This window comes from Pinus tabuliformis, chromosome 7, assembly GCF_031772625.1.
Source record: "Pinus tabuliformis cultivar Carrire ecotype Pingquan chromosome 7, CPIR1, whole genome shotgun sequence".
Lineage (NCBI taxonomy): Eukaryota > Viridiplantae > Streptophyta > Pinopsida > Pinales > Pinaceae > Pinus > Pinus tabuliformis.
Genome location: NC_142293.1, coordinates 1,159,556,940 through 1,159,701,118, shown reverse-complemented (window position 1 = coordinate 1,159,701,118; position 144,179 = coordinate 1,159,556,940). Strand labels below are relative to the sequence as shown.

Here is a 144,179-nt window from a genome sequence, read left to right as displayed (position 1 = left end):
CTCATGCTTGTTTTGACACTTTATAGATGAGTTATTGTAATGTCAATGCTAAATTAGTTAAGCATCTAAAGGATTAAGTTGTCACATTGAAAATCCAGCATGGATGTTCCAAAGCTGAATTCTTCCATGAGTTCTAAAATTTTACGCCTCCTCTTAAAAGTAGGAAGCATGATGTTGTCGAACCCTTGAAGGTTTTCTACAATTAGCCACAATATTTCCCTCATTATATCATTATTGTAAGGTGCTAGTGGCAATGTTAAAGCTATGATCTCACTCAAACCAAAAGTGACTGTGAGTATGACCTCTTCACAAGGATGCTCCCAGAATTTGGGTTGTATGAAGGCAAGCATGCACAGCTTGAGAGCCCAATTGAGTTTCTTCCATTATAATTGCCCCACTATTGATATAAATGTTCCTAATTCCTCCAACTTATAAAATAATATTAATGACTTTGTTCATTGCAAATTAGATCCAAGTGCGAAGAGATTAGTCCCTCTTAATTGTCCTTCCTTCATCTCCCATTGGTGCTTCTGTTGTAGAAAAACATGGACATTTTTTGAGAAGGGTTTGTTATTCTAAATTTTTCATTAGTTTGAAGAGGTATTTCTACCTAAAGGTCCCCATATTTTCTCTAGCTCATCAAAAAGGTTTTTGACATTTTATATGGACTCTTCAAGGCCCATCTTCCCACATACAGGATATTGTAAGATACCAAAGCAGGAAAATATGCAAGAATACACTAATTCTTCATAGGGAGATTACATCAAGCCTTTTCCATTCAAACATTCTGCCAAATAATTACCATGCAATCTGAAATAAATCAAACAACACGAGACATGAACATAATTGTATCAATTATTTGAGTTTCAATCACTTGTCAAATTTAACATACCTCTAATATTTTAATATTGAGATTGTTCTCCTTCAAATTTGACTATTGCGGGTTCACTCCCAGAACATAGTGGGGTAATTCTCTCCAACACCAGATCTTGGTCTCCCTTTCGAATATAATCTCACCCATTAAACACCTAAACATTTCAATTTGTTCCTCCAATTTTGGACTCCATCTCGTTGAGTTTTGTTCTAATTAGATCCTCAGAAGGTATTTGAATACAATCCAAAGACCCTCCACCGAATAGGGATGAGTTGGCCCATAAATGATGACAATAACCTCAACCCTCTAGAACAATGCTGCTTTAGAATATACAACTTAGCCACCAATTAGGAACTCAACCTCCTTAAAGTCTGATGAGGAGATTTTGTTATCTGAGTATAATAAATCAATCCTCCAATTAATCATGAATTTGACCCAATATTCTCGCAACAAACTATAGTTATTCATCCTAATACATTCCACTGGAAATGCACACGTCCTCCCCAAAGTTTGAAGCAACTCATTCTCACACAGTGAGGTAATTTCCAACTTCCTCTACCTCCAAGACTCATACACTTGACTGCTTGACCAAGAAATTGACAAATGCATCCTTCAGTAAATGTTACAACCTCCAATGATTTATTTTGGCCTCCCCTTATTATAAACAATTCAATCCCCCATTCGGTACTATTTTAGTCTCCAAGAATATTGAAATAACAAGCAATATTGCCTTACCCTAGTCTGGTAATTTTGGCATCCAATCTTGGTGACTCATCCCCTCAGGAATATACCACTCATTGCACTGAGAGGCACATTCTACAACCCTGTATGAGTTTGATGTGTAAGTATGTCTTTGCTCAAAGTTAAATATTAGCTAATGTCGGCCAACATAAAAATAAAAAATTATAAATCTAAATAATATTTATGTTTGTCTCTCCAATAAATAATAATAACGAAAATATAAAAAACTAATGTTGGCCCCAAAAAAATGAAAATAACCATATAGATAAAATACCAACAATACAATTATCTCATGTGTTTAAATAAAAAAAATTACAATACAATTGTCTCATGCAATTAATATTTTTTATCATATATGTTGAATTTGAATGGATCATAAATTTACCTTCAACAATATTTTTACCACATTAAAATTCCAAATTAGGTAAATTTTAAACATCTTTACTCTGTACTAAAGCCACTACCATTTCTTAAATCAAAGCAAAAATTTTAATTCAACACAAAGAATCCAAAATCTTGCTATAAAATCTTTTAATAAGTCACTACCATTTCTTAAATCAAAGCAAAAAAATTAATTCAACACAAAGAATCCAAACTCTTGCTATAAAATCTTTTAATATTTCTTTTAATTAATTATTTGTAAAATGAATATTCAAAAGGAAAATCATCCTATCGATATATTAAAATCTCTATACTCATGAATATTTCCATGTCAAAGATGTATTATTCGAAAATATTCATTTGATGTAGTTTTATTATAAATTTTGTTTGTTATCATATCATATAAAAAACATCATTAAATCAAATATTAATATTGAAAGATTAATATTAATATTAATATGTTATAATACTAATATTATTCAACTTAATAACTTTTAATTAATACAATATTAAATTTTATATATTATAATGATATATATTAACTCTAGATATATATGGGAGGGATGAACAAAGAAATAAATTTGTAGAGGTGGAGAGATAGAGGGAGTGAGAGAAAAGAGAAGAGAGGGAGTGATAGAGAGATAGAGTTGGAAGAAGAGAAAGGGAGGGAAGAAGAAAGACATAAAGAAAGAAAATTGGAGAAAGAGAGAGAGATTGACAAGGAAGAGATGGAGAGAGAATGTTTATGCTTGGGGGTGAGATAAAGAGAAGGCGAGAAGAGAAGGAGAGAGTGAGGGAGATAGTGATAGAGTTGAAGGGAAAATAGAGAGAGAGAGAGAGAGAGAGAGAGAGAGAGAGAGAGAGAGAGCTGAGGGGAAGAGATAGAGGGATGTGCAAGAAAGAGGAAGCAAGATGACGAGGATGTGAGAGAGGAAGGGGGAGAGAGAGGAAGGTAAGAAGGAAGACACATAGAGATAACGGTGGAGGGAGTGAAAGGGAGTGATAATGAAGATGGAGAGAGAGGGAGAAAGGAGAGCAAGATGGAAGATAGATAGAAGCGGAGGAGAGGGAGAGAAGGAGAAGAGTAAGGGAGAGCAAGAGGGAGAGAGAGTAAGGGAGAGAAAGGGGGAGAGAGAGAGAGGTAGATATGGAGAAAGAGTGTGTATGTTTTGGGGGTGATATAGAAATACAAGATAGATAGAGGGAGATAGAGATATAGATGGAAGGTGAGAGAGAGAGAGAGAGAGAGAGAGAGAGAGAGAGAGAGAGAGGGAGCATGTATGTTTTGAGAGGTGAGATAGAGATACAAAGAAGGAGAGATGCAGGGAGATATAAACACAGATGGAGGGGGAAGAGAGGGAAGAAGATTCCTTGCACTAGACACATTTATTTTAGTGTAGATGGTGATTTCTAATCATATTTGATTTCTTACACTAAAGGAGATAAACTAAATTATAGGGTGGACTAGGAAAGAAGAGACGCAGAAGGAGAGGAGTGAGAGAGAAAGGGAAGGCTAAGAGAGAGAGAAGGAGACACAAAGTTGGAGGGGGAGAGAGGAGGAGAGAGAGAAGGGGAGAGGGAGGAAAAAAGTGATAGGGTGAGAAAGAGAGAGAGAGAGAGATGGGGGGAGAAAGGGATAGAGAGGAGGGGAAAAAGAGAGGAGGAGTGAGGGAGTAGGATAGAGGAGGAGAGAGGGAGGCACAAAGAGAAGGAGTTGGAAGGGGAGAGAGGGAGGGAATATGAAATACATAGAGATAGAGAAGTGGAAAGAGAAATGTGGAGAGAGAGAGAGGGAGGGAAAGGGAGAGATGTAGAGAGAGTGTGTATGTTTGGGGGTGGGTTAGAGAGACAATGAAGGAGAGATACATGGAGATATACATATCTATGGACTGGGAGAGAGGGAATAATATTTCTTACACTAGATGCATTTATTTTAACATACATGGTGATTTCTAATATTATTTGACTGCATGTTCTAGCTGCATTGATTTCAGTGTAGATGTGGATTTATGATTGACATAAGTGGATGTATGATTATACATTAATATTAAAGTGATTGGATGAATAGCGTGCAATGATTTCAGTGTAAGCACACACAAATTATTGACAATGTGCATTGATTTTTGGGTTATAGTAATTCAACCTATTAATATTGGAGAGAAAGAGAGACAAGGTATGATGCTTACTACAATGTTAAATATTTGAATAGTTTATGATTTCAACTATTATTTTCATATAATCAATATGAAAAGATGGCAAAACTAATAGTTCCACTACTCATATGTCGAAAGTTCCGATACAATGGATTTAGAGGGACACCATTAAGAATTAATTAGCTGTCAATGGTTGTGATACCTAAAATTTTCAAGAGTAATATTTTATTAAAACTATTTTTCAAGAAATATTTAGTAATACTTAGAGGAACACTATTATGAATTAATTAGTTTTCAAAAGTTGTGACACCTAAAATTAAATGAAATAGATGTGTAGTATCAATCCTCTACAAACTATTGACAAGATTGTCTCCCTTCCTCATCACCAACTAATTACTAACAAAAAATTACATATACATATAGAAATATAAAAAAACAAATATAGCATTCATAGATAGTACCATGAAATCCAAACACATGAAGACACAACGACTCAAAGCATCCAAACATAGATGTGCAAACCACTCATGACAAGCAACATACACTAAATTAAATAAAAGAATAATGTGGTCATGTCAAGCAAAGAAAACATAATTTAAGTTTCAAAGTATGAAGTTTATCTCATTCATATACATAATAATGATAATCTAAAAATGTGACATTGTTTCCCTCAACTGGAACCAATCCATCTAACTCCGGATCTATCATAGGCCGATAGGGATCAAATCATCCCTTCAGTTGCACACTTTTCTGAAATTCTACACTCCAAAAAGAAACCTTGCACCTCAAAAGATTTGATCCCTCTCAGCACATGATAGATCTGGAGTTAGATGAATCTAGACTTGTTTTACCCAAAACTGATAAAAAACACTGTTACAAAATAATCACGGGACTCTTACTGCTTGGTTTTCTCAAACACTTTGTTCGATGCATGAAGAGACCCTTCAACTTCTTTTTTCTTTTCCACGATACCCAAAGTGGTGCCTTAAGACCCTGATCTTCTCAGCAGTGATATGTCTGGCTTCACGGCCTTCCAAAATCTGCATACTAAGCGTATGACCTTTCGGTTTGAACTCCACTTCAGCATCCTCACCTGTGATGAATTTATGGCCCACAACCTTGGAATTCCAACACGAATGTCCCTCCAACATCTTTGCATTGACTCTATGGCAAGCACCTGCGATTGGCCCCTCAACCTGCATAATATATCTATTGCCTAATGGCCTGGAATCCTCTGTACGATTAGTGATGTACATATGGCCTCGCAGCCTTGAATCCTCTGTTTTATTGGTGACAGCTACCGGTGCAGTTTTCATATGGCCTCTCGGCTTTAGAACTCGATGTTATGTATGTATGGCGCTTCGGCCTTGTGCTTTCGCGTGATGGACGAAAGAACTTCGGCCTTCAAACCCCTATGCAATATATATAATGACCTATATTCTTAATATAAGTGCCGCCACATTTACCATCAAAATTATAAACAATTTGTAAACATGCAAATAGAATAGGAGAACTCTGCAATTTTATTTAAATAAAAGACTGATTACAATTTTATTCTTCCCTAAGTTCAGAGATGAAGTCTCGTAAAGACGCCTCCAGGAATGATCTCGACCCTCTAGCGGCCTGGCTCCCTCAAGCACCCTACTCGATGCTTGAGGAGTCTCTTCGGCTTTGTTTCTCCTCCTCAATACCGAGTCTGTTGCCTTAGTACCCGAATCTGTTGCGGTGATATATATATATATATATAGTTTCAAACTCCGAACAATAAGAGTATGGCCTTTCGGTCTTTGGAATCCTACGTCGCGTATCTATGGATGTTGACCCTCGTGCTTCAACTGCGATAGTATTACGGCCTCCTGGCCTGCGACTCCTGCACTGTGGATATATGGCCCACTCGACTTGTATTCTTCATGGCTTTGTAAACTTGAGTGGCCCACTATAAATATATAATAATGGATCGACTTTGTATCACTCACGTCCTTCGAACCCATGTGTAACTCCCGTGTGGTCGTGACTGTCACCTGCATGATATGTGGTTATGGCTTCACGACCTTAAACCATAGTTACCAAATTCGAATTCGAATATGGATTCGAATTCGATTCGAAAAAAATTTGGCAATGTAAAATTCAATATGAGAAAAATTCGACAATATACATCTTATAAAGACTAATAATTTTTTATTTAAAAAAAAATAAAAAATGAAATGAATCTTTTCCCACTTGATAAGTTGAATAATGTGATACTTATTTCCAATATTAATCTTTTATGAATATTTAAAATTACCCAATAATGAAAGAAAAAATGCATCAAACAAAATTTATTAGTATTGCAAATTTGGAAAACGTATAAGTCAAATATAATAATATAAGTAACAAAAATTCAAACCTGATATTTAATATAAAAAATTAGATATTGAATATTAAAATTAAGTTTCAAGTTATCAACACAGATCCAGAAACTTATATCTCAATCTCTTTCTTCTTCAAATCCAAATTTATTCAATAATAAATGTGTATAAATTAATCTTTATAGTAATCACAAAAAATGAACCCTTTAAATTGAATTTGAATTCCATACCAATAATTGCAATGAACCACTATTATCCAATTTACTAATAACTATCATCTAAATAAGAATGAGAAAAACCATTTTAAAATTTTTTAAATATATAACTTACCCTTCTCTTTTAACTTTTTAATACTAAAAATTTCTATCACATTATTTAAAAATTTTATTTTTCAACCTAGAAAGGGTCGTGCCGTCTTCTCAGCGTCTTTGCTAATAACCACAACCACAACCGGTTGGAAAATAATAAGAACCTGCAAACTTTGACCATTGTTAACATAAATTTAATCCATAAACAAAAAACTCTGTACCGTATTAAATTTACCATATTAAAACGCGAACCGAATCGTACTGACGAATTTGCAAATTTTTTGGGCCGATACGGCCGAACTTGGTAACTATGCCTTAAACAATGATGCAACAGTGAATGACACCCAAATCTGGCGAGCAACCTCATGATATGTTGAGGTGCACGACGACAAGGATTTAAGCTGGGGCACACTAACAATATATAATAAAAATGGATCAGCCCTCCAGATCTGATAACTGTTCAATATTGGCTGGGATTCTCAGATCTCAACTTCCTAATGATCAGATTTGGTAAAAGAAAAAAAAAAAACTAGATCCAATGTTGGTCCTCCAGGAATCAAATAATGAAATAATAAAAAAACGGTGATATCTCATTAAACTTGGGAAAATGCAGGCTATAGTGAAAATAATTTTGAGTGAAGTTACCACAAAAAAAAATTAATCTTGCAAATAAAAATCTGATCTTCTAACAAGAATCCCCAGGTTGATAGGATGCACAACTCGCATAGCACTATAAATTATGTTGCAGGATTTTACTAAAAAATTCACAATAATTTCCATGTTAAAATTAAGGAAGACAATTTATAATCTATAATTTAGCAACTCTCAGGTGGAGACTTCACAAACTGGAGAATGCTCTACAAATTCATTATTGAAATCAAAATATATAAGTTTGCATCATAATAGGGAGAATTAGAACTAACACCTAGAAAATAGGAACTAATCTTAATCTAGGACACAAACAGAACTGTGAAACAATCTCTCTCTAATAATACATATTCTCCATTAATTTCAACACTCCCCCTCAATGGAGAAAGGGTCCACGTGTACTCCTAAGATCTCCCTAAACACTTCAAGTTTAATTCTCCCAAGGGGCTTGGTAAAAACTGAGTATCAATATTTTTGTGTTTTTGTGAAGCACAGGATTGTTCACCAACTTGATTGAGCTTTGGTTGTCACATCTAATTATTATTGCATCTTTTTGTTCCTCTCCAACTTCATGGAGAAGTCTCCTCAATCCAATAGCCTCACACGTGGTTGTGCACATTGCCTGATACTCCACTTCTGCAGAAGATAATGAAACAATACTTTACTTCTTGTTGCTCCAAGAAATTACCCCCTACTGAATGTTGAAATCATAACCTATTATGGATCTTCTGTCATCCAAGTTTCCTTACCAGTCTGAATCTGAAAAACCTATCAAATTAACATTAAAATAATTAGAGTACCTAATATCAAAATCCATGGTTCTTTGAAGGTATCTCAAGACACCTTTTTTTGCTACCTAGTGGTTCTCAAGAGGTTTTGACATGAATTGACTTAACATACTGACTAAAAATGCTATGTCGGATCTAGTTGTAGTCAAATAAATCAGACTCCAAACTAGTTGTCTATACGTGTGGCATCCACCTCTTTGGAATCATCCTCCATCCGAAGTTTAAGATTTTGTTGTAAAGGCACTAAGGCCACTTTGCACTGCTCCATTATGAGCTTTTTCAATAACCCTCTAACATACTTCCCTTGAGCGGGAAAAGTCTTCCCAAAGTCCCTCAAAACTTCGAGACCGAAACAATTGTGTAATTCTTTGAGGTATTTCATTTCAAAAACTTGTGACATCTGCACCTTATTTCTTTAATCAATTTATCAGCATTTCCAGTGATAGTTAAATCATCTACATATAGATAAATAAATAAAAATTGCCCATTTTCATCAAACAAAGTGTATACATTTGTGTCTGTTTTTCTCCTCTTATAACTATGGTGTAAGAAAAACGAATCAATTTTTTCATACCATGACCCGGGTGCCTATTTTAATCCATTTAATGCATTCTTTAATTTGCAGAATAAATGCTCCTACCCCTGTTTGATAAACCCTTTAGGTTGTTTTAAATAAACCCCTTCACTCAATTCTCCATTTAAAATGTAGATTTCACATCTAGTTAGTGTCGACTCGAATGATGCTTTGTAGCTAAAGCTATCAACATTTTAATAGTGTTCAACTTAGCTACCGGAGCAAGGGTCTCCTCATAATCAATTCCTTCTTTCTGTGAGTAACTTTTAGCTACCAACCTAGCTTTTATTTTTCTACACTACCATCTACTTTAAATTTAGGTTCATATAGCCATTCACAACCTATAGGTTCCTTCCCTTCTCCCACTTCAACTAAATCCTAGGTTTTGTTTTTAACAATTGACTCATATTCTTCTTTCATGGCTGCCCTCCATTCATCATACTGACTTGCTTCATTATAATTTGAGGGCTCAAAAACATTAACAAACTAGTTATAAGAGAATGATCCCTATATCTTTCTAGTAATTGAGTTTACCTATCTGATCTACTTAGTGGCACGCTTGCCTCAAATCTGTCTTGCTCACACCTTACTGGACTTGGCTTGCTGACTGTACCTGCATCACTTGATTCTTCTTTTCTCTATTGTTGTTCTTACACATGTTTGTCTTTAATTTCCTCATTGTTTTCCTCCATCAGCAAAGGAATGCGCCACTCGTCATAGCCTTACCTCTATTTGCTTCATCAACCTGCTCATGAAATATAACATCTGTACTCGTAGACAACTTGTGAGTAGACAGATTAAACAATTTGTATGCTTTAAACTCATAACAATACCCTACAAATATGAATTTGATGGCCTTAGCATCCAATTTCTTCTTATCATCCTTAGGAATATGAGAAAAAGCTTTCGAACCAAATACTATTAAATAACTAATTGCAGGCTTAAAACCATATAAATCCTCAAATGGTGTCTTAAGATCAAAGCACTTTATTGGACTCCGATTATTTGAATAGATTGCAATATTAATAACTTCTTCCCAAAATTCGTTACCTTTCAACATGTTGCTTTCACACTCCACCACATTTATGCTCTTCCTCTCTACAACCCTATTCTATTGTGGAGTGTGAGTTATTGTAAACTGCTGAATTATTCCATGGTTCCTGCAATATTTGATGAAGTTTCCAAGCTTGTATTCTCCTCCTTGATATGAGTCGAGAATTTTGATGACCTTCTTTGTCTATTTTTCAATCATATTTCTAAACTCTTTAAAATATTCAAATGTATGATTTTCTTTCTTAGAAAATATACCCAGGTATATCTTGTGCAATCATAAACAAATAATAAAAGTTAATATGATCCTAATAATGATCTTGTCTACATTGGTGCACATATGTCGGTGTGCAGAAGTTCGAGGATATCTCTCTTTTTTATATTTAAACTTGAGGGAAATTCATCCATGTGCATCTTCCGAAGTGCACATCCTTCACATTCCACATGTGTATTTTTTAAAAAAGTGACTCCATTGACCATACATCATTTTTGTAGTAGCAATAAGTCAGGAAGATTGACAAGTCTAAATATTTGATGCCACATATTCAGTGTTGTCATAGATGTTGAAGTTAATGCTTGATGTGGCGTGATTGTAACATTCAACTTGTACAAGTCTCCAACTCGTATTCTTGTTGCAATTGGCTTCAAATGATCCAACAGATCCTTAATAACACAATAAGATTTAAAAACCTCTACCTTTAGATTCTGGTTGTTAATCATAGAGACAAAGATCATATTATTTTTAATCCCTGGTACGTACATCACATTCTGAATACGCCTGATATTACCATCAGGGAATATCACAGGAATATTTCCATGCCCTTTAATATGGTATCCTTTGTCATCACCAAGGTAGCTATTAGCACCATTGTTGGTCTCTTTAAAATTTTCAAACCAATGTTTATTACCTGTCATGTGAGTGGAAGCTTCAGAATCCACAAACCAAGTTTCTGCTTCATCATTCTTAGTAAAAAAATGTAGAATCAAACACAAATAGTGTGAGGTCCTAATTCCGATCTTCATCAGCAAAGTGCCCTGCATGCTTGTTATGTTTATGTCAAGATTCATCAATATTTTTCTTAAAACAATTTCGAGCAATGTGACTAGATTTACCATGGTAAAAACACTTGGTTCCTAAGCCATTTCTGGTTGAAGACATACCTTGAGGTGGCTTTCTCTCGAGTGTACCACCGCCTTTCTGTCATGTGCCTTGTTTCCTTCTAAAAGGTTTTTTCGTCGCCATCAATACGAGATCTAAATTGTTGGGTCTCAGAGTCATCTACCTCTCTTCCTCTTGCATCAAGGTTGTTTTTAATTCTTCGAAATCGGGGGCTTTCTCCCTTGCGTTCAAGCTTGTAATAAACATCTAATAATCATGAGTCATATCATTCATGGTAATCATGACAAGATCACTGTTGGCCACTTTCTCCCCTATATCACCCAACTTGTCTCTAGGCTCTTTTATCTAGCACATGATAATAACGACTGAATCATTCTCCTCCATTTTAATGGAGAGAATCTTTCTCTTCAGGAACAATAAGTGAATTTTATTCTTTATCTCATACAAATCCTTGAGAGTTACCCAAATACCATTTGCTGATTTACACTCTCTTATGTGAAGGATAATGCGGTATTTCACTCATAATTTCAACAACACTTTCAATTTTTTCTCCCTCTTTTCCCAATTGTGAATTGTTGCAATTGTTCCTCCTCCAGCTATAGTTGGTTTCAATTCATCTCCATTTACAATCACCCACACACTTTACCCCTCAAGTAATGTCTTCAATTTGAATTTCCAGTTTGAATAATTTGACATGTCAAGGTTATTGCTCTCATTCAGGTACACCTCTCCCATAAACAATGTAAACTTTGAAACGGGAACTATAAACTCAAAATAGGAACTCTGGCCAAAAAATGCCAAAAAAACATAAAAAACAGTGCTAGAAACAAAAAGTGTGTATACTGGAATGATGGTATTTTTTTTAGTGACAATTTTGAACATGTTTTATAAATCAAAGTGAAAACAAAATTTTCGTGCAAAATACAACTTGAAAACAAAAAAGTAATTATACTGGAACAATGACTTTTTTAGGGTCAATCTTCAAAATTTAAAAAAAAATGCCAGTAAAATGATCCAAAAACATAAAAATGAATCATAACTTCTCATTTAACACCATATGGAAATCAAAAATTGTATTTCAAGATATGATGCATGCATCAGTTAGTTAAATTGTCTTAAACAATTATTCAAAATCACTCATATTTTCTTGCACACCATCAGAATTCACATCTTCAGATGAGTGACTAGATTCTGACGAAGATGTTCCATATTCTTCTCTTTCATCAACTAGTGCCCCATCTGAGTCCACATGCATGCCCATCATTTCAGGTTTCAAATTCTTCTTGATCTACCACTGGTTTCAGCAGACTCCCATCTCAACATTGTTCCTTCTGGTAACAACCTTTTCAAAATATCTATCGTCTTGAAGCAAAGAGTTCCTCTCTTTGTTAAATTGAAGTCATAAATAAGTATGTCAATATCCTCCAATTTCAATATGTTTGTGTGGCGACAATTTATATTCGTGCCCTTTCATTTTCTCTTTCTGCCATTTTTTTTGTCAGCTACCATCTCTGGCTTATACACACCATTGAATGGGTGTGTATTTGTGGCATACCAATGTACTTCAACACTTGTAACATCCTCATTTTCTGTAAAGACCTTTATATCTTTAGCAACCAAGAATGGATAGCCATTGGGATCTCCATCTGCTAGCACTGCGATCATGCAACCCTCCTTAATATCCTGTACTAAACCCCTGTAAAGGTCTTCCATGGCTTCACATTGTGCTTGAGATCTTCTGGAACCAATATACATCTCTCTTTCCTCTACCCATGAAGAATTAATAATACCTTGAGATTGTTGATATTCAACAATGTTTATTTCCTCATGTGCATTCGACAAATTTTGTTGCCAAATAAATGGATTATTCTAAGGTATATCTTCACCTGTTGTTTTTGAAATGATATCAATTTGATTATTGAAAAATGACTCCCACCAAACTGAATCAGCAATGTCAAAGTACTCATACGTATATCTAATACATTTTTTTATTTATTCTAGGCAATCAGAATAATTTATATCTCTATTTTGTTTGTGTGCATTATAAACTTCACCAACTGATTGTAATAACAATATTTTTGATGGAAATATTGGATGATCTGGAATAAACTTCAAAAATTGCAAACCTCATGACGGTGCCCCATGTTAGTGTTTTCCCATCAATTTTTTTGATACAAAATTGATGAATACTTCAATTTTGAATACTTCTTGCCCCATATTAGTGTTTTCCCATCAATTTTTTTGATACAAAATTGATGTTGGAAGCTAATGTTATTAAGTTGTTCAATGCATTTCCCCTCACCATATGATCCCATAAAAAACCTTCGCATGTCAACAATTTATTCCAACACATCAAAAGTAGGCTCTCGCATGTATGATTTCTTAATACATTCAATTAATGATGGCAAGCTCCCAACTTCCTTCCTCTGAGTGTGCCCAACAAGAAGGAAACCAACCTTTACCTTCTGAAAAATTCTCAATTCAACAAGCATGTTTAGATATCCAAAAACAACCTGATTTTTGTTTTCATGGCAAGTGTTGTCCAATTGTAGATACAAAACATCAGGAAGATTACCAGACCAGTGAGAAAGCACATCATGAATTATGGTTATGGTCAGATTTGCATCATTATGAATTTTTCATGCTGTGAAGTACACCTTTGGCACCATTTTCGCATTGAAGAACACACAACTGACCAAGTGATACTGAATAAAATTTTCCTCCTGTAAATCTTTGGGTGTGCGAACAAAATGTGGTAAAAGTGTTTTCCTCTGGTCCATACCATCAATTATCAAACCCAAATATTTATTCGGATTGTCATAACACTTCTTTCGATGCTTGTACAACTTTTTCCTTTCATTTGTTTGTTGTTCACGGTGCTCCTGAAGTTCTTTGACAATTGAATCTACACAACATAAAAGAAAGCCATTAAGAAATATGTTTTCATACTTGATGAATATACAATTTTAAAAGTTAAAGTTATGAATGCCTACCTCTTTCTGACCCTTCACATTTTTCCCCTTTTTATTTAAGAGAAGCACATGTACTGCAAATCCCCATCCTTGTCTTCTTAGGAATAAGGACATTGTTGAATTCTTTCTTCAATACCTTCACAAAATATTGATATGTAATAAATTGGTCATGTCCCTCGGCACCTTCTGCATATTCTTTGTATAAGTTGTAGATTTCTCGTCTTGAAAAATTATCTGGAATATGTCTTGTCTCTCTATTTGGCATACACTCTCTGTGCCTTGAGAAGAAATCTTTCATCCATGACATTGCAATATTTGATAATGGCCCAAACTGTCTTTTATGACGTACTTCAGAATAAAATGTGGGATCCTTTTCCAAATTTACTTGAATTCTCGAGAGATGAAAATTTCCAATCGAATGAAACATTTTGAAACCTTTTCTATAGATAAATAAAGTCCTAATATGATAATCATAACCTGCCAATGTAGATTGCATGCACCCAACTAAATATGAATTTTGCGTGCTTTTAATCATTGACAAATATCTCTTCCTGCTCTCTAATGCAAATTTGAAATCCATATGTTTCAAGCAATCTTTTTGGCAACATTCACTTGAAATGAGTGCATTGATAGAACTTCTTCTCATCAGATATTCTACTCTACCCCTTGTATAACTAGAACATCTTGCATTGATACGAAAAGGTCTGCTCCTACTCCTCGATACAATATTTCTTGGCAACATCTCCTTTATTGGATCATCATTTGTATAAGGATTTTGATCATCATTAAGAGGAATGTTATCCACACTATGATCAACTGTGCTTTCCAAATACTAACTTGGAGGATTTTCTACATCTTCCCCTTCTTCAGTGCTACTGTCATAGTCCTTAGAATTCGGACTCAATGGAAAATTTGACTCGATGTTTATTGGATATTCTTCCTCATGTGAATTTTCAGTGCTTCTCTCACAGTCCATAGAATTAGGACTAGGTGCATCATCCTGTCCTTCACAACTGCTACCTTTATACTGATTAGAATTAGGAATAAGTGTATCATCCTATCCTTCATCACTGCTGCTCTCATATTCCTTAGAATTAGGACTACGAGGACATTGTGACACTCCATTCTTTTGAAATTCATTATCACGCTCTTCATCACTGTTGCTCTCATAGTCCTTTGAATTAGGACTAAGTGGACACTATGACACTCCATTCTTTTGAAATTCATCATCCCGCTCTTCATCGCTGCTACTATCATAGTCCTTAGAATTAGGACTAACTAGACACTGTGGCACTCCATACTTTTGAAATTCATCATCCTACTCTTCATCAAAGCTGCTCTCATAGTACTTAAAATTAGGACTAACTGGATACCATGGTACTCCATACTTTTGAAATTCATCATCCCGCTCTTCATCAAAGCTACTCTCATAGTCCTTAGAATTAGGACTAACTGCAGACCGTGACACTCCATACTTTTGAAATTCATCATCATGCACTTCATTACTACTGCTCTCATAGTCCTTAGAATTAGGATTATGTGGAAACTTTGACACTCCATTCTTTTCAAATTCATTATCACGCTCTTCATCACTACTGCTCTCACAGTCCTTAGAATTAGGACTAAGTGGACACTGTGACAATCCATTCTTTTGAAATTCGTCATCATGATCTTCAACATTGTTGCTCTCATAGTCCTTAGAATTAGGACTACGTGGACACTGTGACACTCAATTCTTTTGAACTTCACCATCATGCTCTTCATCACTACTGCTTCCATAGTCCTTAGAATTAAGACTAAGTGGACACTGTGAGACTCCATTCTTTTGAAATTTGTCATCAAGCTCATCATCACTACTGCTTTCATAGTCCTTCGAATTCGGACTAAGTGGAATTTGTGACTCTTAATTTATTTGAAGTTCTCCATCGACTCTTTCATCAATGCTTCTCTCATAGTTCTTAGGATCAGGACTAAGTGGATGAATTGACTTTCTATTCATAGTGGAAGAATTCTTGCTATATTCATCCATATGAATAGAGTTTTTACGTGATGAAGATGTTGATGTTGTATAAATCGAAACTTCACTATCAGGACAATCAATCCCTTTCAAATAAAAGATGTCGAATGCTACAAATGGAAAGTCTCCTAAAGATATTATATAGCTTAGAGAATGAAATTTTCCCTCAAAAAATCCCCCCCCCCCCCCACAAAAATTTCGCGAAAATATTTCCCTCCAAAAATTTTGCGAAAATATTTCCCTCCAAAAATTTTGCGAAAATATTTCCCTCGTAAAAGTTTGTGAGATTTATTTATCTTCATTATTTTATTCTACAATTTAATGAAAAATGTAAACTAAATTTTTTTATGAAATAAATCATTAAAGTTAAAATTGTAAACTACAACTTCTACCTAAATATTTTGATAGTCAAAGTATATAATATTTACTAAACAATTGAATATTTTTTTTAATTTTTATAATACATTGTGAAACAAATTAATCTCACATGCACTCCACTGTAAAACAATTTCATAATATTTGATTTATCATATTTTCCTTCATCGCCATAAAAAATTAACATGTTCAAAATTATTAAAACTGATTAATCCCACATTCACCGTACGGTAAAACATCTCTGTAATTTCACCTATATACTCCATTATCACTATTACTCACATTACATGAAGGTTTTCCGAGGTTCGTTGAAAGACTTGGAGTGAATTTGTGGAGCAGCTACATTGGTATCAACAACATATTCAATGAAGAATTCTTGCAATTGAAAGGTCAGTTAAATATTTTTCCTTGATAATTCTCATATTAAATTAGTTTAACGAAGTAGATTTTTTTTTTTAAACTTAAAATTTTTTGTCAACCAAATTAACCAATATTTCCACCATGAGCATGGTGGGCCCGGGTCACCCCCATCCTGCAATCGGCTAGCCACCCACTCCCTCTGCACACCCTACCAGCCCCCTACCCAAACTCACCCACCCTGTCCCCTCGACCACCCCACCCTCACCTTGCCGCCCCAGCCCCATCCCACTCCACCCACCTAACCCCCGACCCCCTCACCTCCCACCGCTCAACCCCTATCCTAGCCCACCTCCCTTCCCCCTGCCACCCCATCTCCCTACCTTGCTACCCAGCACCCCTTACCCCCTACCCGTCCCCTTACCCCCTTCCCCACACGACCCCCCTTATCACCCCCCTTCCCCACCTCCGTACTCGCTTACCCACCTGACCGCCATACCCCCCCTACCCCCTTACCCACCCGACCCCCATACCCCCTCCACCCCTATCCCTTACCCCTACCTGCCCCTCGACCCGACCCTTATACCCCCCCCCCCTTCCCCCTTCCCCACCCGACTGCCATACCAACCTCTCCCCCCCACCACCCCCCTCACCCCACCCCCTCACCCATCGACCCTCCTACCCCCAACCCCACCCGAACCCGCGTACCCGCCCCCCTCCCTCCTCCTACCCCCCCCTTCTCCATTCCCCACCTTTCCCCATCTGCCCCCCTACCTGCCACCTACCCAACCCCCTCCCCCCCGGCCCTTGCCCACCTCCCTTCCCCCTCCCTCCTCCACTCTCCCCCACTCGCCCTCCCCCCTTGCCGCTCCCCCACCCTCCCTTGCCGCTCTCCTCTCCCTCCTCCCCTACTCGCCCTACGCCCCTCGCCTCCCACCCTCCACCCTATCGGACGAGCACCCCGGGTAGGTTGGCACGAGGTGTGGTGTTGCCGCTCACCCTGAGCCACCCTGGCGACCCGCCAGCCCGCCTGAGGTGGTAGTCTGATTCTCGGAATCGACTGCCACCTGGGGGGTCAGTGGGCGTCACCCACCCCGCGCCACTCTAGCGGCCCCCCGGGCGGGTCGTTCGGCTGCCGGGGTAGCGCGAGGTGTGGCGTCTTCGCCCAGCCCGAGCCACCCCGAGCGGGCCAACGGGCCACCAGGTTGGAATCGGACTACCACCGCGGGCAGGCTGGCAGGCCACTCGGGTGGCGCGGGGTGTGGCATCACCGCTTAGCCCGAGCCACCCCGGGCGGGCCAGCGGGCCGCCAGAGTGGCGCGGGGTGTGGTGTCGTGCGCCGCCCATCCCGTGCCACCCTGGCGGCCCGCTGGCCCGCCTTGGGTGGCAGTCTGCCACCGGGGTGGCACGGGGTGGGGCGACGCCACCCCGATGGCAGTATGATTCCCCGAATCAGACTGCCACCCCGAGCGAGCCAGTGGGAATCAGACTGCCACCGTGGACGAGCTGCTGGGGTGGTGTGCGGTGGTGTGTCACCGCCCACCCCATGCCACCCCGACGACCCACCAGCCCCCCCATTACCACCCTGGTGGCCCACCAGCCTCCGCATTACCACCCCGGCGGCCTGCTCAAGGTGGCCGTCTGATGGGGCAGAGGGCGGGTGGGGGAGGGGGTATGGGTCGGGGCGAGGGAGAATGGGTGGGTAAGGGTCGGGTGGAGAACGGGGCAAGGGAGGGGAGAGCAAAGTGGGTAGCGGCTGGGTCGGGGAAGGGGAAGGGAGGGGGGCGGGTAAGGGGAAGGGAGGGTAGTGCGTAGGGGCCGGGTAGGCAGGCCGGTAAGGGCTGGTTATCGGGGGAGGGGAAGGGAGGGGGAGCGAGTAGGCGTCAGGTGGGTGGGACTGAGGGGGGAGGGGGAAGGGTAGGGGGGGCAAGGGGGGAGGGGGAGTAGAGGCCAGGTAGGGGGTAGGGCGGGGGAAGCGAGGGGGTTGGGTGAGGGCCGAGTGGGGAGGGGGAAGGGTGCGAGAGGGGGAAGGGAGGGGGGTCGGGTAGGTGGTTGGGAGAAGGGGGGTGTGTGTGGGCCGGGTAGGGGGGTAGGCGTAGGGAGAAGGGGGAGGGTTGGTGCGGGTTGGGTAGGGGGTAGGGGGATAGGGTGAGGGTGAGGGTGGAGGGTGGAGGTGGGGGTGCGGTGGGGGGCCGGGTAGGCAGTAGGGAGGGTGCCCGGGTAGGGAGAGGGGGTAATGTGGTGGGGACAGCAGATTGGGTAGGGCAGGTGGAGTGGTAGGGGGGTGGAGTGGTGGGGGCCTGGTAGTGGGGTAGACGGGGGTGCCGAGGGGTAGGGTTTGGGGGGAAAGGGAAGGGTGAGGTGGGGGGTAGGGAAGGGAGGTAGGAGGGAGGGCCGAGGGAGAGGGGGAGAGGGGGGTAAGGAGGGGGAGGGGCTGGGGGGGAGGGTGGGGAGAGAGGGGGGAGGGTTAGGGGGGTAGGAGGGAGGGCCGAGGGAGGGGGTAAGGGTAGGGGAAGGGGATATGAAGTAGGGTCATGGAAGGGGGGTAGGGGGATGGGGGAGGGGGTGTAGGGGGAAGGGGGGGTAAGGGTGGCATGGGGTGGCCTTCCAAGTGCAAGGAGGGGTGGCTCGGTTGTGGGGGTGAGGGGGAGCGAGGAGCTTAGGGGGAATGGGTGGAAGGGGGTTAAGGGTGAAATGGGGTGGCCGTTCGATTGTGGGGTGGGGTGGCTCGGTTGGGGGGATGTGAGGGTAGGTTATAGGGGGTTGGGGGGTGAAGGGGAAGGGGTTGGAGTGGCGTGGGGGTTGGGGGGTGGTGGGTAGCAGGGAAGGGGGGTGGGGGGGCCATGGGGGGTAGGATGTAGGGGGATGGTACATGAGGGGGAAGTTGTTGGGAGGTGGGGTGGAGTGGGGGTAGGGAGGAGGGGTGAAAGGGGGAGTAAGGGTGCGGTTGGGTGGCCGTACGATTGCGGGGTGGGGTGGCGTGGCGTGGTGTGGGTTGGTTGGGGGGGAAGAGGGGTAAGCGGGGGCGTGGGGGGTAGGGGTTGGGGAAATCGCTCGCCACTCCGCAGATGGACAGGGTGGTGGCGGTGGGCTTCTGTCATTTATTAGTGTTAATATTTTTTAATTCAATTATCTGATTATACAAATTAAAATTTATGATATATTTTCGTTGTGGATTTAAGTTAATATGTTTTTGTTATTTAATGATTTATGTGTTTCTATTTTTAAGGAAAATGGCATCAAAAAAGATTTCTATGAATATGTCTGGACCAAAGACTCTGAAAGGTGCATCTTTAAAAAACATTGGTGAACAAACTCCACCTGAGCTCATGGCTACAAATCCTTCAAGTGCCTCAAATGATAAGCAGACGATTTCAGACTGGAAGAATTCAAAAGAGTTGAAATTCCCATCAAGAATCTGGTATGTGAAAGAAAGAGAAAGCCAAAATGTGAACATATATCTATATATTGATATACCAAATGAAAATGGAATTTTTGTGCTGATGGGAAGAGTCATAGATATGTGTTCGCTACCGGCCACTGAAGTTGTTTACATACCTACAAAAGCACCCAAGTCACATGAAAGGATTAAAAATCAACTAACATATTCATTGTATGACACGAGAGAGGTATCTACAAGGTTGTGTAAACAAATTGTAAATGAGATTAAACAAAACATTGTAAATATTGCTATTTATATTTGTATTTTTCTTTCTTGAAAGTGTCTCGCTATATTTTTTAATTTTGTTTTTATTGACATATGATATTTTGTTTGGAAGAATTTTGTTGAAAGTTGTTCAATTAAGTTGAGAGGCATTCATTTCATAGAGTATGATATCATGAAAGTTGTCAACAGTTTTTACTCAGTGTTGGAAGAAGATATGGAAAACAAGCAAAATGTAGTAGTTGATGATGCTACAAAACTACATCCAAAGTATCAGAAAAAAAGGCCTCTAGTGCATAAATCTAGTAAGGGTAGACAAGTTACTTTTGAGAGTGATGAAGTTGAAACTGACAGTGAAGCATATGTTGTCGTGACTGAAGATGACATTGGAACTGAGAAGAGTCGTAAAGACCAAAAGTAACAAATCCCAAGAATAAATCTATTGAGAATGTTATCAAAAAGAAAAGTAAAGTTGAAGATTTTGAAGTAGTCATTACCAGATGTCAATAACCTAGTGAAACTTCAAAAGAAAGCAGAGAAATCGTTACACCAGGAGCTGATTTAGAGAATGAAATTATCAAAACAAAACAAAATGCCATTCGGAAAAATTTGACAAAGAAAAACTTAATTGATGGTGGTCGTACATTTTAGCTTAATGTCAGATAAACCTATAAGGCAAGTGAAGGACAATGTCAATATCAAGTCAGAAAGCCACACCATCTGCATGTTCACAACTTGAAGACATTGATGAGGTACAATCCATATGCTCATGTGGTTAATTATGTGCTTCTTGTTGATCTAGTTCAAGTTCCCAACAAAGAAGCATTTGATAAGTCAAAATTCTTTGAATACAATTATTATGTGCTTGGGGGGAGCCATTCTGTAGAAGATCAAAGACAATTGATGGAAGAATATCCCAACAACCCATGTTTTGAAACAATGAAATGTATCGTTTATGCTGGTTTATTGGATACAGAAGCAAAGTTAGTGGCATGGGATCATAATTCAAATAACGAATATAGGATGTCTATGACTTTTATCCAAAGGGTTAGATTTATTCATAGTGAATTTCAAGAAAAATGTGGTAGGGATAGAATAAATGTTACTATAGATTTCTGAAGGGAATGTTGTATTGAAATAGGCTATCAAATTGAAGATAAACCCAATTCAAAAGGTGCAAAACTTATCCTTCCTAGTGATATATTCAGAGGTGCTCATAACATTTTCCAATTGGCATTTAGAACTGGAGATGTTTGGAAGTTGATTGATGAGATTTTTAGCATGTGGGAAAACATTGTCATTAAAAACCGGAAGGTCAAAAAGTCTAAGCCATTGATATATGGTGGCAATAAATTAGGGCCTGAATTGAAGCAGCTTCCAGAAGATATGACTATCACACCTTGGAGAGCAATGCAAGGAGTGATAGATGAAAAACTTGTCAAAATAATATTATCTCATGTGAAGTCAGGGGAATTATCATTGGAGGAAATGTCTGAGGAATTTCAAAAGTAAGTTTGTTGAATTATTTTTATTTATTTCTAGATTATAATTTTATTTTAAATAAAACATGTTGTTCTTGGTAGTATTTGTTATACATATCATTATATTGACTTTTTGTTACTTTATCTATGCAGTCACAAAGTTTACATGAAAATTCAAGAACAAATGGTTAGATTGTTGAATGAAGATAGTTGGGATGATGTTGTACGCAACTATCTAGATTCAAGTTCTACATCAACATTAAAAGCTTTTTATCTTACATTTAGAAAGGTATCTTGATTTACACATTCATTTTTATTCATTTGTGTACTATTTTTAATTTATAACTTACACATATATTTGTTTATTTTATAAAAGATGAAGAAGGATGATAATGGAGCGCCAACTAGCTTCAGAACCTTTATTGAAAAAATAAAGATCGAAAGACTGAGGAAGCAATGTGCTAAGAATGTTGAACTTGATCCAACTCTTACTCATTTTATTTACAATGGGCTAGACACTGTTCAATATCAAGTAATACAAGGAGACTGTGAAGACATTGCTAAACGCATACCTAAAAGGGAGTATGCCCTAGTTATTGCAGATATTCCCCATGGTTTCAATATTCCAAACATTGACTATGATAGTGACCCTTATACTTATCAAGCTCTTAGTAAAGTGGTTGTGGGATTTGTAGAAGTCACGTCATCACCATTATGGATATTTGTGACATTTCATTCAGACACACAATTGGCAATGATTGTCAAGCTTCAAAGGGAAAACAAATTCAAGGATGTAGCTTACATGGTAAGACGTTTAAAATGTATATTTGATTAATGTTGAGAAATTCATTTATGTACAAGTTTATTGAACTTTTACTATTTCATGTTACAGGCAAAAGTAAAATCTTCTTAACCGTGACGATCAAATATTTATAAATGATTGTGAGTTCATTCATATTGATAGTTGGGCAAAAGATGATAGCTATATGTCTATGATTTTTAATCGGGTGGATGGAACGAGTCATAGCCAAACACTAACTTATGATGTTGTTGTGAGAAAAATAACATATGAAGACAAAGAAGCAAATGGAGAGATAGTTAACATTTATCAAAAACCACAATTATTGATTAACTATCTTATATACATATGTTCAAATGAAGGAGATTGGGTCCTGGATTTATTTTCTGGCTCAGGTAAGTTTTATTATATAGAATTGAATTTCAATGTGTTATTTTTTTAATCAATATGTCATTGTACTAATTTAATTCATTATTTCTTTTGTGTTTGATAATTAGGTACAACACTAGCATGCTGCCTTCAAAAAGGAAGAAATTGCATTGCAATTGAAAAAGATCTATTACAGTGCAATTTCATTCAGCAATGAATTAATGCTCTTCAATTTCTTCCAAATGCAATGCAAGAAATTGGGTTGAAGAAAGGGGACTTTAGTGAATCACATGTGGCAAAAAAGGCGAAGGAACCTCAACCACCATTACATTGGATGTTTGGAAAGACACACATTGGGAGATTCGCAGACATCAAAGATCCATTAGAAGACGAAAATGAGCAAAAGGAAGCAGAAAATATTGTGGAAGAAGACAATGATGAAACTCTAGAGGATGAAGAGTTTGGATTATGTGACATTGTTGATTAAACTTAAGTTATGCTTGGAAACCAAGCTCATTTTTTTGTAACTATTAAGTAGTTATACTTGCAATGTTTTGACTTTGACATTTTATGAGAAGAATATACACTCAATTATGGTTGTTATGCGTTCAATATTTGTAATATGCGATTTTCGCATTAATTTTTAAGTTAATCAATATTTTTTGAAAAAAATGATTACTATTATTTTTTTGACATGAAATTCATAAAAAAAACTATTATTTAACTATTTTTAGTTAAAATTTTCGTATAAAAATTGTGATTTTCGCATGTCAATTGTAGCAAAAAATTATCAAAACGTGTAAGTTTTTAACTATATTTATGTTAAAAATGGCTATTTTTATGTCATTTTTTTAAAAATATTGTTTATTAGAAACAATTATTTCATGTGGATTGAAAAATTAATTAACGATGCATAAATATGTAGAATATCGAAAATTCCAAATATCATCCTTCTTTAAATATGTGAAACAATAAAAACCTCACTACAAAAAAATTAAAATTAAAATAAAAACAAGAAAATATGAAGAAAAAGACCATTTCAAAAATTATTAAATTTACAACATAATTATTTACATTTCATATAGTAGAAAATTAAAACAATAAAAAAACTTTTAAAAAAAGGGCCTGGTGTAGAATTACCACGTTTTTAAATCAGCATAAAAAAACACTACCATTATAAAATGCAATGTACATAAAAAAATTTATAGTGCCAAAAACTAAGCTCTAAAAACCACGTGTGTTCTGCATCACCCCTTTTCAAAATCGGGTCACTTTTTTTCTATCTCCGAAAAACGGATAACAATATGGGTTCGCATTTCAAAGCTTACATTGTTCATATGATTATTCACACCTCTCCCATATGATTATTTATCATGATAATATTTATCTATAGATCCACCACAGAATCCACAATCTCCAACAATGGATGGTTTCAATGATAAAAAAAAAGAACGCACAAGAGCAATCTACAACAATCTCTGTCACCCAAACTACACTAGGGATCTTGATCTGAAAAAAATCATAAGAGGTGCAATCTACATTGGCAATTTCCAACAATCTTGATTTAATGAACATCGGCCTCCGCACAATTGGAGCGATCTTAGAACACGACCACACCGATGATTTCGAAAAGCCACCAAAATTTCAGCCATGATACCTCCTTCGATCTGGAAAAAAAAAAATTTGAACACGGATGCCTCACACAGTCACACAAACTAACTCAAGGCTTCATGCAACTTGGCCAGGAAAAGCTACAAAAACTTGCCATGATACATGGGAATCACACCCGATTCCACAAGATTCACTTTATATTTCTTCTAGGCTGTGATTTTGTGGTCGAAACAGATCAAAATGCACATGATTTATAAGGTTCGTTGTCCAAGGATCCTCGAAGTTATGAATTTGCACTGAAATCTAGTATCCACGACCATCCAATTCTGAACCTCCACGTTCATTCAAAACGAGAATCTACAGTCAATCCATGAACTTCTACTTCATCCACAATGCCCACGCTGAATCTGTAGTCAACTATGAACGATCCATGCTGCCACTTCAATGCTCAGACCCTGTTGTTAACATGACTTCGAATCCACACCATTGCTCGCATTGGATCCACGATATCTGCAATAATCGATTGACCATGATCCAATGACTGAATCATTCTCCTCCATTTTAAACGGGAGAATCTTTCTCTTCAGGAACAATAAGTGAATTTATTCTTGATCTCATACAAATCCTTGAGAGTTGACCAAATATCATTTGCTGATTTACACTCTCTTATGTGAGGGATAATGCAGTATTTCACTCATAATTTCAACAAAACTTTTTCTTTTTTTCTATCTCTTTTCCCAATCGTGAATTGTTGTAGTTATTCCTCCTCCAGCAATTGTTGGCTTCAATTCATCTCCATTTACAATCGCCCACACACTTTACCCCTCAAGCAATGTCTTCAATTTGAATTTCCAGTCTGAATAATTCGACACATCGAGGTTATTGTTCTCATTCAGGTACACCTCTCCCATATGATTCTTCACACCTCTCCCAAATGATTATTCATCATGATAATATTTATCTATAGATCCACCACTGAATCCACAATCTCCAACAATGGATGGTTTCAATGATAATAAAAAAGAACACATAAGAGCGATCTGCAACAATCTCTGTCACCCAAACTACATTGGGGATCTTGATCTGAAAAAAATCACCAGAGGTGCAATCTACATTGGAAATTTCCAGCAATCTTGATTTAACAAACATTAGCCTCTGCACAATTGGAGCGATCTTAGAACACGACCACATCGATGATTTCAAAAAGCCACCAAAATTTCGGCCATGATACCTCCTTTGATCTAGAAAAAAATAGATTGAATATGGATGCCTCACACAGTCACACAAACTAACTCAAGGCTTCATGCAACTTGGCCAGGAAAAGCTACAGCAACTTGCCATGATATATGGGAATCACACCTGATTCCACAAGATTCACTTTATATTTCTTCGAGGCCATGATTTTGTGGTCGAAACAAATCAAAATGCACATGATTTATAAGGTTCGGTGTCCAAGGCTCCTCGAAGTTGTGAATTTGCACTGATATCTAGTATCCACGGCCATCCAATTCTGAACCTCCACATTCATTCAAAACGAGAATCTACAGTCAATCCATGAACTTCTACTTCGGCCATGATGCCCATGCTGAATCCGAAGTCAACTATGAACGATAAACGCTACCACTTCGATGCTCAGACCCTGCTGTTAACACAACTTCGAATCCACACCATTGCTCATGCTGGATCCACGATCTCTACAACAATCAATCGACCATGATTCAACAATGCTCACACACCAGCAATCCGCCACACTTCCGCACACAATGATCACCAACAGGTCGATCTGTGGATCTTGGCCTTATTTCAAACGATCTTGGCCTTCAAAGGAGCTCAATCTAACTCCAGTCGAGTTCATGTATCGATTTCAACCAACACTTGAGCTGTGTGAATCAACAAATCCAAGTCAACCTTGAATCCGGACCAATACCATTCCTGGTGTGCCACCGGATGCCAACCTACAGTCAACAAGCATCTCCACAGCTCGCATGTTATCCAACCTATAGTCAACGCACAAGAACCTCCACAACTTGGGTGTTAACCAACATGCAAGAAATGAGCGAGAACCACCATTCAACCAAAAGATCTGGACCTAGAAGAAATGATTTATGCAGCGACATGACTGTCATATATCAGGTCAGCACTTCCTGGGCACGCTGCTGGTAATTCGTATAAGGAAACGGTCATCAGCGTGTGAACACGCGTCAGACCTGCTCTGACCCCTAACCAAATCTTAGTTGACCAATGCATAAACTAGACCAAAATTTTGCGCTACCTGCTTCAAACTGAGAGTTTTTTTTTGCCTTTCTCCAACCCCCACAACTCAATGCTTCAGCTTCTCCCCAGACACTCTCTACCACCAAGGGTTCTTAGTTCAACAAATAAGGCTCACTCCCTCTAATATCAGGTTAAAATTAAGGAAGACAGCCTATAATCTGAAATTTAGCAACTCTGACGTGGGCAAGTTGCCTGGAGACTACAAATTCATTATTGAAGTCATAATATATCAATTTACATAATAATAGAGAGAATTGTAATTGGCACCTAGAAAATAGGAACTAATCTTAATTTAGGACACACAACTGTGAAACAAACTCTCTCCAATAATACATATTCTCCACTAATTTTAACATTCCAAACTCTCGTTATGAAACCATAAAACTAGAGAAAGCATACATTAAAGGTCAAAACATTTAAATAAATTTTTTATAAGTTACTGGAATTAAGACAAAGTGCATGCAACAAAAAACATTAAACATAAAATAATATTAACAATGCAACTACTTTATTTTATTAATAGTTGTAAAAACAAACATTACATGCCAATACAATTAACAATGAAGCCTTTCACAATGGCATGCACTAATACTCATCAAATTGATAAACTAAAACACTAAAGGATACTTGTAAACCCTAGATAGATCTACCAAAGGACATATCACTGTGAGGGTTTCATGCAGGGATCGAGATGGAACCGGCCATGCCAAGTTCTCCACAAAATATAGAACATGATAAACACGTTTATGGATACCCCAAATGTCTGGCTCTCTTTCCTTTTTAAAGAGATAACAAATCTTATAGAATCTTTCTTTGCCTTCACGAATACCATGTTGGCACCAATATCATGGAAAATACCATGACCAATTACTACGACAAATAACACCGCTAAATACCATGGCAAATACCAAAATTCAATACTAGGTGACCAATTACTACGACAAATAACACCACTAAATACAATGGCAAATACCACAATTTAATACCAGGATTTTAATTCCTTTACACCAGTAAGGGTTATTTAGCTCATGTGGTCTGGTTTCCACCAATGCCCCAAGTCCATCCTATTCACACCATCAGGGAAATCAAAAAAAGGAACATGGCATGTATGTTAGCCATCATTGTCTCGAGAAGCATTTTGGCTTTGTGTATGTTGCCAAAGTTGTTTGTTTTCCATTCCCTAACTTTTTTCTTGAGGAATTTGAGTGGTTGTTGAAAGTGAAACATTGTTGTTCCTATAAATATGTTCAAATCCCTCCACCACGTTCCCATTTTAGAGAAGAATTCCTGGTGCGAGCTAGAAGGATTGAAACTTGAATGGCTTTTTCCTTAGGCTATCCATCCAACTCATTCATAACATGCCAATGCCACAAATCATGGGTGGGTAAGACGATGGTCTCAAAGTTGGTGTTTGAGATCAAAAAAGACTCTACCATTAGGAATCTATTTAACTTAGAAGTTATTTCAACATTACCTCCTCTTATGTTGTTCTATGCATGAGTCTCAACTTGAGTGATACAATAAATGAGAATTGCTTATGAAATTATTGAAGAGTTTAGTTTCTTCATCTAGGAGTTCAATTCCACCAATTTTTTTTCATTGAGATTTTTTATTATGTTGAATTCACCTCATAGAATTCAAAGTTGGTCTCTGATAATTTGGTGAGCCTTTCGCAGATTTTGGAGAAAGACTTTTTCATTCAAAGGTGGGTTTGGGTAGAGAGAATTCTAGTGATGGAGAACAAATTTTCTTGGGTGACAATGGACGGGTACCAATTGATAGTGAGTCCTCTTGAGGTGCTTATGGCATCATGGGCTATATGATTATTGCTTTTCCAAATTGTCTTGAGATAGGTTTGGAGTTGAAATTGAGCATTTTAGTTCTTTAATCATGAGGATGTTAGGTTTTTCAAGATTAATTTATGTTTCAGGAGTTTGTGCTTTGAGTTACTGTTTAGAACCCTAATATTCCATGTAATGACTTTCATGGAGAAACATTGGAGGGGGTTGGAAGATGGAATCAATGGTTGTGACTTACCCTAAATTAACTAGGAAATCACTTAAGGCTTGCAAAAATTGACTATCTCTATTCTTTCCTTTTTCTTTGGTTTTGTTGAAATGTGTCCTTGTTCTTTTGGAGCATTTCATTTTGTGCCATGAGATGCAAAAGAGAAAGAGTGGAGAGAAAATAACCTATTTTATGGGCTTAGTGAAGAAGGGATTCTTGCTTCCTGATGTAAGTTCGGGCTATAAGTTGAACAAACGGTCGTCAAGGGTGGTTGTTGGATCTTTGTTGTGCTATTACTCTGCTAATATATGTTGTCAATGTCCTGCAGTTCCATAGCATTAATCTCTTCAGGATCTCCCCCTCAACCAATAATGGGAGATTAGACTATGGAAGATAATCATAAAACATATTGGGTTGAATGTTTCTCGGGGTCCTCCTTGTCACTGCAGTGGGCCTGGGTGGTTTAAGTTCTGCTTCGCGAATATGACCGTTGAGATTGTGGAAGAGTCGTTGAATTGGATTCAGCTCTTTATGCAGAGAAAGAGATCAAATCAATGATATGACCACATAGGGCCATATTAGAAAATGTCACTACATGCGGATGGTTTTAAAGAAAATTTCCATTGTAATGGAAAAATGTCGCTCATCACGGATGATGGTTCGTTGAGGTCTATTAACGTCAACACAAGTGGATATTTGCATCCCGATGAAGCAACCAGATCAAATGTCCCATTCGAAGACGTGAATCATGAGGCTTATTAATTCATGCAACTAAAGTGCAGGACATGAGACCCTATTTGGTGCCTGTGAATATAGGATTCTATCCAGTTTTGAAATTCAATTTATTTGTTTAATCAAGCTGGTGGGCGATTACGTTAGGATGAGGAGTATAATTACAATCAATCTGACTGACTAATCCCAAATCCCAGAGGTGTGAAATTCTCCTCATTTAAAACAAGTGTAGAAGACATGCCAACCATTTTATTCATGTAATCTGGACATCCACATAGAAATGTATTCCAATTCACAATACATTTGGTGTTTGACGTGATTTGTGTCACGTGAACTGTTTCTGAGGTCCCAGCTCACCAAGTTGTAGATAAAAATCAGATTTGAATTAAACAGAAGGAGTTACAGCTCACAGGTGAGTAATGCACCTAGAGACTGCACTCATACAAAGAGAACTCTCTCCGCACACTCTACTATTCATGAATGAAAGATTACATCATTAAGTACATCACTGGAAATCAGGTAGTTGCAAACAAACTCCTAAACTCTAGGAACAAATCCTACACTAAGGAGATAGGTTACAAATGATGTAACCATTTCTCCATTAATACAAAATAATATTAATTATTTTCAACTCCCCCCTTAATGGAGAAAGGATTATCCTGAACTCCTAGCATCCCTCTAAACAATTCAAACTTTACATGCCCAAGAGGCTTAGTAAAAATATCAGCCATGTTATCACAAGTTTTACAATATGCAACACATATCTCTTTTGACTGTTTCTTCTCTCGAACAAAATGAACTTGAGTATCAATATGCTTGGTATTTTTATGAAAGACTGGATTGTTTGCAAGCTTGATGGTACTCTGGTTGTCAGTTTTGATGATTGTTGATTCCTTTTGCTCTTCTCCTGCATCATTGAGAAGTCTTCTCAACCAGATAGCTTCACATGTGGCTGCACACAATGCTTGGTACTCAGCTTCACATGAAGATAGAGCTACAGTGTGCTGCTTTTTACTGCTCCATGCTATGAACCCAGATCCAATGTTGAATGCGTAACCTGTGATAGATCTTCGATTATCCAAGTTACCTGCCCAATCAGAATCTAAAAAACCTGCTAGAATAACATCAGAAGTGTCAGTGTACAAAATGCCATAATTACTAGTACCACTAAGATACCTCAACACATTTTTTGCTGCGACCCAGTGACTTTCGAGTGGTTTTGACATGAACTGGCTCAACACACTAACATAATATGCCAAATCTAGTCTATTTGTAGTCGGATATATCAAACTGCCAACTAGCTGTCTGTACATGGTAGCATCCACCTGTTTATTACCGTCGTCACTGCTCAACTTTAAGTTATGTTGTAATGTTGCTGTTGATCTGCACTGCTCCATTCTGAACCTTTCCAACAAGCTTCTGGCATACTTTCCTTGAGTGAGAAAATTTTGTCCAGAGTCTCTCCATACCTCCAATCCCAAACAATAATGAAGGTTTCCGAGATCTTTCATATCAAACACTTGTGTTTGCTATTTGATTTCTTTGATCAGATTGTTAGCATTCCCTGTTATGATAATATCATCTACATATAAAGAAATCAAAATAATTTTCCTTTGTTTATTAAACTTAGTATATAGATTTGGATCGTTCAAGATTCTATGAAAGCCATGCTGAACAAAAAATGAGTCAATTTTCTCATACCACAACCTGGGTGCCTGATTTAAACCATAAAGTTCCTTTTTCAATTTACATACAAGATGTTCCTGTCTCTTTTTCACAAAACCTTCAGGCTGTACTAAATAAATTTCTTCCTTTCAGTCACCATTCAGAAATGCAAACTTAACATCTAGCTGGTGTAGCTGCCATTTATGTTTTCTTGCTAAGGAAATTAGCGTTCTAATGGTGTTTAATTTGGCTACAGGAGAAAAGGTTTCATCGAAATCTATTCCCTCTTGCTGTGAGTAACCCTTTGCTACCAGTCTAGCTTTAAGTTTCTCTATACTCCCATCTGCATTTAATTTTGGTTTATACAACCATTTACATCCTATGGGGGTTTTACCTTCAGGAAATTCAACTAAATCCTAAGTATGGTTTCTGTTTATTGAATCTATTTCTTCATACATTGTAGCCCTCCATGCATCAGATTTACTTTCTTCCTCATAATTTGCAGGTTCTACAATGTTTAAAATCTTTGACATTAATGCATAGCCTTTCAATTTAGAAGATAATCGAGTCTTCCTACCCAATCTCCTTGGTAGGGGACTTACCTCAATTTCAACCTTTTCCGATCTTGCATCTTCATTGATTATATCATCTGTTACTTCTTCTTCTTGTTTCTCCTCCTGCTCTTCATCTTCCTCAGTGTTTTCTTCCAATAGAAATGGAATCTGCCATTCACTGTTAGAGTCATTCTTTCCTTCTTCAACCTGTTCATGAAATATGACATCTCTACTTGCAAAAACCTTGTGAGTCACAGGATTAAATAACTTATATGCCTTGAACTCAGTGCCATATCCAGCAAATATACATTTCAGGTCTTGAGGATCTAACTTCTTCCTATCTGCCTTAGGTATATGAGCATAAGATTTTGACCCAAATATTCTTAAATGACTAACTGCTGGTTTGAATCCAAACAATGCTTCAAAAGAGGTTTTGAAGCCTAAACATCTAGTAGGACTCCTATTCTTTAAATATACAGTAGTGTTAATAGCTTCTGCCCAAAGACCATTTGATAGACCCTTACCTTGAAGCATGCTCCTTGCGCACTCCACAAGAGTTTTTTTCTTTCATTCTGCCACTCCATTCTATTGTGGAGAGTGGGGAACTGTAAACTGTTTCACAATCCCATGATGCTTGCAGAAATCCATGAACTCTCCAAAGCTGTATTCTCCCCCTTGATCTGAGCGGAGAATTTTTATCCTTTTTCCTGTTTGGTTTTCTACCATGGATTTAAACTCTTTAAAATACTGAAAAGATTGACTCTTTTTACTTAGAAAGTATACCCATGAGAATCTAGTGTGATCATCTGTAAATAAGAGAAAGTAGTATGCTCCTCCTAATGACCTGGTTTGCATGGGTCCACAGATGTCTGTATGCACCAGTTCTAAAATGTCTCTTTCCTTTCTATTAACATGCAAAGGAAACTCTTCTCTATGCATTTTCCCTAATGCACATCCATCACAATCCAGCTTAACATTAGGGAAAACAGGGAGTCCATCAACCATACCTTTTCTTTGAAGTAGAATGAGGTCTTACAGATTAAGATGGCCGAATCTCTGATGCCAGAGATTTTTGGTTGTCGATCCAGCTGCAACCATTGCCTGTTATGGCATACTCTTCACATCTAGTCTGTACAGGTTCCCCACGCGCACTCCTATTGCAATTGTTTCCATCTGGCTATCCTTAATGACACAGTTAGTCTTAAAGAATTGAACTTGCATGTCCTGATTAGTAATCATTGAGACAGACCAGATTTTTCTTAAGTCCTGGAAAATACAATACATTTTTAAGGTGTCTAATGTCTCCGCTAGGTAATTTTATAGGAATGTCACCATATCCTTTGATCTCATGTCCACTATCATCTCTTAAATAGATTTTCGACCCACATGAAGTTTTTTCAAGAAATTCAAACCAGTCCTTCTTACCAGTCATATTTGAGGATGCGCCAGAGTCGACATACCATATGTCGTCCTCATCTTCCTTTGAAGCTGAAAGAGCACAATCGACTATAAATAGTCGAAGTTCGTGGCTATGATCCTCCTCTTCCTTAATGAAGTAACCCTTACGTTTTCTCTGTTTGTTTCTTCCTTTTTCTACCCACCTCTTATAACAATCTCTAATCTCATGTCCAGGTTTTCCATAGTAAAAACATTTCTTGATGGGAAAATTATTAACAAACATACCGTTAAACGGTCTCTTCTGAAATGTGTTGGCTCCTCTCTGCTGTTGTTGCTGCGGTTGCTGATGCTGCTTCCCTTTAAACTGTCTCCTTTTTTCCATCAGAGCAAGGTCATTGCTCTGAGATTTCAAATTTGTCGTCGCTCTTCTTCTTGTATCAGAATCCCTGTCAGCTCTTCAAATGAAGCGGCTTTCTCCCTTGCTTACAGCCCTGTGATAAATGTCTGGTAATCATCAATCATTCCATTCAATGTGATCATAACCAAATCTGAATCGGAAACTTTCTCTCCGATATCTCCCAATCTGTCCTTAATGTCTTTGATTCTCGCAATGAATCCAACAACGGATTCAAACTCCTCCATCTTCAATGCAAACAGCTTGCTGTTGAGTGACAAGACACGGTTTGAATTCTGCATCTGGTATAGGTTTTTAATGGTCGTCCAAATCTCAGCGGCCGATTTATAGTCTCTAATATGTGGGATAACATTGTCCTTGATGGAAATCTTCAATAAGACCTTTGATTTTGTCTCCCTTTTATCCCAATCTTGTTCTTGTGTGGCTGATCCCGATCTCAACTCATTTCTTGTCATGATCGACCACGCATTTTCACTTTCAAGTAAAGTCTGCATCTTGAATTTCCAGTTGTTGAAATTTGATCCACCGAGTTTTCCAGACTCGTGGAGATACAATTCTAAACTGTTATTCATATTGACTTATACCAGATCCGAACCTCTGTTTTGCTGAAAAAAAAAATTGTACCTTCAATGCGCCACCACTGCGCAAGTCCGATCTGTCGCCACCGAACAGATCCGGAACTCCAATGCGCCACCACCAGGCAAGTCTGATCTGCTGCCACCGAGTAGATCAGGAACTTCAATGCGCCACCACTGGGTAAGTCCGATCTGCTACCACCGATTAGATCAGGAAATCGAATACGCCACCACCGGGCTACTCCGCTCTGCTGCCACCGAACAGAGCCGGAAATTCAAAGTGCCACCACCGAGCAACTTCGATCTACAAAAATCACAGATTTTTCAAAGAGAAAGAGGTTGGCACTCCTTCAACAGTGAAATTCCTGCGCCAGAAACAAAATCGATGTGAGTCACGAAATTGGCGCGATTAATCTTTGATTTTCCGTGCCAATTGTACTTTCTGGCACGCTGGCGCGCTTATCACCCTTAATCTTTGATTTTCCATGCCAATTTTACTTTCTGGCGCGCTGACGCGCTTATCACCCTCAAAACTGCACCAAGTGGCACGACTGTTCCTTAAAAACCCGCGCCAGATCTTCTTTCCACTCAAAAATGGCGCGACTGTTCGCGTCAAAACCACGCCAACACTTTCTTGTGCTCATAGATGATCAGTCATCTGAGACCTATGCTCCAGGTGTTACTGTAGTCCACCAGATTCTACAAATGCGCCACTACAGTTCTGTAATCAATGATGCATCCTAAAAAAAATTAAGGCTATCCCTACTCTGAGCTCTGATACCAAGATAAAAATCAGATTTGTATTAAAAAGGAGTTACAGTAGACATGTGAGTATTGCACCTGGAGACTGCACTCATACAAAGAGAACCCTCTCCGCACACTCTACTATTCATGAATTAAAGATTACATCATTAAGTACATCACTAGAAATCAGGTAGTTGCAAACAAACTCCTAAACTCTAGGAACAAATCCTAAACTAAGGAGATACGTTACAACTTATGTAACCATTTCTCCATTAATACAAAATAATATTAATTATTTTCAACTGCTGTGAAATTCTTCTCATTAAAAAAATCAAGTCTGCAAGACAAGACAACCATTTTTTCATTTGATCACGACACCCACATAGAAATGTATTCAAATTTCACAATACCATTTGTGTGTGATGTGAACCGCCGTAGGGATATGATAATGTCATCACTTCTACACTTAAAACTGATTGAAACTTTGTAAGATATAAAATTCAATCACAATCATTTAAATATCTGATCAAGAATTTTGCACCTTAATCATTGAATTTTGATTCATGTCAAAAATGGTAAAACATGGTTTTAAAGATTACAGACAGGTGAAATTGGTGTCGATCATAATGGTAAGTAATGTTTTTATCTTATATCTTATACATTGTTAGTTATTTCATCTATAAATTCGGGACCTTTTAAACGGACCGACATATGATTCAAAGCCCATGGGCCTTTGAAGTGGATCCCAATGTGCCAAGCCCCATGCACCAGAGAGAGTCGCCCTCAAGAGCCATGCCAATTACCACTGTCAGCCCCACGTGTATTGCGTTTTAGGGCAAACATTTTTTCGCAAATCGGACTATGATGGTATGAGCATTTTGACATCACTTTCTGTTGTCAACTCCTTAGTGCATAAGCGTACTGGGGACCTTTCAGAGGGATTGACATAGGATACCTGATCTGCCTTTGAAGTGGATGGGATGGGACCAGCCTTGTGCACCAAACGGACTCACCCTAAAAACCCATACCAACTTCCACCGTGAGCCTCATGTGTATAGCGTTTTTGGCAAACATTTATCGTCGGCTAAATTGTAGTTAGTACGAGCTCTATGAAACCACTGTAAACCTCGTGTGTTTATAAGCATTTTAAGCATACGATCGAGAGAGATTTCTATATTTTATTATTGTGCAGTGACCACGGGTTGTTATAGTACTTCTCTCACAAGCCATTAAAACATGACAACAAAACTATTCATAATTAAAACATAAATAGATAATATTAAGTTATATAAGTTATTCAAATATGTCCAAAAAGGCCCATATATTGGTTGGGCTTACGACTATCCAATACTAGTTTTTACTATGACATTTTGACAAGACACACTGTCTCAAGTACCTCCAGATTTGTTTTAGAAAACAAGACAAAATTAACAAGAAACTACTCGCCTCCAATACTATCCAACATGATACATATCACATCAAACCAACCCCACATCTATAAACTCGAGCAGCTATGCCCAAAGTTCATTGCTACATTCACAAGAGTAGAGAATGTATGTGTGAGCCATCAATGCAACCTGCTCAATGCAATAAATGACACCAACACACAGGATTAGGAATTAAACAGAAGATTCAATAATTAAACACAAGAGAATAGAAAGGAAAGCACTAGGATCAACCATAAGAGTTTATCATCTATTTGAATAAATCCAAATCAATCCACAACACACATTTGAATTTCTAAAAAATCAATCCATGTCAATCCTCCCTTCCAATCAAATTCAACAACAAAAATCTATAAAACCACCTCATAATTGCTTCATAAACTTTCATTCTACTCATTTGCAGTTGGATTCACTCAATGAGATACTTTGCAAATTGTAATGACGTTGGAATAATTCAAGTATTTTTTTTTTTAAATCTTCCACTAATTAAAAATATAAACTTCATTTTTTTCCCTTCATGCCTTTCTTTTATTTTTAATCTTCCAAATCTTCAATTAATTTATCATATGAAAAACCGTGTGCAATTTTTCTTTTGTGTGTGAAATTGCATACAAAAAACCATAGCATCTAAGTCAACACACAATAAATTAATCATGCCCAACATATAATTTAGCTTTTGTGTGTGAAATTCGGCTTCCGTGTCATTCAAATGTTATACAAAAAATAATCCATCACGTTCCGTCTTTGCTTACCTAAGAGAATAATGAGGCTCTATGAAGAGATATATCTATCAAAGAAGTGGAAGAGCTAGTAAGATCTATGCTTCGGAACAAGGCTCCTAGACTTTCCAGTAATCTAATACTTATTTGGTATTGAATCCACAGAGAGCAACATAGGATGAAGCTCTGTTATTCTCCATTAGATATGTGCATCGATCATAAGGTAATCCCACTTGATCTTTGAGAGAACGACCTTGTCATTCAACACAACTCAATAAGTAGTTGATAATATGTTGAAGTTAACAATTCGGTCAGCCTTTTCATTAGTATAGAATTTATGCTCCCGACGAACCTACATAACCTCCATCTTTCACTCATGTATACAATATAACTAGACATTGATGAATTTTAAAAAAAGAATGAATGTAGCCTTAGGAGACCATTTTATTTCATAACTGTCATCTAGGCATGGATTTAGCATTAGGTCTAGGCAATAGAAGAGATTTGAATCCTTAAAGATTATCATAGTCTGCATAATGAATATACTTTTGTCATAGCCTTGCAGGCCTACTATTCAACAATCGAATATGATATCTATCAAGGAATGTATGAATTAAGGAGATTGAAAACCATCATGAAAGCTCTTGATGTTACCTTCTGCATTTTAGTTCCCAAAAAGCACAAATTCAAGGACCTCACAACTTTTTCTCATTTCTCCATGAAATTTAATCTGCAAAGTAATTCTCGACAAAGTCTTGTTGGTTGTGTGGGAAATTAGGCCACCTAAGAAATAGATGTCGACAAGGAGAAGCCTCCAACAGAGTTAAAGGAAAAACATCACAAGAAGGACATGAAATGAGCAATGAAAAGGTGGAAAGTTCACAACAACTCTTATTTGCTCACTGCAGTAGGTGTGGCTTAAAAAAACACAATTCAAACCAATGTCTGCATCATCCTTTTCATATTAAAACATAAGAAGTCCATGTTCTAGATGAAGGATGTTGTTCTTCAAGTACAAAAAATTCAAACTTTGAAATAGATTCTGAAGATATATCTAAATGACTAAACAAGATGCCATGTTGATTACTAATCATTGTTCTTGTAAATATCTTGATGTCTGTAACTGCAATATTGAAAGCATTAATTGTAGAAGTGAAGAAGAAAGCTCAGAAAGGTGTGTATGGCTCAAGGAAGAGGAGATGGATATGCAGAAATGATGTCTCAAATAAAACCTTTGCTTGAAGGAGATATAAAGACAACTCTTTTGTATTCCTTGCTTAAAACAGACGAATCTTGTAAGTTCTCAAAAATTCTTGGCTGTATAGGTAGAAAGCCTAATTTTGTTGATACAAGCTTTGAAAAAAATACCAAACCATTCATAAGACATAACAAAAATGAGAGAACACAACCCCTTATAGTGAATGATTTAGGCAAAGAAATAAATATTCTAAAGAAAGAAGTTGTGGTCGTGAGTGTGAAAATCGATAGGATAGAACAAAAGAATCAAGCAGATCTCTGGGCTAGACAAGAGAAAAATGAATTAAAAGAACAAATCAGGCAACTTAGACAAATGCAACCTCCATTGGAAGATTTTGATGAAAAGGGAAATCCAAACATTAATATATTAGATACTCAACATATGTAAGGACTTAATGTAATGAACACACTTGCCATACAACATCAAAAGTATCACATCGTCATAGAAAATAAAGATTAAGGGCCAAAGTTTTAAATTGAAAGATTTGATGGATTTAGGCTCTAACTTGAACATTGTAAACAAAGAGATCATCTCCAATATTTACTAGGTTCATGCAAATCATTTTTCTATTGGGATAGGGGATAAGTTAATGTAGATGAATTATGAGGTACCTAAAGCAACTCTATGCTTTGATCACTACTGTCTAGATATGAAATTTCTACTTGCAGATATCCCAGTGGGCTGCATTTAGGAATGCCATTCCTTGTAGTAGTAGAACCTCATGGATCTATGAGAATACAAGATGGGAAAGTAGGGTATTTTATCATAATCCCATCCATCCCTAAAATATGAAAGACCAAAACCAAATGAGGATCATCCTTCCATTTTTATCCATTCCAAATAGTCTAAGTAGCAAAAAATATAAAAAGAAGAAGCAAAATTCCAGGAGCTCAAGCATATCAAGGCTAATTTGAAGATTGAAGAGCAGTTGTAGAGAAAAGAAATCAAGGAAAATGTAGAAGAACTGCAGAAATAATTTGAAGATTAGGTTTCTTCTTAAAACCCAACAACATTTGGGAAGAGAAAAATATATTTTTTCGTAATTCTCATACAAGTTCTCCTATGAAGGAAGGCCTTGTAGAAGTAGGGCTATTTTGATCATGAAAAATCCTTAAAGGGCCTATAGGAGCTAAGTCTATAATCTTGTGCATGTTAGCATAATGAAACGATGTTAACAAAGGGGAACAAGAGATTTCATTACAAAGCTAGCTCATCCAAGTGATAGTTTAAGAAATGATTTGAGTAGGATGATGAGATCATGTGCCATTATGGGATCCAAGGTTCATTTTCTTTAAAACCTACACCATCACTAAAGATATATGTCCATTCTCTTTATGAAACAAATGTGTGCTCAACATAGGCACTTCATCCTCTATCAAATTATACCATTCCCTACAACGGTCACAACACATCACTAGAAAAATTCCATGGAATGTTTGTCAACTTCCACTATAGATTACGTATGTAAATAAAATACGAGGTGGCTAGCATTGAGTAGGTTGTCAAATGAAAAAAATAGTAACTCTCCAATGAATATCTAAAGGTAAAGTTTAATGAATGGGCGTTGGAGATTAGTTATTTAAGAACCAAAGAAACCAATATTTCAAGATTAATGAGTTATATTGGTTGAACAAGACCTTTATGTTCAAGTGGTGGAGGAAAAAGGTAGTCAACATCATTCCATAATGTAAAAGCAGAATGGGATGGACTAGAAATTTGATGTGTTATGAAAAGAAGTTTTTAATATCTATATCACAATCAATAGCTATTCAAAACATAAAATAACACAATGGAAGAAATATATAATGATACTTAAATTGAAAAACATTATTGGCAGACACCATGGAAATCACCAAGTTAAATCTCCATGTTAACTTTTAAGAAACGAAATAACAACCTCCTCACACATGTTATCTATTCCCCTTTTTCTTATGAATATGATGATGAAGTATAATATAGTCCTATAGATACTTAAAAAAACCTACCAAGATTATTGTGAAGCACAAATTTAAACAAATTTTGATCTCCAATTTTGACAAACATTAGCCTTATGTGTGTGAAATTCGGCTTCTGTTTGAAATTGCAGAGAAAAAACCATAGCATCTGACTCAATAGAGACAAAAAATTAATCATGCCAAACAAAGACAACAAAGACAAAAATAACAGAGCATCTGAATCAAAACACATAGGCCTGATCATTCCTCAATCACAACAATTTGGTAGCTTGTATGCAGTAATTGTCATGCCTCTAAGAATGGGAGAGTTGGAAGTAGTTGTAGCTGAGAGTGTAGGCAACTGAGGTGTTTTACGATACGATAACACAATACAACCTATGTATGTATATTGAAGTCGATGCAAACACATAAATTTCTTATTCAAATATATGCAGGTTGCATGTATTGGTTAACCCATTCATATTTAAATTTCAGGAAATACATAAGACTGGATTTCTATTATGCAAGTTTCAATTATTGATTACCATTTCCATATTTAAATTTCTTAATTAAATAAGACTGAGTTTATATTGCTAAAAAACTTCCACTAATAGAAATAAATTTTAACAATATACATGCTGTTGCATCCATGCCACGAGTTTCAATTGTCGATCACTTAAGGAACATGAGGAGGTGAGGGAAGAAGGGCGCACAATTGTGATGCACTTAATCATAAGAGGAAATGGTTTATGATGCCATTGCTGTCAATGCTCCATGCAATGATGTTGAGAATGCCCATGTGGTGGCAAACTCTACTATCCGGCCATCTACCACAGAGCCACCCTCAACCATAATACGAGGTGCAAGCTCAACTAAGAAGATCAATGCCATAAGAGGGTGGACAAATGAAGACATTATAGGTGAAATTGATGACATAGAGTTCAGGGGATATTTAGTATGTGCATTAGAAAAAACATGGAATTACATCCTCAAGCATATATTATTTGATTAACGGGCTAGCTAATATAAACTGTAAAGTGCCTGTCACTGTTATGATTGAAGAGAAGGAGGTCGAGGTTGTTGTGTGGTGTAAGGAGATGGCCCAAATGGGACATGGGTTAGAGTTGATACAACTCAAATGCACAGTAGCTCAAATATGTTAGGGGAGACCAAACTGCTTCAAAGATGGGTTTCCTGGCAAATCGAGGTGGAGTGGGTTTAAAAAAAAAGGATCGAGACCTTGCCTTATGAGCAACGGAGGGTCTCGACAAAGACAGGGCTTTAAATTTACACCCTGCAATTGTGTCTAAGTTCTATGACACCATCTCCCGTGCATATGAGAAACACTCTTATGCCCCAAACCATATCAGGAACTATGAAGAAATAGGGTTACGTGCTGGAAGGAATTGTGGCATGTGGGCAATTGCTAGGAGAGGGACTATAAATGTGACAATTTTTTTTCCTAAGAGTAGGGAGTGGATCACTATACTTTGTTGTGTCAATGCAACTAGTTTTTCAATCCCAAGTTTTTATTTATTCAAAGGAAAAACACAAATTAAAAGCTATATACATAATTGTGAACCAGGTTCATGCATGGTTGCACATCCCCATACATGGATGACAAATGAACTCTTACTGAATTGGATTTCTCACTTCACTGCATCTGTGCCAGGTGGTGTCTCACCTGAAAATAAACACCTACTAATCTTAGATGGTCATGGAAGCCACATGGCTCTGAAGACAATCGAGGAGGTCAACTATTTGGGTATTGACCTATTAACACTACGAGCTCATACCATTGACAGATTGCAACCCCTTGATGTCATATTGTTTGGGCCCTTCAAGAACTATTTTAGGGCAGAGCGAGCTTCATGGATGGCAAAGAATCCAAGAGTGGAGGTAAAAAGATTTGAGCTAGCTGGGCTTGCAAGTAAAGAATTTAAAAGGGCTCTAACGCCTTCAAATATGAAGGTTGGATTTAGGAGGACTGGAATTTCTCCACTAAATGTTGATGCTCTTAATAATGATACTAGTTGCAGTGAGGCAATTGATGTGGAAGGTCAAGAAGTAGAGGACTTACATGACCAGGTTGATGCCGAACAAGATGTGGGTTGGTAGGAAGATGTTATTGCTATTGAAGGTATGATATACCTTTCTCAAGGGAGCCTCTATGATGATGAACATGTATGTGAGACACAATTCAATAATGAACCAATTGCCAATAACATGGACGCTGCCACATCCACTGAATCACCTACTAATTTTGCGGGTTATATTCCAAATGATGCAGTTGATCATGAAAATGACAATGCAAATGTTCTTTCAAATGAGAAAGTAACAAGAATAAACAACCAATTGAGAATGCCAACCTAGGTAATCCCACCGCCATGGTTGGAAGAGGCCATAATGAATAATAAAAAACATAATGTGTCATCCACCATTGATGAAAGCATGTCAATGCCTTCTTGAGTGGAATAGTTGAGTACTAAACATGTTCATTATTTTGTGGATGATAGATCACTGGAATAAGAGTCTATTCAGAATGAAGTACCAAAGGAGGACAGAGGAGGAAAACAATGAGGTTCAATTAGGTTCCCCAGAGGTTGAAAGGAAAGTGTCAAGCCATAAGGAGCATGTGATAATGAACCAAGCAATACTTGGTAGGTTCCTAAAGGTAACAATAGAGAGAGTGAAGGCCACATTAACGCATTCAACAACAAATTATCATCAATTAGAGTGGAGTTCACAGTTACGCACCTTTGAAGAATATATGAACCTAATGTTCAAGTTTGAGCATAGAAAAATTGAAATTCAGGAATCTAAACAGAGAAAGAAGGAATTTGCCAAGGAAAAGAGAGATTCAAGGATTGTTGCAGCAAGGACTCGAGCAAAGTAAAGGCTTGAAAGAAAAAAAATGGAAGATAAGGAACATCAAAAAGATTTTGCAAGGAAAGAGACGGAGGCAACTGATGAACACCAGTATTGCTTCAAGAATGTTGCAACTCCTGGGGCTACCAACTTTACTTTATCAACCCGGGGTTCGTACAAACTTAGAGGTGACAGTGTTGTATACACAAGTAAATGTGATGGGTCTTCTCTTTATCACTGCTAAGTTGGTGATAGACCACTAAGTGTTTTCAAACCAAAATTCTATTGATTTAGAAGAATCTTGATTACCAATGAGGAAAAAGGGAAATCTACACTAAAAGAAATCTTGTCTACTGTAGTAATGAAAAATATTGAAATCAAATGATTAAACACAACATTCATCTAATCTAACTTCTAAGATGATTTTCTTCAAGGGAATGTTAAATTTTCATATGTGCAATCCTACTATCCTAGGAATGCAATTTGAAACATCAAAGATTCTACTGCTGTGCATGAAAATTAACAAAATAGCTCTTTTTTCTTTTTGTCATTTTGATGTCAAAGTGTGAAAGCTACCTTCTTTTGGTGATGCAACAGGTGGATTAGGGATGATGGTTGATGATTAGATGGCTTGGGAGGTAAGTAGGGGTCCTTTTCTAGCTTCCTAGGGGATTTCTCCACAATTTAGCCTCAAAATAGGCCACTACAGGTCAACCTACAGGATGTCCTAATGCTCTTACAAGATCCCCTGTATTCCTACAGGATACAGCCAAGAGTAAGAGGAGGGATCTGGAAGGTGATGTATGGGTTATGGGAGGTGAATAGTGGGTGAAATGAAGCAAGGGGGTGCCTAGGACTCCTTAAGAACTCAAAAACATAGTTGTGAGATGGTTGGATTTTCTCAACAAGCTTGCAGAAGTATTTTTGTGGAATGATGAATTTAGTGAGGGAGATAGTGAAGGAAAGTGATAACCATGGATGGATGAGGTTAGGATGGGGTTGCTGATCATGAAATCTCTCTATACTATTGAAACTCCTACATTGCATCAATCATTGACATTTATCCATAAATAATGTAAACAAGAAGGATTTCAATTAACTAAGGAGAATAGAATTTCATGAGCTAGCTACCTATTTCATGCATGGGAAAACTTGCAAGGTAATATGAAACCTTGATGAAATCTAATGTAGAACTGAAGATAGCAGAAATGATAACTAAATCATATTCTTCAAAACTAGTAAAATGCTGACCTATGTGACAGGAAACCCTAAATCCCATGAGAAATCAGAATTCTATCTTTTTGGGGTTGCATAGGAGTTCTTTCCTCAAACCATGGTCCCTGAAGGGAGGAGTGAGGCCAAATCCACCTACCAACCTCTTTTTTATATTCCTTTCTATTCTTAATCTAATGCTGAAGAAATGCACAAATGAAAGCAAACCAAACAAATCCACAACTACTTGTAATGAAATAATGCTCAACACAATTCAACCATTAATCTATGAAATCAACTGAACATACAAATACAAGAACAGGAGCCTTTGTTGCTAGGGTTGGGCCCTAACTCAAGAGCTTCATCCCTCTAAGTCAACTTAGTTCTAGATCAAGGAAATGTTCATTCTCATTATCAAAACAGAAAATTACATAACAATGTCTTCTACAAGTCTTGAACTCGAAAATGACTAGTGTTTTTACAACAAAAATTCAAATACTAATGAGGCTATAGGCCTCATTATTTATACAAGTGATGTTTTCAAGGACTTCCTTAAATCTAGTGAGGCTCATCTACCAAACTAGGGATGAACTGGCTCCTTAACTGTCACTAGCTTGGTTGCCTTTTGATCTTCATGACTTGGCCAACTTGCAACTCTGAGCTAGTGTGATTTGATGGAGGAATATTCGAATGAGTGAGGAGTAAATGAGGAGGATATATCCCCCACAATCTATCCTCCTTGTCTCATTCGAGTTTCAGCCCTTAATTAGCCAAAATTTCCATGAATTTCTCTCAAAAACCTACAACTAATGCACATTAGTCCACTAGGCATAATATCTCACTTTGACTCATCTCATTAAGAAAAATATAATCAAAACATGTAAGAAATTATGAGAAGAGTTGATTTGATTAAGCTAGGAGGTGTATTAAGGTCCATATAGTTACCAATTGATGAGGCTCATCATTACCCCCCTACTGAAAGTGTTGCTCATCCTCTGAGCAGCTCAATCTATATCCATGTCCTTCATTGCTCTAGTGGCCTCCCTGACATCCCATCCTTCTGCTGTAGTTTCATCTTCTTGTGCATAGAATCATGTCTTCCTCTGTATCTCCTCCCACTGCCTTCTTTCTTCCTCTTCCTTCCTTCCTTCCAACATTCCTAAGAGCAGTGATGGACTAAGTCTCAAGCCAATCTAATGAACTTTGAGTCTTTGGAGAGCTTGCTTGTACATGGGTGTTACGTTCAATGCCTCTCTCATTCTATGAGGAGAATGGTACTATCTGATTTTCAAGGTGTAGGGCAAAGTGTTCCATCTCCTTTGGCAAGCTTGCATGCTATCATCCCTTAACAGCTTGAACATGTCCTCAAATTGTGTGATTGCTTTCTCTTGGGTGGAAAAGTACCTAGGTGCAAGTTGAGGGTCATTTTCAATCAAGTTATGGGTTTTCATGACAACCATTGGATTTGATTGCTCAAATATTATCATGAGGGGTTATGTTTCTTCTCTTTCCATTACTTTCTTCATTTCTGCAGCCCTTGCTTCCTCATGATTCATCCATGATGGTAAAGCCATCAACTATAAGTCCCCTAGTTTTGAATTTGGATCCCACGTGTTCAAATCAGTCAAGGCCAAGTGCTGGAGGTAAAACTCAGAAATTTTAGCTCTATCCTCCAATCTTGTTTGATCACAGAGATCAATGAATTGTCTATAGTCTTGGAAGGGCACATTTCCTCTCTATGCTAAAGTTTTATTTGGAACTGTAGCCATTGTTCCTTAAGATACAATGCATAGGAATTTGCTGGCATTTGGCACTGGATTTCCTCTAAGGATAAACTGGCCATGGATGCCAATTAACTCTCTTTTTCTTGTAGCTATCCCCTTAACCATGCATTCTCTACCTCCAATTGAGGTTTTTTCATTCCCTATCTGTCCCTTAGGCTGCTTAGTTCTCTTCCCATCTCCTTTACTTTCTCCTCCATGTGACCTATGTCCTCCACTCCTTTAGATTTGACAATTTTCATCCACCTATGTGTTCTTACCCTTTCTTTCTGAAGCTCAAAAAATAAGGGGATGGAAAATTTATGTGGAATGACCCTACCCCCTTCAATGAAACTATAGTAAGAGTCAGTGTTGGGTTGAGGACTAGGTTCCCTCAATCCTGAATCCTCCTTTGTTTATTGCTGCATGATCCATTCTTTGTCCAATTTATGAGTTTCTTGTAGGTTTAGCAGAGTTTCTTGTAGGATGGACTCTGCTTCCTATAGGTCCTTATGTGTCTCTTGTAGGAGACCTTTTCCTTTGGATGAGGCAGATCTGGTGACATGCCTCCTAACATAAGTGATAGGAGACTTGGGAGAGGCTTGTCCTGATGATCCTTCTCCTTGATTTTTCACAAGAGGAGCTATCTTCTCCATCTATTTCGGTGAGTCTTCATTGACAATAGGAACATTGGTGGGTGTTTGAGGTTTTCCTTGCCTGATCCTTGTAAGTTTTCTTGTCCTAAAGTACAATGGAGTTTACTTTGTATCTTCCCTTTTTTCTTGATAGGGGTACTTAGGGAAGTGAGCGCAACTACTGCCTCTTTCTCAGTGGGTTCTGCAGATACCCTTGGTGATTCCTCTAGTTATTTTCCTTTCATTGTAGACCTATGTTCTTATTTGTCTTTTGTCTCCTCTTTTCCATAATTCGCCTTCTCATTCTTGTCTTTCTTCTCTTCTTCTCTCGCTAGTTACTCAATCTGTTCATCAATTTCCTCCTTTGCATCTTCTTCTGTCTCTTCACCACTTTCCTTCTCCTTTTCTTCCTCTTCTTCCTCCTCTGTTTCCTCTTCATCCTTATCTGTTTCTCCTTCATCCCTTTCACTGGCACTAGGGCTTTTGTCATATTCAAGGGATTTTATTTCTTCCTTTGTCTACATGTCTCTGAAAGTTGCCCATGTGATGGGGAGTCTTAGGTTTTGGAGGTCATCTTCTATGATAAGTATAATTAACCCATGATGGGATAGCTATTGATGGTTTCCTCCCTACACCTTAATGCTCATATCTATCACTGATTGAAGAAGAAATTAGAGTATGTTTAGTCTGTTCTGAGGAGGTGTGTCTGCTCCAAACCTCAGCTCTTGGAGAAACCTAACATGGTACCCACATACCACACTATACCTACCTTAACATGATATATACTTAATGTGGTGGTAGCTAATTTCATTCGAATGATATGACATACTTGCTTTTCTGACCCCATTTTTGTCTTCCATTTCCTGCTCTCCTTCCAAAAAGAATTTCTTCTTTGAAATTTGGTTGTTACCTTTATCTTCCTTTCTCCAAGGAAAACCTAAAGGAAGTGTGGTGATTCTGCCTATGATTTTTAGGGGTGAGTTCTATAGAGAGGCCTTTCACCACAATAGTGGCATGGGTCCTAGGCAGTGGTATGAGGGAGTGAGAAAAGTCTCTAGCCACTTCATCATCATATCCCCTCAATTTTTCAAAGAAACCCATCCAATTGTGCCTTGTGAATATCTCTAGTACAGGAGGGTGTTGATGAATTCTCACTGTATTTGTGGGTTCCCTCTTCTTAAATCCCCCTGTCATTTTTCTTTGATGGATGTGGAGGGTTGTATATGCATGATACCAAATTCTAGTGGATGAGGAATTTTAAATGAAAATTTTGTGTATAATTCCCCTAGACTGCAATATTTTCAACAAAATAGAAGGCTTTTATATATATTTTTTTACTTGGAAAAGGTGGGAAGGTATAGCTCCTACCTCCTTGTCACTACCTAATGAAGCTATCCTTTGGTTTTTCTCTTTAAAAATTCTCACTGCCAATCCTGTAGGTGAATGTTATGTATCCTGTAGGATCCTGTAGGTTATTTTGTAGGATTTTGTATGTGCTCTTGCACTGGAAATAATCGCTCACTATCTTTCCTATAGTCTACTTCAGGGGCCGAGAGCAAATTTGATTTGATGTAGCCTTGAGATTTTGAATGCCTCTATGCATGGGAATCAACATTTTATTTCCTCATATGGGTGATTTGAGTGGGATGGTGTGTTGGCAACCGAGGTACGAGTATCCATTTTTGGACCATTGGTCCCACTACCACATCATCATTCTCCTTACCTTGTAATCAGCTCCCACTTCGGCCATCCGTAACTTAACCACTTTCGACCTCATCTCTCCTTTGTACTAACTTGACTACTGCCATGTGTGTAATGAACTAACTGTATTCTCCTTGTTTAATGACCAAAGGTGGCCAAGTTAACTGGCCACCTTTTTCTTATAAAGCCACCTCTTTCACAAATCTACATGTTTGATCATATTATGATAACAAGAGAGTTGAAGTGAGAGACATACCTGTGGTGAGATGCCTTCATGATGCCTTGTTGGAGAGTGAGTCCTTGCTGTGTATTTGTTGCATGCGTTTTTCTCTTCTTCTTTTTTTTATTGTCCTCTTTAATGTTTTTCATTGATGTGCAGGTATTGGATGGTGATGCTGATGATAATGCTACTACTACTGAGCTCTAGAGGATCTTCTTTCACCTCTAGATCTCCATGGTGAAGTTGACTGCAACCTGCAATTTTTTGTTTTGTGGGATAGGCTACTACCGGATTTCCTACAGGACGTCTTGTAGCTGCCTATCCCTCAAAAATTTTAATCAATCCTTCACTTCTAGAGCATGAGGATGGTTGGCATGGGTAGAGAAGGGGTCTAGGGATTGGTGAATGAGAGATATATCTTCTAGGTGTTGTCTCCTTATTCTGTGGCTTTATCCCTTTTTTTTTTCTAACAATTATAATAAGTTTTTTGAAACTGACTTTATTGGATGAATGCAGGGGTGATAATGGTGGAGAGGGACATGCTGATGAGATGGTGAAGTAGAAACTTATTTTTTTTTACATAAGAAACTTATCCCCTTGCTCTAGGGTTACTTTCCTTGGGATTCCCAAGCCACTGTAATTCATACAGGATCATCCTATAGGTTTTGAGTGAATCTTGTAGGCTTACAAGGAATCCTATAGAAAACATAGAACCCTTGCAAACTGAGCTAGATGAGTTAAAAGATGGAGGGAATGATGGAATGATGAAGGATATGGAATGGAGGAATGGAAACATGAACTATATAGGTCCTTTTGATCCTTTCTTATTGCTTTGATCCTCGTCCTACGGACCTACAAACAACATTTTGAAAGTTTTCTTTTCTCTCTTTTTCTTTTATTTTTAAAGTCTGTCTCTAAGAGGTTTTCATCCTAGCTGCTTGCCCTAGGTGCCTCAAAAGAGGTTTCCACCTAGAGATATTTTTTATCTCTTGTTTTTTGACACCATTAGGCCACCTCAAGAGGTTTTCCACCCAACAATGGGACTCAGGTGCCTCATGGAGGTTTTCACCCAATTCTCCTTATTTTTTTTCTTTTTTTTTTCTTTTTTCTTCTTTCTCTTTTTGAGTGACTTGATGGGATAAAAGCCGAGACTTGCTCCACTATCATGCAAGGGTTCTATGACATAAGGCCCTAACCATCTAGTCCTTAACTTTCCTTTAAAATATTTGTATCTGGAATCATACAACAAAGCCCAATCACCTTCTTAAAATTATTTTCCCTTTATGTTCTTGTCATGCCATAGCTTCCTTTGAACTTTAGTCACCTCTATGTGCAAGAGGGCTACATTCTAAACTCATATAACCCATTCAGCTAGAGAAATCTCTGTTGTTTTGCACTGGTGAGATCTAGATCTAGTTGTGCAGCCATTACCAATGTATTGTACTCAAATTCAATGGACAATAGAACCCTTCTCCCAAAGACTAACTCATAGGGATTGAATCCAGTCGTGGTCTTCTAGGTGGTATTGTAGGCCCAAGTCACCTCAACTAACCTATGATGAGCCTAGGTATTGCAACAAGAATGTTGAAACCCCCAGGGCTACCAACTTTACTTATCAACCCAGAGTTCATACAAACTTGGAGTTGACAATGCTATATGCATAAGGAAAAGTTAAGGTCCTACATATTGTCTCTATTCATCTGGCAAGAGACCCTAAGGGTTATAAGCTAGACTTCTATAGGGTCAGAAGAAGCCGTATTCTTTGATGGAAGAAAAGAAAATCTATTCTAAGAGAGAGCTACTCTATTGCAGTAATGAAGAAAACAACATGCAATTCTAACTCACACCATAACCTAATTAACCAGTTAAACAACTATCCTAAGCAGAATTGCTAAATCAACACTAATATGATGCTATTATCTACGTTGCAGAAGTAAAGAGCATCAACCCTAAGAATGTATAAGCAAGGAAACTAAACTAATCTGGTGGTAGCGTTTAACTAATATGCAGAACAAATTTCCTGAAGGAGTCAAGCAGAGGAGCAGTCGAGGGATGAAATTAGTGAAAAGAGGACATAATGAAGGATGAGCGGTGAAGATCTATCGCAGGAGATTACGTAGATAGATGGACGAACAAGATTAATGAAGAGGATGAGCAGCAGAGATCTTATCACGGACGGTTTAGTGAATAGATGAACCAAAAGGGTTAATGAATAGGATGAACGACAAAGATCTTATCGTGGGTAGTTTAGTGAATAGATGAATGAACAAGGTTACCGAGTAGGATGAATGACAATGATCTTATCATGGGCAGTTTAATGAATAGATGAACGAATAGGGTTACTGAACAGGATGAATGGCAGAGATCTTATCGTGGAGACTTAAGTTAATAGATGGACAGACAAGATTAATCGGAAGACGAGTGGTAGAGATAAAAATGTGTAGAATAATGGAGTTGGTTTTGTAGGGGGTAAGCAATTTTTCGTGCGCCGTCAAAGCTGTAAGCAATATTTCTAAACTTCACATGATTAGCCTAAGTGAGTGACACGTAGCACGAGAAAAATACTTTTCTTGCATGCTCTCAGGCGGATAACGGTCGTGCAAGAATCTGTGCAAGATTGTGGGATAACTGTCGGATCAGGCTAGATAGACCGACAGTGGATATTAGAGTGCATAAAGTATTGAGGTGACACGATAGTCGTTGGATTAAGAAACAGATCAACAATGGAGATTGGAGCACATAAAGTAGGTGGAAGTCTTCACACATGATGGCCATTGGATAAACTAATGAATCAGACAGTGATTGGTCAGGTTTTTTGTGGATCAGATGGTAAGGAAATTATGCATGAAGAAAGTGCTGAAGGAGATTTCAATGAAAACAACAGAAACCGGTGAGCGTGAGGGTCGATCGAGAGTGATGGAAAAAGACGACAGTGAAATGAAACAAGTAATTGCATCAAACAACAAACTCCAAAGCTCATGCGAGAACTAGAAACCTATGTTTTTGGGGTTGCTAAAGGGTCTCTTCCTCAAGTCATGGTCCCATAGGGAGGAGGTGAGGCTCAGACACCTGCGAACAACCTCTTGGTGAAATTTTTCTCCTATCTAACTTTCTAATTGAAAGAAGGCACAAATGGAAGTAAACTAAAGCACAATCGATCTAATCTACACTACTGTAATGGGAATGCCACTACTTAAGAAAATGAACAACTAAACTATGAATCATCTACTCTTTACTGTTGTAATGGAAATGCATCTACTTAATCAAATGAACAGAAAACTAGGAATCTATGCTATACTATTGTAATGGAAATGCAACTACTTAAGCGAATGAACAGAAAACTAGGAATCTATGCTAGCATACATGTACAATAAAGAGGATATTTGGCTGCTCGGGTTGGGCCCTAACCCAAGAGCTTCAACCCAGTGAGTTAACTCAATGCTGGCTCAAAATGAAACTCATCCTCATTATGAAAACCATGGATTACATAAAAAACTATCACAAGTATTGCAACTCAGAAAAAAAGTAGAGTTTTACAATAAAAATCCAAATCCTACTAAGGTCCTAAGACTCTCTACTTATACATCTGAAGTCTCCAATGACTTCCTTCAAATTTAGGAGGCTCATCTCCCAACTCAAGATAAACTAGTTTCTGTCACTTTCACTTGCTTGGCTTCCTTCTAGTCCTCATGGTTTGGCTATTTGCACTTCAAGCTGATGGATGAATATTCGAATGGAGGGGTAGTAAATGAGGAGGATTTACCCCCTATAATTCCTCTCCCTTGTCCCATTTGAGTTTTTACCAAGGTCTTTGACACAATTCCTTTCTTTTATCCTTTATTCCTGCATTACATGCACATTAGACCATAAAGAAAAATATCCAACTCTAACTCATCCCATAAACAAAATATAATCAAAAGCATGCAATAAGTTGTGAGAATAGTTGGTTTCACTAAGCTAGGAGGTGAATTAAGGCCAATTAAGGCCCATATAATTACCCAATGATGAGGCTTATCATCAACCCCTTACTGAAAGTGTTGCTCATCCTCTGAGCAACTTAGTCAATGTCCATATCCTTCATGGCTCTCGTAGCCTCTCCGACATCCCATGCTTCTGCTATGGTCTCTTCTTCTTGTTTATAGAAGCCCAATTTCCTTTCTACTTCTTCCCATTGCCTCTTTTCCTCTTCTTCTTTCTTCCCTTCTAGCATCCCTAGGAGTAGTGGTGTACTGAGTTTTAGGCCTATCCAATTTAACTTAAAACTTTGCGTTGATTGCTTATACATAGGAGTCGTGTTGAGTGCCTATCTCAAACTTTGAGGGGAGTGATATTCATTGATCTTCAATTTTTGTGGCAGCATGTTCCATCTCCTTTAGCATGCATGTATATTGTTGAACCTCATAATTACCTTCCCCTTGACATTTGTTATCACCTTATTTTCTCCCATTTTATCATAAGATTACAGATCCAATCAATGATAAATGTTAGGTTTTGTCTTAAGGAAGCATTAAAATGATCACCATATTATATTTTCATGTTCTTGCTATTTTAATAGATTTTTTCAAATTAGCTATAGAACGCAGCCTATTCTGTAGCAAACTATGGGTTCCATAGCTACTCTCATGGTTTGATAGGTTACAGGTGTCAAATGAAGAACTGGGCCACATGGGCATTTCCAGAATCATCTCCACATGGATTCTATCCTATTCACTCAATCCAAATCAACAGAAAAGCATGCCTAAAGTCATGATCAAAGATGGAGTCAAATATGTTATCTAGAAGCAGTATGACTCTTGATTTTCTCTTTCGTAGCTAATCAAGAGTCAAACAGTTCTATTGAAGAGTTAATTCGGATTAAGCGACCTGTAGCTGATCAGAAGTTAAACAATCCTATTACATTAGATAAAGATTTCGGCGTAAATCACATGAAAAGTCATTTGTCGACGCGTTTCGAACCAACCAGTGTGGTTCATCTTGTCCTGACGATGAACCACACTGGTTGGTTCGAAACGCGTCGACAAATGACTTTTCATGTGATTTACGCCGAAATCTTTATCTAACCTAATATGGATCACAGAAGCCTAAACTCTATTAATCCTATTACAATTCGAGTTAAGCCACTTGTAGCAAGTTTTTCTCATAAACGATCATGTTACAGTTAATTCGAATTAGCCACCTATAGCAAGTTTTTCTCTTAAAACAGTTATGTTATTTTCCTATAAATATCAGTTGCATGAAACCAAGAAGTAATTAGAAGCTAGAAGGAATTACAGGATTTTTGCTGATACTCTGTATTCAGACTTTGTTTTTGTTCATAATACAAACTTCGTTTTGTCAATGGTGGTTTAAAGTGCATCTTTAACTAGCTAGCATTCAGCCACATCAGTTGTAGAGGGCCCCTGCACTAAATGAGGCTTTTCACTTGTTGTTTTCAGTTTAATTTCTATTACTCTGTTTTCCACAAGTTTGTTTTCTCTAATTTAGAATGATGTTTCATTTCAGTTTGTAACCAATAGTGTAAGGATAAAATCACAATTGTGCACCCTTGTTCTTCTAAGATATTTTGTGGAAAAATCACTGAATGAAGATTGAAGTAATATGAATACAGAGTTTCTTAATATTTTTTTACTCATTTTCTTAGCATAGCACTGTCAATTAGTTTTATTAATAGATGTTCTCAAAACCATTTCAAAATGATGATGATTCTAACTTAAATGGTTAAATATCTAATTCATTCAATGATTGAATTTACCCAGTACAATTTTAGTTTTACATGTTTTTACCTTTTCCTTTTTGCTTTCAGGTCCTTAGTTGCATCACTTGAAATTCCAAAAACTCATTTCAAGGAGATTGATTCCATAATATTCCGAAATTGAATGGTTGAATGTTTAACCAATTGCAATTATTGAGTTACCTTCTGCATCAATATCACTTCTAGTTTTAAGAACTAGATCCATTGATTAGGACTAATGATAAGATAAGATAGATGCTCTGTTTTCTTATTAGGTTCTAACTAGTTAACAGTTCTTGGTCCATTTTTAGGAGATTAGACTAACTTAGGAACCTTTCCTTTCCTTTAAAATTCAGTAGATTCCATTTAAATCTCTCATATATGGTATATTCTTAGATATCAAAGAACAAAAACCACCAAAAGAAACATAAAAATACAAAACAACAAAGTAAGAGAAAAGTTAACTAAGCACATATAGTGCATCACACTTCATCAATCTACAAACCTCAGTTGATAATTAATGCAATCAATTTAGGACACTAAATTGACTAAACATTTTGACGCCATTGTCAGGGAAGTGTAATTAGGCAACTTCATCTCTTACATCCAAAAAAATGATATGCATAGAGAAAGAGACTCTAGGGGTAGATTCATAGCTAGAGTAGGAGTTCAATTCCTACAACACCACCTACTCCACCAAGACTAAGAAGAGATACACCTCCATCTTAAACTAATATTCCTATCCATACATGTCCTGAAGTTCTAAGGTTAGAAATTCAGTCAAGAGGATCTCCTACTTCATCAACTGAGGCAGTCCCAAAGGAAGAAAATCATGGATCTCCAACAGAAGGAGTAGCCTTTATCACGTCTATAGGAGAACATATTTTAGTTTAAGAATTAAGATTAACTAGTGGAGAAGAAGAAGTAGAACCTTTCTTCGACACATCATTGATAGAGGAGCCAGAGGAAGAGCAATTAACCTTGCAGGTTGAATCTTATATTAAATCTGAAGAAACTATAATGGTAGAAGGAGGAGACAATGGATAATTTTCACTGTTTGGAGGAGGTAGAGGAAGAGATAGAGGAAATAATGGAGAAGGTAAAGGAAATAATGGAAGAGGTAGAGGAAATAGGTAAGTTGATAATTCTTTTTGATTCCCTATAGTTGATGAAGAAATAGATGCCACAATGAAAAATATCTCACCTTGTGTCCTCCCAAATTTTCATGGATTAAAAATTGAAGATCCTGAAATGTTGTTATTTGAATTTGAAGTCTTGTGCAGAACTTACGATTATTTACAAGACTCTCAAAAACTCAAATGTTTCCTTCAACATTGAAAGGAGTTGCTTTAAAATGGTTCATGGGATTGGTCACTCAGTCTATTAGAACATGGAATGACAAAAAGAAAGTGTTTTTGGATAGGTATTTGGATTATTGCATGCCTATCAATCACAAAGATGAAGTGTTCAAAATGATGCAAAGAGAGGATGAAAATTTGGAGGATTTAATTGAAATATTCAACTATAACCTAAAAAGAGCAAAAATGGAAAATTTAGATCAAGATACTTTAAAAGATATTTTATTAAAAGCCATTAGAGATGAATGGATAGATATCCTTAACATGATGGGGAAGGGAGATATCTCTCAACTCCCATTTAGTGACATTTGAGAATTATGTGTTCATCTCTCAAGAGGAAAGTCCAAAACTCAGAAAGGTCCAAGAGATCCTTCTCTTCTTAGAGTGAATAAATCTGCAACTGGATCAATGAGTAGTGTAGAAATTGGAAACATGCTTGATGAATTTAAAACAGATATTTTAGGTAGCCTTAGTGAACAGATAGACACCCTTAAGTTACAAAACAAGTAGAAAACCAAGATTGATGCTTTAGCTATTTTCTGTTCTAAATGCAAAAAGAAGCACACTATAAGAGAATGCCCTTTGGATGAAAAAGTCATAGAGAATTGTGTGATTTGTTGAGAAAACCATGAGACCAAAAGTTGTCCTTCAATTCTTGGTCTTAAGCTTGTTTTTCAAGAGGAAAAAATTTCAAATCCAATAGAATCTCTTTGCTTTGTCTCTAGAAGGCTTTGGTAGGGGCAACAAAACTAGGGTTTTAATAACCAAATGTATATGCAGCGCCCTCCAAATTGGAGTTCTTGGCAGCAACCTTGGCCTCAATCTCAATTTCAAATTCAATCTTGGGCTCAAGGAATCCAGAATCCTTATGGAAGATTCTCTTCATACTATCAATATCCTCCATGATATCCAAACTATCCTCCCCAACAAATTCCTCAACAAAATCAACAACCCCAACTTCAAAATCAAGATCCTCAACTTTCATTGCCATTTCTAGAAAGACCAAATCAGTTACCTACCCAACCATTACCAAAACCCAGCAATAAAAATCCTCAGAATACCTATATGGTGGAAGGACAATAACTTCTAACTTATATGATCACTCCATTAGATCTCAATGATGTCCAATTGAGATCTGGTAGGATATTGGAAAAGAAAAGGCCATCTATGGTTATTCAAGAATAAGACAATTCTGAGGAAGATTCTCTACAACAAAATAAATGTTTTGAAGGAAAATCTCCTCAAAACTAGAATACTGAAAATGAAAAACAGAAAGAACCAATAAACTCAACTCCTATCATAGAGCAACAACCAGTATCCACTTCCACACCTCCTTTTCTAGAAAGGTTACAAGTTGATAGAGGGGTAGAAAAGCATATTACGTTTCCTAATTATGATTTTCTACACGAATTGAAAAATGTTTGTATCAAAATTCCTTTGTTACAAGCCATGAAGGAGATCCCAATTCTAGCTAAAACAATAAAAGAGTTGAGCATGAAGAAACCAGGAAGAAAAACAGAAGAATTAAAAAGAATTCAACTAGCAGGAAAAATAGCAGACATAATGATGGGAAAAATTGCCATACAAAAATATGTAGATCCAGGAAGTCCAGTTGTAAAAGCACACATCAATGGAGTTGAAATTCTGAATATACTGATTGATTTAGGAGCAGCAATAAACATCATGAGCAAACAAACCATGGAACAACTCAAACTTACCAATCTTCTTTATAGACCTACATTACTGGAATTGGCAGATAGATCTGTAATCAATCCAGATGGTGTGTTAGAAGATATTTCAATGTCCTTAGACTCTTGGGAGTACCCTATTGATTTTATGATCCTAACCCCAGAGATAAATCTAGGAGGAAATTAGGAAGACCTTGCCTGGCTACAACTGATGCTTTCATTAGTTGTAGATCTCGTGATATGTATATCTCTAATGGTAATTCAACTAAGAGATTCATTCTATATCCTCTAGCAAGAACAATAACAGAGATAGATGACAAAGAATGGATTGATGATGAAAATGACATAAAACCTCTCTTTACTATTTCAACCATTAGTGAAGATAGTCAAATCTTAAATACAATGGAAAATTTTGAATCATATCCAGAATATGAACACGATCAATTTCAAGAAAAATCGAACACTGAATATTTGTCATCTAGGCAGATGTCTCTTTATTCTATGGAAGAATTTGGTAGCTCTACAGTTGAAATCTTTCTAGGGAAAACATTCAACATAAACAATAACTTGGAAAAATTACAACAAGAAAAGCTAATCAAACTTTACAACAACATTCTTCTGCATATACAGGGGAATACACTGACATGAAAGGAATTAGTCCTAAGACCTATATACATCACATCTACATTGATGAAAATTGTAAACCTATTAGAAATCCTCAAAGAAGGATGAATCCAAATCTTAGGGAAATTGTGAAAGAAGAGTTGCAAAAATTGTTGAATGTAAACTTCATTTACCCAATTTCAGACACCCAATGGGATTTTCCTCTAGTGATTGTACCTAGAAGGAATGGTAAATGGAGGGTAGGTATTGATTATCGAGAATTTAATAAAGCTACCCTAAAAGATCATTTCCCTTTTCTCTTTATAGATCAAGTGTTAGATACATTAGCAGGTAAGAAGTATTTCTCATTTTTGGATGGTTTTAGTGGTTGTAATCAGATTTAGGTAGTAGCTGAAGATAAAGATAAAACCACATTCACCTGTCCATGGGGAACTTATGCCTACCAAGTATTCCCTTTTGGATTGTGCAATGCACCTGCAACATTCCAAAGAGCAGTACTAGGAATTGTTTTCTGATCTAATACATGATTGTGTAGAGGTGTATATGGATGACTTTATAGTTTATGGGAATATATTTGAAAAAGCTTTTAGAAAATTTGGAAGAAGTTCTTAAAACATGTAAGGAAGCAAACATTTCACTAAGTCATGAAATTTTTTTTATGATGTTTACAAAAGAGATTGTTTTAGGACATCACATTTCAGGAGATGGAATTAAGGTTGATAAATGTAAAGTCGAAGTCATATCTAAGTTATCAATTCCAAGTTGTCAAAATGATGTTAGAAGTCTTCTAGGGTTCCCAAGATACTATAGAAGGCTTATAGAAAATTTCACTGAACTAGCATCCCCTCTCTTCAAATTGCTCACCAAAGATTGTGAATTCCATTGGAATCCTGATTGCCAGTTGGCATTTGAGACTTTGAAAGAAAAAATTTCTGAGGCACCCATCTTAAGAGGTCCAAATTGGAAGCTACCTTTTCATATTTCAACAGATGCTTTAGATACAACTCTGGGAGTTGTATTAGGACAAAACTGATCCCTTATGCCATCTATTACACATGCAAGAATTTGACTCCCACTAAGTTAAATTACACTATAACTGACAGAGAATTCTTAGCCGTTGTTCATGCTATCAACAAGTTTAGACATTACATAATAGGCTGTGAAGCCTTTGTTCATATAGATCACTCTGCAATTGGTTACTTAATGAAAAAACCTATTACTAATGGCAGAGTTACAAAATGGTTATTACTCTTGCAAGAATTAAACATCACTGTTTTAGATAGACTCGGAAAACAAAACACAGTTGTTGATTTCTTGTTTAGAATTCAAAATATCAAAGATGACACCCCAGTTGAAGATAAATTTCTTGATGAATATCTTTTTGCAGTAACTACTCAAATCCCTTTGTTTGTAGATATTGCTAATTACTTAGTCACAGGAAAATTACCTTCACATTTGTTTCCTAAGGAGAAAATAAAAATCATTCAAACAAGTGCATGTTACTCATGGATAGCTAATGAATTGTATAAAATAGGTCCAAATCTCATGATCAGAAGATGTGTTCAAGAAGATGTCATGATGAACCTTGTGGTGGACACTTTGCTGAGAAGAGGGCAAACTATAAATCCTTCATTTAGGATATTATTGGCTCTCCATCTTCAGAGATGCTAAAGAATATGTAAAAAGGTGTGACAACTACCAAAGGGTAGGGAAACCTGCTCCTTCAGAAGAAATGCCACTACAAACTCAAGTACTCATCGAACCTTTTAAAAAAAGGCCCTTGGATTTTGTTGGACCAACTAATCCTCCATTTAAACAAAAGAAGTATATTTTGGTATGCACCAGTTATGCCACCATATGGGTAGAGGCTAAAGCATTACCTTTTTCTAATGAAAAATCTGTAGTTAATTTTCATTTTGAGGACATATTCACTCGTTTTGGTGTTCCAAGATAAATAGTGACAGATTAAGGATCTCAATTTACATCTAAAATGGTGGAGAGGCTTGTGGAAGAATACAAGATAAAAAATAGAAATTCTACTCCTTACCATCCACAAGCAAACGGTCAAGTTGAATCTACCAATAAGGTGATTGAAGGAATTCTCACTAAGACTGTACATCTACACAAAAGAGATTGGGCAGAAAGGCTTCCTGAAGCCTTGTGGGCCTACAAAACTACATGGAGGAACACAAAAAGACATACTCCCTATGAGCTTGTTTATGGAAAACAAGTCATGTTCCCTATATAGTTTCAAATCAGAACCTTCAAGATGGCAGTCCCATTGGGACTGGATTTATTAGAAGCGCAGAATCATATATTGGAGAAACTCAATGAGCTTGGTGAAATCAGGCAAGATGCAGTTCAAAGAACCAATTTAGTCCAACAACAAAGGGATAAATGGCGTGATAAGTATATCAAGGAGAAGAAGTTTCAAGTAGGGTATTGGGCACTTTTGTTCAATTGAAAATTCAAATATTTTCAAGGGAAGTTTCAGACTCATTGGCCTGGGCCATATGAGATTGAAGAAGTCTTTAATAATGGAGCAGTGAGAATAAGGACAATAGATGAAAGATAGGTACCTATTCTTGTGAATGGTCATTGGTTAAAGACATATCATAAGCCAATTTCAAGAGAGGATTTTGTCAGAATTTTCCAATATAACACTGAAATGAAGTTAGTGAAGAAGAATTCTTATTCTCCCTAACTTAGTTTTTCTTGTATATATATATATATACACACACACACACACACACACACACAAAATACAATTAAAAAAAAACATAAAAGATATATAAATAAAATGTATAAGTCTGAAAACCAATTGTTCATTGGCTTACTTATACAAGAAATACAGGGTGAAAATCAGATATTTCTAACATCCTATATTTCCTATTTTCTTTCTGTAATAAGTAGTGACATAAAGCTACATTCATTTGCAGTTCCTAATTTGCAAACTTATTTCATTTCATTTCATCTCACTTCACTTTCATTCCATTTCACTGTTATATTCCATTTCCATTTCATTTCACATTCATGTTCCATAGTTATACTTCATCTTTATCATGTTCTGCAGCTAATTCCATTATGTAATTAATTTGATTCTACAAACATATCTCATTCCGCAACTCTGTTCCAAACAAATGATGATTGCATGAAATTGAAGAATCTTGTTTTTGAAGACTAATATGCTAAAAACGGTATCTGTGATCAACATCAAAGAAAACAACAAATGAAAAGGTTAAGTTCTAAGAGCTAAAGTGCAAAATTTTATTTTAAATAGCAAGCTTAGAACATAAAGCATGTATAATATGGGCATCCATATGTTTCCTTGACGAATCATCATTTGATTTGATTGGAATCTCCATCATACTGCACTTCTGCCATATCCTCCATATTTTGTCACATAACGGTCCATAATTAACTCCCTCATTGTTTTTAATGGTCATGACTATGACGTGACATACTTTTCCACGTTTCTCCAAAACCCTTACCATCTACTTATTTCATACAAACCCACAATTCCTTTCACCATATCTGCAGTCAGTCCATTTCATAAACAACGAAGGGTAATTTTGAAGGTTGAGGAACTCTATGCAGTAGAAGGCATGGGGCTCATTGTCAAATCAGAACCGGTAGGAGAAAAGTATATGGAAGGATACCCACAGCTCAAAGGAATGTTGCAAAAGGCTAGATGGCTCAATTTCATTGAGAAATTTGATGGTTTTCATAAGCAGATAAAAAAATCCTTCGCTAGATATTTTGATGGCACAAAGGTAGAAATTGGAGATATTAAGTTTGCAATAACTGATTTGTTCATAACCAAGGCTACAAAACTTCCAAGTCATGGTGAAAGATGGTTCAAAAATAACCAATTCCATAGTGAATCATGGAAAGTAATACTCAGAAACCCAGGTATGGATGTCTCTGTTTTTAGAAAAGGAATTCCTATTTCAGCTCTTAAAAGTAAGTGGGGGAACATGCTTTTGATATTACAAAAATTTATCACCTGTGAGGGGAGATTCGGTTGCATGTATGTCTACCATATTTGTTTACAAATGAATTTCCTAGAAAACAGAGAAATCAATCTTCCTTTCTTCTTGATAAATAGTGTAAGAAGGATGGCCTCAAATGTGCAAAAGAAAATAGAGTTCATAGATACAACCATGTATCATCATGGGTTGATAAAGATACTGATTGAGTTTCATTTAAAAGGCATAGGAGATACCTAGGAGAATTTCCTCATTAGAAACCATTTCCAAGAAGCACCCAGTCACCCAAAGAAGATAATGATAGAAGAAACAAAAGAAAGAAGGCTAGTATAACTATTAAAGATAGACCTAAGTCTTCATTATAGAAAGAGGATGAAAAAATAATCTCTGAAGAAATGACAGAAATCAGGAAGCAGATCAGGGCAAGAGGAAAAATATGAAAAGAGAAAAAGGTCACAAAGGAGGAGAATGTAAGTCATCCACAACCTAGAAGTAGCTCTAGATTCTGAGGTTTGGTAAAGAAAACATCATCAAAAGGGACATAGTTTGTAAACTTAGACAAGGAAACCCCAGAAACATCTCTTGTTAACATCCTTTCTACACACAGTCGTCAAACTTCTCCTTATCATCATTTTGAAGGTAGTTCAAGCAGAAGATCTCCAGGCATAGATCCAGTGTAACAACAAATATATGATTACATAGAATCAATGGAGAAGAGAAGTGCCTCAATGAATCTAGAACCTTTTTCAATCCACATGAACCTATAATTACTATCTCAAATAGGAAATTTATGAATTAGAGTTATTGAACAAACATATAAAATAGGAGAATGAAACGTTGAAGGAACAAAATAAATCGGACAAGGCAATTCATGACAATATTATTCTGCATCTAGGACTGTGGTATAAGAAAAAAAGGAAGTTGAAAAGAAAGAATGAGATTGTAAACAGAACATTCATTAGCCTCAAGTACATGCTTCTTATGAGAAAACACAGAATGACAGTCACTTCAAAGAAGAGCAAAAGAAGAAAATTGGATGTACTAGTGGAAGTGTCTGAGCAAATACATTAGAGAGGAAGAACTCACATTTTTGGCAAATTGCATGAGGACATGCAATAATTTGGCAGTGGGGGTATGTTGAACCTTAGAATTACCTTCCCGTCGACATTTGTTCTCTCCTTTTCTTCTCTCATTTTATCATAAGACTACAGATACAATCAATGTTAAATGCTAGGTTTTGTCTTAAGAAAGCATTAAAATGATCACCATATTATATTTTCATGTTCTAGATATTTTAATATATTTTTTAAAATTAACTACAAAACACAGCCTATTCTGCAGCTAACTATGGGTTCCGTAGCTACTCTCATGGTTTGGTAGGTTACAGGTGTCAAATGAAGAACTAGGCCACATGGGCATTTCCAGAATCATCTCCACGTGGATTCTATCCTATTCACTCGGTCCAGATTGACAGAAAATCATGCCTAAGGTCATGATCAAAGATGGAGTCAAATACGTTATCTAGAAGCAGTAGGACTCTTGATTTTCTCTTTCATAGCTAATCAAGAGTTTAGCAGTTCTATTGAAGAGTTAATTTGGATTAACCCACCTGTACCTGATTAGAAGTTAAACAGTGAATTCGAATTAAGCCACCTGTAGTTGATCAAAAGTTAAACAATCCTATTACAATTTGAATTAAGAAACTTGTAGCAAGTTTTTCTCATAAACAGTCATGTTAGAGTTAATTTTAATTAGCCACATGTAGCAAGTTTTTCTCTTCAAATAGTTATGTTATTTTCCTATAAATATCGGTTGCATGAAACCGAGAAGTAGTTAGAAGATATAAGGAATTACAGGATTTTTGCTGATACTCTATAGTCAGACTTCGTTTTTGTTCATAATACAAACTTCGTTTTCTCAATGGTGTGCATATTTAACTAGATAGAATTCAGCCACATCAGTTGCAGAGGCCCCCTGCACTGAAGGAGATTTTTCACTTGTTGTTTTCACTGTTTTCCACAAATCTGTTTTCTCTAATTTAGTATGATGTTTCATTTTAGTTTGTAACCAATAGTGTAAGGATAAAATCACAACTGTGTAGCCTTGTTCTTCTAAGATATTTTGTGGAAAAGTGACTGAATGGAGAATGAAGTAATAAGAATTCATAGTTGCTTAGCTTTCTTACTATTTTGTTACTCATTTTCTTAGCATAGAACTGTCAATTAGTTGGATTAATAAATTTTCTCAAAACCATTTCAAAATGATGATGATTCTAACTTAAATGGTTAAATATCTAATTCATGCAGTGATTGAATTTACCCAGTACATTTTTAGTTTTACATGCTTTTACCTTTTCTTTTTTGCTTTCAGGTCCTTAATTAGTAGCATCACTTGACATTCCAAAAAATCATTTCAAGGAGATTTATTCCATCATATTCCAAAATTGAATGGTTGAATGTTTGAATGAATGCAATTATTGAGTTACCTTTTGCATCAATACCACTTCTGGTTTTAAGAACTAGATACATGGATTAGGACTAATGATAAGATAAGATAGATGCTCTGTTTTCTTATTAGGTTCTAACTAGTTAACAATTCTTGGTCCATTTTTAGGAGACCGGACTAACTTAGGAACCTTTCCTTTCCTTTAAAATTCATTAGATCCATTTAAATCTCTCATATATTGTATATTCTTAGACATCAAAGAAGATAAACCCCCAAGACAAACATAAAAATGTAAAACAATGAAGTAAGAGAAAAGTTAACTAACCACATATAGTGCATCACACTTCATCAGTCTACAAACCCAGGTTGATAATTCATGCAAGCAATTTAGGACACTAAATTTACTAAACATATATTAACATCTCTTAGCATCCTAAACATATCCTCAAAATGTGGAATTGCTTGCTCTTGGGTAGCAAGATATCTAGGTGCCAGTTGAGGATCATTTGAAATTAGATTATGGGTGTTGATTAGGGCCATGGGATTTGATTGTCCAGCTCTGATGAAAAAAGGTTCATTTTTCTCTCTAGCCAATATTCCTTTCATATCTGTAGCCCTTGACTTCTCAAGGTTCATCGATGTTTGCCAAAGCCATTAATTGTAGATCTCCTGGCTCTCCATTAGGATCCCAAATATGCATGTCTGTAAGGGCCATGTTGTGCAAGTAAAACTCAACCATTTTTTCCCTACCCTCTAGTGCACTTTGATCAAAAAGATCAATAAAATACCTGTAGTCATGAAATTGCATGGTGCCCCTTTATGCTAGTGTTTTAATCTAAAATTGCAGTTATTGTTCTTTGAGGTAAAGAGCATAGGATTTAGCTGGCATCCTACATTGGATGGCTTCCAAGGAGAGGCTAGCCATATATGCTAGTTGGTTTTCCTTTTCCTTCCATTTTCCTCTCAGCCATGCATTTTCCCTCTCAAGTTGATCTCTCATTATTGCTTCTCTATCCCTTGGTGTAGGGGAATCTTCAATCTCAATAGAGATTTTTGTTGATAGTTGTGGCTTCCCTTGTTTGATTCTTATGCTCTTTCTTGTTCTGAAATATAGAGGGGTTTGCCTCCTTCTTTTCCCTTTTTGCTTCATTGGTGTGCTGAGAGCAGTGATGGTAGCTGCTGCCTCCCCCTCAAGGACCTCTGGAGACACCCTAGGTGACTCTTCCTTTTTTTCTTGCCCTTCTGTGTCAATGCCTTCTTCCTCTCCATTTTTCTTATCTTCTTCTTTTGCTGTTCTTTCTCATCTCCATTAGTTTCTTCCTTCGTTTCCTCCTCCGTTTCAACATCATCCTCCTTGTGTTCTCTTTCATCATGTTCCTCTGTATTAGTTTCTTTTTCATCCATCTCATCCCCATCTAGCTTTGTATCTTCTTTTTCTTTTTTTCCCTCCTCCTCACTAACAGAAGGACTAACATCATGGGTGAGGGTTTTGATGTGATCCTCTACTGGTAAGTTTTTGAATACTGACCATGTTATAGGGATCCTGAGGGTTTGGAGGGCGTCCTTAATGAGGATCCAGATCAACCCATGGTGAGCCAACTTTTGGGAATTCCCTTCCTTTACTTTGCTGCTGGAGTCTATGAGTGATTGCATCAAGAAATATGGTATGTTGAGTCTTTGGTGAACTAGTGTTTCTACCCCAAGTCTTAATTCTTCAAGCATTCTAAAATGGTTGCCCTGACAACACTGTATCTATGGAATGATAGATGAGATGACAGGGTATGGTGAATGAGATGGAAGGTAATGAATGAGAGTCGCGGATGATGTGGAGGAGATGAGATGGAGTGGAGCGATGGCGGTGGCCTGCTGCAATGGTAGGGAGTGTAGAGGATGGTCATAAGGCTTGAACCACCACAACAATCTCAGGCCGTAGATCTCGGTCAAACACCATGACATCATGGTCAACTATGGGGGTTGAGCCTCAGTTATAACTTGTGCTCATTTCTCCCCTGCAGAGCACTTTATCTGCCTATCAAACCCATGTTTACTTAAATCTTGTTCTACCACTCGAACTTTAATATGGGTCAGAGCCCCACCTTAGATCACTATTTTTGGAGACTTGCATTCTATTTTGAATTATTAAAGAATTTCCTTTTCCCCACCTTTTCACTTATAAACCAACTACCTCGTACCCTTTAAAACTTTTGATCAAATGATGCATATGAGTGAGTGAGCGGGATCCTTACTTGTGGTCTTGATGCCACGCTACAATTGTCGACGATCAAAGGTGCTGTTGATGGTCATTCTTCTTCCTCCTCTACTTTTTGTTGATGGTTTATTAGCTTTTGCAGGTGTCTGTGACTGAAGATCTGATGCTGTTGTTGCTGCTATGGAGCTCCTAGATCATCTTATTGAAGACCTGTAGCTGATGATTCATATTCTATGGGATAGGCTGCCACATGATTTCCCATAGGATGTCCTATAGCAGATGTCCTATTGCTGGCTGGGGCTGTGAGGATGCTGCAATGAATGGACAGAGGGAGTAGGAGTGTGTGTGGATGTAGGTATGATGGTAATGGATGAGGTGAGGGGTTAGATCATGTCTATAATGAATCTTGGGGACCTAACCAGTCTACCATTCAGGGGATCCTATAGAAAACACAATCTTCACGAAGTAAAAAAAAAAATGGAATTGATGGAGGGATGCATGGTAAGGAGTGGGGGAGATGAAAATATGTGAGGAAGGGTTCCCTTTGGATCTTATCTTTTCTCCTTGATTGTCTTTCTCACCCACCTACAAATAACAATTATCTCTTTTTTCTTTTATTATTATTATTATTATTATTGAAAAACACCTAGGTTGCCTTAGAGAGGGTTTCACCCTAGATATTTTCCATGGGCACCTCAAGGAAAGTTTTCACCCAGGGATCTTCTTATTCTTTTCATTTTCTCATCCTTGGGCCACCTCACCAGGTTTTCAACCCAAAGATTGGACTCAGGCGCCTCATGGAGGTTTTGACCTGAATCCTTATTTTTTTTTCTCTTCTTCAGTGATTGGGTGAGGGAGGAGCTTGAACTTGCTCCACCAACATCGCTATATTATTGATATTGTCAATGAACTCTTGTTTGATAAAGGCCTCTTGTACATTTTCAATCGGTGTCCATTAACTAGCAATGGAATGGCTTCTTCATTTATAGTTCTGATTTGCACTGAACCATCATCATGGCATCTTTCCACCACATAAGGTCTGAGCCATCTTGTCCTTAGCTTGCCCTTGAAGTCTTTATACCTAGAATCACATAATAATGCCTATTCTCCCTCTTGAAATTGCTTCTCCTTAATATGTTTGTTATGCCAGATCTTCCTCTAAAGCTGAATTATCTATGTATGTAGGAGGGCCTGCATTTTGAATTCATCCAAGCCATTCATGGAACAATATTTCTTTCTGTGCATGACTGAGATCGAGATCTAGTTGGGCTACCATCCTCAATGTGTTATATTCAAACACAATGGACAACAAAGCATTTCTCCCATAGACTAGCTTATAGGGTGTAAATCTAGTGGTGGTCTTCCATGTTGTATTATAGGCCCAGGTGGTCTCAACTAGTCTCTTTGGCCAATCCTTCCTACTGTTGCTCACTACCTTGGTTAAGATTCTCTCCAGTGCCTTGTTGGTCACCTCCACTTGCCCATTAGCTTGTGGATGATAAGGAGTGGAGGTCCTATGCTGGATTTTGTGATGGCTGAGAAGTTCTTCAATCATGTTGGAGGTAATCTGGCTGCCTTGGTTTGTGATTAGCTCTTTAGGGTACCCAAATTTGTAGAATACATTCTCCCTTAGGAACTCAGCCACCTTCTCTTCTATTGCTGCCTTAATTGCCTTGGTTTCACCCCACTTAGTCAAATAATTAGTGCACACAATAATGTACTGCCTTTTCTTTGAAGGAGGGTTGATAGGCCGAATGAAGTCCATGCCCCATTTTTCAAATGGATCGAAAGTCACTTGAGGTTGTAGAGGAATTTCATCTCCTGGAGTAGGCTTTCCCCATCCTCTGGCACCAATCACACTGACTAATGTACTTTCTCACATCCTGATCAATTGTAGGCCAATAATAGCCTACTTGAAACACTTTGAATGCTGTCCTCTTTGCTGCAAAGTGACCTCCACAATGCCCATCATGACAGTTCAGAAGGATGTCAAAGACTTCCTCTTCCCTTACACACCTTCTCAAGATTTGATCTGGGCCAAGTTTGAACAGATTGCCCTCAATCTAGGTGAAGGGAATGCTTTTATTGACTATCTTCCTCTTTTCATTGGAGGGAAAGTTTGGTGGGGACTGTGTTGATACCAAATAGTTTGCTACATCAGCAAACCATGGGGAGAGAACTGAAATAGAAAACAAATGTTCATCTAGTAACTAGTCATCCACCATTCCTTCTTCACCTGCAGGCAGATTCTTCCTAGATAGAAAGTCTGTAACAACATTTTCCTTACTAGGCTTATCAACAATAATTAGATCAAACTACTGTAATAAAAGCAACCATCTTATAATTCTAGCATTCACATCTAGTTTGTTCCTTAAACATTTGATTGCAGCATGGTTAGTATGCACAAATGTTTGATAGCATGTAATGTAATGCCTAAATTTGTTTAATGAATGCAAAATAGCCAGGAGTTCCTTTTCAGTCACGGTATAATTTAGCTCCGCCTTTGACAGGTTCTTACTGGTAAAATAGATGGCATAGGGAAATTTCTCCTCTTCCTGACCTAAGGCTACTCCTATGGTTTTGTGTGAGGCATCAACATGAATATGGAAAGCGAGGGCCTAGTTTGGGCCTTGAAGAATTAGTGCAGTGCTTAACTTACCCTTTAGAATGTCTATGGCCTCTTGATAGCTCTTTGACCATATAAACTCAGAATCTTTGGCCAACAACCTAGACAAAGGAGAGGCCAACTTTCTCAAGTCCTTTATGAACCTTCTGTAGTATCCAACTAACCCTAAAAAACTCTTGACATCTCTCTGCTTTTGCGGAGGTGGGACCCTTTGCATGATTGCTATTTTTTTTGGGTCCACCTTCAGTCCTTGCTGCGATACTGAATGACCTAGCACAATCCCTTCAGTCATTAAGAATTCACATTTTTCTGGACTAAGAGACAGATTCATTTCAATGAATTTGTGTAATACCTTTCCTAGGTTAGTTAGTGCTTCTTGAAAATCACAGCCGTAAGGTGTAAAATCATTCACATAAATTTCCACCAAATCATGTACTAATTCATCAAAAATACTCAAGACTGCTCTCTAGAAGGTGGCACGAGCATTTCATAGGCCAAAAGGAAGGACCCTATAGGCAAAAGTACCCTAAGGATAGGTGAATATGGTAATATCCTAGTCTTATGGGTAGATTTGGATTTGCTTGTACCCACTGAATCCATCTAGGAATGAAAAAAAATTCTTCCTTGCCAGGCCATCTAGCACATGATCAATGAAGGGTAGGGGAAAATGATCCTTCTTTTGTGGCTTTGTTCAACTCAATATAATCGACACAAATCCTCCACTTACCATTTTCCTTGTGAACTAACACTAAAGGAGAGACCCACTCACTGTCTGAGATATGGTAAATGAATCCTACATCTAGCAGTTTTTGTAGTTCTTCTTTGAATATGTCTTTAAGAGATCGATTCATCCTCCTTTATGGTTACCTGTGTTGAAAATAGTAACAAGAAATGCTAAAAATAGAAGTGCTAAAAGTAGCACTGCTATAAATAGCAGTTCAGGTACCAGTGTTGGACATAGCAACAAGGAATGAAAAATGGAAGTGCTATAAATAGCATTTCAGGGTAGCTTCCTATTTTAGTCAATCCATGATCTAAAATAGAGAAGTAAAATTTCGAATTTGATCTTAGCAGTTGTTTGTAAAGTAATTAATTAATTCACCATGAGTTAATTATTTGTAGAAAATCAAACATGAAGTCTATGAGGGGACATGCAACAGTTTCTCCATTAATTGAGGAATTTATCCATCAATTAAAGAGATAAGGATGAGTTTAATATTGAGTTGTAAATAAATTGGCTCAGTTAACTGAGTCAAGTCCAGTTAGATTAATTCAACCAGTTTGTTGAATTAATTGTTAGTTCAGTTAGTTAATGCTTGCATGCATGTAACTCCTTCTCTCCAAATAACTGAATATTCTCTCATAAATAACTCATGCATGTCAGTTCAGTCAGAGACCTAGTTGAGATCAAAGGAAGGGACAATGTACTATCAGTTGGATGGATTTTCCTATAAAGGAAACTAATCCATGCAGAAGGAATTATCTCCTTTAGGATTGCACAGTTAGATCAAACGTTAGTGAGTGTGTAAAGAGGCCAATTCACATAGGTGGTAGCACTAGACCCTAAGGAAAACTGCACAAGGAAATAGGAGGCTTGGAGGGTAGAGGAGAAGGTTTGTGAGAAGCCTTTGACTGTATATGAGTAGCAGAGGGATTGTAGAGAGAGCAGGATAGCTTGAGAGTTGATTCCCTTTGTAATATAAACATATTTCCACTTGTATGATAATATAGAGATTTGGGTTTTAGGCTGAGGCTTTCCCCTGGTTATTTCTTCTGTGTTATGTGTGATTGATTTCTCATTCTTATTTATATGTTTTCTCATTGATATTGCTCAATTCGATTAAGCTTCCACAAAGTTTGTTGTAGAAGTAGATCTTGTATTTTGCTTTAGTCTATTGCATAATCTATTGATCTACAGTGGGAATTTCTACATGGTATTAGAGAAAAGGTGATCAAAGGAGAAAAACATTATACAAGAAGGGGGAAGTTCGAAGCTTTTGGTTCCTGAATATAGAAATCAAGTTCCTATCACATCTCAATTTCTCCAATGGAATTCAGCAGTTTAAGACTCGAGTATGCCCTTGATGGTAGCTCGAATTGTATAGCCTGGAAGGATCGCATGGAACCAATATTAGAGGATAACGGTCTAAAGGACTTCGTTGATCAAGAAGTCCCCAAGCTGACTGATGCTACTCAATTGGTGGAATGGAAGAGATGTGTGGCTAAAGCAAGGAGAATCCTTCTGGAGGGAGTTCAAGACCACATAGTCTCGAGTATCCATTGGAAGGAAACACCATTTTCGATGTGGAAAACATTGAAATATCTATATATGAATAATAGTGATCAGAGGAAGCTAGCGCTGAAAGACAAGCTTTGGTAAATCAAGTGTGAAAAGGGCGACATGACATCTACATATCTGAACAGACGCACCACCTGCAGGGATGAGCTTGGAAGTTTAGGGATCACGACCACTGATGATGACATGGTGAGTTTTGCACTCATCGGTCTTCCTAAGAGCTGGAATAGCTACCAAGACTCGGTTAATGGAAGAGAAAAATGCTAGATTGGGAATGAATTTGGTCAGATCTGATACAGGAGGAAATAAGAAGAAGCACTAGAGATGGATCCTCATCGAAGAAAGATGATGAGGAAAATCTAGCCTTAGCGAGCAAGGTGAGGAAGGGGAAGGGAAGGCATCCTAATCCAAATCCAGTTCTTCTCATGGTGGGAAGAAGTTTGACAAATCGAAAGTGTGATGCTTTCATTGTCATGAAGTGGGCCATTATGCTATGAATTGTCCACAGAAGAAACCGAATAAGGGTTCCTCGAAGGGATCTGATGGTGAGGCACTGGTCCCATAGTTTGAGTTGGATTTCTCACTTATCGCATGCATGGTTTCATCCATGGTGGGATGTGTGTGGTACTTGGACAGTGGAGCTTCATTCCACATGTTAGGTGACAAGAATCTTTTTAGTACCTTGGAGGAGAAAGATCTCCACATACTCATAGTGATGGGTAATGATGAAGAGTATAGTGTCTCAAGTGTAGGCATGGTTGTTTTTTAGAGGGAGCATGGAGCTCGCACTACCTTGACCAATGTCAATTATGTACTAGGACTGAAGAAACATTTGGTGTCGATTGCAATGCTAGAAGACAAAGGCTATGATGTAGTCTTCAGTAACGGAAAGTTTTTCCTTCGAGACATCACCACGAGACAGGTGAAGCATATCGATTCACGAGTCAAGAACCTATATGCTCTTGAGGTTCAAGATGCATGCAAAGCCTTGAGGAGCAAGATAACTGATGGGGACCTGATTGTTGAGAGGGAGAGTACATTACCTCTCAACATGGAGCGCCAGAAGAAGTCTCAGACAATTGTGGAGGAGCCACAATTGGTGAAGTAGCTTCAGGAGGTTGTGGAGCAGCCACAACTGGAGAAGTCGAGAGGAGATCGAGTGGAGGCATCCATTCATGCAGAGACCTCCAATAGGGGGGCATTTCATGCCAAGTGGGCAAAGGGATCACATGCATCCATACCTCCAAGTCATAGGTGGGGTGATATGGAGTGAGAGTCCCAAGAAGGTTGGAATAGGGGTAGGATCATTACGTACCCAACCTCTTTGATTAGACCTTGCTATGGGAGCCCTGACGAGGAGTAGCAGGACTAGATGAGTGGGTAGAGATAGATGTGGATGGAGCGGTAGAGAGAGCTACAGTGCAGGAATCCCAAGACAGTGCAGAGCTAGCAGGCTGCAGTAGTGCAAGAGGCACAACAGTGTTGCACCAGTGCAGGATCACACAGAGAGGTGTGAAATGGTGCGAGATGCAGGGAGTTGTTATAGTAGCTCAGAGGTTAGAGAGGGAGCACTTATTAGCAGCAGATGGAGCTTCAGCATAAGAGGATGTTTATAGCCCAACAAGTAGGTCAGTTGGGAGTTTTTTGTTTCTAGAGTTGCCGGAGAAATAACAATTGGGAGAAGTGTTGCATGTAGAACATTCCAAAGGTTCAGGGTCGGGTTCGAGTTGAATGCCTTTCTTGTTGAGAGGGAGTGTTGAAAATAGCAACAAGAAATGCTAAAAATAGAAGTGCTAAAAATAGCCCTGCTATAAATAGTAGTTCGGGTACCAGTGTTGGACATAACAACAAGGAATGAAAAATTGAAGTGCCAAAAATATCATTACTATAAATAGAATTTCAGGATACCTTCCTATTTTAGTCAGTCCTTGAACTAAAATAGAGAAGTAAAATATCGAATTTGATCTTAGTAGCTATTTGTAAAGTAATTAATTAATTCACCATGAGTTAATTAGTTGTAGAGAATCAAGCATGAAGTCTATGTGGGGACATGCAATAGTTTCTCCATTAATTGAGGAATTTATCCATCAATTAAAGAGATAAGGATGAGTTGTAATTAGTTGTCACAGTTAACTGAGTCAAGTCTAGTTAGATTAATTCAACCAGTTTTTTGAATTAATTGTGAGTTCAATTAGTTAATGCTTGCATGCATGTAACTGCTACTCTCCAGATAAGTGAATATTCTCTCATAAATAACTCACGCATGTCAGTTCAGTCAGAGACCTAGTTGAGATCAAAGGAAGGGACAATGTACTATCAGTTGGATGAATTTTCCTATAAAGGAAACTCATCCATGTAGAAGGAATTATCTCCTTCAGGATTGCGCAGTTAGATTAGAGGTTAGTGAGTGTGTGAAGAGGCCAATTCACATAGGTGGCAGCATTGGACCCCAAGGAAAACTGCGCAAGGAAATAGAAGTCTTGGATGGTACAGGAGAAGGTTTGTGAGAAGCCTTTGACTGTCTATGAGCAGCAGAGGGATTGCAAAGAGAGTAGGATAGCTTGAGAGCTGATTCTTTTTGTAATCTGAACATATTTCCGCGTGTATGATAATACAAAGATTAGGGTTTTAGGCTGAGGTATTCCCCGGGTTATTTCTTCTGTGTTATGTGTGATTGATTTCTCATTCTTAGTTATATGTGTTCTCATTGATCTCTCTCAATTCAATTAAGCTTCCGCAAAGTTTGTTGTAGAAGTAGATCTTTTATTTTGCTTTAGTTTGTTGAATAACCTGTTGATCTACAGTGGGAATTTCTACAACCTGACTGGCTTGCAACCTTCTTTGATGTATATGTGGTGAGTCCACACTGAGGGGTGCAGTCCCTTCATTTCCTTGTAACTCCAAGTGAAGGATTCTAGGTTTTCTCTCAACATGTTTCATAGCTTTTCCACTTATAAAGCAGAAAGACATTGATTAATTTTCAAAGTTTACTTTGGGATGAATTCTATGGTTTTGACATGGAGTGGGTTGGAATCGGCCAAGCATAAGTCAATTGGCTGATTCTTCTAGGTTTCCCTTACCTCTTCTTCTAATGGTAATGAACTAGGAGTTGGAATTTGGAGCAGGTGTTCAATTAAGTCATCCTCATCTTGCTCTCCTCTTCCTATGGTTGCCTCCAAAGCATAAAGTTTGGTAGAATAAACCTCATCTTCTTCCTCCTCCTCCATCCATAAAGGTAAATCATGCTATAGGGAAGGTTGAGTAGGAGGGTATAGGACTAATTGTTTGGACATATGCCCATTCTTGATGGTCATATTCCTAGCTCTAAAGCTAATGTAAGCATCAGTTGTGGCTAACCATGGCCTCCCAAGGAGGAGAGGGTAACCAGTAAGCTTGGCCTTAGGCTGGAGAACTAGAAAATCTACAGGGTACTCCTAGGAGTCAATGGGGACCATCACATCCTCCATAATTCCCTCAGGGGTGACTATGGAATTTTCTGCTAGTTACAGAACTATTGTGGTCTTCCTCAATGACCCTTGGAGGTTGAGTGTGAGCATGGTATCCTTGGTCATCATATTAATGGCAGCCCTAAGATCAATCAGAGTGTGTGGGACAATGGTGCCATTGATGTGCACATGTACTACAGGGCTTCCACAGTCGAAATACTTTGGACACATTACCTACCCCAGCGTTAATTCAGACAGCTGCCCAATGACATTAATGGTAGGTGCATCCCTTTTTCTTCTTCCTCGGTGCTTGAAGCATTTCTCCTTAATCAACTTATTGTAGTCTTTACACATAGATTATTCAATTCTCCCAGAAGTTAAGTTTCTTATGGGGTAGGCTGGAGTGGTTGGGCTAATATCTCAGGAAATGGTGTATATAATTTAAGGTTTCTTTCCTCTCTTTCTTCCTCAACCTCCCTATGTGAAGAGGGAGGTTGGTTATCAGGGAAAAGTCTCCTAGATCTTAGGTTGATCTCTTGGATCTATACAACATAAGTTGGGTATGACATCTCTCCACTGTATACTTGTTGAGCCTGCCTATTGTTCGGGTTTAAATTTGGCTGGGTAGGCATCTGGGGTTGCTTAGGTGGAGCAGAGTGCAAGAGTTGTGGTTGGTAGGTGGTGGAGGCAATAGGGCTATAACATTGTTGAATTGGGGCGTCCACCCCTAGAGTGGGGTATTCCATTGATGTTGTGGTTTAACATAAGGTTCGAATGACTGGCTGGCTGGCTGGGAATGATATTGACATGCATAGGACCAAGGAGGGCGTGTAGACCAGGAAGGATGAGTAGGGGGTCCCCAAGAAGGTATAGCTATGGTTTGGTTGGGGTTGTAATATGCATGGGATGACCCTTTCATACCCTGCTAGTATGGTCTAGGCCAAGGAGGTCTCCTTTGGTTGATGTAGCAAATCTGCTCAGTGACCCCTTCAACTCCTTGATATACAACTTTGAGTCCAGGTAAAGAAGCGGACATGTCTGTGGAGTGGTTTTCTTCACAATTTGAGAAAATCTCAAAAAAATTCAATGGGCATTCGTTCCTAGGATGCCTCTTGGTGCATCTAGGATAAAAGAGGGGCAAGGCTCTCTGCTTCCTCTTGCTTCCTTTTGATTTTCATGGTGTCCAATTGCAAGGCAAGGGTTTACATCATATCACTTTTGAAATCTTCCAACATATTTCCAATTTCACCCTTGATGGATGAGTTGGAGGATGATGTAATGGCCATAGGTTGACTACCCCTACTGTTTTTGCTGGCTGCCCTAGAATGGTTTCTAAAGATAGTCTTGAGATCCTCATAGGGTAATTGGTTGATATATCCTTCTACTAACTTGTGTAAGGTATCCAGAAGATCTTCTCTTACTCCTCTAAGAAGGACCAATTTTAGTGACTCAGGGTCAGGTGTTCACCTAGGCCTTTTGTAACTAAGTTGGAATCTTTCTTCATAGTCTTCCAGGGATTCATCCTGAAAATCTCTTCTTTTGTATCCTTTGACCTACAATAGTCCCTATATTTGCTGTTTAAAATCCTGCTGCATCTGAGCCCAAGTTGTGATGTTATCTCTAGGTAAACCCATGAACCAGCATAATGCTGCATCCTTGAGGGTAGATGGAAACAATTTTAACTTTTTCCCATCATCTATATAGTCATAGGTTTGACATATAACAAAAAACTCAAATAGGAAGGTGTTAGGGTCCTCTGTGGTCATTCTCTGGAAATGAAGTAGAGCAGAGGGGCTTATATTCTTCATCTTAGTGTTCCCATTGGTCTCCCTGATTGGGAAGGCACCCTCAATTCTCTCTTTATTTCCTCTGTCATTTCGTTTTTCAGCCATTGGTTCAGTAGGAATGGGTTTTTCCTCTTCTTCGTCCCTTGTAGGTTCTTCAAATATGTAAGGTTGCTCACCTAAAGGTTCTTCTAGTTCATAGTCATTGAATAAGAGAGAAGGTTGATTGTTGGATGTAGTAGGGGTATTTGGAAAGAATTTCCTTAAACTATCCCTATTCCTATGTGGTGTGAAAGAAAATTTTTTTGGGTCGGCTTTTGGAAGATTTTTTTATTAGGAAAGTACTTTGCAGAAATGAAATTGCTGATTTGAATGAAAACTATTGATAGAAAAAAACTATTTGCTGAATTGAAATTCTACTTGTAGAATGAAATACCTGATTGAATGAAAGCTACTAATAAAAAGACTACTTGTTGAATTGAAATTCTACTTGCAAAATGGAAAGGAAAGTAGATAATGGCAAATGAAAGAAAGGAAGCTACTAGACTACTTTCGCAGAAACAAACTAATGGAAGAAAATTGATGATAAGAAGTAGAAGAAAAGAAGGTTGGAGACTAGAAATAGAAGAAAGCAGTAATCACACTCTACTTTGACACCTCCCTAGAAACGATGCCAAAAAGTGATGAGCCTAGGTATTGCAACAAGAAAGTTGCAACCCCCAGGGCTACCAACTTTACTTATCAACCTAGGGTTCATATAAACTTGGATTTGACAGTGCTATACGCACAAGTAAAAGTGAAGGTCCTACCTGTTGTCACTGTTCATCTGGCAAGAGACCCCAGGGGTTCCAAGCAAGACTTAAATAGGGTCAGAAGAAGCTTGATTCTCTGATGGAAGAAGAGAAAATCTATTCTAAGAGATAGCTACTCTACTACAGTAATGAAGAAAACAACATGTAATTCTAGCCCACACCATAACCTAATTAACCATTTAAACAACTATGCTAAGCAGAATTACTAATTCAACACTAATCTAATGCTGCTATCTAAGTTGCAGAAGTAAAGAGCATCAACCCTAAGAATGTATAAGCAAGGAAACTAAACTAATCTGGTGGCAACATTTAACTAATACGCAGAACAAAGTTCGGGAAGGAGTCAAGCAGAAGAGCAGTTGGAGGATGAAATCAGTGAAAGGAGGACGTAATGAAAGATGAACGGCAAAGATATTATCGTAGGAGATTACGTAGATAGATGGGCAAACAGGATTAATGAACATGATGAGTAGCGGAGATCTTATCGTGGGTGGTTTAGTGAATAGATGAATGAATAGGGTTAATGAATAGGATGAATAGTGGAGATCTTATCCCGGGCGGTTTAGGGAATAGATGAATGAACAAAGTTACAGAACATGATGAACGATGGAGATCTTATCGCAGAGACTTAAGTTAATAGATGGACAGGCAGGATTAATCAGAAGATGAGCAGAGAAGATAAAAATGTGCGGAATGATGGAGAGGGTTTCGTAGGTGGTAAGCATTTTCTCGCACGCCCTCAAAGTTGTAAGATGTATTTCTAAATTTCACGTGATTAGCCTAAGTGAGTGGCACGTAGCATGAGAAAAGTACTTTTCTCACGTGCTCTCAGGCGGATAACGGTAGTGCAAGAATCCACACGAGATTGTGCGATAGCTATCAGATCAAGCTAGATAGATCGACGGTTGAAATCGGAGCGCATAAAGTATTGAGGTGACGTGATAGCCGTTGGATCAAGGGACAGATTGAAAATGGAGATTGGAGCACATAAAGTAGGTGGAATACCTAACCCACGATGGCTGTTGGATAAACTAATGAATCAGGCGGTGATTGGTAAGGTCTGTTGTGGATCGGATGTTAAGGAAATTACACATGAATAAAGTGCTGAAGGAGATTTCAATGAAAACAACAGAAACCGGTGAGGGTGAGGGTGGACCAAGAGTGATGGAAAAACACGATAGTGAAATGAAACAAGTAACTTCCTCAAACAAAAAACTCCAAAGCTCATGCGAGAACTAGAAACCCGTGTTTTTGGGGTTGCTGAAGGGTCTCTTCCTCAAGTCATGGTCCTAGAGGGAGGAGGTGAGGCCGAGATACCTACGGACAACCTTATGGTGATATTTTTCTCCTAGCGAACTTCCTAATTGAAAGAAGACACAAATGGAAGTAAACTAAAGCACAACCAATCTACTCTACACTAGTGTAATGAGAATTCCGCTACTTAAGCAAATGAACAATTAAACGATGAATCATATACTCTATACTGTTGTAATGGAAATGCAACCACTTAAGAAAATGAATAGAAAACCAGGAATCTATGCTATACTGTTGTAATGGAAATGCAACTACTTAAGCAAATGAACAAAAGACTAGGAATCTATGTTACCGTACATGTACAGTAAAGAGGAGCTTTGGTTACTTGGGTTGGGCCCTAACCCAAGAGCTTCAGCCCTCTGAGTTAAATCAGTGCTGGCTCAAAACAAAACTCATTCTTATTATCAAAACCATGGATTACATAACAAACTGTCACAAGTATTGCAGCTCAGAAATAAAGTAGAGTTTTACAATAAAAATCTTAATGCTACAGAGGTCCTAAGCCTCTCTACTTATACATTTGAAGTCTCCAATGACTTCCTTCAAATTCAGGAGGCTCTGCTCCCAACTCAAGATAAATTGGTTTCTGTAAATTTCACTTGCTCGGCTGCCTTCTAGTCGTCATGATTTGGCTATTTGCACTCTGAGTTGATGGAGGAATATTCGAATGGAGGGGTAGTAATTGAGGAGGATTCACCTCCTATAATTCCTCTCCCTTGTGCCATTCGAGTTTTTACCAAGGTATTTTCCACAATTCCTTTCTTTTATCTCTTATTCCTGCATTTTTCCTTGCTTTTATACTTTATTCATGCATTTCATGCACATTAGACCACAAAGCAAAATATCCAACTCTAACTCATCTCATAAACAAAATATAATCAAAAGTATGCAATAAGTTGTGAGAATAGTTGGTTTGACTAAGATATGAGGTGAATTAAAGAAAACTAAGGCCCATATAAGTACCCAATTATGAGGCTCATCAACCTATCTGCCAAATCTTTTCTGCTGCTACTAATCACTTTGGTGAGAATGCCCTCCAGTGCTTTGTTCGTCACCTCCACTTGCCCATTATCTTATGGGTGGTAAGTAGTGGATGTTCTATGCTTGATCTTGTGCTGGCTTAATAAATTTTCAATCATGTGTGAGGTAGACTGAATGCCTTGATCAATGACCAGTTCTCTAGGGTACCCAAACTTATAAAATACATTTTCCCTTAAGAACTCAACCACTTTCTCCTCTGTTTCTGCCTTGATTGCCTTGGTTTCAACCCACTTGGTGAAATAGCCAGTGCACACAAAGATGTATAGATTTTTCCTAAATGGAGGGTCAATAGGTCCAATCAAATCCATCCCCCACTTGTCAAAAGGCTTGGAAGTCACTTGAGGTTGCAGAGGCATTTCATCCCTTGGAGTAGGATTTCCCATCCTTTGGCACCGATCACACTAACTAGTATACCTTCTCACATCTTGATGAAGAGTGGGCAAAAAATACCTAGCTTGTAGCAACTTGAATGTTGTCCTCTTGGCTGCAAAGTGACCTCCACAAGGCCCATCATGACAGGTCCAAAGGATGTCAAAGAATTCCTGCTCCCTGACACATATTCTTAGAACTTGATATGGGCCTAGTTTGAAGAGGTTTTCCCCAATCCAAGTGAATGGGGTGCTCTTCCTCAAAATCTTGCATTTGTCTTTGGAGGAAAAATTTGGTGGGAACTGTGCAAACACCAAGTAGTTTTGTATGTCAGCAAACCATGGAGAGAGAGCTGAAATGGTGAATAAGTGTTCATCCAATAATTGATCATCAACCATTGCTTCCTCCCATGCAGGCAAAGTTAATCTGGATAAAAATTATGCAACAACATTCTCCTTTCCAGGCTTATCAATAATAGTTAGATCAAATTGTTGTAATAAAAGTAACCATATAATAATCCAAGCATTCACATCAGGTTTACTAATCAAATATTAATTGCAGCATGGTCAGTATGTAGAAATGTTTGGAAACTTGTAATGTAATGCCTAAATTTGATCAATGAATGCACAATAGCTAGGAGCTCCCTCTCAGTTACTGTATAGTTCAGTTCGGCCTTGGATAGATTCTTATTGATGATGTAAATGGCATAATGTAACTTGTCATCTATCTGGCCTAGAGCTGCTCCTATGGCTTTGTGAAAGGCATCACCATTTATATGGAAATGAAGGGCCCAATTTTGGCCTCAGAGAATAGGTGAAATGGTCAACTTGTCCTTCAGGGTGTCCGGGGCCTCTTGACAGCTTCTTAACCATAACAATTTAGATTCTTTGGCCAATAACCCAAATAAAGGAGAAGATAACTTGTTGAAGTATTTTATAAGCCTCTGATAGTATCTAGCTAAACCTAGAAAAATTTTGACATCTCTTTATTTTTCCGGAGCTGGGACCCTTTGGACGATGGATATTTTATTTGGGGCCACCTCTAGCTCTTTATGGGATATTGAATGACCTAGAATAGTCCCTATAGTCATCAATTAATCAATTTTTTTGGGACTAAGGGACAGTTTCATTTAAATTCATTTGTTCAACACCTTACCTAAGTTGGACAGATCCTCCTAGAAATCAGACCCATAGGGTGTAAAATCATCCATATAAATTTCCACTGCATCATGGACTAGCTCGGCGAAGATACTCAAGACTGCTCTCTGGAAAGTGGCAGGGGCATTGCATAGGCCAAAACGAAGGACCCTATAGGCAAAAGTACCCAAAAGACAAGTGAAAGTGGTTTTATCCTAGTCTTCATGGTTGATCTAGATTTGATTGTACCTGTTGAAACCATCTAAGAAAGAATTTTTTCTTTTCTGTCCCAGGCCATCTAGCACTTGGTCAATGAAAGGTGGAGAGAAATGGTCCTTCTTTGTTACTTTGTTTAACTCTCTATAATCGACACAAATCCTCCACTTCCCATTTTTCTTTGTAACCAACACCAAAGGAGACACCCGGTCACTATCTGAGATAGGGTAAATGAATCCTGCATCTAGAAGATTTTGCAGTTCTTCTTTGACTATATCCTTGACAGTTGGATTCATTCTCCTTTAGGGTTGTCGTACTAGTTTGCAACCTTCTTTGATATAAATGTGGTGAGTACACATCGAGGGGTGCACTCCCTTCATTTCGTTGAAACTCCAAGCAAAGGCATCCAGAGGTTCCTTTAGCATATTGCGCAACTTTTCTCCTTGGTGTATAGAAAGAGATGGGTTGACTTTCAACGTTCTCTTAGGGCTGAATTCTATGGTTTTGACTCGAGTAGGGTTTGAATCGGCTAATAATAGATCAGTTTGATGGTTATTCTTGGTTTCCTTTACTACTTCGTCTAAGGACAAGGTTCTAGGAGTTGGACTTTGGAGTATGTGCTCAATCAAATCATATTTAGCTGGGTTGTCCTCCTCACATGGTTGTTTCTAAGGTATAGAGTTGGGCTGAGTATAATTCATCTTCTTCCTCCTCTTCCAACCATAAAGGTAAGTCATGTTTTAGAGATGGCTGAGCAGGAGGGTACAAGACTAACTGCTTGGACATAATCCCACTTTTTATAGTCATGTTTCCAACCCTAAAAGGGATGTAGGAATCAACAGTGGCTAACCAGGGCCTCCCAAGGATGAGAGGATAACCAGTAAGCTTGCTCTTAGGCTGGAGAACTACGAATTTTGTAGGGTAATCCCAAGAGTCAATGGAGACCATCACATCCTTAGCAATCCCTTCAGGGGTCACTGTGGAATGGTCTGCAAGTTGCAAGATTGTTGTGGTCTTTCTCAATGAGCCTTGGAGATTGATCTTGAGCATGGTGTCCTTAGTCATTACATTAATGGTAGCCCCAATATCAATCAAAGTGTGTGGGACAATGGTGCCATTGATGTGAACATCTACTACAGGGCGTCCAGGGTCCAAATACTTCGGGCAAATTACCTACCCAAGCATTAAGTTGGACAGGTGTCCAATGACATTAATGGTAGGGGTGTCTCTTTTTCACCTCCCTGGATGTTTGAAGCACTTATTCTTAATCATATTGTTGTAAATAGGTGCATCCTTTATGGCTTGGAGAAGTGGAATTTTGACACATATATTTTTCAATTCACCCAGAAGTTCATTCTCTTCTGGGGTAGGCTGGACTAGTTGAGTTAATCTCTCAAGAAAGAGTGGTGGATTTACTTTAGGCATGCTTTCCTCTCTTTCCTCCTCACTCTCCCTAGGTGGAGGTGGAGGTTGGTTTTCTGGGAGTACTCTCCTAGATCTGAGGTTGATTTCCTGAATATCCACAGCATAAGTAGGATAGGATTTTTCTCCACTGTACACTTACTATGCCTGTCTGCAATTCGGGTTTGGATTTGGCTGGGCAGGCATATGAGGTTGTTTAGGTGGAGCAGGGTGTAAAATTTGTGGTTGAGTAAGTGGTGAAGGTAATAAATATGGAGAATTGTAATATGGTCCCCTCCACCACTGGGGTGGTCCATTCCACTGAGGTTGTGGTAGAGGATATGGCTGAAATGACTGGCTGGTTAGCTGGGAATGGTACTGAGGTGCAAAAGACGGAGGAGGAGGTGCAAAATAGGAAGGATGAGTAGGGAGACCCAAAGAGGGAATGGATGAGGTCTGGTTAAGGTTTTTTTATGCATGGGATGACCCTTGCTTTCCCTACCAGTATGATCGAGGCCCATGAGGTCTCCTTTGATTTATGTAGCAAAGTTGTTCAATTACCACTTCACTTTCCTGATACACAACTTTTACTGTAGATAGAGAAGGACACTTGTCTGTGGAGTGGTTTTCTTCTCATACTGAGTAGAATTAAATTAGATTCAATGGACATTCATTCCTAGGGTGCGTCCTTATGCATCTAGGGAAAAATATTGCTAAGGCTCTCTCTGCTTCCTCTTGCTTTCTCTTGATGTGCATAGTGTCCATCTCTAGGGCAAGGGTTTGCAACATTTCACTCTTGAAATCTTCCAGCATATTTCGAATTTTGCCTTTGATGGATGTATTGGAAGAGGATGGACTGGCCATTTGTTGACTACCCCTAATGTTTTTCCTATCTACCGTAGAATGATTCCTAAAGAAGCCTTGATATCTTCATAGGGTAGCTGGTAGATGTCCCCTCCTACTAGCAGGTTTAGAGTATCCAAAATATCTTCCTTTACTACTTCAAGTAGGACTAGCTTCAGTGACTCAAGATCAAGTGTGCACGAGGCCCTTTTGTAGCTAAGCTCGAATATTTCTTCATAATTCTCTAGGGATTCATCATGCCTAAGGTTATCCTTAAAATTTCATCTTTAGTGTCTTTGGACCTACGGTAGTCTCAATACTTGTTGTTGAAGACTTGTTGCATCTGAGCCCGGGTTGTGATGCTATCCCCATGTAAACCCATGAACCAGCGCAAAGCTACAGCCTTGAGAGTGGATGGGAATAGTTTCAACTTCTGCTCATCATTGGTGTAATCATAAGTTTTGCATATGATAGAAAACTCAAAGAAGAATCTGGATCTTCTAAGGTCAGGCCATGGAAATAAGTAAAAGCAGATGGCCTTATGTTTTTCATCTTGGCATCCCCATTTGTCTCTATAATGGGAAAGGCACCCTTAATTCTTTCTCTATCTCCTCTGCCATTTGTATTTTCAGCCATTAGGTACGTTGGAATGTGTTCTCCTTCTTCTTCTCCCCCTGTAGGCTCTTCAATATCTCTGGTTGTTGACCTAAGGGGTCCTCCAATTCATAGCCATCAAAGAAGAGGAAAGGTTGGATGTTCGAAGTGGTGGGGGCATTTGGTATAAATTTTCATAAGCTATCCCTATTCCTACAAGACATGAAAGAAGTGATTTTGTTTTGTTTTGTTTTTTTTCAAGCTTTGAGAATAATTGTAGAATTGAAATCACAAACTGAATGGAAACTAACTGACTGAATGAAAACTAACTTGTTGAATGAAATCTCAGTTGCAGAATGGAAAAGAAGCAAAAATGCAGAATGGAAAAGAAAGAAAACTAAATTACTTTTGCAGAAATGAAACTAATAGCAGAATGTCAGAGATAAGAAATGGAAGAAAGAAAGAAAAAATCACATATTACTCAGTCACTTCCCCTGAAGCGGTGCAAAATAGTGATGAGAACCAGTATTGTAGCAAGAATGGTGAAACTCCTGGGGCTACTAACTTTACTTTATCAACCCGAGGTTCATAAAAACTTGGAGGTGACAGTGCTATATACACAAGTAAATGTCATGGGTCAGCTCTTTGTCACTGCTAAGATGGCAATAGAAAACTAAGGTTTTTCAAACTAGACTTCTATTGATTTAGAATAAGCTTGATTACCAACAAGGAAAAAGGGATATCTACACTAAAAGAAATCTTGTCTACTATAGTAAGGAAAAAGACTAAAATCAAATGCTTAAACACACCATTCATCTAATCTAACTACTAAGAGGATTTGCTTCAAGAGAATGCTAAATTATCACATGTGTAATCCTACTATCCTAGGCATCCAATTTGAAACATCAAACATTCTACTGTTGTGCATGTAAATGAATAAAAAACTCTTTTTTCTTTTTTTCTTTATTTGTGTGAAAGTGTGAAAGCTAGCTTCTTTTGGTGATGTGGTAGGTGGATTAGGGATGCTGGTAGATGGTCAAATAGCTTGGGAGGCAAGTAGGGATCCTTTTCTAGCTTTGTAGGCGATTTTTCCACAATTTGGCCTTAAAAAAGGTGACTACAGGATGTCCTAATTCATCCTACACGATGTTCTAATGCTCCTACAGGCTCCCCTGTATTCCTAAATGATATAACCGAGAGCAAAAGGAGGGATTTGGAAGGTGATGTAAGGCTTAGGGGAGGTGAATGTTGGGTGAAATGAAGCAGGGGAGTGCCTAAGACTCCTTCATAACTCAAAAACAAAGTTGTGAGATGGATGGATTTGCTCAACAAGATTGGAGAAGTATTCTTGTGGAATGATGAATTTAGTGAGGGATTTAGTGAAGGAAAGTGATAACTATGGATGGGGTCGCTGATAATGAAATCTCTTTGTACTACTAAAACTCCTGCACTACATCAATCATTGACATTTACCCATAAATCATGTAAAGAACAAGGGTTTCAATTAACTAAGGAAAACAGAGAGCTAGTTGCCTATTTCATACATGGGAAAACTTGTAGGGTAATATGAAACCTTGATGAAATATAATGTAAGGCTAAAGATAGGAGAAAGGATAATTAAATCCTATTCTTGAAAACTAGTAAAATGCTTGACCTAAGTAACGGGAAGCCCTAAATTCCATGAGAAATCAAAATTTTGTCTTTTAGGGGCTGCATAGGAGTTCTTTCCTCAAACCATGGTCCCTGAAGGGAGGAGTGAGGTTAAATCCACCTACTAATGGATTTTTGATATTCCTTTATATTCCTAAGCTAATGCTGAAACAATGCACAAATGGAAGCAAACTAATCAAATCCACAACTACTTGTAATGAAATAATGCTAAAGACAATTCAACCATTAATCTATGAAATCATCTAAACATACAAATACAAGAAGAGGAGCCCTTTCTGCTAGAGTTGGGACCTAACCCAAGAGCTTCAGCCCTCTGAGTCAATTTAGTGCTGGATCAAGGAAATGCTCATTCTCATTATCAAAATAGAAAATTACATAACAATGTCTTCCACAAGTCTTGAACTTGAAAATGCCTAGTGTTTTTACAAAAAAAAATTGAATCCTAATGAGGCTCTAGGCCTCCTAATTTATACAACTGAAGCCTTCGACGACTGTCTCACGGAATAAGTCAATCTTGTGGACAAGATAGACTTTCCTAGAATCTAAAGAAGACCTAATTATAAGCAAACCAACCAGACACTATCTTTCTCTAAATATGCTTTTATAAACAAAGGAAAACAAGTGTTTTAGGGCCTATCTTAGGTCCAACCCAAGTTTGTGGATGCCCTCGCTCCTTCGATCCAAATGAGCTCCTTTGTCGTGAATCTGCAAACACAAACAAGCAAACAAATTAAATAGCACCTGAAAAGCCAATATCATAAAACATATTTAACATGAAAGTCAAGGAGTTCATGAAACAAATAACATGAGATTCTTGTTGAGAAAAATGAGTTTGATTGTATTAATTCAATAGAATAACTTTACAACCTGTGCCTTGACGCTGTACAGGCTCCTCCCAGGGTCCAGCAAGAAGTCTCCTCTACTTTGACAAGTTTCACTCACTTCCCAATGAAGCCAAAAAGGTATGTGATCTCTCCCCTTAAGCTCAACTAGGAAGTCTTAATTTCACCAGCATTTACCCTCAAAAATGTTCAGCTTCTAACCTCCTTAGCAACCAGCCCAATGCCTGAATTTATAGTGCAATGGGGGGAAGTTACTAGGTCCTCCTTCAAAGGGATAGCTCCTCTCATCAAGGGATTAGCTCCTTCTCTTTTGGGATGCATGAACCACCTAAGAGTGGCAAATCCACATCAAAATTCCTTCTAGAATCATCTAGAATTAAGCCAAAGTGAGTTTTTTAGAATAAACTTGTTCCTTTTTGACTTTCACAGGGGTCCGAACCCACACCTTTAGGGACAGAGCGGGCAGGTCTGCAGTTTTTGTAAACAGAAGGTGCGGGACCACAGGTAACAATGAGAGAAAGTGAAGAACCAAAGTTTCATTGATTTTTAATGTCTTTCTCTTATTTTCAAAGCTTGACTTGAAGAGCTGAGGTCTGAGACTTGCTTAGGAGGACAGTACAAGTGATGATAGACCCATACTGACTGCAAATAATCATGGTGATGATATTTTTGTGTAACAGATTGCCCCTTAAAGTGCGAAGTCTGTAGTAGATGAGGATTTCATTTATCATTTAGGAAGAGTGAAGTACTTTACCATTTCGAGGATCATCTTGTGGAGAGCCCGATTGGAACCTGTAAAAACATTCAATGCAAGATATATATATGAGATGATATCATCGCTGAGGTAGGCATTCCCATACTCAGATCAAAACTGACTTAGAAAACTAACTACTACTCTGGTACAAGAATGATCTTGTAATACATCACAAGTATAGACTCATGTGGACACAGTATGGACGCAACCATCTATTTATGAATAGTCCATCATATAATGAATACAAAATTCCTCGCAGCCTGGATTGTGGAAACTAGATCTAGGGTCTTGATTTCCACTTCCCGAAACAGTACGATTCTATCCATGCGAATGAATGTGTTGATGTCGAACATGGTAGAAACCATTTGATTACCAGTCAATGATGTAAACTGTTAACAAGTGTGAGAGAAACCACCAGTGATGTCAATGGCTGTTAAAGTACCCAGTACAATTCATGAGATGTGAATAAATGTGTTGATGTCGAACATGTCACGGAATCCTTTGATCGAAGGTCAATGATGCAACCTGTCGTCAGAGGTGAGAAACCTACCATTGAGGCATGTAGATCCCAAGGTACTGATGATTTCTAGATCATCTTTCTAGATAATGAGCTGAAGCCGATAGAAAGTGATCCGTCTCAGCCAAGCCCACAACACGAAATCATAGATCAAGTTGAATAAATTTAGTTGCAAGGACTGACTCAGGGATGGTCAAGATGGATGACAGATATTTTGCAGATGAATGGCTTATTGGCAGTGACCTCTTGAACACATAACGACTGTTCGCATTATGATACAAGTGTTGTCCTTGATGGCAACTCACTCAGAGGTTGATACAGGTGATGGCAACTTAATTAGAGGACAGATCTTAATACAACAGGTCAAGAAAGAGATATACGCAGGCTCATTGTGACAAATCAGCGTATACACGTGGGTTGGACGTGCCGAAGTCGCGTATGCGTATACACGCAGTTTTATGCATGGAAAAGCGCATACATGTCGGAAAGCTTACCTTTGGTCAGTGGTAGTTAGTCCTCGGTATTTGAACCTATGGTTTTGGACCATGGTATCTCGACAAGTGTGTTGATCCCAAGTATTGGGCTCTTGGTATTGATTTATTATGGTTTTGGACCGTGGTATTGAGCAAAGCATAAACCTATATAAGGAGAAGATCATTAGGCCAAGATGAGGGAGTGCATGTGATGAATATCTGATGAAGTGTGAGATCCAGATGCTGATTATGGGTTGGTGATGCCTTTCTTGATCTGAACCAAGGTTGCACTCATGTGGAGGATGATGAACGATGGAACGGGATCTCAAGGCTTGGAATGATTATCTTTATATGGTTTGAGTATGGATAGACTAGATCTATTGACGCATGTTTATTGTATGAATGTTATGTTCTGGGTATGTGTTGATGTTTGAAATAGCTGCAAAGTTATAAGTTAGAATTTGCAGATCTGTACGCGGGTTGTGTTTGGTAAAAGCACGTATACACGCCGGTTGGGTTCGTCCGAGTAGCGTATACAGTATGAAGTATGATATTTGAATATGGAGTTGGATCTGGTTGTTATTGTAGAGTTATGTTGGCTGGTGACTGTGTTATAGGGTTTCAGTATTGGGTGATTCAGAGATTGATGATGCAGGTTGTATTGCAATGATGATTGTTTTATGGATCCAGTATGAAAATGTATGAAACGTGGTCCCGGGAAGATCGTGGAGTTCAGTAGGTCGGCGCCTACGTACTGGTAAACATATCAGCCAATACAAGAGCCAGGGGGTTGTAGCTCCCTTTTGAGAACAGCTGGAAATCGAGTGAAGGTTGGAGCCTTCTGTAGGCTGGCGCCTAAGTACTAGTAAATGGATCGGCTAGTACAAGACCTAAGAGGGTTGTAGCCCTCTTCAGGTTGCAGCCTGCGTGCTAGTAAAGGACTGCACCAGTACATTGTAAAAGAGGTTTCTTATTAAAGGAAGATAGAAACAAATTGCAGCAGGTGGTTTTCACCCACATTGGGTTTCCACCTTATATCATGGTGTTCATGTGTGTGGCTTACGTGTGATGATTATGTTTACTGTTATCATGGTTGATAATGTTCTGATGCATTCACTAAAGATAAACCAACTGAATCATAAGATTACTGTATGTACGCTAGTTCCATTTAACACAGTCGCGTATATACGCGGATATCCTGAACTGAAGCCGCGTATATGAATCTGAGAATGAAAATGAAAAAGTTTTATTGATTTGATAATACTGATTCACCCCCCCCTCTCAGTATTATTTCCAACAATTGGTATCAGAGCCGGTCCTTCGGTAGAAGCTTGATCGCTTGAAGGAGATCCGTAGAACAATGGGAAAGAAAGAGCGTCAAAAGAAGAAGACAGCTCAAAGGAACAATGACAGCCTGCTATTGAGTGGAATCAAGAATTCAGATCCTGAATCACCTCAGATTGAAGATGGACAAGCAAATGAAGCATCAGATAAAATCATAGATCAACAAGATCTACCTAGCAAACGAGAGAGTGCCCTCAAAGAAGAAATTATCAGCTTAAAGGCTTACCTGGAATGTGCCACCAGAATACGACAAATGCTGCAGGTGCTGAATGAAGAGCAAGAAAATGAGATTCTCAAACTAAGGCAACAAGTGGAAGAAGGAAGAAAGTCTGAAGAAACTTTGACGAAGCAATGTTTGGAAAAGGAAGAACAACATCAAGTTGAGGTAAATATCTTGAAAGGTAAATTAGAAGAAAAGGATAAACTATTGCGATTTCAAGATAGTACTAAGATTTTGGATGATACTCTTAGTAGTCAACGATCTCCTATTATCAAAACTGGTCTTGGTTTTTATGAATCCGTTGAAGGTGAATCTAGCTCACAATGTGAGGCAAGAAACTCTAATGAGAAATCTGAAATGCTCAACAACGAAAAACCAAGGAAAGAAATTCCTCAAGGAAAATCCTTTACTCCTAACTATGGAAGTGATAGACGATTATTTCCTCCACTAAATAATGTTGAATGTTATGTATGTCATAATCTTGGACATGTTGCAGCCAGATGTAAAAGTAGAATGGTTCAAGACCATCACAAAAGATCATCGCATCCCAGGTATTTCAGAGGATATTGCTTTGCCTGCAATGCATATGGAAACAAAGCAATTGATTGCAATAGAAGGAACATGAAATATGTAAGATGTTATACATGCCACAAACTTGGACATAAAGCAAGGGAATGTAGGAGCAAATCTCAAAATTCAAAACAAGAGGACCATACATCATCACAGTTCCAGGAATTGAAGAAGACAGAATTAGAGACAGAAAGGTGTGACATAACTCAGTTAGCTGACATAACAGACATAGGGGAATCTGAAAGTGAAGAAATTCAGTATTCCATCTTGCATACGCTGATATAATGAAGATAAGTCGCGTATATACGCGAGTTACAGGCTACAGAGTCGCGTATATGGAAATCAGAAGAAAGGGCAGCAGAACAAACCCAGGAAATGGTTCGGTCATGGTTGGCTCAAGCTCATGGGGAGCATATACTTCAAATAATGCATTGTTGGCATTATGGTTAGAAGTTGTTGATAAAGCTAAATGATACAATTTGCTATTTGATCAAAGGAATGGTATTGCAAGTTTGGATGCTGATGCTTATGGTGCAGATCATATATGATGAATGATAGTCATGGTCTTGAATGAATTGCTGGTCTTAGAACTTGCATATGCTCAGGGGGAGCATGGATGGATTGATACAACTTGGCATATACATAGGGGAGCTCAATCAGAAACTTTAGCATGTACTCAGGGGGAGTATGGACAGCAAAAGGTATACCAAGGAAGAGAATATCTTGGTCCGCCCTTTGCCCTTGATGTCAAAGGGGGAGAGTGACTTGGTGTGGTGGTTGCCATCAAGTCCAAAGGGGGAGATTGTTGGCATTATGATACAACTGTTGTCCTTGATGGAAACTCACTCAGAGGTTGATACAGGTGATGGAAACTTAATCAGAGAACAGATCTTAGTATAGCAGGTCAAGAAAGAGATATACGCAGGTTCATTGTGACAAATCAGCGTATACACGCGGGTTGGACGTGCCGAAGTCACGTATGCGTATACACGTAGTTTTATGCACGGAAAAGCGTGTACATGTCGGAAAGCTTACCTTTGGTCCATGGTAGTTAGTCCTCGGTATTTGAACCTATGGTTTTGGACCATGGTATCTCGACAAGTGTGTTGATCCCAAGTATTGGGCTCTTGGTATTGATTTATTATGGTTTTGGACCGTGGTATTGAGCAAAGCATAAACCTATATAAGGAGAAGATCATTAGGCCAAGATGAGGGAGTGCAAGTGATGAATATCTGATGAAGTGTGAGATCCAGATGCTGATTATGGGTTGGTGATGCCTTGCTTGATCTGAACCAAGGTTGCACTCATGTGGAGGATGATGAACGATGGAACGGGATCTCAAGGCTTGGAATGATTATCTTTATATGGTTTGAGTATGGATAGACTAGATCTATTGACGCATGTTTATTGTATGAATGTTATGTTCTGGGTATGTGTTGATGTCTGAAATAGCTGCAAAGTTATAAGTTAGAATTTGCAGATCTGTACGCGGGTTGTATTTGGTAAAAGTGCGTATACACGCCGGTTGGGTTCGTCCGAGTAGCGTATACAGTATGAAGTATGATATTTGAATATGGAGTTGGATCTGGTTGTTATTGCAGAGTTATGTTGGCTGGTGACTGTGTTACAAGGTTTCCGTATTGGGTGATTCAGAGATTGATGATGCAGGTTGTATTGCAATGATGATTGTTTTATGGATCCAGTATGAAAATGTATGAAACGTGGTCCCGGGAAGATCGTGGAGTTCAGTAGGTCGGCGCCTACGTACTGGTAAACATATCAGCCAGTACAAGAGCCAAGGGGTTGTAGCTCCCTTCTGGGAACAACTGGAAATCGAGTGATGGTTGGAGCCTTCTGTAGGCTGGCGCCTACGTACTAGTAAATGGATCGGCTAGTACAAGAGCTAAGAGGGTTGTAGCCCTCTTCAGGTTGTAGCCTGCGTGCTGGTAAAGGACTGCACCAGTACATTGTAAAAGAAGTTTCTTATTAAAGGAAGATAGAAACAAATTGCAGCAGGTGGTTTTCACGCACATTGGGTTTCCACCTTATATCATGGTGTTCATGTGTGTGGCTTACGTGGGATGATTATGTTTACTGTTATCATGGTTGATAATGTTCTGATGCATTCACTAAAGATAAACCAACTGAATCATAAGATTACTGTATGTATGCTAGTTCCATTTAACACAGTCGCGTATATACGCGGATATCCTGAACTGAAGCCGCGTATATGAATCTGAGAATGAAAAGGAAAAAGTTTTATTGATTTGATAATACTGATTCACCCCCCCCCCTCTCAGTATTATTTCCAACAATTGGTATCAGAGCCGGTCCTTCGGTAGAAGCTTGATCGCTTGAAGGAGATCCGTAGAACAATGGGAAAGAAAGCGCGTCAAAAGAAGAAGACAGCTCAAAGGAACAATGACAACCTGCTATTGAGTGGAAGCAAGCATTCAGATCCTGAATCACCTCAGATTGAAGATGGACAAGCAAATGAAGCATCAGATAAAATCATAGATCAACAAGATCTACCTAGAAAACGAGAGAGTGTCCTCGAAGAAGAAATTATCAGCTTAAAGGCTCAGTTGGAATGTGCCTCCAGAATACGACAAATGCTGCAGGTGCTGAATGAAGAGCAAGAAAATGAGATTCTCAAACTAAGGCAACAAGTGGAAGAAGGAAGAAAGTCTGAAGAAACTTTGACGAAGCAATGTATGGAAAAGGAAGAACAACATCAAGTTGAGGTAAATATCTTGAAAGGTAAATTAGAAGAAAAGGATAAACTATTGCGATTTCAAGATAGTACTAAGATTTTGGATGATACTCTTAGTAGTCAACGATCTCCTATTATCAAAACTGGTCTTGGTTTTTATGAATCCGTTGAAGGTGAATCTAGCTCACAATGTGAGGCAAGAAACTCTAATGAGAAATCTGAAATGCTCAACAAGGAACAACTAAGGAAAGAAATTCCTCAAGGAAAATCCTTTACTGCTAACTATGGAAGTGATAGACGACTATTTCCTCCACTAAATAATGTTGAATGTTATGTATGTCATAATCTTGGACATGTTGCAGCCAGATGTAAAAGTAGAATGGTTCAAGACCATCACAAAAGATCATCGCATCCCAGGTATTTCAAAGGATATTGTTTTGCCTGCAATGCATATGGACACAAAGCAATTGATTGCAATAGAAGGAACATGAAATACGTAAGATGTTATACATGCCACAAACTTGGACATAAAGCAAGGGAATGCAGGAGCAAATCTCAAAATTGAAAACAAGAGGACCATACATCATCACAGTTCCAGTAATTGAAGAAGACAGAATTAGAGACAGAAAGGTGTGACATAACTCAGTTAGCTGACATAACAGACATAGGGGAATCTGAAAGTGAAGAAATTCAGTATTCCATCTTGCATACGCTGATATAATGAAGATAAGTCGGGTATATACGCGATTTACAGGCTACAGAGTCGCGTATATGGAAATCAGAACAAAGGGCAGCAGAACAAACCCAGGAAATGGTTTGGTCATGGTTGGCTCAAGCTCATGGGGAGCATATACTTCAAATAATGCATTGTTGGCATTATGGTTAGAAGTTGTTGATAAAGCTAAATGATACAATTTGCTATTTGATCAAAGGAATGGTATTGCAGGTTTGGATGTTGATGCTTATGGTGCAGATCATATATGATGAATGATAGTCATGGTCTTGAATGAATTGCTGGTCTTAGAACTTGCATATGCTCAGGGGGAGCATGGATGGATTGATACAACTTGGCATATACATAGGGGAGCTCAATCAGAAACTTCAGCATGTACTCAGGGGGAGTATGGACAGCAAAAGGTATACCAAGGAAGAGAATATGTTGGTCCGCCCTTTGCCCTTGATGTCAAAGGGGGAGAGTGACTTGGTGTGGTGGTTGCCATCAAGTCCTATGGGGGAGATTGTTGGCATTATGATACAAGTGTTGTCCTTGATGGAAACTCACTCAGAGGTTGATACAGGTGATGGCAACTTAATCACAGGACAGATCTTAGTACAACAGGTCAAGAAAGAGATATACGCAGGTTCATTGTGACAAATCAGCGTATACACGCGGGTTGGACGTGCCGAAGTCGCGTATGCATATACACGCAGTTTTATGCACAGAAAAGCGCGTACATGTCGGAAAGCTTACCTTTGGTCCGTGGTAGTTAGTCCTTGGTATTTGAACCTATGGTTTTGGACCATGGTATCTTGGCAAGTGTGTTGATCCCAAGTATTGGGCTCTTGGTATTGATTTATTATGGTTTTGGACCGTGGTATTGAGTAAAGCATAAACCTATATAAGGAGAAGATCATTAGGCCAAGATGAGGGAGTGCATGTGATGAATATCTGATGAAGTGTGAGATCCAGATGCTGATTATGGGTTGGTGATGCCTTGCTTGATCTGAACCAAGGTTGCACTCATGTGGAGGATGATGAACGATGGAACGGGATCTCAAGGCTTGGAATGATTATCTTTATATGGTTTGAGTATGGATAAACTAGATCTATTGACGCATGTTTATTGTATGAATGTTATGTTCTGGGTATGTGTTGATGTCTGAAATAGCTGCAAAGTTATAAGTTAGAATTTGCGGATCTGTACGCGGGTTGTATTTGGTAAAAGCGCGTATACACACCGGTTGGGTTCGTCCAAGTAGCGTATACAGTATGAAGTATGATATTTGAATATGGAGTTGGATCTGGTTGTTATTACAGAGCCATGTTGGCTGGTGACTGTGTTACAGGGTCTCAATATTGGGTGATTCAGAGATTGATGATGCAGGTTGTATTGCAATGATGATTGTTTTATGGATCCAGTATGAAAATGTATGAAACGTGGTCCCGGGAAGATCGTGGAGTTCAGTAGGTCGGCGCCTACGTACTGGTAAACATATCAGCCAGTACAAGAGCTAAGGGGTTGTAGCTCCCTTCTGGGAACAGCTGGAAATCGAGTGAAGGTTAGAGCCTTCTATAGGCTGGCGCCTACGTACTAGTAAATGGATCAGCTAGTACAAGAGCTAAGAGGGTTGTAGCCCTCTGTAGGTTGTAGCCTGCGTGCTGGTAAAGGACTGCACCAGTACATTGTAAAAGAAGTTTCTTATTAAAGGAAGATAGAAACAAATTGCAGCAGGTGGTTTTCACCCACATTGGGTTTCCACCTTATATCATGGTGTTCATGTGTGTGGCTTACGTGTGATGATTATGTTTACTGTTATCATGGTTGATAATGTTCTGATGCATTCACTAAAGATAAACCAACTGAATCATAAGATTACTGTATGTACGCTAGTTCCATTTAACACAGTCGCGTATATACGCGGATATCCTGAACTGAAGCCGCGTATATGAATCTGAGAATGAAAATGAAAAAGTTTTATTGATTTGATAATACTGATTCACCCCCCCTCTCAGTATTATTTCCAACAACGACACGACAGATGGCTTGGTGAGAATTGACCCAAAGTTAATACCCAGAAACCGGCTGAAAACTTTCAATGTGGTTTGATCAACTGTTAGGCAAAGGATTTCCCAACCCAGGTGAATAAAAGTGTCGTGTTCAAGAGTGGTTACAAAGTATGACAAACAGACTCATTTTTCTCTCTTTTCCCCCACCATTTCTGGCAGGTACCTCTTTATTTTTGACAAGCTTGAGGAGGATCACATTTGCTTGATTATAAGCTCATCCTTCGGATGAGTCCAACTTAGTTTAAATTCGAACCCTAAGAAGGAGTGGTTCGTTCATGTTTGTAATTGAACAAGTCCTTTACTGTGAAATTTTAACGAGTCCAGTATAGGAGAAACTCGGTGTTTTTCAATTTTAGAGAGTCTGAAAAAACTTAAGAAGACTCCAAGGTTGACCTTTTTCGTAAATTTGTGTCTCCCAAGCTCGAAAAAATATAAAATAATACTCGAGAGAACCGCTTGATCTTTTACGACCAAGTAGTACTTTTCGTAATTAGTGTCCCTGATTCGAAAAAGTAAAAAAGCGATCAAGGACACGCCGTTTTATAAGCAATATCGAATTTGAAACGACAAAAATCCGGCGATCTTTTCATGTTTTTACGGTCGGAAAAGAGCTGTAAGTGGACCGTCTTTTAATTCTATTTTAACGAGTTTAAAAGAAAAACTCGGCAACCTTTTCATGTTTAAGGAGTCAGAAAAGAGCTTAAAGGTGACTCTAAATGTTTTTTCGTCGAAAATGATAGATTTTGCCTGAATAATCCGTTATCCTAAACAAAACGCAAACATTACTCATACCTTTTTAAAATGGATAAAAATGTCGCAAAAATACCTTTCCAAAGTGAAACATAAACAAATTTGCAATTTATTTACTCAAAAAACTTATAAAAAGGGCCTTCGTCACTTCATTTTTACCGTTTGAGTTTTGGGTGAGAAAATAGTGCTTTTGTTCAGAAAACTTCCCGTGAAGATTGCGGAAAATCCAACCGTCGGAATCGAACACCGTCTTCTCCAGGTAATCCACATCATCCTACTCTTCATTTTTAACCGTTTCATTTCTTGTTTTAGGCTTTCATTTTACTTTTTGGAGGGTTTTTAGGCTTAAAACCCACGCGCGAGACCCGTAGGTGTACCACTGCTGACCCGCGGACCCCGACTTTTTCTCCATTGGGAAAAGTTAGGGGTCCGCACCTTCCATGTAGACAAGGTGCAGTCCCACGCACTGTGTCTAACCCGAAGGGTGCCGTCCCCACCGCAAGGGTTTTTAACACAAAATTTCTCAAAATTGGACCAAACAAAGTAATTTCTAGCATCCTAATTTATCTTTTTACTTGATGCAGAGAGTACATCATGCTAGATTGGCATGAATGAGAGCATGAGGACGTGGATGTTGCCGCATGGAACCATCAACCTTCGCTTGATGCTTTGAGGGCGTGCGGCTTGTACAAATTCTGAGCCATTCCTGGCATGAGGGCTCAGGTGGATTTCTTACAGTGGCTGGTTGACAGATGGAGCATACAGGACCAGTGCTTCTTCATTGGTGGCCACCAGCTCGAAATCGAGCCGGCAGACATATATTTCTTGACTGGTTTGCCTAAGAGAGGTGAAGACTTGACTCTGTTTGGGGCTAGGCCAGGTGGCCAGTCTGTCGATAGCCTTCGGCTAGAGTTCTGGAACAGCCAGGCTAGAGACAAAGGGATAGACATAAAAACCATATCCCATCCTGAACTCATGGTGATCGCGTTTACTGTCACCAGACTTTGCGGGAGTGCCGCATTACATATTGCCACCAGATCCCAGATGCGTATGGTAGTTGATTGCTTTCAAGGCACCATCTTCAACTGGTGCGATGCTGTGTTGGCCAATGGGAAAGGCCAACTGACCAGGGCCAAGAACGGACAACTAAAGACCTTTGGTTATGGGGCTTTGGTTGTGAGTTTTGGTCTAGAGAGGGTTCCCGTGTTGATCCCGTAGCACCTTACAGTTGGAGCTGGGCTTCCTCGAGGGCCCAAACTGATGCGATGGGTCGCAGTTATGGCGCGTCACCCGGACCAGAGGACAGAGGTTGCTCGATTCAAACCTGAGTATTTCCAATGGTTGGAAAAGCAGGTCTTTTCTATTCAGGACTTCCCTTACGCTGGGGTAGATTTTCGTGGCGACCTAGACATGGCTCTTCCACCAGGAGAGCAATGGGATGACTCAGGTAAAATCATTTTCAACATTTTTCCTATTTAATTTTTTTTTTTTTTTTTTCCATCGTCCCAAAACTGATAGCAAAAGTTTCAAATGCAGATGTGGGTCCAGAGCGACCAGTCGCTCTCCGGCCTTACGAGAGGAAACAACCAGTTGCAGCTGCGCCAGCCCCACAGGATGAATCAGCAGAGGTTTTGGCCAAGTTGGAGAGTCATATTGAGCGCTTGACAGGAGATATTCCGGAGACCACTATAGATGACATTCCTCGTCGACTTCAGCGCTATGTGATTGGGGTCCCGAGACCTTTTAGGAGGTTCCTTTGCAAGGTGGCCCGTGCAGCGATTTCTTATCGAGATCATCACCAGTGATAGGATGATCGCCTATTGTGGGCACATATGACATTTTTGTTTTTTGTACTTATCATTTTTGTCGATCATAAGGTGTTTTTCAACCTATGATCGAGGACGATGTATTTTTTGACACACTCCTATATATATATCGCTATTACCGGCTTATCTTGTAAATCATGTTATGGAATGGTTTTGAATCTACATGTATGATTATTGCAAATGTCTACTTAACATTCGAGAAGCAATTGCATCTGCTAATGTATTTAAAGATCTTAGAATATGCTGATATTCAATATAATCAAATTCATGTTCCAAGAGACGCACTCTAAAAAATAATCTTAATAATACTGGATTTCTAATGGCATATATTCTATTAAGCTGTAATACAATGAGTTCAGAATCTAACCTCACTATCAAACTCCGAATCCCAAATGAAATAGATTCAGATAATAACTCAATCACTGCACTATACTCGGCAATGTTGTTCGTTGTTTGACCGAGGCTTACCCCATGCATAGATACTAACTCGTCAGAGGGCGAATAGATAACCCAAGCTGCGGAAGAAATGTTCTGTGTATTACGACAAGCACCATCAGCGAAACCAACGTATGTTTGGAGAGGCATCGACATCTGCAATATCAAGAGTAAAACCAAGATAAGCAGGAATAATGACGAAAAAACACTCTCTAAGCTAAGCACATTGTTTAAACTAAAACACACTAGCTAGAAAGAAAAGCTATCCTAACTAAAAATCTCCATACCCATTCTTTTAAGCATAATACCTCTTCAAGTAAAGACCATTCCTGGGTTTACCCAAAGAGTCCCCGTCAAAGTCTACCAATTCATAGGCCCCTATTGCTAGCTTTCACTTGACAATATAGGGACCATGCCACATAGGAACGAATTTTCCAGCACCTAATTTATCATTAGCTTGATCGTAAACTAAGACTAGATCTCCTTCCCAAAAATTTCGAGGGGTCACATTTCGATCATACTGAGCTTTCATACGTTTTGCGTGAGTTTCGATCGCCAATGCAGCATCACATCGATTCTCATCTAATTGCGCCAAGTAGATCCAGACGGTGGTAAAGATGTCTGAGGAGTAGATACAGGAACAGTAGAAACCGGAGCTGTCGATACTTTGGAAGTAGGTGGGGTAGATTGAACAGATGTTGCGGTAGTTGTAGCAGTCGTTTGAGGTGGAGTACGAGGCGTACTAGGCCCAGGCTGAGAAACTACCGAAGGTACAGAAGTTTGAATGTTAGACTGGACTGGTTGCTGTGGTGTACCAGAAACTAGGGGTTGTCCAGTTTGAGATGACAACTGTACATTTGGCTACAACACCTATTGAGTTTGCGATGGATCCCACACTATATTCATTCCGGGGTACCGACCCATAACAGGTTGAGAGTATTGAGGACCATAATCGGGTTGAGGGTAGGATTGATAATTCAAAGGTACATTTCCCATTCCTTGAACAAATGATTGACCAGAGGGTGGTTGGAATACTTGGTTCAAATACTGACCTTGGGGTTGATACCCTGGAGGCACGTACTGATACTGGGGTTGACCTTGAGGTATAAATTGATACTGGGGTTGACCTTGGGGTACATATTGAGTCTGGGGTTGACCTTGAGGAACGTACTGCCCCGTAGGTATGTACTGTCCTTGAGGTTACCCCCCAGACGCAAATTGGGTACCTTGAGGTTGCCCCCTAGGCGATAATTGAGGTTGCCCCCCAGGCGGTAACTGGCCATCTTGAGGTTGAGGATTGGGAATAGAACCTGACATCATGAGAATATCTTCTACGCTCAACGACTTAGTACCATTACTTCCAGTTAATAACCCTTGCTCAATGGGTTGAGGAGATGCTCCCGAAAAAGTACCAGAAAGTGACTGATACCCAGAGGGAATAGAAGGACCGCCGTATAATAAGGATTCGGGCGATTGATTAAACATGGATGACTATCTTGACATATTTAACGAAGGATAATAACCTCTAGGTGTTGGGTGATAAGGAACGCGAGGTGGTGAAAAACTTAACCCTGGGTTTTCTAAGGAATTAGTCAAAGAAAGATACCAAGTACTGCTCCTAGGTGGACTGTAAAAAATTGATTCACGCTCCCTTAGTTCAATAACAGGTTGATTTTCAAGGATAGGGATGCCTACTTCTTCTTCCAGAGTAGCAAGCTTTTCAATAGCTATAAGTCCAGAAAGAAGATCTTGGGTGATTACTCTTTCTACCCTAGGTGAACCAGGACCACTAGAAGCTGGAGAAGCAAACCCCGATGTCGGAGTAGCAGCAAATTCACTTTCAGGCTCGGATATTTCAGGTTCCTCACCTATATCACTAGTAGATGAAAAGCTACCAGTAACTTCGGAAACAGACACTGACTGTGGATTATAATCTGCTACTAACGCTTGAAAATCAGGATGTACTACCAAAGAAGACTCTCCTTCTCCAGGTGACCCAACTCTACTGTCTCTAGGAGTTACGAGGACTTTCAAGCCTTCAAGCTGGCTCGATGAAAACTCAGGAGGTTGGCCCCGAAGTCTACGAGACTTCCTCGGTAATTCAGCCATGGTTAAAAACTTTTAACTACTTCACACACAAACAACGTAAAATCTCAATGAAAGCCACCTAAAGCCTCTAAAGAACCAAACAAATTTGAATCACATGCCTAAAGAATCTAGGAGATCAAACACACACAAACAGTAACTTTCCGTACTGAAAACACTAGTTGGTGATGAAATCCAACATCGCAGAGTTCAATACAGAAATGGCGGTTGGAACAGTTACCCCAACAACCTGCTTAATGAATAGACTGGCACAAGTTCCTCCACTTAACCGTCTCGAGTGAAGAGAACCCCCCAGAAAATCCAAGTGAGTCTAGCCGACGTATGCTCCACGTACAGTGGGATCTTCCCACCACTGTCACCTCAGGAAGAATCCTAAAGAATATGGCCACTAAGGTTACCAACTGAAACAAATATACCTGGGGGAACAGTCTACGATCCGATACACACGCAAGGGAAGAGTAGCAAGCTCAATCCCCTTGAAGGCTCCTTGACATAATCCAAGGTTTACCAACAAGTGACCCGAGGCTCCTCGACAATGGTTAATCCGAGGTTTACCGTTTTTAATACGTGAATATCTGGCGTCGTTCCCAATGAGGAAGGATTGATTCCCACACTGGTTCGAACACGTTCTCATGCTTCTCCTTTAAGAGGATCTTTCCCAGAGCATAAATGCAACAATTCGATTTCTTCCCTACCACAAGATACAACTACTTGTTTGTTTTTACTATCTTGGAGAGTTAATTACTCTCCTACTCCAAGACACTAGCCTAAGCTAAGTTGGTGTATCAGAGCCCTAGAAATAAAAATGTTGTTAGATGAATTTTACTTTAAGCGTTATTTTTATTGGTTTTTGTTTAAGTCAAAAGGTGCGGAGATGAAACTCATGGTATGAAGACTCGACTCAAAATCACTAAAAATGCACCTAAGATGATTTAAATAATCTTTTCTCTTCGATGAACTTCTAAACTAAGAAAGAGTTTGAGAATGCAAATACTTTGTAAACACAAATCTTTCTTAATCAAACAAATTAAAAGAAGAGATTTTGTCCTTTCCAATGCACTCAAAACGAGACAACTAGTTATTTCACAAAAATTTCCCTTTTTCGTTTCAAAGCACTCAACCACTACAAAAACAAACTTTTTTTCAAAAGAGATTATTTATTTTTTATAAAACACTCAAAACTATGGAAATGACTAACTTTGAGATCTATAAACTATAAAAACCTATTTGAAGTCAAAGCCTACAAGATGTCTTTTTTAAGGATGTTTTACTTAGCTATATGTAAGCTAAGGACCAATTTATGCAGAATCACAAATCAGTCAAGAACAACCAATTTTGCTTTATTTTTGAAAATGAAAATCCAAACTTTTAAACACAAGCTTTTCGAATTTTTGTAAAGAGAAAACACAAAGCGGATTCCTCAACAAGGGGAGATTTCATAAATGGTCAGACTCATAAGAAGGCTGGTAGACATCAAGGTGATCTGAGGTCCCTACATCTTCTAAGCTCAGAGCCACTACAAGACCAAAATGAAAAACAAGCCCAACAAGCAAAACTCCTAGGAATTTCACCTAAAACCCTAACACTAATGAAATCAACCTAAGGAAAGCTTCTGACAAGTTATATGCAGGTCTGGGCCGTGGATAATAACTTCTAAACAAAAAATAAGCTGACTAATAGAGGAAATCTTAGGTTTTTCAAAATTTTGACAGGGTCCGTAGGCCCACAGTTAACACAGGTGCGGTCCCGCTTTGTGCTAAAAGCAAAGGTGCGGATAGGTACGCACTGTGTCAAAAGGCTAGGGTGCGGTCCTCTCCCAAAGCTATGAAAAATGAAAAATAACCCTGGATCTAAAAACTCTACCCAATTTTACACACAAGTAGCCAAAAACAGAAACAAAAACACAGTTTCTCAGGTCAAAGTAAAAATAAGGAAAAAATCAAGTCCCCAGCGGAGTCGCCATTTTGTCTCACGAAATAAGTCAATCTTGCGGACAAGATAGACCTTCCTAGAATCTAAAGAAGACCTAATGACAAGCAAACCAACTAGACACTATCTTTCTATAAATATGCGTTTATAAACAAAGGCAAACAAGTGTTTTAGGGCCTACCTTAGGTCTAATGTAAGTTTGTGGATGCCCTCGCTCCTTCGATCGAAATGAGCTCCTTTGTCGCGAATCTGCAAACACAAACAAGTAAACAAATTAAATAGCACCTGAAAAGCCAATATCATAAAACATATTTAACATGAAAGTTAAGGAGTTCATGAAACAAATAACATGAGAAACTTGTTGAGAAAAATGAGTTTGATTGTATTAATCCAATAGAAGAAGAACTTTACAACCTGTGCCTTGACGCTGTACAGGCTCCTCCCAGGGTCCAGCAAGAAGTATCCTCTACTTTGACAAGTTTCACTCACTTCCCAATGAAGCCAAAAAGGTATGTGATCTCTCCCCTTAAGCTCAACTAGGAAGTCTTAATTTCACCAGCATTTACCCTCAAAAATGTTCAACTTCTAACCTCCTTAGCAACCAGCCCAATGCCTGAATTTATAGTGCAATGGAGGGAAGTTACTAGGTCCTCCTTCAAAGGGATAAATCCCTCCTTCAAAGGGATAGCTCCTCTCATCGAGGGATTAGCTCCTTCTCTTTCGGGATGCATGAACCACCTAAGAGTGGCAAATCCACATAAAAATTCCTTCTAGAATCATCTAGAATTAACCCAAAGTGAGTTTTTTAGAATAAACTTGTGCCTTTTTTACTTTCACAGGGATCCGCACCCACACCTTTAGGGACAGAGCGGGCAGGTCTGCAGATTTTGTAAACAGAAGGTGCGGGACCACAGGTAATAATGAGAGAAAGTGCGGAACCAGAGTTTCATTGATTTTTAATGTCTTTCTCTTATTTTCAAAGCTTGACTTGAAGAGCTGAGGTATGAGACTTGCTTAGGAGGATAGTACAAGTGATGATAGACCCATACTGACTGCAAATAATCATGGTGACGATACTTTTGTGTAACAACGACTTCCTTAAATCTAGGGAGGCTTGGCTCCCAAACTCGAGACGAACTGGCTCTTTAACTATCATTGGCTCAACTGCCTTTTGATCTTCATGACTTGGCTGCTTGCAACTCCAAGCTAGTGTGATTTGATGGAGGAATATTTGAATAAGCGAGGAGTAAATGAGGAGGATCTATCCCCTATAATGTATCTTCCTTGTGTCATTCAAGTTTCAGCCCTTAATTAGCCAAAATTTCCGTGAATTGCTCTCAAAAACCCGCAATCAATGCACATTAGTCCACTAGGCATAATATCTCACTTTGACTCATCTCATTAAGCAAAAATATAATCGAAACATGTAAGAAAATATGAGAAGAGTTGATTTGAATAAGTTAGGAGGTGTATTAAGGTCCATATAGTTACCCAATGATAAGGCTCATCAGCAATAAAATCTCAACAACTGCTAGAAAAATAAGGGGTAAAAAACAGGGAAGAGTATGCTGCAAATCAATTGGGGGAAAATAGGATGATGTCCAACACTTTGGACCACATTGAAGATCATACACCATTGTACAAAGACCTGATTAACATCAAAGTCCCCCACTATCAGCCAGGGGTTATACTGACCCCCTATACACCTATGAATGTAGGGATAAATCTTATGTATTATAGACCACCTCCAATTAGTGTTGGGGTTAGTAGCACAAGTCGAAAATTCAGCTATTCAATCCATCCATGGTTACAAGAAGTAAACTAGACTCAAGCATGTGCTAGAAACTTGGCTCACAAAGGCACATCAACAAGTTTGGGCAATTCAGAATATGGAGGCCATCAAGCATACAGGTGGCCTGAATTTTTTGTTTGTAACCAAATTGCAACACGGATTAAGTTACCATCCATTTTTAGTTGATTGAAATGTAAGTTTCAATGTGTATTTGGATAATTATGTAATTGAATTAAACCCAAAGTAAGCAGAAATCAAAACTTTGTTCAAGAGATTAGAAATCACCATATCAATTTTTTGGTATCTTTGAGAATGTCTTAAGAGTGAATAAAGTGCACAAAGTCATTCTCCTTATGAATTAATACTAATTAGAAGGATCACATGAGTCTTAAGATACATGATCTTTGTCCCAATATATCATATCATACATTAACTGTGATATGATATCAAATTTCTTAAACATCAACTTATCATGAAAATATTGAAAAACTGTAAATATTCAAAGCGGCTTAACAAAAGACCTAAAATCCAATATTTTCTACGAATGTTGATATTTCCTAAGGTAGCCAAGTCAATTCAGAGATCACTATTATCGATTAAAATCTAATCTCAATGACCCCAAGGGAAACATGGAAAATAAACATTCATGTATAAAATAACGATCTTATATGAAGCATAACCATTCATAAAAACCGAAAACATGCAAAAGCTAAAAACTTTGTTCAAGATAAGAAGATCACCATATGTTCCAGCTTTTGGTATAGTTATGAATGTCTTACAAGTGGACCAAAGTACACTTGTACACTTGGACCAAAGAAAGAGTTTATCATTGAATTGGGAGCTGTGCCTCCCTAATTTTGAAGGAAGTCATTAGAGACTTCAAATGTATAAGTAAAGAGGCTTAGGATCTCAATTTTTTTTAGTCAGAGTAAGTTAGCAACCATTAGAAGTATTCAAAACTTTTACTCTACTTTGTGTCCAAGTGCAGACTTGTAACAATTTTGATGTAATATAGTGTTATTTTATAATGAAGATGAGTTTTGTTTTGAGCCGGCAATGAGTTAACCTAGAGGGATGAAGCTCCTAGGTTAGGGCCCAACCCTAGCAGCTGAGGTTCCTCTTGATTATATTGTTAAGTAGCATAGTTTCCTGTTTTCTATTCATCTACTGAAGTAGTTCATCTGCATTATAGAGGTTTATTGTTTAATAGTTCATTTGTTTAAGTAGTTGCAGTCTCATTACAGTAGTGCAGAGTTGATCATTTATGATTTCATTCAGTCAGTAAGTTGGGAAAGAAAAGATGCACAAGGATGCTCGCAAGTGTATCGGCCTCACCTCTTCGCTTTGGGACCATGATGTGAGGAAGAAACCCTGCAGCAACACTAAAAACACAGGGTTTTGGTTTTCACAGGGAGTTTGTTGCTTAATGTAGTCACTCAGTTCATTACATTGTCACTTTGTTCCTTTTATGATCATTTGTTCCTTCACTCTCTTCCCATCATTTGATCTCTCTCACGTCCCTTTCATTCTCCTTCAGCATGAAAAGCTAAGCGGAAGCTGTTAATCCACATTCAAACAATTCTTACCCATAGATATCCTCACACATCAAAAATGACCAATCACCCCCCATATTCACTTTTAGCACTTGACCTCGTGTACTTTAAATCCCAACCATCAATTTTCCTTCTCAGATCCGACGGCTATCATGCACCTACTCACCAACTACCTCGGTCAAACTCCACCGTTGATCTACCTTGCCAATTCGATGGCTATCATGCCATATCACATGGATTTCTCTCCGATCGTTATCCGCCTGAGGGCACGGAAAATGGGTGGTTTCCCCATGCTAAGTGTCGACCGGGGAGGCTAATAGCGTGAAATTTGAGAAAAATGCTTACAACTTTGATGCAATGCAAAATACTGCTTTCCACCCTCTAAACCCACTCCCTCATTTCTGCATGTTCCTTTAAGCGCTCCAATCTCCACTGTCGATCTGTCTCTTGATCTGACGGCCATCGCATCAACCGATACCATTTCTACACATTTCCTTTTCCCACAATCTAATCTCCGCCATCCATATGCCGATTAATATTATCTATCCATCTCCTGACTCCACCTGTGCGATATAATCTTGGTCTTCCATCTTCGGTTGTCCCCGTTCGTTCATCTATTCACTCGACCGCCTGCGATATAATCTTTGTTGTTCATCCTATAGTTAACCCTATTCGCCCATCTACCTACGTACCCTCTTGTGATATGATCTCAGTCGTTCGTTTGCCTTCACTACCCTGATCCAATTGTTCTAAGGTGTTGTTGCTCCCTCATGTCCTCTTTTCACCAATTTGACCAACGACTACTTTTTCTGCTTAGACAGAGAATTAGCTTATTTTCCATTGCTTACCCATTAATCTAGGTTTTATGCTTTTGCTTATGCAGCTTAGGTAATTAGCATTAGGTAAGTGCTTGGTCTGGTGTGAGTTTTGGCATTACCTGATTGCTTTTTTCCTTTCTGCAGTAGAAATAGCTCTCCCCTAGAATAGGTTTGCTCTCCTTCCATCAAAATCAAGCTTCTTCTGACCCTATAGAACTCTGGCTTGAAACCCCTGGGGTCTCTTCCCAAATGAGCAGTGATGACAGGCAGTGCCTTCACTTCTACCTGTGTATATAGCACACTCACCTCCATGTTTGTACGAACCCTAGGTTGATAAGTAAAGTTGGTAGCCCTGGGAGTTGCAACATTCTTGCTTTAACACCTAGGCTCATCACTTTTTCACGTTGTTGTCAGAGAGGTGTTAGAGTAGGATGTGAATTACTATTTTCTTTTATTTCTATTCTATAAATTTCTTTTCTTCTACTTCTAGTCTTCAAATTTATTCCATTAGTTTATTCTGCAAAAGTAATCTAGTTTCTTTCTTTCATTTGTCATTTATCTATTTTTCTTTCCATTTTTCAAGTAGAATTTCAATTTAGAATGTACTTTCCTTCCTATTAGTAGTTTTTAATTCAATTAAGCAATTTCATTCTGCAAGTAGTTTCGTTTCTATCAGTAATCTTTCATTCAGAAATTTCAATTCAGCAGGTAGTTTCCTTTTTGTTAGTGGTTTTCATTCGATCAAGAATTTCCTTTCTGCAAAGTACTTTCCAGCTTTAAAGAAAAATCTTACAAAAAACCCAAAATTTTCCTTTCATGCCTCATAGGAATAGGTATAATTCAGGAAAATTCTTGCCAAATACCCCCACTACATCCAACATTCAACCTTCTCTCTTCTTTGGTGACTGTGAATTGGAAGAACCTTTAGGTGAGCAACCTCACATATTTGAAGAACCTATAGGGGAAGAAGAAGAGGAAGAACCCATTCCTACTGAACCAATGGCTGAAAATCAAAATGACAGAGGAAATAGAGAGAGAATTGAGAGTGCCTTCCCCATTAGGGAAACCAACGGGAACACTAAAATCAAGAATATAAGTGTCAGGCGGAAAGAGTTGATAGTGCGGACACAATCAACCTCCCTAGGAGCCTAAGACTCTCTAGTGACAAACAAACCAAATAAACACTACTTTTCTCTAAACATGCATTGCAAATACAAGCAATTAGGGGATCTTTAACATACCTTTAGTCCAATGCTTCGTAGTAGTCTAGTCTCGCCGATCCGGATGAGCTCCTCCTTATCTTCGAAACCTGCATTCACTAACAAGCCAAAAGATTAAATAGCACCTGATAAACTTATATAAAACAATACACATCTATCATATTGACCAAGGAATATATGAAACAAACCATTAATAACAATCTGTTGAGAAAAATAAGTTTATTTGCATTAAGAGGTAACAAAAGGAACAATTACAACCTGAGCCTTGGTGTTGTGCAAGTTCCTCCCAAGGGTCCTTCAAGATTTTCCTCTACTTTGACAAAGCTCACCCCACTTCCAAGTAGAACAAGTAAAGATGACAATCTCTCCTCACAAGCTTCTAAATGGGAGTCTCTATTTCGACAGCATTTACCCTTAGAAATGTATAGCTTTCAACCTCTCCTCCTTCTGGCCCAAGGCCTTTATTTATAGTGCTCAAGAGGAAGTTATTTAGGTCCACCATCAATGGGATAAGTCCCTCTTTGGGTGGGATAGTTCCCCTCTTGATGGGATAAGTTCCTCCTTCATAGGGATACATGAACCATCTGGAGGCGCTCAATACACGTCGAACAACCTTCTAGAATGCTCTAGAAATGACCACAAGTAACTTTTTCAAGATGAAACTTGCGCATTTTGACTTTTACAGGGGGACGCACCTGTCCCTTTACATACAGAGCGTACAAGTACGCGACTTTTGTGAGCATTGGGTGCGTCCCCGTAGGCAAAGCTGAGAGAACCTGCGTACCCAGAGATAAACACTTTTACAAAGACTTTCTCTCATTTTGGAGTTTGACATGACAAGCAGAGGCATAAGACTTGCCCAGGAGGATAGCATGACTGTTGATAGAGCCATACTAACTGTTCATGACCATGGTGACATTTTTTAGTGTAACAATAAGCCCCTCTACTCTACCTCATTTCCATGGCTTGACCACAGAGGACCCTGAAACTTTCTTGTTTGAGTTTGTTGTTATATGTTGAACCTATGACTATATAGAGGATGAGAAAAAGTTAAAACTGTTTCCATCTACCCTCAAGGATGCAACATTGCGCTGGTTTATGGGTTTACCTGGAGATAGCATCATAACTTGGGCTCAGATGCAGCAGGCCTTTAAAAAAAATTATAGGGACTAATGTAGGTCAAGTGAATCTAAAGAAGAGATTTTTAGGATGACCATAGGCCAGGATGAATCCTTTGAAGACAATGAAAAAATATTCCATCCCAATTACAAAAGGGCCAGGTGCACACTTGACCCTGCGTCACTCACGCTGGTCCTACTTAGAGGAGTAAGGGAGGATATCCTAGATACCTTGCATTTGTTAGCAGGAGTAGATATCTACCAACTACCTTATGAGGATACCAATACTATCTTTAGAAACCATTCTAGGGCAGCCAGGAAAAAGGGTAGGAGTAGTCAACCTATGGCCAGTACATCCTCTTCCAACTCATCCATCAAGTGTGAAATTGGAAATATGCTGGAGGACTTCAAAAGTGAGATGCTACAAACACTTGCATTGTAATTTTGATTGCATGAATATCAAAAGGAAGCAAGAGGAAGCAGAGAGAGCCTTGGACATATTTTTTCCTAGATGCACCAAGAGGCATTGTAGGAACGAATGCCCACTGAATTGTATTGAGATTTTCTTAGTCTGTGAAGAAGACCACTCCATAGGAAAGTTCCCTTCTTTACCTGGACTCAAAGTTGTATATAAAGGAGCTGAAGGGGTCACTGAGTACCTTTGCTACATCAACCAAAGGGGACCTCCTGGTCCTAGACCATACTAGCAGGGTATGCAACGATCATCCGATGCATATTAGAGACCCAACCAAACCACAACTATACCTTCTTGGGGACCCCCTGCTCAACCTTGCTGGGCTGCACCCTCTCCTTGGTCCTATGCACCTCAGTATCATTCCCAGCCAGCCAGCCATTCATTTCAACCTTACATTCAGCCACAACACTAGTGGAATACCCCACCCTAGGGGTGGAGGCCCCAGGTCAACAATGTTCCAACCCTATTATCTCCACCACCTACCCAACCACAACTCCTACACTTTATTCCACCTAGGCAACCCCAAATGCCTACCCAGCCAAATCCAAACCCAAACAATAAACAAGCTCAACAAGGATACGATGCAGAGACATCATACCCAGCTTATGCTATAGAAATCTAGGAGATCAACTTAAGATATCGGAGAATTATCCCAGATAACCAACTTCCCTCTCCACATAGGGAGGTTGAGGAAGGAAGAGAGGAATCAACCTTAAAGCAAATCCACCCTTTCCTAAAATATTAGCCCAACCACTCCAGCCTACCACAAAAGAAACTGAACTTCTGAGAGAATTGAAAAGCCTATGTGTAAAGATCCCCCTTCTCCAAGCAATCAACGATGTTCCTATTTACAATAAATTGATTAAGGAGAAGTTATTTAAGCATTGAGCAAGAAGAAAAAGGGATTCCCCTACCATTAATTTCATTGGGCAGTTATCTGAATTAATGCTGGGACAAGTAATATGTCCAAAATACTTAGACCCTGGAAGCCTTGTAGTTGATGTGCTCATCAATGGCACCATTGTCCCACACACTCTAATTGATCTTGGGGCTGCCATTAATGTGATTACCAAGGACACCATGCTCAAGCTTAACCTCTAAGGGTCATTAAGGAAGACCAAAACAATGTTGCAACTTACAGACTATTCCACATTCACCCTTGAGGGAATTGTGGAGGATGTGATGGTCTCCATTGATTCCTTGGAGTACCCTGCAAATTTCCTAGTTCTCCAACCTAAGGCTAAGCTTACTGGTTACTCTCTCATCCTTGGGAGGCCATGGTTGTCCATAGCTAATGCCTACATTAGCTGTAGAGCTAGAAATATGACCATAAATAATGGGCATACGTCTAAACAGTTCATCTTATACCCTCCTCCTCAACCCTACCTAGAGCATGATTTACCTTTATTGTTGGAGGAGGAGGAAGAAGATGAGCTTTATTCTGCCCAACTTTACGTTATGGAAGCAATCATAGGAGGAAGACGATAAGAGGAGGATGACTTAATTGAACACCTAGTCCAAAGTCCAACTCCTAGTTCATTACCCTTAAGAGAAGAAGTAAAGGAAACACTAAACAATCATCAAATTGACTTATGCTTGGCTGATTCCAACCCACTCCGAGTCAAAACCATAGAATTTTGCCGAGAGGAAACCTTGAAGATGAATCCATCTCTTTCTACTTTAGAAGAGGAACATCTATGCAAATTGTGGAAATAGAACCTAGAAGACTTCGCTTAGAGCTATAAGGAAATGAGGGGAGTACACCCCTCAGTGTGTACTCACCACATATACATCAAGGAAGGTTGCAAGCTAGTCAGGCAACCACAAAGGAGAATGAATCCAACCCTTAAAGACATTTTCAAAGAAGACAGTGAGTGGGTCTCTCCTTTAGTGTTAGTTCCCAAGAAGAATGGTAAGTGGAGGATTTGTGTTGATTATAGGGAGTTGAACAAAGCCACAAAGAAGGATCATTTTCCCCTACCCTTCATTGACCAATTGCTAGATGGCCTGGCAAGGAATAAGTTCTTTTCTTTCTTAGATGGATTCAATGGGTACAACCAAATCCAAATCTACCCAGAAGACCAGGATAAAACCACATTCACCTGTCCTTGGGGTACTTTTGCCTATAGGGTCTTTCCGTTTGTCTTATGCAATGCTCCTGCCACTTTCCAGAGAGCAGTCTTGAGTATTTTTGCTAAACTAGTGCATGGCGCTGTGGAAATATATATGTATGATTTTACACCTTATGGTTGTGATTTCCAAGAAACCCTGAATAACCTAGGTAAAGTATTACGCAAATGCATTGAAATGAACTTATCTCTCAGTCTAGAAAAATGTGAATTCTTAATGACTGAAGGGATTGTGCTAGGTCATTCGATATCTCAGCAAGGACTGAAGGTGGACCCAAACAAAATAGCCATCATCCAAAGCGTTCCACCTCCACAAAAGTGAGAGATGTCAGGAGTTTCTTGGGGTTAGCTTGATACTACAGAAGGTTCATAAAGGACTTCAACAAGTTAGCCTCTCCTTTGTTTGGATTGTTGGCCAAATATTTTGAATTTATATGGTCAAAGAGTTGCCAAGAGGTCCTAGACATTCTAAAGGGTAAATTAACCACTACACCAATCCTTAGAGACCCAAACTGGGCCCTCCCTTTTCATATCCATGTTGATGCCTCACATAAAGCCATAGGAGCAACCTTAGGTTAGGTAGAGGAGAAATTGCCTTATGCCATCTATTTTACCAGTAAAAACCTGTCAAAGGCTGAGTTCAAGTATACTATGACCAAAAAAGAACTCCTGGCTATTGTGCATTCGTTGGAAAAGTTTAGGCATTACATTATAGGCTATGAAACATTTGTGCATACTGATCATTTTACAATTAAATATTTAATGAACAAACCAGATGCAAATGCTAGAATCATAAGATGGTTACTTTTATTTCTGTAGTTTGATCTAACTATTGTTGATAAGCCTAGTAAAGAGAATCTTGTTGTTGACCTTCTATCTAGGATGAATCTACCTGCAAGTGAAGAAGGAATGGTGGATGATCAATTACTAGATGAGCATTTGTTTTCTATTTCAATGCTCTCCCCATGGTTTCCTGTAATGGAAAACTATTTGGTATCAACACAGTTCCCACCAAGCATGCCTTCCAGAGGAAAGAGCAAGATAATCAGGAAAAGTGCCCCCTTCACTCTGATTGGGGGCAATCTATTCAAACTTGGCCTAGATCAAATCTTGAGAAGATGTGTGAGGGAAGAGGAAGTATTTGACATCCTTTTTACCTGTCATGATGGGCCTTGTGGAGGTCACTTTGCAGCAAAGAGGACATCATTCAAAGTGTTGCAAGCAGGCTATTATTGGCTTACTCTTCATCAGGATGTGAGGAAGTACATTAGTCAGTGTGATCAGTGCCAGACGATGGGAAAGCCTAGTCCAAGAGATGAAATTCCCCTACAACCTCAAGTGACTCTTGAACCATTTGACTAGTGGGGCATGGACTTCATTGGGCCTATCAATCCTCCTTCAGAGCAAAAACAACACATTATTCTGTGCATTGATTACTTGACTAAGTGGGCTGAAACCAAGGAAATGAAGCCAACAACAAAAGAAAAGGTCGCTGAGTTGCTAAGGGAAAATATATTCTACAAATTTGGGTGCCCTAGAGAGCTAGTCACAGACCAAGGTATCCAGTTTACATCCAGCATGATTGAAGAACTGCTCAAGCAACACACAATCAAGCATAGGACCTCCACTCCTTATCATCCACAAGCTAATGGGAAAGTGGAGGTGATCAACAGAGCACTGGAGAACATCTTAACCAAGGTAGTGAACATCAGCAGAATGGATTGGGTAGAAAGACTAGTTGAGGCCACCTAGGCCTATAATACAACATGGAAGACCACCACCGGATTTACACCCTATGAGCTGGTCTATGGGAAGAAGGCTTTGTTTTCCATTGAATTTGAATATAATAAATTGAGGATGACAGTCCAACTAGATCTGGATCTCAGTTTTCCATTTTAATGGCTTGGGTGAATTCAAAATGCAGGCCCTCCTCCATACAGAGATAGTTCAGCTTCAGAGGAAAATCTGGAATGACAAGCACATTAAGGCGAAGAAATTTCAAGAAGGAGACTGGGAATTGTTATATGCCTCTAGGTATAAAGACTTCAAGGGCAAGCTAAGAACAAGATGGCTCGGACCTTATACAGTGGTGGAAAGATGCCATGACAACAGTTTAGTGCAAATCAGAACTATAGATGAAGAAGCCATTCCATTACTAGTTAATGGACACAAAATAAAAATGTACAGGAGGCCTTTATCTAAACAAGATTTAATTGATAGTATCAATAAGAAAGTGATGATCTTGGAGCAAGTTTCAGGTCCTCCCTCATCAGGTCACTGAAAAAGAAAAAAACAGAATAAGGATTCAGGTGAAAACCTCCATGAGGCAGCCCAAGGATGAGAAAAATCGAAAGAAAAAGAATATCCCTAGGTGAAAACCTTCCTTGAGGTGCCGAGGGAAAATATCGAGGGTGAAAAATATAATTGTTATTTGCAGGAGGATGACGAAGACAATTGGGAGCAGAGAGAAGATCCAAGGGGGGCCCTGCCTCACATATGTTCATCTCCTCCACTCCTTACCATGCATCCCTCCATAAATTACATTGTTTTTTACTTCATTAGTCCAATTCAGGTGAAAATTATGTTTTCTACAGGGACCCCTCACCTCATCCATTACCATCATCCCTGCCTTCACACACACTCCTACTCCCTCTGTCCATTTAGTAGCATCAGATCTGTAGTCACAGACACCATCAACAGACAACAGAAGAGGAAGAAAGATGACCATACAGCAGCAGCAGCAACATCAGATCTACAGTCAAGAAACCATCGGCAGACATGAGAGGAGGAAGAAGAATGACCACCAGCAACACCTCTAATATTTGACAACTGCAGCGTGGAATTAAGGCCAAAGGTAAGTATCCTGCTCACTCACTCATATGGAACATTTGATCAAAATTTGTAAAGGTTAAGAGGTATTTTCTTTGTAATTAAAAAGGTGGCCAGTTTCCTCTTAAAAAAAAAAAGCTAGTGGATTACATACACAGGAAACTTTGTTTTCTCAAGAATTTGCTCATTTCCTCTTCAAGCCTCACAAGAAAGCTACTCATGAAGTATATCTCATGTGAGGGTAGATACAATATTGTTTATGGCTACCATTTTAAAATGCTGGATGAACTAAGATTTAGGCTAGAAACGCAAGTTCACCAAAGATTTAGTATACCCTATTTTCTGATGCAATCACTCATGGACTCCCACAGAAAAGTAATGAAAGGAAATTCCCAACCATTGGCTCACCATGGGCTGATCAGAATCCTCATTGACAATGCCCTCCTAAACCCCAGGAACCATTTAACATGGACAATCCTCAATGAACTACCAGCAGAGGATGACATCGAAACCTTGATCTATGGTGTTAGTCCTTCTATCAGTGAGGAGGAGGCAAAACCAGAAGAAGAAGATATAGAGCGAGATAGGGATGAGATGGATAAGGAAGAAACTAATATAGAGGGACATGATGAAGAAGACACTAATACAAAGGAACATGATGCCGAAACAGAAGAGGAAGAAGGCATTGAAACAAAAAAGGAAAGAAAAAACAACAAGAAACAAAAGAGCTAAGTGGCTCTAGGGACAGAGAAGTAGTTGAACAATCAAATCTCATGGTCCTAATTAGCACTAATAATCTAATTTCAAATGATCCTCAGCTAGCACTTAGATATCTTGTTGCCAAATAGTAAGTAGTTTCACATTTTGAGGACATGTTTAGGCTGCTAAGAAATGATAATACACATGCCTGCATAAGGAGATGGAAAACACTGCCACATAGCTTGAAGATCAGAGAATATCAGTGGGAAGAAGTAGAAAGGAAATTAGGCTTCTAGAAACAAGTAGTAGAGAATACAACATAAGCATGAGATGTCAGAGAGGCTACGAGAGCGACTAAGTTTCTCAAACGATGAGCAATAGTTCCAGTAGGGGGGTGATGATGAGCCTCATCATTGAGTAATTATATGGGCTTTAATTGGCCTTAATTCACCTCCTAGCTTATTCAAACCAACTATTCTCACAACTTATTGCATACTTTTGATTATATTTTGCTTATGAGATGACTTAGAGTTGGATATTTTTCTTTGTGGTCTCATGTGCATGTAATGCAAGAATAAAAGATAAAATCAAGGAACTATGGTAAATAACTTGGTAAAAACTCGAATGGTACAAGGGAGAGGAATTATAGGAGGTAAATCCTCCTCATTTACTTCCCCTGCATTCGAATATCCCTGCATCAACTGAATGTACAAACATCCAAGCAAGTGAAGGTGCAACCAACCAAATCAAGAGTACTAGAAGGCAACCAAGCAAGTGAAGGTGCAAACAGCCAAATCAAGTGTACTAGAGGGCATCCAAGAAAGTGAAAGTACGAGTTTATCTTGAGTTGGGAGCCAAGTATCCCTATTAGAAGGAAACTGAGCTAGTGAAAAGGAAAGCATGAGTTTATCATTGAATTGGGAGTTGTGCCTCCCTAATTTTGAAGGAAGTCATTGGAGACTTCAGATGTCTAAGTAAAGAGGCTTAGGACCTCAGTTTTTTCTAGTTAGAGTTAGTTAGCAAGCATTAGAGGTATTCAGACGTTTTACTTTACTTTGTGTCTGAGTGTAGACTTGTAACAATTTTGATGTAATACAATGTTCTTTTATAATGAAGATGAGTTTTTTCTTGAGCCAGCGCTGAGTTAACCTAGAGGGCTGAAGCTCCTGGGTTAGGTTCTGACCCTAGCAGCCAAAGCTCCTCTTTATTGTATTGTTAAGTAGCATAGTTTCCTCTTTTCTGTTCATCTACTTAAGTAGTTCAATTCCATTACAACGGTTTATTGTTTAACTATTCATTTGTTTCAGTAGTTGCAATCTCATTACAGTAGTGCAGAGTAGATCATTTATGATTTCATTCAGTCATTGGGATAGAAAATAAAAGATCCACAGGGTTTATCACGGGTGTCTGGGCTTCACCTCCCCCCTCTAGGACCATGATGTGATGAAGAAACCCTGCAGCAACTCCAAAAACATAGGGTTTTGGTTTTCATAGGGAGTTTGTTGTTTAACGCAGTCACTGGGTTCATTACATTGTCACTTTGTTCCTTTTATGGTCATCTGCTCCTTCAATCTCTTCCCATCATTTGATCTCCCTCACATCCATTTCATTCTCCTTAAGCATGAAATGTTGAGCGAAAGCTATTAATCCACGTTCAAACAGTTTTTACTTGTAGATCACCTCACACAACAAAAATGACCAATCACCGCCCGAACTCACTTTTAGTGTTTGACCTCGTGCACTTTAAATCGCAACTGTCGATCTTCCTTGTCATATTTTGCAGCTATCGCACACCTGCTCACCAACCAGCTCGGTCAAACTCCACCATTGATATATGCCTTGCACGATCTGACGGATATCATGCCATATTGCGTGGATTTCTATCTGATCGTTATCCACCCAAGGGCATGCAAAATGGGTGGTTTCCCTGTGCTACGTGTTAGCCGGGGAGGCTAATCTCATGAAATTTATGAAAAATGCTTACAGCTTTGAGGGCACATGAAATATTTCTTACTGCCCTCTAAACCCACTCCCTCATTTTTGCATGTTCCTTTAAGTGCTCCAATCTCCACCGTCAATCTGTCTCCTAATCTGACAACCATTGCATCACTCAATACCATTTTTGCACGTTTCTTTTGCCCGTGATATAATTTCCACCATCCATCTTCTGATTAATCCTATCTATCCATCTCCTGACTCCACCCGCGCAATATAATGTTAGACATCCATCTCCGGTTGCCCCATTAGTTCATCTATTCACTTGACCGCCCACGATATAATCTCCACCGTTCATCCTGTAGTTAACCTTGTTCGCCCATCTACTTCTGTATCCTCCTATGATCCGATCTCAGCCGTTCATTTGCCTTCACCTGCCTAATCCAATGGTTCTCAAGCATTGTTTCTCCCTCACATCCTCTTTTCACCAATTGGACCTCCAACTACTTCTTCCACTTAGACATAGACTTAGCTTAGTTTCGACTGCTTACCCCTTAGTCTAATTTTGATGCTTTTACTTCTGCAACTTAGATAATTGGCATTAGATTAGTGATTAATCTAGTAATTATGCTTAGCATAGTTGTTTGATTGGTTAACTAGGGTCTGGTGTGAGTTTAGCGTTCATGATTTCTTTTCTCCTTTCTGCAGTAGAAATAGCTCTCCCTTAGAATAGGTTTGCTCTCCTTCCATCAAAATCAAGCTTCTTCTGGCCCTATAGAAGTCTGGCTTGGAACACTTGAGGTCTCTTGCTAGATGAGCAGTGATAATAGGAAGTACCTTCACTTCTACTTGTGTATATAGCACAGTCACCTCCAAGTTTGTACGAACCCCGGGTTGATAAGTAAAGCGGGTAGCCCTAGAGTTGCAGCATTCTTGTTGCAATACCTAGGCTCATCAAATATCTAGCTCAACATGAATATATGAAATAAACTAGAAAAATTCATTGTGGTTTAACAAAGGACATCATATCCAATCCTTTCTCAGAACTTGAGATAACTTTAAGTACTCTAAGGATATTTTTTTTCAAACTAAGCCATAGAAATTCCCAATTAAGCCACAAAAACCACAAATACTCGACAAAAGGCAATTTTTTTTCAAACTAAACGACATAAATTCCCAATTAAGCCACAAAAGCAACAAATAATCCACAAAAGGAATTTGTTTTTCAAACTAAGCCACAAAAATTCCCAATCAAGCCACAAAAACCACATATACTCCACAGAAGGCAATTTTTTTTCAAATTAAGCCACAAAAATTCCCAATGAAACCATGTAAGCCACAAATACTCCACAAAAGGTAATTTTTTTTCAAACTAAGCCACATAAATTCTCAACTAAGCCACCAAAGATAGATTATCCACATAAGTCATTTTTTTTTCAAAGTAAGCCACAGAGGTTCCCAATGAAGCTACAAAAGTCACAAATTCTCAACATAAGGCAATTTGTTTTTCAAACTAAACCATAAAAATTCCCAAATAAGCCACATAAGCCAAATACACTCCACATAAGGCAATTTTTTTTGAAACTAAGTGATGAGCCCCAAAAATGGATAATCATATGGGCTCATTTAGCCTCCTAATTCGACTTAATCCACCATTCTCATTAGTTTATTGCATGTTTTTTATTATATTTATGCTAATAGAGTGAATTGGGTTAGTCGTTATGCCAACAAGTCTAATGTGTGCATTATGTAGCCTTTTTGGTCAATTTGGAGACAAAATGAAAGGTTTAAATGAGCACTTGGCAGAAAAATTCATGGAGAGGATTTTTAGGAAGGTGTCCCCTTCATTTATGGGCCCTTACCTCGAATTCTCTACCGTCAGCTGAGAGTTCAAGGGCCACTAGATCGACTATGACAAGGGCAGCCAAACAAGGGCTAGTAAAGGTGCTATTAACTACAAGTTTTGGCAGCCGAGTTCCTAATGTTTAGGAGGGCTGTTGGGGTCCTCAATTTGTATAAATAAGAAGGCTTAGGGCCTCATTTCAGTTAGTCACTTTGTAGGCAGAAGTTATCTAGTTTGTAGTTCAATTTTAGTCATTTTTTAGGCAGTAGGTTAGCTCTGCATTTCAGCACATTTTCAAGTTTTCTTTGTGGATAGTTATTGGAATGTAACTATTCTTTTGATCAATAAAGATGAATTCAGCTTTGCACCAGCTCTAAATCTCTCTTAGGAGGTTGTAGCTCTTGGGGTTGGGCCCATCTCAAGTGCCCAATACCTCCTTTGTTTACTTTTATGTGTCTTTGTTGCATTCTTAGAATAAAATCTGCTATTTAGATTTAAATCTTGTTTTGTTATTTAAGTTGCTTTTGATTATTAAAAAGGCTTTTCACATTTAGATTGATTTGATAGGTTAATAACAAAGAAGATCTTCAGAAAAAGGCCATCAAGCACCTCTAATTTCACCTCTCCCTCAGTGGGATCAGGAGTTGGGATCAAGGAGACCTTGCTGCCACCAAAAACATTGTCTTTGCTTCGCCATGCAATCATTAGTGTTCGATTTTTAATTGCAGAAGTTGGTTACATGTTCAGATTCTTGATTGCTTCATTGCATAGTTATTATACATGGTTTCATTGCAAATAAACTTCTGTTCATTCTCTTTACTGTTAGCTAGATTGGATTAGGTTAACGTAACTAGTTCTCTGATTTTCCAAGTCTTTGTTGGTTCAGTTGGAGAAACAACTTGCAGAGCACCCGTACCACTTCTCTATCTTCCCATACTCCATCAATCCTGCCTGATCCATCCTCTAACTCAGATTCTTGCTTCATGTTTTCCATTTTCTCACTTTGCCCTAATTCCCATATTTTCGCGCAACATTGCTCCACTCCTCCTTGAACAAATCCAACCATCCTTCCCACTCCTCAGCTCATTTCCCAAGTCCTGGACCTCCTCAAACCCCTATCTCACCTCCATACCCACTCCTTCATCCTTCTCTCTCGATCCACCCTCCAAAAACCTCTTTTCGGAACATCCTGTAGAAATTACAGAACATCTTGTAGAACCCCTGCAAACTTCCTATAGAAGCTCACGATAACGGTTTCTTGATAGCCAAACATTGTGAAACTCTCTGGAAGGGTGATAGGGACCCCTTAGGCCCTCTTCGAACCTTCCCAACCTTCTGAAAGCATTTCCTCTCACCAATCCACCTCTACACAGTCAAAAACCAGTTAAAAGCACATGCATGATAATTCTGACAACTTATTCAAAAATACAAAAAGATGTTTTTTTCAGATGTTACTGTAGAAGTAGCTTAGACACATGCATCTTACCTTCCTATAAGTCAATGGCATCTCTTTCAGTAGCTTTCATCCTCTTTCTTGCATCAGTAGGGCTAGCTGGTAAAATTAGGGTTTGCTAGGGTTTACGTTTCCTTTCATCTTTCCAGTTTCTTTCTGCAAGTAGATTAGCCTTCTTTGAGTTAGCTTTCATCCATCAGTTAAAAAGCTTCTTCTCAGATCTCATAGAAGTTTGCTTAAGCTCCTAGCGGACTTGTGCCAGCTGACCAAGTGACAGCTGTGGCAAGAGCTAGTACTTGTGCATATAGCATCGTCGCTTCCAAGTTTGTTACGAACTATCAGGTTGATAAAATTAAAGAAGGGAGATCCAGGAGTTGCAGCATTATTGCTGCAATACTGGGGCCCACTATTCTTCTTGGCGCCATTGCTAGGGAAGCATCAGAGTATTGGTGATTGTTGATTTTCTTCTATTTTCTACTACAACCGTCTACTAAGTAGTTTATTTCATTTCCATTCTGCAATTCCATTTTTGCAAAAGTAGATTAGAGATTTCCTGCTTTCATAGATTAACATTTCAATTCTGCAATTTCAATTCTGCAAGCGTAGGATAGCATTTCATTCCTACAATTTCATTTGAGGAAAATAGATTAGTCCTTTCCTGCTTTCATTTCAATTCTGCATTTCCATTTCAGCAAGATAGTTAGTTGTAGTTCAATCTATTTCAGTTTTGTAGGTACAAGCAGAAGAAAAAAATAAGCAAAAATCAACCAAAAAGATTTCCTTTCATGCCTTGTAGGAGTAGAGATAATTCAGAAAAATGATTGCACAACACCCCCATTTCTTCACACAGCCAACCTTCTCTCTTATTCGATGGCTGTGATTAAAGAAACCTTAGGTGGACCGCAAGACATATTTGAAGAACCTCAAGGGAAGAAGAAGAAGAAAACATTCCTCTGGAGCAAATGGCTACAAATAGAAATGTTGGGAGCAATACCTTGTCCAAAAACGAATTTGCAAATCAGATGGAAAATTTGAAGGGTGATATGAGGCAGTTTCTTGGCATGCAACTGGATACCTTGCAGATCCAAAGGAAGCAAGAGGAATCCAAGAGGGCTTTGGCCATCTTTTGTCCCAGGTGCACTAGAAAGCATCCTAGGAATGAATGTCCATTGCACTCCCTAGAAGTGTGTTTCATCTGTGAAGAATACCATCCTACGAATCAATGCCCTTCCTTGCCCAGAATCAAAGCTGCATATCAGAGGGCTAAAGGAGCCATTGAACCACTCTATTATATGAACCAAAGGAGGCCACATGGACCCATACCCTACTAGTAGGGAATGCAAGAGACATTCCAGACTTATTATAGCCCCTATCAAGCCACTTCCATGCCTTGGGGTCCCCTTGCTCATCCTTCCTGGTCTACACCTCCTCCTTGGTCGGATCCATCTCCATATTATGCCCAACTAGTTTCTCATTCATTTCACTCTTATGGCCAACCACAACCTCAGTGGAATGCACCTCATCGGGGGTGGAGGCCCCAGTACAACTCTCCTCCCGCTCATTTGCCTCCACCGCCTACTCAACGACAACCCCATCCACATCCATCTCAATTATACACCCCCACTCAACTACTCGTACCACCATTTCCAAACCCACACATTGGAGTAGCTCAACCCAATTGCAAAGTTGAGGTACAACGCTTCCAAACAATTCCTCTTGAGCTCAATGATATTCACCATAGCTTTGGAAGAGTGTTGGAAAAAAGAGACTATATTGAAAGCATTCAAGGACCACATCTAGCAAAAGAAGATTCCAAAGAAAAGATCAAAGAACCATGGGCTGTACTGGATGAAGAGAAGGCATCGGAATCAAAGATCGAGAAAGCTCCCTCATGGTTACCATCACATCCTCCATGTATTCAAGAGAAAACTCAGCAAAAAGAGGAAGATGTGAAGGTCATGATAGAAGGTGACATGGAGAATGATCCAGATCAGCAAGAGGACCAAGGATATCAGAGCTATATTGAGATATGGTTCTAGACGGTCACTAACTTGCAGCAGTACTCTCTTCCTCAGCTATGTTTGATCCCTTCAAAGTCAAATCATTTGGCCTCTGAAATTCGAATAGCTGTCAAAGCATGCATCTCAAGCTGCCACATCATTTTGTCTCTAATATTGATGTGCACATGGCTCCATTGGAAGTATTCTTATACTTGAAAATAATTTTTTTTTTCAAGTAGGGTAGGGTAGAAAAAAAAAAGAAAAAAGAGAAAAAATGAAAATAAGAGGAAAATAAAAATCTAAGGTGAAAACCTCCTCGGAGGTGCCCTAGGTTGGCTCATTGATTAAAAACCTCCATGAGGTGGTCAATGGGTCAGAAATAAGAGAAAATAAAAAGAGAATAAGATCCATGGGTGAAAACCTCCCTTGGAGGTGTGTAGGGCAGGCAATTAAGGTGAAAACCTCCATGAAGCGCCCTAGTTGTTTTCAAAAAAAAAAAAGAGAAAAAGGAAGAAGAAAAAGTAAACCTACTTTCCATTGAATGATTTTAGGTTGAAGGAAGGACATTGTAGGTTAGGAGGATCGCTTAAAACAAAGACAAAGGAAGTTCTGTGCCTTCTACAGGAAGTTCTATGTCTTCTATAGGAAGTTCTGTGTCTTCTACAAGAAGCCTACAAACAAGCCAAAATTGATCTCTGAAGAGGACCATAAGGCTAGAAATATGTCCATGAGGCCTGCAAGAATCCATGTTTCCATCCCTCACCCTTCTCCATCATTTTTTCCATCTCATTGTGCTTCTTTCCTAAAAACTACGTGTCCTACAAGAAGTTCCTGTAGAAATTACAGGATTTCTACAGGAAGCTAGAAATGGATTTCAAGAAGGTAGTTTGGCGAACATGATAGCTTCCTCAAGGGTTCAGAAGTCCTCCTACAATCTTCAAACTCATCCTCCATCATCTCCATGCCTGCATCACAACCCAAGCTCATTTTTTCTTTCTATGCAAAAACTTGCAGAATGCTTTGAAGCAAAAATACATAGAATAGAATTTGTTTTTTCCCTCACGTGAAAACCGTGCATCCATTTACAAAACCATTTTACGAGGAGTTGTATAGGGATGATGGCAACATGCTCGAGCAGTTTCAGCCAATTCTGGTGCATGATTTCCAAGAAACCAGCTTCCATCACCTTCAACCATTTTTGCATTTTCTCCATATCTGTGCATTGGTTTCAAAACCTATTTCATGGGGAGATGCATATGGGTGATAGTAACCTACCCAAGCAGTTTCAGCTGATTCTGATGCATGGTTTCCGAGAAATTGACCTCTGTAATCTTCAGCCATTTTCCATTTTTCTCGATATCTGTGCGTCCATTGATCGCAATTTCGCTATGGGATGTGCATAATGATGATAGAACCATGGTCAGAAAGTTTCAGATCAATCCAGTCTATCGTTAGGGAGAAATGGAGAAAACAAGTTTCTGCCTTGTAAAAATTCAACATTAGCAGCTTGAGGGTGCAAGTATGAACATGGAAACAAATGCCTGCAGCTTAGATCTGGCCAAAGGAAACCTGCACAAAGAAAACAGCCATGAATCAACAACCAAGCCATCATGCAACCACAGAAACCAATGCCTGCAGCAAATGTAAGGCCACAGCACCTGACAACAACCACGCTCGACTTCCAGGTACGTGACCAACCTTGTTCCTCCGTTGCATGAATCTAATTCAAGAACTGCATGAACGAATGAAATGGTGGGATTCAGCCAGAAAGCTAGCCAGTTCGATTGCACTCATCCAGGGATCACCAGCGCACGTGTGTTGTCATTCACGGGAAATTAAAAAAAACAGACAGTGGTAGAGATTTTGAACTCCAGCGAAACCAATGGTAAGGGATTCCAGGCAGAAAACATCCAGTCCCATGATGGCACTACAGTCTGCATGTTGCCACGTACACCTGACCACCTCACTCCCTCACCACGAATCACGTAGCAATTAAAAAATGCTCGGCTCAAACTCACAAACTATTGTTCATTTGCACTTGGAACATCCTCAACTGAAGTATGCACAAAATGGTTAACTAGTCATCCTCCACTAGTTTTTCTACCTATCTTCGAGATTCTGTTGTGTATCGGGCTCGCTCAGGGGTGCAGGGGCGTTCTACAGGAAACGGGGGGTCTTCTACAGGAAGTACGACACAGCTTTCCGGAGCAGGGAAGCCTGGACTTTTCCACGTCGAATTTGGAGTTCCAAGAGAGGTAGGCTCAAAAACACTCTTCCATGCATGGTATGTTTCAAAAAGGTGGTGAATTGAACTGTCTTGAATTGGAAAGTCTAAGAAAAGTCCACCTGTGAGTTAGTGATAGCAGTTGCCTGTGTATTTGCACGGAATTTCTCAGTTCTGCGTCAAAATTTTCCTCCACAGTTCCTGTTAAAAAAATTCTCCTATAGGAAAGATAGGCAGCTGTGAGGGCTCCCCTGTATATAGAAAAATTTGAATTTGCATGTTTGTATGTATTCTGAGAGTAAAAAATTGAAGTGATGTACCCTATCTGTGGAAACCAAATTTCTCCTTTTATACACGGACAACTGAGTTTTGGGTAGCAAAAGCATTAGAACTAGGGAATTGGTGCAAAGTTAAAACATAAATACCTGAGAGATCCTGTCTTGAAGTTCAAAGGAGGGAACAACCAAGGCAACCACACATAAATTAAAAGGGAATACACGCCCAGCCAAGCAGACCGAAATAGTGAAGACAATTTCTACAGGAAGACAGAAAAGAGTTTCTACAGGAAGCCAAAAAACAGTCAACACAGGACTTTGTACAGGAAGCATGGAAACAGAGTAGCAAAAGGAGAAATCACCTAACATTTTGGCCAGGGAGGCAGCAGCTGTGATGGCTGCCTTAAGCACATCTGCAAAGAAAAAAGGGAAGTGAAAAAGGGAGGCTTCCATGTATTTTAAGGCAAGAAGGAGCATGTGGATAAAAACTGGTAGACCCTAGCCACAGCCAAAAGAGCCAATTATGATTCTGGACACCCTAGCTAAACAAAAGGAAAGGTCTCCTTCAGAGGCATCCATCACTTATGAACGGGGAAGCTCGAAAACATCCATTTGGAGAGAAAGGATTAGAATTTTGGAAACAAAGACCTCTCTACAGGATGCTGACACTGTTCTACAGGAAACGCTGGCTACGCTAAAGGAGACCGAAGAATTGGAAGGGAAGGTAGCTAAATCATCATAGGAGGAAGAAAAGGTTGAGATCGAGGTGCTAACAAAACTGCTACAAGAAAAGGAGCACAGGCATTGGGAAGAAGCAGAGAGAAAATCATGGGTTCATGACCGAGAAGAGGACATCACTTCATAAGCTTGGCATGACAGGGACGCCACCAAGTCCATCAAAGATGAAGAGATAGATTAGTTGCTCAGAGGATGAGCAACACTTTCAGTAGGGGGGTGATGATGAGCCCCAAAAATGGATAATTATATGGGCTTATTTAGCCTCCTAATTTGAGTTAATCCACCATTCTCATTAGTTTATTGCATTTTTTTTATTATATTTATGCTAATAGAGTGAATCGGGTTAGTAATTATGCCAACAAGTCTAATGTGTGCTTTATGCAGTCTTTTTGGTCAATTTGGAGACAAAATCAAAGGTTTAAATGAGCACTTCGCAGCCAAATTCGTGGAGAGGATTTTTAGGAAGGTGTCCCCTTCATTTATGGGCCCTTACCTCGAATTCTCCACCATCAGCTCGGAGTTCAAGGGCCACCAAATCGATTATCACAAGGGCAGTCGAGCAAGGGCCAGTAAAGGTGCTGTTAACTACAAGCTTTGGTAGCCGAGTTCCTAAAGTTTAGGTGGGCTATTGGGGTCCTCAATTTGTATAAATAAAAAGGCTTAGAGCATCATTTCAGTTAGTCACTTTGTAGGTAGAAGTTATCTAGTTTGTAGTTCAATTTTAGTCATTTTTAGGTAGTAGGTTAGCTCTGCATTTCAGCACATTTTCAAGTTTTCCTTGTGGACAATTTTTGGAATGTAACTATGCTTTTGATCAATAAAGATGAATCCAGCTTTGCACCAGCTCTAAATCTCTCTTAGGAGGCTGTAGCTCTTGGGTTTGGGCCCATCTCAAGTTCCCAGTACCTCCTTTGTTTAGTTTTATGTGTCTTTGCTGCATTCTTAGAATAAAATCCGCTATTTAGATTTAAATATTGTTTTTTTATTTAAGTTACTTTTGATGATTGAAAAGGCTTTCATGTTAAGATTGATTTGATAGGTTAATAATAGAGAAGATCTTTAGAAAAAGGCCATCAAGGACCTCTAATTTCACCTCTCCCTCAGTGGGATCAGGATCTGGGATTAAGGTGACCTTGCTGCCACCAAAAACACTGTCTTTGCTTCGTTATGCAATCATTAGAGTTCGATTTTTAATTGCGGAAGTTGGTTACATGTTCAGATTCTTGATTGCTTCGTTGCATCGTTGTTATACATGGTTTCATTGCAAATAAAATTATGTTCATTCTCTTTACTGTTAGCTAGACCAGATTAGGTTAACGTAACTAGGTCTCTGACTTTCCAAGTCTTTGTTGTTTTAGTTGGAGAAACAACTTGCAGAGCACCCGTACCACTTCTCTATCTTCCCATAATCCATCAATCTCACCTGCTCCATTCTTTGACCCGGATTCTTGCTTCATGTTTGCCATTTGCTCACTTTGCCCTAATTCCCATATTTTCGCGCAACATTGCTCCACTCCTCCTTGAACAAATCCAACCATCCTTGCCACTCCTCATCTTATTTCCCAAGTCCTGGACCTCCTCAAACCCCTATATCACCTCCATACCCACTCCTTCATCTTTCTCTCTCCATCCAACCTCCGAAAACCTCTTTTCGGAACATCCTGTAGAAATTACAGAACATCCTGTAGAAGCTCACGAGAGCGGTTTCTTGATAGCCAAACTTTGTAAAACTCTATAGAATGGTGCTAGGGACCCCTTAGGCCTTCTTCGAACCTTCCCAACCTTCTGCAAGCATTTCCTCTCACCAATCCATCTCTGCACAGTCAAAAACCAGTTAAAAGCACATGCATGATAATTCTGACAACTTATTCAAAAATACAGAAAGATGTTTTTTCCAGATGTTACTGTAGAAGTAGCTTAGACACATGCATCTTACCTTCCTAGAAGTCAATGGCATCTCTTTCAGTAGCTTGCATCCTCTTTCTTGCATCAGTAGGGCTAGCTAGTAAAATTAGGGTTTGCTAGGGTTTACGTTTCCTTTCATCTTTCCAGTTTCTTTCTACAAGTAGATTAGCCTTCTTTGAGTTAGCTTTCATCCATCAGTTAAAAAGATTCTTCTCAGAGCTCATAGAAGTTGGCTTAAGCTGCTAGCAGACTTGTGCCAGCTGACCAAGTGACAGCTACGGCAAGAGCTAATACTTGTGCATACAGCACCATCGCTTCCAAGTTTGTTGCGAACTACCGGGTTGATAAAATTAAAGAAGGGATCTCCAGGAGTTGTAGCATTATTGCTGCAATACTGGGGCCCACCACTAAGCCACCCAAATTCCCAATTAAGTCACATAAGACACAAATATTGCACAAAAAGAATTTTTTTTTCAAACTAAGCCACAAAAATTCCTAAATAAGCCACATAATTCACAACTACTCCACAGAAGGCAATGTTTTCTCAAACTAAGCCACATAAATTACCAATTAAGCCACAAAAGCCACAAAAACTCCATAGAGGCAATTTTTTTTCAAATAAGCCACAAAAATTCTGAATTAAGCCACATAAGGCACAAATACTCCACATAAGGCAATTGGTTTTCAAACTAAGCCACATAAATTTCCAACTAAGCCACATAAATTCCTAATTAAGCCACAAAAGCCATAAATATAGGTTGGAAGGATTTTTTTTTCAAACTAAGCCACAAAAATTCACTAATTAAGCCACAAAATTCAAAAATCTTGCATAGAGGCAATGCTTTTTTAAACTAAGCCACAAACATTCTCAATTAACCCATAGAAGCCACAAATACTCCACAAAAGGATTTTTTTTTTTCAAACTAAGCCACAAAAATTCCCAGATAAGCCACAACTACTCCCCAAAAGGAAAATATCTTTCAAAATAAGCCACAAAAATTCCCAACTAAGCCACAGACACATTGCTGGAATGTAATTTTTTTCAAACTAAGCAACAAAAATTCTGGACTAAGCCACATATACTCCACAGAGGAAATTTTTTTTCAAACTAAGCCACAAAAATTTCCAGTTAAGCCACATGAGCCACAAATACTCCACAGAAGGCAATTTTTTTCGAACTAAGCCACAAAAATTCCCAAATAGGGCATAGAAGCCCCAAATACTCCACAGAAGGAAAATTTCTTTCAACTAAGCCACAAATATTCTCCATTAAGCCACATAAGCCACAAATATGGATTGGAAGGATTTTTTTTTCAAATTAAGCCACATAAATTCCTAATTAAGACACAAAAGCTACATATACTCCAAAGAAGGCACAAAATGCCAGAGATTAACACAAAGAAGATGAATGGTGTGAATACTGAGAAAATAGATGTGTTGAAAAACAAATTTATAGGTATGGCTAGCAAGATGAGGAATCCTACCAGGGAAAGATGATGCCGACACCAAGCTTGCAGTGAACCAACCATGGTGTGCAGTGACGGGTCTGGCTCAAATAGGGTCCAATGGGCAAGAAAATTTCAAGAAACGTTCATATGAAACCATGCAACATTCGATGCCCTACAGTAAACGAAAAGCACCCAAGGGCCGGAACCCTTTACTGCGCCCACACCAAACCTCTATGGCCGGACAACACACTGAAGCAACCGAACAACACAACGCATCAGTCGAGGAACCAGCCATGAAAACTGATAAACCCTCCCTCACCTGACAACTACAAAAACGTACGTAAACAACTATTGACAGAGTATAATGAGGAGCTACGACATGGACAAACATATACTAGAGGAGCAGAACAGGTAGGAATCGACCTTGGAGAGAAACAAACTAGCTCTAAACATGCTAACCCTAATAGCTTGATAACAATGAAACTTTGGCACAAAAACACAAGTGGGGTCCACATCCAAGTGGGAAAACCTCACTGTAACTGATGGACATGTGTTGTACCACCACCTCGGACTACTAGCTATCCAAATTCAGCCACATAGGGAGGCCACACAACTACTGGCCTCCCTCCCCTATAACATTTCATACTAATCCAAACTCATGCTTCAAACAAAAATGATACATCCATAATGAGAATTTATTTTTATAATATATTTGATTTGTAAATAAATGGTATATTATTTCAATATAAATATTCAAGTAATTAAATAGGTAAATAAACTACTATAACACTCATATACATTAGTACAAAAGGATTGGGGAGAATATAAACTTTAAAATTCCATCAAATATATGTGTTTTCACAATAACAATATGAATGTTGCATGGAAGGTGTTCGACATAGGCCCAATGTAATCTAGTGTGCCAAAAAATTCAACTTTCCAAAATGAATTAGGTGTCCCTTGTGTTGCATATGATAATTTTCGCATGTTTAATGTGCATAGAATTAAATATTTAATATGGGAGTGCACTCAATACTTGTCCTTCAATCACATTCACTTGAAATAATGGGACGAAAAACATACATGTAAAGCACAATCACATATAGGTAATCAAGATATACCATCAATACAAACATAGAGCCAAAAAAATATATGTTATATTAGCATAATGATTAATACAACATAGCCCATGTATACAACTCATGATAAAGAAACACAAACCAATTGTTAAAAACTCTTATGGATCTCTCTGAATTTTAATAGAAATCTCCTAATTATATAGTAGACCTTATATATATAACTAACTAGAGTAGTTCAAGAAGATTTTCGAATGTATTAAGTAATTTGGAATTTGTACCCCGCTCGTACAAAAGGTATGTACCTTTAGAGACAATTGCAACGGAGAAAACTAACTACTCATAAAGGACACACAAGATGGCTCTCTAACCTCCATGTAGTTAAGATTTTGTGGCCTTATGGATTTTATTTTTTTTCATTCTACTAAAGTATAGTACACACCATACCATAATCAAAATTGGCACACAATAACTCCACAATCATACCAATTCATCCATGATTTATGTTCTATGTTTCATTTTGTGAAATTTTGATCCATGTTTGGAAGCCCTCATATTATTACATCTTTGAATCTAGTGAATATATCAAAAATAATGTCCAACTATTAGGTGCTTCATACAAATTTTTGTAATACACTACTATTAATAAGTTAGTCAATTCTTCCATGGTGGGTATTACATACGTCGATGTCCAAACCTCAATATGTACTTTTTTATCTTTTTGATCAACATATTTGTCCTTCTACACTATGGGAAAAACAATAAATGCATATATCACATCTTATCCATACTTTGACAACTCCATGATGGCACATATTGTATTAGCATCGGTGGAGGTTTTATTGTCCATGCAAATCCCTCCCAAATGAGTCCATGACAATAAGAACCATATACAATTCCTAATCACTGTATATTTTCAAGAATAGAGGACATGCAAGCGACTTCTTATGCCATAAAATAAATATATAGATACATTCGAAATAGTTTTTGTGTCCCCCCTCCATTCTAATTATTAGGTTAGTGAGAAATCTGGGAAGTCCACATGAACCGATGTCTCAAAATTTTATTTTTGGAAAACCATGTTGAAAACCTTTAGAATGGGGCCCTTCACCCTTATCAAGCTATTCTTCTAGTATTTTATACCTTTTCTTCCTTTGCGTACTATTGGTGCTAAGTGTAGTGGAATTACTCTTATGCTTCGATGCATCTTTCATTACAAGTGCCATCTTTGCACACTTCTTCTTCTCACCTACTAAACCTTCATTAAATTTTGTATGTTGTCTAACAATTGTCAAATCCAACTATCTCCAATGGTTATCCTTTATCATATCTACAACTCTAACATGTTACATATGTTTCCTTTCAAATTCTTATAATGCTCCAACCTTATGTATTCCAATAATGAAAACTACGAAGATGTATCCCATAAAGCCTTTCTTTAAATTTTTGGCACAGGGTTCAATCAAATGGTTTGAGTCCATTATCTAACAATTGGTTATGCTTCTAGGAATCAAATGATCACAATACTTTCTAAAGTATGAGGTTGTGAGTCATGACATGGAAGCTATTGGGAAAGGAGATATAAGATTGGATTTAAGAGAAATAAAAAAAATTCACCTAACAAGAGATACAAAATTTAATGATTGAAACTGAAAATGGAAGAAAATGTATGTTTGTACTTATTTTCATAAAATCTTCTTTGTAGAATTACCCTATCTTCCATAAGATTGGATAAAGAAACAGGTGGCCATTAATCTATCATGAGGATTTCAAGAAATGGTCTACAGGTTGAATATCGTAAATAAAATGTGAACTATAACCATCAAATTTTCATTTGTCTGAGTTAAATAAGGTTAACTACTTGAACTTCCAGTGGAATGTAATGAATATTTCAATAATGAAAAAATAAAATCTTAAACTCAAGTGCAATGATAGATTCAAATTTCATTGTTGATAAAGATGTTGTTCATGGAAAAGGGCTTATGAGGATGTAACCTAACTAAATGGAAGAGTAAAACCCTATGAGAGGGGAGGACTAATAGAAGGGGGGAAATATGACGTAAGACAATAAATGTGTTTACAAAATGGATGAAGAGGAATAGAACTAGAGATGGGAAGAGAGAACTATAAGAATAGCTGAGATTAGGGAGCTACTTAAATAGGAAAACAGGGAAGGGAGGAATATACGAGGGATAGATGGAATGAAGTTAAAGGATGAAGGTAGTGGAGTTCAGATAGTTAGAAGAATTATAATAAGGATAGTAGTAATAACATGATAAGAAGTAGCGAAGGAAAATATAATATTCAATATGAAGTGATATTAGTGATAACAAGAAGGTTCACACAATTTATTTTTGAAGGCTCTTCTAGATTTATTGATAGAAGAAATAAAATAAAGTGGAGTGAAGCAAAACCTTACTATCTCAAAATGTATTTGAACTATTAGGTTCTATATGTGTCATAACCTCCTTTCTCCTAACTTCTAATTGGTTGAAACTTTAACCTAATATTTTACTAGTTTGTAGTTGTTATGAACTCTCACATGCTAAAGTGCACACAGGGTAAATAGTTGGATCAAAGATGAGTGTTACTATGGTGAAACAAGATTCAAGATTGAGACATCCTATATTTCATTGGTCTAGAAATTTTCACATTAATAGTTCTATGTGAACCATATATGTGGTGAGGTAGAATAATGAAGAAACAACTAATATTTTTCAACTAGAGATAATGTGCATGGATGGAGCTATCATATGGTATATGAAATGTAAGGTAACATACCCCAATAGGAAAACCCCAATTATTAATATAAATAAATCGACATTTATTAAGGGAGTTTTAGAAGCTAGAATTTGAATCCCAATGCATCACCAATGTTAAGGATATTAAGCAATATGTAGGAGAATTAGTCATGTATCACTATCCATGCTTTAACATATTCTTAGACATGTTAAAATTTTAGATTCAAGATATCTAACATCAATAAGGATTTATTGTAGGTATTATATTGCACATATATATTTCTCTTACCAATCAAAAGGAAAAAACTTAGGAACAAGCACTTGAGATTCTGATTTTCCTAGAATCTACCTTTTGAGGAAGTGAAAGTTCAATTGGGATGACATAGGATTAGCTGTAGCTTGTTCCACTGACACAACAATTGCAAGAGGTTGCTAAGGTAAAGGTACAAAATAATATTTGTTGTACTTCAAATTAATTCATTGTATTGGGACATTATACCATGGTTGGTTTCAACTCATAAAGTGGGATAAATAAATTAACATTTATTTTGTCAATCTTGGTAGCTAAACTTCGAGATGAAACAAAATATGTGCACACTGATTCTTATTGCATTCCTATCAAAATAAATCACAAGGTATACATGTATATATCAAATTTGATTCACTTTATATTGATTTCCATATCCGTAAATTGAAAGATGTGTTGAGAGAGAGTTATAAATACAACAAAATATATCACGCTTCCTCGCCAGATACTCCATCTGAATTATTTTTTCATGAAAATCACTTAGGATTGTTCTGAAAATAAATTTAATTGAAATTAGTGTTCTGAGTTTCAAAGAAAGTGACAATTATAATCCATCTTTCTATTCTAAGAACATGAACATAAATCAAATAATAAGGACCTAATTAATTGAATGATGTGAGGCATCAAACGGAAGAAAATTACTAAGAAACACTAGAATACATAATTACAAGAAGTAAGTAAGATCTTGTGTGATTATAGGATCACTATAGGAAATCCTGCCATTGCTACAGGAATCGTTGTGCGATTACAGAGTAAGTACATGAATTCTAATAGTTATTACGAGAATTCCTATTTTGATTACAAGATCACTAGATGAATTCTAAATATACAATTTACAAGAATTTAAGCACACGATTAAAGGAATTTTAAATACGCGATTACATGAACAATAAGTAATTAAAATAATATAAAGTGTGCGATTATAGGAAAATCACAAAATATTACACGAAAACAAAGCATATTGTTGATCGCATACAACTCACAAATTTTAAATAAAAATCGTGCCAAACCATATGAAATCTTAAAAACGTATAACAAAATAAAAGAGACACGTATCAAGGGCCTCTTCTTGAAGGTGATGCTATACATATTTTAAACAATTACCACAAGTATATCATAAATTTGTTCTGATATTACTCGAAAACAGAGTTTGATTCACCAAAGTATGTATAAATATATGTCTCTTTTTCTCTATAACCTCTCTATCTACCATCTGTTTACTTTTATGCAAAGGAAAATTTGTTAACAGAGTTGCCAAAAAATAGGGTCAATTCCATATTTTATGCTAAAACAACTTAACACAACTAAAACTACAATGCATATACTTCTTTTAGAATTTGCTAGAGAAAAATGATGACAGTCCCATGATATTCTTCGCAATTCGACACCTTTCCTTCACTTGGATCAACTATTATAGTACAAGAATCCTTCCTATTGTTGTGGACAAAATTGGTGACTCGAATCCTATATCAACAAAATTGGCACTTTTCATCCTCATTATTAACAAAATAACTTTTTAAAAACATTTGAAGGTTAAAAAGAAAAGAATAATATTGCAATTATTGAAATGCCAAAAATGGGTAAAAATGATGTAAAGCGAAGGTTCATATCAAGATATGATGTCAAAAATGGGATGGTCATGGATATGAAAATTCAAGGCCAACATTTTCCTCCAAGCTAATATTTTTGCATCACCCTATGCAACCAAAATTACAAACTTTTGCTAGTATTTTGATCATCGGTGAATTTTATTTTTCTTCCTTGCCTATATGTCAAAATTTGACTTCTCTGTTGTCCTTCGCTGCTCTAGTTGCTTGGATAAGAAGATCCAGATTAGTGGTAGAGGATTGTGCTCTATCAATTTTTCCTTCAATCCCCTAATCCTTATTACCAATGTTTTATTAATTTGGATGCTATGGAGATTTTCTCGATATAAACCTTTGCATTTTCTTTTTAGATTTTGTATTTTTTCCTTGTGCTTGTATGCCTTATCCTTCAATAATTCATTCTTTGACTTTATTATTTAATTGACCATTTCTTCCCTATGTAAATTGTATTTCAACTCTTTAATGATCTTATTCATTTTCTTCAATTTATTCAACAACATGTTTACTTGACTTTTAGGGCTTTCTTATTTTTGAACTTATTTAGTTGCTTGTCATACATCTACTGCTTTCTCTTCGTGTGGTGGCTGACTTTGAAGAGAGTATTCCTCTAGTTCTTGTTGAGGGATTTGGCTTGATTCTTCAAATGCTTCTTCAGTATAATCTCCAATAGTGTATACTTCTTGCTCTTCTATAAAAACTTTTTCTTGTTCATCTTGCACTTTTTTAAGAATTTCCTCTAGAAGCTATTTAGTTTGATCGGCTTGTACCTCCTCAAGAGATTCTTCATACAACAACTAGGCCATAGTTTTGGGTTTTTTAGAAGGACTCTGTGATTTTATACAGGTGTATTCTTCTCCATAGGTTTCTCTTAGTAGTTGGATTTATGTCCTTGTAAGCCTACTTCTAGCTACTTGAACTTGTCTAGAACTATTTTTCGACTTCTTACCAATAGATGAAGACCGAATAACCTCAATGGATGGTGGGGATTTTGGATCCCCATGTTTCTCTTGTAACCCTTGTTCTTCATCCCTATTTTTCCCAATTCGATTTTGGTTTTATGGTTCTGAATTATCTTGTTGCTAGAAAATTGGGTTTCCTCATGTTTCTGGTACATTTCCCTCAATTTGATCTTCATTCAGGCCTAGATTAATTTCATCAAGGTTTTCAAGATGCTATGCCTCTTCCATTCCAAATTTATTTTTAATAGGAAATTACTCCATGCCTGATTCACGTTAGATAATTTATTTATCATAATTAATTTAATCATACCATGATGATACATGAACCTTTCTTTGTTTTCTTGACACTTTTGAAAGTTAACTTCCAATTTCGACAAGCTTTTATGCAAAAAGTAGGGAAAATCTATCCTTCTAGTATTACTTTTAACATGCTCCAATAATCTTATATGGTAAAGGAATATAATATTGTACCTTCCCTCACAGGTCACATACTTTTGCAAAAAATAAATGAAATCACCGCATGGGTCCTTTAAGAATTGTCTTGGCACTCCTTTGGTCCAATCGACATTCCCCTATGGTGTACTTAAAAATTAGGTAGCTATTTCTTTCGCTATTCTCTTCACTTTAAACCATTTTTAACCTATTCGTGGTAGCCATGTAACACTAGATATGGTTCCCTCTAAAACTTTTAATGTAATGTCTCCAACTGTTGTTGTTTCTCCATTGAATGTACTAGAAAATTGCTTTGTGACCATAGCATTGTGTCCTTGAAACTTTTCAAAGAATTGAAGTAGTCTAGCTCAGTGAAAGTGTATTCTATAGACTGGAAAAGGTTCTAGGATAAAAATTCCAAATGGTATAGTACGCATCATGCCTGGGGCCATCATGTAACCCTTATCTTTGGTTAAAATACCGAGACTTGGTTTCGAGGATGTAGGGTATGTTACAAAGTAGTGATACTAAGATTTACAAGATTTTGAAATTGAAAGGTTCTTGTGAATTATATCATTTAATGAGAGGAATAAATTGATTTGGGATAGAAATGATATTTGCAATCGAACATACAAATGTCATTTCTTTTAATCATTAGCCATAACAATTTTAATCATTAGCCATAACAAGTTTATCATCACGAGGTAGGATGACGCCTTTAGACATTATAGGGTAATAATTCATAGTGGACAAGTGGTTATTAATAAAATGATTACATAAAAATTCATGAATCATGGTAGTAATGGTGGGTTATGGGGAGTGGCAGAGAATTTATTTAAAAATAAAAATCTCTTGTTTAAAATTATTTTCAATTTAATAACTAAATGTAAATAAATTCATTATCTTTTCATTACCCCGCAAGGAAGTACATGATGTAATATTTGATGGTACTTTCATCTTTGCTGTCATGATGACATAAAAGAATTTTAATTGTAGTCATTTCTTACTTAGAGCTCAATTTTACAAGAAATCATCACTTAATTGTAGAAATTTGACTTTAAGTTATAGGAGTTTGGACTTCACTTACAGGAATTGGAATTTTGCTTGTCGGAATTTAAACTTTATTGAAAGGAATTTGAATTTTTCTTGCCAAAGTTCAAAATTCACTTTACAAGAATCTTCCCTTATTTATAGGAATGATGAAAAGAGACATTTCTCTTATTAATACTGCTCAAAATTTCTGCAACTGATATCAAATGTAAATTTTCCTTTAATCCAATTTCCTAAGAAAGATAATCAATCATAAAAATGATCTTCATTTCAATAAATATTGAAAGTTCCTCACGCTTAGAGATCCATGTAATTAAAGGATTTTACAGGAAGTTGTCCCAGTTCAGTTTTTATCAAGATTGAGAATACCTATTTCAAAAAATTACAGTATCTATAGGAATGTACAACATTTTAATTCTATAATTACAGGAAACAATTTTCACATTGTTTTAGAAGGTGAGAGACTCTTTCTCTCAGTGGTTTCCATTCATTACCAAACTATAATATTTACATAACATCTAGGACACTATCCTATGGATTTTATTGAGCTCACGATAGTTAATTTTGACCAGTATTTTCAATTTTAAAGAGTTTGAAAAAATTAAAGAAAACTCAACTATTATCCTGCAGATTTTTCACGAGCCTAGGATGGTTGATGCTTGTAGGTATTTCAATTTTAGAGAGTTTGAAAAACTTAAAGAAAAATCTAAAGGATTCCTTTTCCATTATTTAATCTATCAAATCTAGATAAAGGGATAAACCTAAAATTGATAGACGTCCTTCTCATTGTTTAATGAGAACCAGAAGGAGCAAAATTAACTCTTAATTTATGAAAATTAAATTCAACATGAAAGTGGATGATGGGTATTACCCCCTTTATCCATAATGTCCATATTTACATGCTAAAAATTTGAAACAAATCATCCCTAGAAATTAGTCGATGATACAACTTTAGCCTATGACCATTGACTACAAATGATATCTACTCCTATATAGAAAATATCTTCTTGAATCTAGGAGTATCTAACACTTTATCTAACCACTTTCTACTCTTTCTTTGATGAAAAGTGTGGTGGAAACTTTCCTGTAGACAAATAATTAGCAATATTAGCAAACCAGGGTATTATAACAAAAATTGAAAATAAAGTTTAATCAAGAAAACACTCTACTACAGGAATGATCTCACGAGAATTATTGATTCGAGAAAGGAAATCCGCTACTTGATTTTCCTTTCCTGATCTGTCTAATATTTTGATATTAAATTCCTGTAATAGTAGCAACCATCCTATGATTATGCCATTTGTTATTGGTTTTCTCATTAAATATCAAATATCAGAATGATCAGTATGCATAAAGACTTAATAACATGTAATATAATGATGAAACTTCTTAAATGCATAAAAAATTGCCAGAAATTCCTTTTCCGTAACAGTGTGATCGAATTCAATTGGAGTCAAACTTTTACTAAAATAGTCTACTAACAACGAAATCATCCATATATACCTGTACACATTCATGAATTAAATTAGCAAAAATATCCAAGGCTGCCCTTTATAATGTAGCAGCCGCATTACAAATTCCATAAGGTAGTACTTTTGAAGCATAAGTTCCCCATGGGCAAGTAAAGGTTGTAATTTCTAGGTCTTTCAAGGCTAGTTGTATATGTCTATAGCCATTGAAATCATCAAGGAAAGAAAAATATTTCAATTCGAGCTAGTTTATCTAGGGATTTATCTATGAAAGCTAGAAGAAAATGATCTTTTAGAGTGGCCTTATTAAGTTCCCTATAGTCTACACATACCCTCGATTTACCATTCTTTTTAGAAACAATAACCAAGGGTGAAACCCATTGGCTATTAGATATTGGGTAGATAAAATCTACATCTAATAGTTTTGGAGTTCCTTTTTAATAATTTCCTTCATTGGAGGGTTCATTCTTCTTTGCAGTTGTCTAATAGGTCTAACATTTGTTTAATGTAAATATGGTGTGTGCATGAATTAGGATGTATTCCCGACATATAAGTATATTACTAAGAAAAGGATTTGGAATTTTTATGGAATAACTCTCTCAATTGATCTTTGTTACAGGGAAAAGTGTCTATATAGAACTGCTCTATCCCACTAAGGTGTGACAGCGGCCTTACAAACAAACAAAGAAAAGCTACTTTCATTTTTCCTTTATGAATTATAGATAGAGAGGAACAGAAATACCAACCTTTGTCTTGCGCTAATCTCCCAATTTGATTCCTCTCTTCTTTGATAGTCTTCAGCTACCTGCTCCCTTGCACCCCCAGCTTCACAAAGTACCTGTAAGATCACAGAAGCATAGCACTATACAAAGACATGGATCTATAATCATAAACAATCTAGGATCAGATGTAAATTGACCATACAAATGTAGCAAGCATCATTGACACAAAAGCATGGAGGAAAACTTGAATAGCTTTTATTGATAAACAAGAAAGAGCCAAGAGGAGTTACAACCAGTTGTTCTGACCCAGCATCAACCTCCCAGCAAAGAAGCCCCTCTTCACCTCAAACAAAGCTTATATCACCCAACAATCTGATGTTTGTCTCAAGAAACCAACAGCAATTCCTTACAATATGCAAAATTCCAGCCTCTGGATCTCTGGGATGAGGGATCCATATATAGATATATGTAAGGGGGATGAGTCAGCCTGTGATTTGATTAGTGTCCTCCCTCTGATAGTTCTTGCTTCCACTTGGAGATTGATGGTCTTTTGCTCATCCTTGGTCGAATTCAGTGAGGCAAGTGTCACAGGAGAAGATTCTGGAAGCTTCCATTGCCTCTCCACCTCGCGGAATGACACTGCCATTTGTCATTTCTCGCCCATCGCACCCCACAGAAGGGATTTTTGAAATGAAACGCACCCACATAGTGTATTTAGGTGGGATGCAACGCACTTAGCCAGTGGAGCAGCTGAAATGATCCTGTTTTGACCAATTCTGAGCAGTTTTTCATGGAGAACTTCTGGGAGAAGCTGTAATCTGTTGACCTTGTTCCGTTAGGGGTTAGAACAACACTTTTAGGGACTTAGGATCCCTTGATTTATGGACATTTCATGCTTGGGGTTGTAGGGCCCAAAAATGTCTATAACAGTTGCCCCCTAAAGCATGAGGTTGTTAATCTTTTGATGTCGAGTGAAATGCTTTATTATGAGGATCCGAAGTTCTTTCAATGCTGGGAGGAGACCTGTAATAAGATACAATACAATACATTATCTTCATAATATTTTCATGATCTAGCTGAGGCGGGCATTCCCATGCTCAGCTTTATAAATTCATTTTCATGTGCATAGGACAGACAATCGTCTGAGTGTAGACTGATGATTCTGATAGAGCCATCATCCCTTTGATTGGATGATTATCTGTGCAGCAATGATGTACATTTGATGTCTTTATTTTCCCTGTATATATATCGCAGCCCGGATGGATGAAACTAGATCCGGAGTCTTTAATCTCGTTCGATCTTCACTCAGAGTACAAGTCGATCCATGTGAGAAATGTTCTGAAGTCGAACATGGAAAGACATCGCTTGATTACCAGCCAATGATGTAAATTGTTAACAAGCGCGAGAGGAATCACCGATAATGATAATGACCCTCAAGGTACTACAGTACAATTTACATGGTGTGAATAAAGGATTTGGCGTCGAACACCATGCAAAATATTTCGGTCGAAGACCATTTATGTAAACTTGTCGCCGGAAGTGAGAAACTTTCCATTGAGGCATGCAAGCTTCAAAGTACTGAATGGGGTGTTCCTAGATGAAATTCTTGGATAATGAACTGATGTCGAGAAGAAGTGATCCGTCACAGGAGGGCCTTAATGAATCCCACATCAATGACATGGAATGGAGTAAATGATTTTAATGGAGGTGAAAACGATCTGGTGATATAAGGTTCAGGGTGGCAATCATGAAAGAATGGAGTATAATGTATGGTAGTGGGTGAGACACAGGTGAATTCTCTGAATGACTTCTCTTGAACATATCGGCGACACTGTTGTGATGGATTGGTAGCATTAACCCCAAATGTGGATGGTATGATGGGACCATGGTGATGTGACCGATGAATGAAACAACCCAACCCGACTCGGACACGGAGTGGAAGTGTCATGTTCAAGAGCGACTTGCTACCAACAAGGTTTCTTCAAGTTTTCTTCCCAATTTTCCCCAGTCATTGCTGACCAGTACCTCTTTATTTTTGTCAAGCTTGAGGAGGATAACATATGCTTGTTCTATAATTTGCCCTTCGGGCAAACCCATCGCTATGTTTTAACGAGCCTAGCGATAGTGAAACTCGTTCTCGTCATAGACAAGTTTGTCGCTATTAATCTTTTTAACGAGTTTAACAACAAAGATAACTCGGTCCTTTTCAATTTTAGAGAGTCTGAAAAGGAACGTAAAGGCAACTCCAAAATTCCTTTTTCGTCATCTAATCCCTTAAGTCCGAAAAAGTATAAAACAATACAAAAGGGATGAATTTTCGATACTTTTAACGAGCCGAACAAAACAAGCGCTCGATCTTTTTGTGTAATAATCCCTCAGGTCCAAAAAGATTAAAATCTAGAGGAGGGATAGCACTTCCTGTCACTTTAACGAGCTAGAGAGGCCAATGGATCGGCAATCTTTTCATATTTTACGAGTCAGTTGAAAAGAGCTTAAAGGAGACTCGTCTTTTGAGGAACGAGTGATAAAACGGGTAGCAGCTGATTCCAGGTAAGGTTTGGAATTTTCCAATCATGGCAGTGTCACAAGGATGGCTAGTGAGATCACTCTTTGTAGCTGTTCCTCAAAATGGGTAAACAATCAAATAGGGGTGAATGATCGGCCAATGAAAAAGTGGAGGTGACGGTGCAAACACGACCAAGGCTTTAATGGCTGAAGTACTACATTCACGATGGTTATTTACCGGGGGAAATAGTTCATTTTTTAACGAGCTTAAACATGGGGGGAAACATTTTCTCATGTCTTATGTTTATTTTTTAACGAGCTTGAACTATGTGCTAAAACTGCTCGATTGAATGGTCCCTTTTTTATTTTACCATAAATAGCTTTTTTCTTTCAAAGATTGTACTGTATTTTCAAATGCTTCATCAAACTAGTCAGAAATGAGCAATATATGTTTGAAAACGAGTTAGAACACTAATATTTTACTTTGAACTACGTAAAAAGTAATGAAAAAGTGTTTTTACGTCTCATTTTACCATTTCATTTGAACTTTGGTTTGTTGGAGCTTTGGAGGTGCTTTCTCCCTTTGATTTTCATCAGCTGATTTCGGGAGATTCTGTGGACGATTCTCGGTGCCGTCTGGACCAGGTAGGAGCTAAACCTAAGCTCTTTCATTTCATGGTTTCCATTTTACATTCTGAGCTTGATTCCTAGTTTTTCTGAGCCTCTAGGGTTTGAAAAACTCGTTCTGCCTTCAGCGCACCCTCTGTGTAAAGGGCATCTGACATGCAACGCACCTAGAGCACTACTGTAGGTGTGATGGGCGCAGAGAAGGAATTATGTGCAAAATTTTTGATGGAAATTTTGCCTGTTTCTTACCAAAATCAGGATCTAACTCTTCTATTGTTTGTTTTCCAGAGATCTTTTGAGTAATATGACCATTACATGGCGAGAATTCAAGCATGAAGAAGAGGACATGCTTGCCCTACATGATCTGGTTACAGTAAATGCACTGCGGAACTGTGGCTTGCTGAAGTTTTTCTGCATTTCTAGCATGAGACAACAGATCAACTTACTGCAGTATTTGCTCGATGCTTGGGATCCTACCAACCAGGTTTTCCAGATCAGGGGAAAATCTATCCCCTTGACTGTAGTAGACATCTATTTCTTGACTGGCTTGTCGAGGCGGGGTGCCCCCATCTCTTTATCAGGTTCGGCCCGAGGAGGCGACTCTTTGAGAGATTATGTTCGCT

The 144,179-nt window shown here is 38.3% G+C and overlaps 1 protein-coding gene across 1 annotated transcript; it reads left to right on the top strand.

Moving 5' to 3' along the window:
- Window positions 1–41,943: 41,943 nt before the first annotated feature.
- Window positions 41,944–42,468, top strand: LOC149251602 (MFS-type transporter clz9-like). Its single transcript, XM_089453937.1, has one exon. It carries the CDS (start codon window positions 41,944–41,946, stop codon window positions 42,466–42,468), a length of 525 nt encoding a protein of 174 aa, XP_089310063.1.
- Window positions 42,469–144,179: the final 101,711 nt, after the last annotated feature.

Bases quoted from the DNA above. Each gene is read 5' to 3' on its own strand.
- LOC149251602 (XM_089453937.1), top strand. From the start codon at position 41,944: ATGGTTGCACATCCCCATACATGGATGACAAATGAACTCTTACTGAAT.